This window comes from Xiphophorus couchianus, chromosome 5 (assembly GCF_001444195.1).
Source record: "Xiphophorus couchianus chromosome 5, X_couchianus-1.0, whole genome shotgun sequence".
NCBI lineage: Eukaryota > Metazoa > Chordata > Actinopteri > Cyprinodontiformes > Poeciliidae > Xiphophorus > Xiphophorus couchianus.
The window spans coordinates 21,545,590-21,672,363 of record NC_040232.1 but is presented as its reverse complement, the minus strand read 5'-3'; the positions used below and the strand labels follow the sequence as shown (position 1 = coordinate 21,672,363).

The window sequence follows — 126,774 nt, the reverse complement described above, 5'->3', positions numbered from 1 at the left end:
AAATGCTTATTTTAAAAGTTCAAACACCAAGTATTCCTTAATGTGCATTAATGCATGCAGTGGAAGCCATCTTGGGACTGTGTTTTTGCTGCTTGGGGTACAGCCAATCACCACCCAGAAAAATGAATGGGGCTCCAGGATTGGCTAGTTCAGCTGCCTGAGCTGCACTTACTTTCAAATATTTTAGATATGCTTTACAAAAAACATCACTGAATGGGTGGATGTTCCACAAATAATTTAACAACATTTCACAGAAAAATTCACTCATGTCAATCTATGAATAGGCGAGGGTCAGTTGTAGACCAAAACGTTCAGTTTGGTTTAATCTGACAGAAACACTTTTTTAATATGATTGTTGTGTCCACCACATATCAAACTGCCCTTCTTCCATAAAGACGAGATTTATAGAGAGCACATTTATGTTTTTTTTTTATTAATATTCTTTACTTTTGAAGCATTGAGATTACAAAAGTTTGATTCTACCTCAAGGTCACAGTTCCAGTTCCAGTCTGATCGATTACAAAATTCCTTCTCTTTAACATTTACAACAACAAAACAAAACTAAATGAAAACAGAACACAAAGAGGAAACAATACATTATTACAGTATTTTGAAAAGACATTACTTTTATATAAGAAATTGTACAGCACATAGACACTTCCTGAAAGATGAATCGTCTCTTTTAATTAATTCTTATCAATCCAATATTCGTGCATGTTGTGTTTGGTTAACATAGGACACCCATTCAGCTGAAGATGGATTGAGAATGTAAATCTTTCCATCTGACAGATTTCATTATCACACTCTGTCTGTTTACTACAGTGGGAGGTTCAGGGTGGAGCCAGCGTCTGGTGACAGATTTTTTTTACAAACTGTAATTAATATCTCATACAGATATTTTGCATTGTCAGGTAGAAATTTTGTTAGCTGGAATAAAGGTGGTGAATTTAAAAGGTATTTTTACAATAAAGATCCTTTCAATATTCCTGTCCAGTATTATCTTACAATTGTACAGTCCAAAAATAATTGTCAGCAACATCTAAGATTTAAAAAATAAATAAATAAATATTTTGAGAATCATGTATCATTTTCCCTCCACTTCATAATAATTCATTTATTTCTGTTGGTGTGTCAAATGTATGGAAGCCAAGCTGCCATGAGAAAAAAATAAAAGTTCAAAAGTTGAAAGTGACATTTGCAATAACAAAAGCAGTAATTATGAGAAAAGTCACACTGTTTCTGTAGTATTTCATAATCATGACTCTGAGGGCATGTTCACACCTGGCAGTCTGGTAGACTTTGTTCCATTGGGGAGCACAGTTGCAACATTTGTTCCATTTTTAGCTGCTGTGGTTCCCTTTCACACTGCACTGAGCGAAACAAACCAAACCTGTTGGATAACTGAGTGCATCTTCTTTCTTCAAAAATTGCAAACACAATGGATTGGCATCAGATTACAGTGGTTGATAAAAGACCATGAGCCATTTCTGCTGGTCGACTTGCATGTTTGTTTTGGTTGTATTTACCCAGAATGCCCCACGCTATAGTCCACTTCCTGTCTTTGGAGTGTTCTTTGGTCAACTTAGCATTCACATATGAATTCTAACAACACAAGAGTTCCCATCAACTGAACCGAGAACGAGGATTGTAGGCGGACCAGAGTTTGTTTCTTAGTTTGATAATGTGTTCTCACCTCCCCAAACGAACCAGACTTTCTAAACAACTGAACCAGAGTTAGACTAAAGCAGACTGAACAGAGCTCGTGTGAATGCATCCAGAATATCACTGTATAACTTTTTCTTTTCTTCCATGGCAAAAAGGGACTTCCATACAAATTAAATTCCAGAAAGACCCATTAACATTTATGGTCATGATGTAACAAAGTTCAGGGAGGATTTTTTTTATGTATTAACTCTCACTTATATCTGACATGTGAAATGAAGTGTTTGCTCATAGAGCCAGATGTTTGCCTCAGTCAGACTGCTGTCAGCAGGATTCAGCCTCCATGCTGCAGTCTAACCCGTATAAATGGACCTTGTTACATTGGTGCCTCTCTGTGCCGTGTTCCTCTGTGTGCTCCGTCCCTCAGACACCAGGTACCTGCCGTACGGCCGACCTGCTGTCCTCTTCCATGATAAATACACCATCCTACGTCACAGCGACTACATCAGCAGCTACAGTGCAACCCTGTTCATGCCCCTCTGGACATCCTACACCGTCAGCAGACAGGTACCGCCCAGCCTGACCCCTCCTTTCGGACGGTCAAAGACACACTCTTTGCATGTACTATACTCAAAAGTCTTTCTGTGAAACACTAAAGAGATCCAAGCAAACCTCTTGCTTCTTGCACCCCCTAGTGGTAAAAGTGGGGTAACATTTTCTTTGTCCATCCAGGTAGAGCTGTCTCCTCTGCCTAAGTCTCTGTCCAACTGTGTGAGACCGGACGCCAGAGTCCCACCGCCCTTCAGCCAATCGTGTTCCGACTACAGAGCAGAGAAACATGTCACATATGCCTTCCTGTACCCGCCGCGTAAGTGAATATCCACTGCAGGCTTCCAAAAACACACTCAACCTCAGTGGACACCACCACACACTGCTAAAGTAATCATAACCCCTGAGAGACATTTCCATAGTTAGTCACATTGCAGCCACTCACTTCACTTGGTCTTATTAGGATTTAAAGTCATGAATAACTGTGATTTGGACAGAAAATCATCAGTGGGATCAGTTGGAATATCTTGTGTGTGTTCACAGAGTTTTCCTCAAACCTGGAGAGAAAAGAAGATGCTATCCTCATCACCAACACCGTGCCCATGTATCCTGCATTTAAGAGTAAGTTCTCACTTCATGAAATCCTGATACATTCCTCATTTTAGGTTCAGAAGTTTTAACAATGTTTTTAATAATCATTTCCACCATTCACTCCCACGTCTGCCACGTCCTTCTCTCTCCCCACACTCCCACTCCCACTCAGGAATCTGGACTTACTTTCAGAAAGCTCTGGTGAAGAAATACGCCACTGAGAGGAACGGAGTGAACATTCTTGTTGGACCCATCTTTGACTACAATTATGATGGAGTCAGAGACTCGGCTGAGACAATCAGAGAGTAGGAGAATTCATTCATTCATTCATTCATTCATTCATTCATTCATTCATTTATTCATTCATTCATTCATTCATTCATTCATTCATTCAGTCATTCATGTGAATTGTCTGAATAGTTCATATCAGTGCAAAAGTCTTCATTCATCTCTTATTTCCCTAAACTTTGTTTCTAATGAGTTTCTTTAATGCTTTCTGGCTGCGAGGTTTTAAACTAGGTTGGATGGATGGATATAAAGCAATATATCAGTTTTATACTCAAACTATCCTATAGTTGAAATAAATCTAAAGTGTACATTTTCTTCAAGATTAGGATTTATATTTTTATGAAGCTGTTGTAATGATCTATGAGCTACAGATTATGAGAAAATTGTGAGAATCCAATAATCAAATGAAAGTTCAACATTAGTCGGTGAAATTGATATTTACTAGCCTCTACTAATTATAAATATAGGGAACAAAAGTAACAAATGAAGGTTAAGTACATAGACAGAAAAAATAAACAACTTGACCACTGCTATTAAAAATATAGGGAACATTTCTGAAATAATAAATGAGCATTCAGAATTTTATTCTAACTATGGACAAATCTCTAATGGTTATTTGGGGCTTACTGGACTCTCAGTAACCCAAGGTTAAAACCTACATCTTAACTTTAATCCTAATCTAACTCCACTGGATCCTAGGATGCCCACATGTCCACCTGTAACTAATTACTGACATATAAAAATGTTTGCAAAGGAAACATTTGGATATGTCCAAATATTAAAATGTTTGAACATATCCAAATGTGTCAGTTTTTGTGGCCTGTCGGACAGAGAACTGGTCCTCTGGGTCGGCTCACAGACGGCAAGACTCTGTCATCCTCGGCGGAGGTGTCAGGTCATGCGGCCCTTCTGAGTCTAACTAGACTCGATGAACTGCAGGCCCCAGCCCGGTTGGTTCCAAACCGGGATTGGGTGCCTTTGCATTTGCCTTGAGGGCCCCCAGTCGGAGCGGAGTCCTGAGAGCTGTGGTTCCATTGGGGCCGGCCAGATGGGGATGTTTGCAGTCATCCATTGATTGGTGGGTTGGTATAAAGACAGGTTACCTTCCATATCTCTCAATCAGAGACTGTGGCTGACCAAAGGGGGAATTCGCTGGGCTGAACAGGCAGGTTCGCAGCAGTAGAACAGGAAAGTGGACAAAGTCTTTTTAGAAGTTTACTCCAACTGATAAGTGAGTGGTGCTGAGAAAACTATTCTTCAAACCATCAGTTTTTAACCATCCGTCTGTCTTGGTTGGGTGGAGGAAGCGTCACTAACTAGCACTCAGTGGTGCTTCTCTCAGAAACTAAGAAATCAACTTTTAATTTTTTCTTGTGTAGATAGGCTTTTAGGTCTCACTTTTACCTGCACTTGTCCACATTAATCATCATAACAATATTTTGCCACAGTCAGACAGAAGGAAGAGACTGAATGTAAGTTCAACCAAAAGGAAGGGAAACCAAGAAAAACCTTCAGCCATTGAAAAAAGACCATTTTTATTTGGACTTTGTTCTTCATAAGCTGTTCATGTCAGACTGTCATAATTTTTAGAAAGAATTGCTGAGTCAGAGTCAGCAGACTCCTGACTAAAAGGTGAAATCTTTTCCAGCCATGTGAGTGGAGTCGTCCCCATCCCGACTCATTACTTTGTGGTGATGACCAGCTGCCTGGACGCCACACAGACTGCACACTTATGCAACGGTGCACTGAGAAGCGCCACTTTCATCCTCCCACACCGACCCAACAACGACGAGACCTGCAACGTAAGTACCAATCACATCGCATGTACCTTTCAAGTTCTGGTCCTACCTGTCCACACGGCTGTTTCTGAGAGCAGCGGACATGACTTTCTGTGTGTGACCCCAACCCAACAGAGCTCTGAGGATGAGTCCCGCTGGGTGGAGGACCTGATGAAGATGCACACGGCCCGGATCAGAGATGTGGAGCTGCTCACAGGCCTAGACCTGTTCCGGAGAACCAGCCGGAGCTACGCCGAGATCCTTTCCTTTAAAACATTCATGCACACGTATGAGAGAGAGATCTGACCTCTGCTGACCTTTTCTGCAGATGTGGTGGAGGAATGTGGCACATGCTTCCATCTCTGTCTGTCTACAGTACGTATGGCTAGAACACCACTGAACTCTTCCAAAACTGTGCAAAGGTCTTGAATCATCCCTCATCTCACCTTCCTTTTGAGGACCCAGAAGATCATGTAGCCTTTCGGTTCCCTGAAGGACTTTCTAGAGTTGCAGAGACACAATTTTACATCCTCTTGGCACCTTAGTATAAACACGCTGCACTAAAAAATCAGTTTGTTTGCACTTTTTCTTTTAAGCTACAAATCACATTCAAAGCATCCCAGAATGAAAGGTATAATAATTATATTTTTGCACTTATGTGATTCCTGAGCAGGCGTTATGTTACGCCTCAACCATCCAAAGATGGTTTAAAGGCTGCTGCCTCTGCACTTTGTTGCCCCTGTATCCCATCAGCTAAAGCTGGAGTCCAAAGAATCTTCTCTGCAGCAGCTCCAGGTGACTATACAGTCACACATATTTTGGTTTCTTTCAGAAATGTTGTTGCACAGTACATGAATATTCTAATTAGCTTAATGAAAATCATGTGGAATTTGTGTTAATAATCCATTCTCAATACCTGCTTAGTTCCTGCAGGGGGAGCCTGTCTCCAGGGGTCTGTGTACTCCCCCTGCAGGTCACCAAGTAGACACACACACTCAAACCTTAGCACAATGAAGTCCCCTTAGAAGCTGTGAGATGAGTTGCAGTTGTACCACTTCATCAGGCTTAAAAAATAATCAGCAGGCCAATATGGAATCACTCTGGCTGGAGATTATTGAATAAACCTGATCTGTATGCCACCCTTCATAAAAAAGCCGTTGCTTTTAAATGCAATTTAATGGTAATGATGTATCTGTGTTTGTGAGGTTGCGTGTGTGTGTGTGTGAGACAAATATAACATATCGGACTGTAAATGTGGCTTGAATGTGTGTGTGGGTGTGTGTTGTGACTTTGATTTGTGCACAATTAAATTTGTTGATTATAATAAAAGTTTGATCAAAATCACCATCTGTGAGTTCAATCAATTTGTCTACGTTTTCCGCCCCGTGAATTCAAATATCTAAACATGGTGAAGATGACTTGTTGAAGCCCGACCTGAACTTCAGAATGAAGGGGCTTTTGGTTACTTTGAATGTGTTGTGGGTTTTGGTACCGTACGGTGTGGTCTGGGTCTCTAACGACCTGTTGATCTACTGGGCTGTAGATCAGCACAGCCATCGCTCAAGCCCAAAGACAAGAAAGGACTTCTTTTCCTATGGTTGCTTCATTTGACTGAGTTTTTTTCATTAAGCGAACCTGGATGATCATGACCATGATGAGAGGGCAAGTAGGTGGTGGAAAAACAAAATTATCCAAGCACCGTTAAGTTGAAAAGAACTTATTCAGGTTTATTAAATGATCTTGTACGCAATGAGAACAAAAACAGAATGAGTCCTGTCATACAAATTTACAAGACTTTCTTTGAGAAGAAGTGCAAAAGTGTTTAGGAGACAAATTCTGAGACCTAACTTCTCACTCAGTCACTTTGAGAGAAGTTGACTTCTTTATCTGCATCTCTTGCAGCTGCAAAAACCAGCTCTGGCAGATCATCTGAAGAGTGGCAAGTAGAGAAACCTTTTCCACACAAAGTCCACAAGTAACATAAAAATAAAGACATAATATAAAGCATAAGTTCAGACAGTCATGAGACTTTAGGGACCAAAATTCAACAGTCATAAGACTACTACCATAAGCAACTGGTTGCTAAATTTACAGTAACTAAGAAGGTGGTTTGGTAAAAAGCCGGGTATGCATCAATCAATCAACAAAAAATAAAATTTGTATAGCACATTTCAACAGCAAGGCATTTCAAAGTGCTTTACATCATATCAAACACAGAAACACGAGGTCATCAAGTGTGGGGTTCTTGCTTTTGCATCCATAAAAGGTTTACCAGTTACACTCATAGTTGTCAGGATCTGTGTTTTTCTGTGTTTATTTAGAGTTTTCTGTGTCCTTAAGTTTCTTCGTTGTCCTGTCCTCCCATTGATTGTTCCCAGGTGTGTCTCGTCTCTGTGATTACCCTCCCGTGTATTTAACTCCACCTGTGTTCCTTGTTCCTCGTCGGGTCCTTGTCGTCGTCAATGTTGAGTCTAGTTGTTGTCAGTGTTTCCTTGTGCCTGCTGTTCGTTGTTTGGACTGAGTTTCACCATTAAAATCATCATTATTCCTCATACCTGGGTCCGCTGCATCTGCCTCACCTCTCTCACCACCCGCACTTCATGACAGAAGGACCCGACCATACCGAACGGTGAGAATGCAGCTTATGGCCCAGCACGACCAGGAGGCGTGGATCCAGCAGCAGTTGGAGTTGGCTCAGCGGGATCTCTACAGGGACGTAGAGATCCTGCCATCTCCGCTGCTGCTGGAAGAAATGGGACTGGATTCAGACTACACCCTGGCGATTAACAAATGTCTGATCCCACCAGTCACCACCCGAGACCGAGACTCCCAGTGTTCCACCCGAGACCGAGACCCCCAGTGTTCCTCCGGAGACCCTGACCCTCTGTGTTCCTCCAGAGACCCTGACCCTCTGTGTTCCTCCCGAGACCCTGACCCTCTGTGTTCCTCCCGAGACCCTGACCCTCTGTGTTCCACCCGAGACCCAGACCCCCTGTGCTCCGACCAAGACCAGGCTGCACAGTGGCGCAGTTGGTAGCACTGTTGCAAGAAGGTCCTGGGTTCGATTCCCGGCCGGGGTCTTTCTGCATGGAGTTTGCATGTTCTCCCTGTGCATGCGTGGGTTCTCTCCGGGTACTCCGGCTTCCTCCCACAGTCCAAAAACATGACTGTCAGGTTAATTGGTCTCTCTAAATTCTCCCTAGGTGTGTGTGTGTGTGAATGGTTGTTTGTCCTGTATGTCTTTGTGTTGCCCTGCGACAGACTGGCGACCTGTCCAGGGTGAACCCCGCCTCTCGCCCGGAACGTAGCTGGAGATAGACACCGGCAACCCTCCCGACCCCATTAGGGACAAAGGGTGAACAGAAAATGGATGGATGGCTGGATGGATGGATATAGCTGGTCCATTTCACATGCCACCTTTACAAGGTAGCATGTCAAAATGGTCCCCAGAAGGGGTTGTGATCTCCTTTGTTAGCCTCTAGTTACGCCCCAAAGAGTTCGTTCCTTAGCTCCTAGTATAATATAATCTTATCCTTGAGGGTGTTTCCTAACATGACATTTCTTTTAGCTTTAGCTTAGCAACTAGCTAACAAAGAAAGAAGGAAAACACAGACTTATTTATTCTCATCACTACTCAGTACTTGAGAAGACTTGTTTACCAAATAGGGCTGCACAGTGGCGCAGTTGGTAGCACTGTTGCCTTGCAGCAAGAAGGTCCTGGGTTCGATTCCCGGCCGGGGTCTTTCTGCATGGAGTTTGCATGTTCTCCCTGTGCATGCGTGGGTTCTCTCCGGGTACTCCGGCTTCCTCCCATAGTCCAAAAACATGACTGTCAGGTCAATTGGTTTCTCTAAATTCTCCCTGGGTGTGAGTGTGTGTGTGCATGGTTGTTTGTCCTGTATGTCTCTGCGTTGCCCTGCGACAGACTGGCGACCTGTCCAGGGTGAAACCCGCCTCTCGCCCGGAACGTAGCTGGAGATAGACACCGGCAACCCTCCCGACCCCATTAGGGACAAAGGGTGAACAGAAAATGGATGGATGGCTGGATGGATGGATATAGCTGGTCCATTTCACATGCCACCTTTACAAGGTAGCATGTCAAAATGGTCCCCAGAAGGGGTTGTGATCTCCTTTGTTAGCCTCTAGTTACGCCCCAAAGAGTTCGTTCCTTAGCTCCTAGTATAATATAATCTTATCCTTGAGGGTGTTTCCTAACATGACATTTCTTTTAGCTTTAGCTTAGCAACTAGCTAACAAAGAAAGAAGGAAAACACAGACTTATTTATTCTCATCACTACTCAGTACTTGAGAAGACTTGTTTACCAAATAGGGCTGCACAGTGGCGCAGTTGGTAGCACTGTTGCCTTGCAGCAAGAAGGTCCTGGGTTCGATTCCCGGCCGGGGTCTTTCTGCATGGAGTTTGCATGTTCTCCCTGTGCATGCGTGGGTTCTCTCCGGGTACTCCGGCTTCCTCCCATAGTCCAAAAACATGACTGTCAGGTCAATTGGTTTCTCTAAATTCTCCCTAGGTGTGAGTGTGTGTGTGCATGGTTGTTTGTCCTGTATGTCTCTGCGTTGCCCTGCGACAGACTGGCGACCTGTCCAGGGTGTACCCCGCCTCTCGCCCGGAACGTAGCTGGAGATGGGCACCAGCAACCCTCCCGACCCCATTAGGGACAAGGGTGAACAGAAAATGGATGGATGGATGGATGTTTACCAAATACATTTTTACTCTTATTTGAGTAGTTTCTTGGATGGCTACTTTTTACTTTTACTTGAATAAAAATATGTTGAATTAATGATACTTTTAATTGAGTGCAATTTTTGGGTACTCTGCCCACTTGTGCTTAATGTTAATAAGGTGAAAGAATTAAATGTGAATTGTCTGTGACACACCTGTGTAAAAGTTTGATGACATGGGGTCAAATTCATGACAAAAGCCGAGAAAAGCACCATTTTAATTTCCCACTAGCGTGTATTAAACTCCATGCGCGCATTGAACGTCCCACGCACAAACAATCAAAAGTGACCAGCGCTATTCTAGCAAAAAACTCAACACACGTGTACGAGATGCAGCTCTCTATGCTTTCAATATATCTACCAGGTCACTTGTGGACTTACTCCGAGGGCCGGCCCAAGGCATAAGCAAACGACGCACCCGCTTAGGGCCCCAGGGCCACCAAGGGGCCCCCTCAGAAGAGCTGGTTTTTCTTTTCTTCTTAGGAACAATTTCAATGTCATTATAATAACAAAAACACACAATTTCATCGTGAAGTGATTTGTTTTTACAATAATATATTTGATAATGTATGTAGAAGTCAATATTTTATGGACAAAAAGAAAAAAACATGCTCTTGGTGACCCCCTGGTGGCAGTGGTAGGTCATGCAAGCTTCGCTGGTAATATGAGCTGCCGTGTAATGTGCAATGTTCATCAAAATGTCCAAAGCTCTGGTAGAAGATAAGTTAGCAAAACAATGTCTCGAAAAAGGACTTATCTTTCAGGGAGATAGAAAATAGGAAAAATAGAAAAAAGCCAAGATAAAGGTTTGTCTTGATATGTCTTTGTAATGTAATGTTTCTAAAAAAAAATTGGCGGTTACCGATCTTTAAAGAGCCTGACCTGCCAATTTTGATTTTGGCCGATACCAATTTTTTTTGTTTGTTTGAAATGTCGCTAAATGTGGCAAGAAAGTCACTGAGTTGGCAACAGTGGGGTGAAAATTGTTAATAGTAAACATGCAGACCTGACCTGTTGTCTGGTCAGGTCCTATGTTATACATGCATAGGATATAATGAAAACAGCACCATCAAAGATGCAATAAGTTTATATCAGGTGTGCGAATGATCTAGTCGTCTGTTGATTCCAGCAATCCACAGTTTAGACTGAGGTTAGGAGTAGTTTTGTGTTCTGGTAATGTCAAGGTTTGGGGTTGTCTAATGGTCTAACGCGTTCACACCAAACGCGTTATGTCAAAAACGTGCCCAAAGCTTCAAGTTCGACGCGTGTCCACTTTGCTGCGTTCACACCAAACGCGTTTTGAGCGTCAGGTGCGTCTGGTTTACAGTCAAAGTTTATGTGGAGGCTCGTCAAAGGCCGTTGCGCATTTTGAATCGTTTGGAACGTTTGACGCGTCAAGAGCGTCCAATTGAAAACAACGGCTAGAGCTGACGTGCCCTCGACGCGCCTCCACACAGTCTTTCAATGTACACCAGACGCACCAAATGCTAGTTGTCAAGCATTTGGCATCAAGCGTCTGCATTCAAAGTGCACACGAGTCGAACTTGAAGCATCGGAGGCGTTTTTGATGCAAGTAACGTGTTTGGTGTGAACGCACCATTAGAATTCAGGCACATGACGTTTTGCTCTACACCTATCGTTTTGCGCATCTGGTTTACATTCACAGTTTATATGGAGGCGCGTCAGACGCGTCAGCTGTAGCCGATGTTTTCCGATGGACGCTCTGATAATAGCGTGTTTGGTGTGAACGCACCATTATGGTGCGTTTACCACGAGGCAATAAACCACTTTAGATATACAAGATTACAGTCCTGTTACCACTAAGTTACTGGTATGACTTTCATATCTGTATTGACACATTTTGAGATGAAAAACAGGGCTTGCAAATGTCGGCAGGCTAATAATTTGCTGTGCCAAAATAAGCATCCCTGCTAACTCAGACACATAGTAAGCCTTTCTGCATAATCACACCTATTCTACAAACTACTGGTATGAGTTTCATATCAATAAGATTATATTTGTGGGAAGTAGACAGGCCATGTATATATCAGCAAGCTAATAATTAGCTTTGCCAAAAAATGCATCCCCCTCTTATCTTGAAGAAATAAAGAGTTAAGATTGAAATAACCCTACATAATCACACTTGTTCCATGAGCTGCTGGTATGAGTTTCATATCAATAGGACAATATTTGGGGAAAATATATAGGGCAAGCAGATGTTGACAGGCAAATAATTTCCTTAGCCAGAAAATGCATCCCCCTCCAAACTTGCATAAAATGTATACATATAGAAAGATGTGCATACATAACATGTATTGCATGCATGAGAAATATTTTACTCAACAAAACTCTTTGTTGCAAATCTGTTACTGACTAGCACTAACTTTAACAGAATTAATTCAGCAAATATTCAAAGCTGTATTTTTTTTATAGTGCAACGTTGTCAGTAACATTCCATAGGATATAGTTTTACTAAGTTTTTGCCCCTGAAATTTGGCATCTTTTATCCTGGACAAGTACATCAATATCAGGCATCATGTCCTGAGCAGCAGCCAATTTCAGAGAGTCATTAAAGTGCTTATGTGTGAGCTTTGAGCGCAGCTTTATTTTATTTATATTCATTAGTGACTAAATTTGCTCACAAAGGCAGGTAGTCCCAAACATGGACATATTTGCAGCCAGTGCAATTTAGGACAGCCTGGTAGGAGACACTTGTAAAATGTGTCCAAGCCAACTGATGCAAATTTGTCCTTCAATTCCACATCACACTCAAAATCAATGATTTCAAGTTGCAGGTCAACGGGCAAATCAGAAGCTCTGACTGTGAGCGGTGAGCGAAAAACTGAGAGTTCTGTCTCGAGTTTGCTGAATCCTGAAATGCACCATCGTTGTATTTCACCGTAGCATCACTGGCGTCAACATCATCAACATATTTTTGTTTTATTTTATTGTTATTTTTAGGAGCAAATATGGGGCGAGTCTTTGTGTCCTTTTTGTGCTAACGCATGTGATTAATCTAAAACGTTTACCTTGTTTGTAGCTGCGTTTCCATTTACCATAATTGTGCAATTTAACATTTCGAAAATAAATTCACTTAATGGAACCACACCATTGTTTTTCGATAGTTTTGGCACTTTGATGTTTTTATTTTACCGTACAGAAATTGCTTTATTTTGCAAAAATGCAATGGAAACACATTTTTTACATCACACCAGTCACATGATCAACAACAGGATGTTGTCGCTGGTGGAAACCACGAAGAAGACAACAGGAAGTAGTTGGAGGATGATCACGCAGCATATTTTTTAATGACTTATCACTGAACAAACTCATTTCAATGTGATATTAATTCCGTTTCTTATTTAATGGAAACATCACATATGCAAATTGTGTTTTTTTAACATCAGTGGCACATTGACAAGGTTTTACAGACATTTGCATATAAAGCAGCTACTGTTGCATAATGCAGATTAATTGTACTACCTATTTTGAGCTAAAAGCGTAGGACTACCGCTTCGAGATGGCAGCCATATTTCCTGCCTCCAAAAAAGCCAATGGAAATTGGAAATGCGAAATACGACTATTTTCTCTTCTTAGACAGGCTCATCCCACATGGAGTAGTTAAGGTGTTCCTGTTTTTATTCTAGTTTATCTGAGTAATAATAACAATTTAAGACTGATGTTTCAAATTATGTCGTCTTTGTAAGTGTAAGTTTTCTGATTTTTTTTTTCCTTTTTTGTTTAGTTTGTTTTTAAGCGGTTTTTAAGGTCAAAGGCTACAAACAAAATGGCGGAACACCAAAGCGCTGCAGCTACAGTGCTGTGAGCGCTACAGAGCTAGTTTGATGTTACAGAGTCTCTTTTCTGAAGTAACGGTTCCATGTCGTTCAACCCCTCTTCGGAACTAATCGCTTCTCTTTATTATTTTATATGGAAATACCTTCGCTGAGTTCTTACTAGGGTCTCCAGGTGAACACAGCTCTTGGGGAGCCCACAGCACAGCGGCTTGCAGCTGCAGATCTGTCCGCTGTGTGATGAGAGTTTTAGTTACTTTCTTTCTATTAAAGTTGAAAAAAGAGTAAAAAATACCCACTATCTGCCTTTAGATAGTTACTTTCTTTACTTAAAGGTGAAAAAAGAGTAAAAATACCCACTATCTGCCTTTAGATAGTTACTTTCTTTCTATTAAAGGTGAAAAAAGAGTAAAAATACCCACTATCTGCCTTTAGATAATTACTTTCTTTCTATTAAAGGTGAAAAAAGAGTAAAAATACCCACTATCCACCTTTAGATAGTTACTTTCTTTCTATTAAAGGTGAAAAAAGAGTAAAAATACCTACTATTTGCCTTTAGATAGTTACTTTCTTCACTTTAAGGTGAAAAAAGAGTAAAAATACGTACTATCTGCCTTTAGATAGTTACTTTCTTTCTATTAAAGGTGAAAAAAGAGTAAAAATACCTACTATTTGCCTTTAGATAGTTACTTTCTTTATTTAAATTGGAAAAGAGAGTAAAAATACCCACTATCTACCGTTTAGATAGTTACGTCGTTACAGTCCTTGAATATTCAGATCAATGGGGTCCCTATTGAGCAAGTATCACAAGAAAAATATTTAGGAATAATTCTTCATATACTTTTAATCTCGGACCACTCTCCAGTCTCGCTGACTCTTGACCTTAACCATTAGAGACAACAGTATTCCTGGCGCTTAAACCAATCCTTGCTATTAGAAGAGACATTTTGTAAATTCCTAGATGATAAAATTTCTAACGATACAAAAGATGTTACAGATTCTACTTTATGGAAAACTTTTAAAGTTGTGATCAGAGGCCATATTATTTCCTACGAAAAGTTTCTGAAAAACGAAAGATGAGAACGCCTCGCAGGAATTGAGACTGAATTAGCATGCTTAGAATCTAACTACAAGTCCTCTAATGACCCTCCGACTTTGTGATAAGCCCCATAGATTATTGGCCCGTCAACTGCGGGGCTTGCAGGCCAACAGGGCAATACATAAAATTAAGTCCAGGGCAGGAAAAATTATAACTGATCCAAAAGGTATAAATGATTCCTTTATTCATAATTAAAGAATATTATGAATGACTATACATGTCTAAGGCAAAAGGAAATATCTCAAACTGGCTCAAAGATCTAAATCTCCCTAAGATGAGTGAAGGCGCTCGTGAGGCTCTTAATGCAGACATCACTGTGAAAGAGATCCTTCATGTAATTAAAGCATTCCCCAAGGCCAAAGCCCCAGGGCCTGATGGTTTTGGTACTGAACTCTATAAAAGATATGCCAAGAGGATTGCTCCTCTCCTTCGGAGGATGTTTACTCATTCTTTTGATTCAGGTAAATTTCACCCTACCATGTATAAAGCCAATATAACTTTAATAAGTAAAGAAGGCAGGGAGGAGACGGAGCTTTCATCATACCGCCCTATTTCATTATTGAATTCTGACATTAAAATCTTCGCTAAAGTACTGGCAAATAGACTAAATAAACATATTTCCTCTATTGTACACCTTGACCAAACGGGCTTTGTTCCTAATAGGTTCTCATTTTTTAATATTAGACGGTTAATGAACATTATGTATCATAAATATGACAGTAGGTTTAAGGGAGCGGCTCTTTGCCTTGATGCTGAAAAGGCATTTGACCAACTGGAGTGGCCCTACATCCTGACTGTATGTGAGGAGTTTGGGTTTGGTGATAAATTTGTGTCTTGGATTAAAATGTGTATGTGTATATATATATATGTGTGTGTGTGCTTCATACTCAGATTTATGTGTGTTATATTCTGAAAACCTAATATATATAAGATGAAAAAAGCAAAAGGTGAAAAAAAGAGTAAAAACACGTACTATCTGCCTTTAGATAGTTACTTTCTTTCTACTAAAGGTGAAAAAAAGAGTAAAAATACCTACTATCTGCCTTTAGATAGTTACTTTCTTGACTTAAAGGTGAAAAAAGAGTAAAAATACCTATTTGTTTCCCATAATTTTAGGGTCTTTAACCCAATTAATAGTGCTTTTTCAACTCACGTTTCTGTCGGTTCATCTTGTCCAGTCGGATCTCGTCAATCGGCTGTTGGCAGACATAGTCGGACATAGGGCTCTGGCCCAGCGAAGAAGTTATTTCCTGGGACTATGTTTCCAAGTCCTGTTAACTCTGGCTGTGCACGGTTTTCAGCGCGTCGTTCTTCGTCTGTCAACGAACGGGTATGGTGAGATCTGGGTCACGGCACCAAGATGATAGGTATTTTCTCAACCTTCATAAAAAGAGAACCACAGACAAAGTTTTAGTTTTCAATCAAGTCTTTTGCAAAAGGAGAAAACATAGCAAACCACTTCTCCAAGGTGTTTACCATGCGTAAACTTGGACACTGTGGGCCAGGCCTAAATTTAACAGAGAGCCTGGTTTCCAGAAGCTGTCCATCATATTTGACAGCCTGAGCTGTTTGGTAGAGACTGTCCCTCAGACCTGCAGACAGCTGCTTTACTGTTTTACTGGTTCTGGACTCAGTGGAGCTCAACGCAAACTCACACTTTCACATTTTCAACAGATTTCTTCCACTTTGCAGGTTTGCTGTTCCCTGAGTTGTTCTGGCTTATAATGTAAAAAATGTAAAATTCTGACAGTGTGAAATCAGTGGGACATGAACCATTTTACATAGAAGCGTATAATCAAGGATGGGGCCCATTGGCACCCCATTCCCCCCATAACCTCCAGCTCAGCCAGGAGCCCCTCCTTCACACCCAAACCAATAGGATCCTGGTCCGCTCCTCCGGCCCCTCCCTCCGGTTCTATTTAAGTGCCCTCCTCCTCAGTGGTCCTTGGCTCCTGAAGTGTCTCAGACCCTCAGCTCAGGACTGCTGTCAGGGGAAGCATGTTGCTGCAGAAACTGGTACGGTAAGACATGCTGCTGCTTTGCTCTGCCTGGGTTTGGCATATTTACTCTGCTTTCTCATTTCCAGCTGCAGAACCAATCTGGATGTGTGTGTGTCAGTTGCAAGCTTCTTGCATGTGGGTGGTCCCTACTGTCCGGGGTGTGTGTGGGGTCTGAAGGGGTGCAGGAGCAGCCTCCTGCAGCGGGAGCAGTCAGCTTGCATTTTGCCTTGCAGTTAGAAGTTAAACAGCTGAAGTGTGAGAGTGTGTTGTAATGCCAGGCTGGTTGCTGTTTCCTCAGTGTGTGTGGATGCTGTCGGTGCTGTGCAGCTCGGACCTGTGTTGGGGCTTTGTCTCCGGGCGGCCCAAGCGCTCAGGAGAGGACGGGACCGCAGCCAGGATGGAGAGTGAGTACACTGTGACTCTGGCCTTGAGCTCCGTGTGTGTGTGTGTGTGTGTGTGTGTCTGTGTGTATAGAACGGATTCTCCTCAGGGATCATGTCATTGAAAAGTTTCCTTCCTGCTGCCTGTTAATGAGCTGCATGTGGCTGTGGGCCCCATCATTACGATGAAGGAAAGGAGGACATCAGCATGAGATGACAACACAGGGACAGTTTTTAATCATAGCTGTTAATAAAACAGCCTCAGCTCTTAAAAAGCCCTAATTGAGCTGATCTTCTGTATATTTTCATATACAGCTGTGAAAAAGTATTCACCCCCTTAAAGATTTTAATGTTTCAGATCAAGAGTCGCATTTACAAGGATGTGGGCTCCTGGGCTGTTTTATGGTCATATTTCTACAACAGACAAATTATATATACTATTATTACCATATCATACTAATTCTATAATACATTAGCAAGTAGTAGTATTGATGTATTAATGCATAATAGCAATTGCTTCAAGTTGTTCCCCCAAAATGCAGATAACTTCCTAATTTTCAATTCTTGAATATTGTTTATATTCATCAAAATCCCAAGATTTTTAAACAATTTGCCTATGACTTTGATATAAAGTACAATGCAAAGCACATATTCAAAGTCTTGGGCCCAGTTCAAATCATATGGAGATGTTAGTACCAGACAAACATAACCAGAGAGAACAAATGCAATTTTTGAATGGTGATTTTATTAAAGGAAAAGAGTAAAACATGGAGGTAGATAGTGAAACCGAATTACTTTCTGGTTCCAGATGAATGAAAACATAAATTTTGATATTTCTCCATTCATGACTTTAAACTTATGCACAGTAGGGTTGTGCTGCAGAACAGTTATCCAAAGTACAACATCAAGTCCACCTATGAATTCATCAAAACACAAATAAAAGAAAGTTTCTAAGTGACCTAGTTAAAGTCCAGTCTTTAACTGAGATGCTTTATGACCTTTAGCGCATTGTTCATTCTCAGAAACTGAATTAAAACTAATAGTCTCAAATGACAATACTGAAGAACCCAGAAGATCAACATGGTGGGTCTGGTTGCTCAGCAGTGTCAGTCCAGATTTGCTCCATTAAAGATGAAAACAAAAATATCACTGCTGCATAACAGGCTATAAAGAATTACAGTAACGACAGGCAGCAAGGTGTCGCCTTGAGGATAAGCTGATACAGACAGTGGACGTAATAATGTGGTTGTAGGTGTGTGCGCATAGGAGTGTGTGTGTACATGGTGAGAAGTGAAAGTAGAGGCTGTCTGAAGTTCAAGTTGTTAAAGGGTTGCCGTAGGGACCTTCAGTCTCAATGTGGAGGTGCAGGTGAACAAGAAACGGAGACACAACATTGACTCTGGGGCCACAGAGGGCCAAAACCTAAGGGACCTACACTGCTCCCCCAAAATTATTATTATCATTATTATTTATATGTACGACTTACATGAATGACCACGTAAGAAAATAAGATGCAAGAATTATTAGTTTGTATGTTTTATGTAGGCGGTTTTCAAGTCCCTCAAAATTAGAAGTGCTCTAATACCATAGTATTGTGTTGACATACTATTCTTCTGAAAAATGAATAAATACATTAAAAATAACATCTAATCATATTTCTGCTGGTTTCAGCTTGGACTGAAGACGTGCAATGAAAAGCTGGCACTAGCCAGGCAGAGAGGCTCCCTGCTGTGTCTAAGTTTGGTGGCAATAGGCTAAAACTAACATGGTTTTCTATGTAGCTATAAAAACACAAAAATCTCAGTCGGTAATCCTTCGTGTGTGAAGGAAAAATGTCCATGAAACCTGAGGTGGAGGATTATTCCTTTGGCTTGATCATGTCAGAAATGATAGAAATCAAGTTTGTGGTTTGAAAGCATGAACTGAGAATAGCACAGAGGCTGAGCAGGTGGTGCTCAGCCTGCTGGGAAATGATGTTCTAGCAGCTATTGGACATGTGAAGAGCTGTGCAGCAGAAAACCCACATGAAGTAAAAACAACAAGATTCCCTTCAGATTTCTGCAGCTTCTTTCAACAGGAATCAAACGCAACATGAACATGTTTCAGACAGAGAACTTATGTTTTCTTTGTATTATTTTGTGTTAAGATGAGGTTGAAGGACATTCTGCAACATTATCTACACACTGTGCTGCTTAATGGTTAATTTGATTAATTTATGTAAGTAAAGTTGGAGCTGATTGTAATCTTAAAACGTCACAGCTGCTGCTTTCTGAAACAAGCTTTTTTTAGTTTGAATGTTGGATCAACATTATATATATATATATATATATATATATATATATGAATATACAAATATACAAATATTAATTTTTTGAAATATTATGTTTAAGGAAGTTAAGTCAAGTTCTGTATAGCACATTTCAGAAACAAGGCCATTCAAAGTGCTCTACATAAAACTGTAACCAATTATTAAGCAAGTAATAAACATTACATTTTGTCTAATGCCTTCATCACAATCATCAAGCAAGTATACACCAAATATATCAGTCAATACAGTTATTATTAATGAATAGCAGCTTTAATCAGGTGGGCTTTTAGCCTTGATTTAAAAAGTAACTTTGTGTTTCAGCACTAAGTTACTGAGCTGAAACAGAAGCATAAAAACTGAACTCTGGTTCTGGTTCTGGTTCTGGAGATGCAGAGGAAGGTTGATCAACATCAGACCTTTAATGTGTTGTGATGTAAAGCTGTTCTGTGGTTTATAATCTTCTCTATTCTCTCAATAGAAGGACTTTAGAACTGGGGTGGTGTGTTCTATCTTCCTGGTTAGAATGAGAGCGTGAACAGTTCTCATTCTCAGAAAGTGATATATTTTCACTTGAGACACACAAACATCAGTTACCACGACAACCCTGGCAGTTTTCATTAGATGGGTCCTGAAAATGCAAGCAACATGCGGTTAGACGGACAAATTTCTCATACACAGTTGGCTGACTTCAGGACGAGACGTGTGTGCCAGTGCAAACGAAGCGAGGGAGTGGAGCACGGCGGGGAGTTTACAACAGATCTCTGTGAGCCGGGGGAGGCTGTGATTGGTCGACTCATGTTTCCTCACAGAGACAGAGTGTATGATGCTGATCGGCCTACAGACACCATAAGGAGAGCATTGGAGTTCATTCTCCACCCCTTATTCCTCCAAGTCTGTCCACTCTCAAACCAAGACAGATTTTATTTCCACGATCCCCCAACCAAACACACTGCCCACTTCTGCTCTAACTTCTGTTTCTTTTATCAGTTTTCACCTCAGCATGTGTTTATTGTACATCTAACATAATCATTGTCACAACTTACTATCAGAAAATAATAAAATACATGACCTAGCAAACACAACAGTGTGAAAAAGTATTTACCTGCTTTCAGATTTCATGTTTAAGATCATCAAGACAAGATAACCTGAGCAAATCTCAAATATAGCTTTCAAATGAAGATTTAATTCATTAGAGCAATCCAAAGCAACCTGGCCCTCTGGTAAAGTGGAACTGCACAATTGTTAAATCATTAATAATTATTAAGTATAGTTCAGTGTTAATAGGCACACACAGGTCGACCTCCATAAATCACCTGAAAAGAACAGAAAGTTCTAAAAGCAACACACCAGGCCTCAATGTAAAGACTTCAAAGGATAGACGAGAAGCTAAGTTGTAGCTTTAGCGTAGCATCTTACCTCAATGAGCTTATTCACATCAGTTTACAGTATTTTTCTCTTCAAGCTTTTGAGGAAAGAGATTCATTTAGCACATTTTGGAATAAGGCTTTGATATAATAAAACAAGGAAAAACTGTAAAAATGTTGCTTGAGTTTTCAGCAAAATATCAGCTGATAAAGCATCCAAACTTCAGAACTAGAACTAGAAAACTCCTGAAAACTGGAGCTTTCTCCACAGACCTGACCTTAAACCTCATCATTGGTTCTTCATGTAATAAACTGTGCATCAGTGTGGCTTCTGTCATTATATCAGCAGCCAATAACAGCACTGTACACCTCTGCAGCTGAAGCTGTTGACATAAGTATTTGACCACTTGGAGAGGTCAAGGGGTCACACTGAAGGTTGGAGAATTGAACAACCCTGATATGATCAGTAAGTATGGATAAAGGATGGAACAGTGTCATCAGAGCAAATGTTGCCAACCAATCCTTGATGCAGTAGAACACTGTAAAAGTTTACAGCTTTTATTCCAACAAACAAACACTGTATGAAACAGGAGCATAAAAAATGACACTTCACAAATGTGACAGGGCTTGATGTTCTACCAGATGCACCTTATTTCATCTCGATTATATCCGTGTAAGCCGTGGATGACGAAGACGACCTGAGGTTTAGATATTCTTCCTGAAGCTCTGTTTCTCCTGTCGGCAGCTCGCTCCTTGCCAGTCTACGTGCCGACCTCCGGCTCCTGCAGGAACAGATGCTATGAGCTTGTGGAGGCCGAGGCCCCAAACTGTCGCTGTGACAACCTGTGTAAAGCCTACCGCAGCTGCTGCTCTGACTTCAACCAGCTCTGCCTCCGGACAGGTAAGGCAACACAAACATGCCTTCATGCTAACCTGTGACACCTCAAGACCGTATCACTCCTGCATTGTTCCTCTCATCTCTCTGCTGGGACTTGCAGAGCCGCAGCAGCTCCTCAGTGATCCAGGTCAGATCACAGTCTGTCCTCATCACCTGGTATTCAAAGTTTCTAGTTTACACGGAAAGAGGAGTTGTTTTCCAGTAGAAAGTTATCCTGGATGCTAGAGTACTTTGTAAAAAAGTAGAGTTAACAGAAGTATTAGCTACATAAAGCATCTTTTCATTGTGAAGTCTCACCAGTTAATGTCTGGTTTTATTATAGCCACATTGGGTGTGTCTCCACTGGTAATGTGTTCCTCACTATGTGGGGGTGAACATGGACAGGAATGTGGGGGGATGTGGAAATACGTACCATGAGTGTACAGGAGCTACAGTTGATGCTTCGATGATGTCATTTGTGTGTGTGTTGCGTTGAGTGGCCAGTTTCTCTGAAATCTCTCTGTATATTCTGGTCTTGCGAGTTGCCCAGTCCAGTTGATGCTGAAGGCTGTCTAAAAAGGTTTGAACCTTAAAGTTTGACCATGGAATTATCTATTTTCAGTTCACTGTCTCACCAACAGCTATGGTTCTTATTGCAGATTGAAAACGTTAGTTGAGACGTTGTCAGTGATGTAAATCCACCAGTCAATCAACAAAGGTGGTCTGCTGCCAATTACTTCTGAGCAACACCCAGCTAGGTCTGGCTTCTACCATATGAGATGGTTGCAACAGATAGGAGATGATTCTGAAACCACAGCTGAGATCATCCAGCCACAGTTTATGTCTGCTTATCCCTGCCAGGTCAGGTAATCTGGTTCCTGCCTCCAGGTCATGAGGTAAGAGGTGAGGCTCACCTGGGAAAGGTTGCCAGGGAAACATGGAGACACTGAAAAAACATTCATACTGGCAAAAGGGCAATTAAAGAGCGTAGTTTATCAGCACTCATGTCTTTATACTGTGGGAGGAACCAGAGCACCGACAGAAAACTCACATATGATCAGAGAAAATATGCAAATTGTACAGAAAGTACTGATACTTGCACCATACAGCCTCCACTCAGCAGAGCCGATCATTAAAATCCATTTTAGTTTTCATGTAAGCCTTTATTAAAGCATGTAGCTGCTTTTCATCTTGATCTTCCAATACTGCACCATTTTATTTACGTGCATAAAAACCGGAGGCCCTTTTGTTTCGTCAGTCGTCCGTTTGAAGCAGGACTTACAGCATTTCTGATCGAAACATTTCCATTATTGAAAGACCATGATTTTCATGAAGCAGTGCATAAAGGCAGCAACAAATGAAACAGGGTTTGAAAGAGAAAGATTTGTTCAGCATAGATGTGATCTCTAAATAGTTTTTAACATGAAAGAATTATTCATTAGAGAAATAACAGAAAACTATCAAGCTGATGGTTCAGCTGCATGAGCTGGAAGACTGAGCTGCACTTAATGATGCTGAAACAGGTTTGCTGTTTTTTCTCTCTCTCCCTCTGCAGTGTCAACATTTCCCCCCTGCTACTTCCAGCACTGGTGGTCTGATTTTATGCTCCCTCCTTCAGCCTGGTGGTCTTTGGCTCACTGCTTATTGGCCACTTTAATCCTGAATGTGCCTTAAAGCCATGAGGCAATTTTCCCTGACAGTGTCACATCCCAAATAAAAACTCTGTTGAAAAGGAAAACTGTTTAAGCCACAAAAGTCACCATAGACCCCCGGCTGCCTGCCCACTGCCCAGCCTCACCGCCGTCACCCACTGTCACCGTGATGTCATGCTTTTCACGATAATCTCTAAGATTAGTTAGAACTCCATAAGGATCGTTGAGTCAGCAGTTTTCCCTTCTTGCTTCCTGTTCCTCATTGTGTACAGAGGGAGGTTATGAATGCAGCAAGGATCGATGCGGCGAGACCCGGAATGAACAGCACGCCTGCCACTGCTCTGATGACTGCCTCGCCAGGGGAGACTGCTGCACCAACTACAGGAAGCTGTGCAGAGGTTTGGAGCGTCCACCTTACCTAAAAAAACAACAAAAAATGTTTTTAGATGATGATTAGACTTTGTCAGAGAAAACTGCACCAAACAGCCTTTCTGAAAAAGTCATTACCCCCTCAGCCTCTCTTGGCAGCAGCTGCTGTCAAGTCTGTGATCAGGATGTGCGATATATCGGCATCAGTGTCATTATCAATATCAACATCGGTATCGGCTGATGTTAGATATTTCTTAAAGGGGCAATATTATGTGTTTTCCAAACACACAGAGCTATTTCATAGCACAATCAATAGATATGTTAAGTTCAGTTGTTATAAATATGTTATCTATATCAGATATGACTCCTTGTGGTTCTCTGGAATCCCAAAACCTCAGAAATGGCTTCATCACCAATTCCAGACTGATGGATGCCAGAGAATTTGTTTCTCTTCTGTTTTTGAACTTTTTTGATCAGGGCATGATGTGTTGTTGTTAGAGATCTTATTGCCTACTTCATGTTGTTAGGCTGCGACAGACTGGCGACCTGTCCAGGGTGAACCCCGCCTCTCGCCCGGAACGTAGCTGGAGATAGGCACCAGTAACCCTCCCGACCCCATTAGGGACAAAGGGTGAACAGAAAATGGATGGATGGATTGATGTTGTTAGGCATGATCTGTTGAAGGGAATTCTTGGTTCTACTGGACTGATCAGACCTGGGTGTGGTTTGTAAAACCTACTCAGCTTTACACAAATGTAATCAATTACAGTTCATTCTTGATTTAACAACTTGATTGGACCCATTTCTCCTTAAAGAAAGTTGAAAGCTTGTTAAATATTGGTGTCACTTACTGAAATCATGAAGAACAAGTCAAATGAAGTGGCTTTGAATTTGATTTTGTACTTACTCAGGTTACTTCTTTCTAATAAGAAATATTTATTTGGGAAAAAGGGTTTAAAAAGTGTTTGATGGGACAAATACCTGTTCCCTGCAATAGTTGCTTATCTTATTAAAGTTGAGGAATGTTTCGGCTTTCTGGAATGTGGCTGCTGCCTCGTTTCACCTCCCGTTTGGATCCCTTCAGGAGACACTTCCTGGTTGCAGGGTAAATGTGAGGCAATCAAGAGCCCAGAGTGTCCTGCTGGGTATGTTAATACTTGAAACCTTCGCAGTGTTGAAGAAAGGAATGAGATTACAATAGCCTGACGAAGTTTTGCCCTTCACATTCCATGTTGGTCCATGTGCAGGTTTGCTCGTCCACCTCTCATCGTACTGTCTCTCGATGGGTTCAGTGCGTCTTACGTGAAGAGGGGGAACTCCATCATACCCAACATCTTAAAAATCCGTGAGTCAGCATCTTTTTTATTAGCTTCAATTAACATCTTCAAAATGAAGCATGCAACACAGAAACAATGATTTCCTTCTATATTATGAAGCAGGGATGATATTGTCAGCACAACCAAATCCCTCTTAGCTGAATCAGCTGATCTTTGTTATGATTGTGCAGTGCAAGACTCTTCCCTTTATTGATGCTGGGAAATTTACTGGGAGACTAGATTACCTGCTTTCTACAAAAAAAAAAAACAAAAAAAATCTGTCAGTTCCCTGCATTTTATTTATGTATCTATTCCTTTTTTTGTATTTTAATTAACAACCAATTCCTACTAATAATTATTCTAGATTGTATAAAAACAGTTACCTTTAAACAGAATTTTGTGTTGTGTACATTGTGTTAAATTCATGGCTGACTGTCTATTAAATCAGAAAATTTAAAAATTGTTATTGTTTAGGAAAATGTGGAACCCAAGCTCCTTACATGAGGCCTGTTTATCCTTCCAAAACCTTCCCTAACCTCTATACAATGTCAACAGTGAGTATGATTTCAGTTCATCTTTACAAATATTAATATCTGCACATCATGCCTATATTAATACTTAGTTGGTTTTTAAATAAGTAAATAAAACAGCTGGTATGACTCATATATGACCAATTGTTTCATTTAAGGGTCTCTATCCAGAGTCTCATGGCATCGTTGAAAACTCCATGTATGACTCAATATTTAATGCAACATTCACCCTGATGACCAAAGAAAAGCTGAACCACCGCTGGTGGGGAGGACAACCAGTAAGTCCCTGCAGAGGCCCAGCATTTTTGTCTGGGCCTCTAACAACAACACATCATCACATTTGTAAAGATGTGTAAAGATAGCAGATGGCAATTAATGGTTGTTATGGTAACACATTGCTACTGTTCTGTAGCAGTGGTCATCCTGTGCGCTGGATTTATGGTTCCCCATCAGCAGCCAAAACAAATAGGCCTCTGCTCCGTGTTACATCATATTTACTCCCCAGGGAAACAGAAAGTTGTGGATTAGTAATTAGAAGTTGCTGATGAGATTAAACAAACAAACAAAAGAAATGTTTTTGTTACTTTGTTATATGAAATTTGTTTGTTTTCTCCACTCAATAAATGTCGTAAACTTAAAGCTTGGATGTTTCTCAGGTTTTCAGCTTGGTATTATAATTCTGTTTCTAATTTTCAGCTTTTTGCTGAAAATTGAAAAAAAAACGCTCTTACAGAAAAAGTAATAATAATAATAATAATTAACGGAGAGTCTCTTCGTTCAGATCTGGATCACTGCCCTCAAACAGGGACTGAAAGCTGCCAACTTCTTCTGGCCTGTGTAAGTTCACACATAAACACGTCACCACTGAGTTTTACATTCATAGCTGAGTGAATTCATCCCTTCTCTTGAACAAACATCAGAAAAAGTGTGAACTTTTATTGGGATCAGGATTTTTTTTTCCTGCAAAGTTGAAAATGATGTAAAATGTAATTATTAAAAAATGTTTTGTTTGTCCTAAATGTTGCCCCCTCATAGCTTTAGTATTAATATCAGAATGTGGAGGCTTAACAGCAGAAGGTGTTTCTGTTTGTAGGGCCATTCCTTTGGAGAGGAGGATCCTGACTTTGCTGCAGTGGCTCCATCTTCCTGAAGGAGAGAGGTGATCACACATTCACACATATGTTGTCTCTGGTCGTACTTTCCTCTCACTGAAATAAACCTAGTTTGGATTTTTGACCTGTCTTTGCTTTTCAGTCTCTCTCAGGTGTTACGGATCATCAGTCAACCTATTCCTACACATCTCCTAGTAGAATTGAAGTCCAGACTTTTACTAGGCCACTCCAAATCTCTCATTTGGTTGTTTTTCTTTGTGACTTTGTTTCCCAACTGTTCTTGAATTTCTTTCGGTGATATCATGAGTTCTACATAAGTAATTTATTGTTTCTTTAGATTTGGCCGTAATCAGGCCTGGGCTAAGGGTTTGGTGAAATTAAACAAAAACATAAATCATTTTTGTAGTTACTGACTTGTTATTGACCAGTTAATTTAATTTTCAATAACTTCTTCACATAGAGCCCGGTTGGTTTGGAGAAGTTTTTTTCCCTTTGATGAATGAAATCAACATTTGAAAATTAGCATATCTGACACATAGCCGATCTTCTGCTCAGGATTAGATTCCCTTCTAAGCTAATAGTATTAACTTTGCATTGGACACCACAGGTTCAGCTAACACCCATTTCACCTGTATTCTGTTTCAGGCCCTATGTTTATGCCATGCACTCTGAGGAACCAGACGCTCATACACACGTAATGGGCCCAAAGAGTGCAGACGTGAGTACGTTTGTTCCAGGAGATTCTGAGCCTGAGTGGGTTTGGTCGCTCACGGCTTCCTTTATCCTCTTCCAGCTTAACAATACTCTGATTGCGGTTGATCGGATTGTGGGCCAGCTGATGGACGGACTCAAGCAGATGAACCTGCACCGATGTGTCAACATCATCCTGGTGGGAGACCACGGTACAGACCCTGGCTCTGAGTCCAAACCCTCATCTGAAATTCTGATTGTTCATCTTTTCATTTATGACTTTAGCTAAAGAGCTTCTAATGTGATCAACTGAAAAACATCTATTTGAGATGCCTGCTTGGCATTTATAGCCAAGCAGGGACCAGCAGCTGACCTGACGATGTTCATCGTGGTCGCTTTCAGGGAACTGGGAATATTACAGACAAAGTAACAGCTTTCTGGATCATCAAGTGCACCAAGTTGAGATTCACATTGTAGAGATTAATAAAAAAGATGCTAACTCACGGAGTTTTGTCTATTATGGACAATAAACAGCACCCTCTCCACCACATAGTGGACAGACAGCGGAGCACCTTCTCACATAGGCTGCTCCAGCTCCGCTGTCGTAGGGACAGATACAGGAAATTCTTCCTGCCACATGCCATCTCACTGTACAATAAAAGCTAAATCATTGTTCTGCACTAATCAGTCCAATTTTGCACAACTACACTGTGGCACACTTGCTGTACATATATTTACATATTCATATCTGCATTTTTTGAATCTTGCAAGGACTGCTCTTAAGTTGCTTCTTATATTAACAGCATTTTATATTTTTACAATTTATAGCATTTTATATTTTATTTTTTATTTTATCTACAACTACTAATCAGTGGTAGTTGTTATTGTGTCTTGTCTCTATGCTGTAACTGTGAAGTAATTTCCCTGCTGGGATGAATAAAGTACTTCTATTCTATTCTACTCTATTCTATATTCTAATCTGTAGGACATCAGAAGCCATTGACTAAATTCCTGATAAGTTGTCCTCTCTGATCAATCTTCTGATCAATCTTCCATCTGATTGGGAGGTCATTTCTCCAGAAATGATTTTTAATTTCTGGAGAAGTGAAAAATCATTTCTCCAGAGAAGAAGAAATGAACTGCCATGGATTGGGTTTGTGTCTCCAAGAAAGCAGCAGGCTTCCTCCTACTTCTGCCCACGAATATAAAGAATGGGAACAAAATGTTTTCCAAGGAACAACTTAGTCATGATCGGTGGATTTTCCAGCATGATGGAGCTCAGTGTCACATGGCTGAAGTTGTAACAGAGTGGCTCAAAGGTTGAAAATTTGGATCTGTGGTGTGGAAACTCCATAAATCCATTAATCAGTGGAAACTTAATAAATCTTGTGTAGGAAAAACACAAGACAACAAACTGGAGCCACGTCCAAGAACTCAAGACCAGAACGGATCGTCATCAGTCAGAAGTTTGTTGCAGATGATGATATCCAACAATTCCAGAAGTTTACAATAATCGGTAGAATAAAGTGGGCCAGCCAATAGGAGAATCAGTCTGTCAGTGAATCGACTGAGTAGGATGAACTCCAGTCTACAGACTTTTCCAGAAATGTAAAGCAAGAATCCAATTAGATGATTTCCCTCATTGAAAAGTTTGTATCCTTCAGAGTTTCACACCTGCCTTCTCCTCCTGCGATGTTTCAGGTATGGAAGAGGCTCACTGTGATCGCACAGAGTTCCTCAGCAACTACTTGACCACTGTTGATGACATCATCCTCGTCCCTGGGTCTCTTGGCAGAATACGCTCCAGATATCCCAGCAACCTCAAATGTGAGTGAAAAGTTCTGTTCTCTCTGCTTTAAAGAAATAAAACCAAACAAGAATTGCTGTAAGTAACTGATAGATTAGGAATCTTTTCCTATCTTGTTTTATCTGAATTGCTGCTGATGATGATGATGCTTAAAGAACCTGTGATGAAGAAAAGCAACTCTCTGAATTCTTCCTGCAATGTGCTTCAGATGCAATGAGGAGCCGAGGAACAAACAGGCTCACTGACTGAGCAAGGACTAAAGGAAATAGTCCTGCCCTGATCTCTGACTGTACATTCAGGCATCAGCAGAAACATTGTACCATTTTTCAGCGGATTTGTCTCGTTCCATTTATCTCAGCAGCTTCGGGTCGGCCTACCCCCATCATGCCGTCACTGAGCCTAAATCATAAAGGCACAAGAAATAACTTCTCAAACTGTATTCAAAGGAAAAATGCCAGTATTTTTCCACATAATACCTTACAAAAAAACAAGTATCCCTTTAAGGTCTTTTTAGAACATATGATGGACTTCTCAACCAACCAAGCAGTTTAGAATGAAAGGATGTAAAGATGAAGCCAACATTTCAAACTTACTCTTCTCATCTCCATTTCTCAGAAACTCCAACAACTTGTGTGATCATATGTTTTCTTTTTTCAGATGACCCCAAGGCTGTTGTTGCAAATCTAACAGTGAGTAAAATATTTGTTCAGAATATGAAGGTCTGAAATGAGGAAGTGGAAATGCATGTAATTTGATTTGACATGTGATGATGCGTCATCTAAATGATTTCTTCAACAGTGTAAGAAAGCAGAGCAGCACTTTAAGCCGTACCTGAAGCAGCACCTGCCTAAGAGACTGCACTATGCCAACAATCGGCGTATTGAAGACATCCACCTGCTGGTGGAGAGGAAGTGGCAAGTGGAGAGGTACGGTGGCAGAACTACTGCAGCAGCTGCACTTGATATTCAGTCTTAACTTTACTATTGTCTTAATTTACATGCACAAAAACAATAGTCCTGAAGATTGTTTTACATGATGTACTGCAGGGTGCAAACTTTTTGTCACCTAAGTTAAATTCATCAAATCAAAAGTAATTGTGGTTCCAAAATAATGGGTTTATTTTTTTTAACAAAACACCACCTCACCTTAAATTCTTTAAGTGGTTGCTGTACCATATTAAAGTCAGTTATGTAAAATATATATCAAATATTAGTCAACCTTTTTTTCTTAAACAACCTGCTGCTTAAATAAATAAATAAAAACCATGCTGTGACTGCCTTCCACATATGAACAGTAGGAGTAATGAAAGCCCCAAATATGTGAAATAATGGACAAGCTGAGTTGATGTTAATGATGCACTAAGGTAAAATAGTTTAGGGCTAGATTACATTAATCTAGTTTAAGATAAACTAAAATAGATTAAACTAAATTAAGCTATGCAAAGCTAAACTGAACCGAATTAAGTTCACTAAGCTATGCTAAACTAAACTAAGCTAAACTAAGCTATGCTAAATTAGCATTGCTAAGCCAAACTAAGCCAGCCTAATCAAAGCTAAACTAAGACAAATTACCTAAACTAAACCAAAATAAACTAAGCTAAGCTAAACCGAACTGAATTAAGTTAACTAAACTACGCTAACCCTAAGTAAACTAAAATAAACTGAACTTATGTAAAGTGAACTGAGGAGAGCTGAGCTGAACTGAGTCTGATGATGTTGACCTGTAGGAGGTTTCCACACAGCACCCAGCCACCCCAGCAGACGGTGTAAAGCCAGCACCACAGCTACCTTTACTGGTCTTGGTTGTTGACATTCTGTCTGTTGGTTTCCCCCACTGAAGTGCACAACCATAAAGAAATCTTTATGGTTTCTGTGTAGCTCCCTTCCACAGACGGGCTAATCGTTGGCACCAGGGCTGTGAGCAGAGTCTTAGACCATTTGCACCCCCCACCACACACACACACACACACACACACGCACACCCCAAATGTTCTCACGGCATAAAATGCTTTCAGTTACTCAGTTACATTTTTTACATGCTTGTGGCTTTACTAATTTGAAATGCAAACCTATGCTTAAGCTGATATGCATTAGGGTGTTTAACTGGAAGTTACTAATAAATGAAGTATTTCTTTCTTTAGAGTAAATCGCTTTCTGTCAAAGTTGAAAAACTTTACGCGTTTGTTCTGAGTAAGTTGAATGATCTGAGTTATGTTTCACTAGAACTTTGGTCACAGATTGTGAAGAATTTAAAGCCACTGTAACAATAACGTGATACTGATCTCATCCAAACTGGACTTCAGGAAAGTCCCAGTGGGGAGGAAACACTGTGGATTCTTAGGCGACCATGGATATGACAATAAGATCAACAGCATGCAGGTATTTCACATCTTACATCCACTATATGAGCAGCAGACAGACGCTATGCCAGAACAATGTTAACAACAATGTTAGCATATGTATTACAAATTATTCTAAAGTTTCGATTAAGTAGAACACATTTTCTACAGCAACAATTATATAAAAATAAAACCTACTGGTGCACAAAGTATTAAAAAAGCAGGGCATATTTTCTTTCTTTATTCTTTTTGATCATATGACCAGTCTCACCCTTCTACTTCAGACTATTTTCTTGGGCTATGGACCTTCATTTAAATTCAAGACCAAAGTTCCAGCCTTTGAAAACATTGAGCTGTATAACGTCATGTGTGGTAAGGCCCGTTTCTGAATTTGTTTGAGTTCAAAACTGAGCGCATGTGTTTGATTTGAAACTATTCCTGCAACTGGAAGGCTTCATTCAGACAAACAGTCATAGAACTTCCATCATGAATGGTTCAGTGAGGAGTAGTCACATCTAAAGGAGGTATTACAGGGAATGTGTTAGGGCTCTAAGTAACAGGCAATCCCCAGATTGTCTGACAGTGAGTGGAACATCCTGTGTGAACACATTGGACAACATGGTGGTCTTATAGTGCAATCCTGTGACTTATAGAGGTCATAGTGCTCAGAATTATGTCCAGATGAAATCATCATGTGTATAGCTTGGTGTTCAACCTTCTCTGTGTTTAGCTCATTTAGATTTAGGTATTTTTGTGACGTAGTTTGTAAATATATTTTTTAAATTAGCTTCTTAAATTAAAACTATATATAAAGTCAGAAAAAACTATTTGTTTGTGTTTTTTTATTTTATGTATAAAACTGTGTGAATGTTTATGCCTTGTGTTGTTAGTGTAATGGGACTTCAGCTGGAAACTAGCATTTCGCTAAATCTGGCATCTTTCTGACAACATTGTTGTACATTCATTAACAGGCACCTTACGCTTTAACATCAATCAATCAATCAATCAAGCCAATCAATCAATCAATCAATCAATCAATCAATCAATCAATCAATCAATCAATCAATCGATCTCTGATTTATCCCAACCTCAGATCTCCTGGGTCTACAACCGGCTCCAAACAATGGAACTCATGGCAGTCTGAACCACCTGCTGAGAAGTCCAACTTTTAGACCCACCATGCCAGAGGAGGTGTCCAGGCCAACGGCCTCCAGCCACGTTACGGCAACAAATGACTTGGGCTGCAACTGCGATGAAAAGGTCAGCCCTGTTAGACTGCTGAGAGGAATGCCTGGTTTTAGCTTTACTGAATTCCACAGGTACAGTGGAGGACCAGCGCAAGCAGACTGAAAACCTTCTGATACAGCATGAGAGATTTGAAGGCTGTGTGATAATACAAACACAATGGAAAAGTCTTCACACTCTGTTAGGATGCTTGCGTTTTGGCCTGGAAAAAAGGAGAACTTGGCAAATAATTTCCTAACTTTTTATAAACTTCAACTGAAAAACAAACCAGTTTGTTTGGAAGCAAAAATAGCGAATAGCTAAGTGCACACACTTAAAATAAGAATGTTTCAGAACATTTTATTAACTTTTAGCATTTAGTCATGTCGAGACATTACAGTAACTGTGATAACTCTGATGCACTTCTTATTCCCTGTAGATCTCTGGCAAGAGATTGTTTCAATCTCCAATCTTTTGCAGTTGCGTGTAAAAAGTAGGGGCCAGAGAGGTTTGAAAGTGACCCTTGTACGAGGCTATAACCTGGAGTCACTCTGGCTCTGTCTCTTACAGAACAAAGTGGAGGAGCTAAACCGGCGATTGAGGCAAGCTATTGATGGTCAGTTTGTCATGAGATTTGCAAATACAATATGTCAAAACAGTGAATGCACTTCTTGAACTTTTTTACATTTCACCACACTAAAAAACAGGCTGCAGCTACGATGCATTTTAATAGGAGTTTATATGACACACCAACACAAAGTAGAATATAGCAGTGAAGTGAAAGGAAAGGAGAATGATTCACAGTTCCAGGGTTTTCTTTAACAAATAAAAATCTAAAAGGGAGGCCTGCCCCTGAATTTAGACAATACTTTGCAAAGCTCTCTTGGCTGCAGGTCAGTTATTTTCTGTCTACCAGTTTTCACACTCTATAGTCTGAGGTTTTGCCTGTTCTTTGATTGGATGGAGAGCCTCTGTACAAACATGTTCAAGTTTTTTCCCAGATTCTCAGTTGAATTTAAAAATGCTTATTTTAAAAGTTCAAACACCAAGTATTCCTTAATGTGCATTAATGCATGCAGTGGAAGCCATCTTGGGACTGTGTTTTTGCTGCTTGGGGTACAGCCAATCACCACCCAGAAAAATGAATGGGGCTCCAGGATTGGCTAGTTCAGCTGCCTGAGCTGCACTTACTTTCAAATATTTTAGATATGCTTTACAAAAAACATCACTGAATGGGTGGATGTTCCACAAATAATTTAACAACATTTCACAGAAAAATTCACTCATGTCAATCTATGAATAGGCGAGGGTCAGTTGTAGACCAAAACGTTCAGTTTGGTTTAATCTGACAGAAACACTTTTTTAATATGATTGTTGTGTCCACCACATATCAAACTGCCCTTCTTCCATAAAGACGAGATTTATAGAGAGCACATTTATGTTTTTTTTTTATTAATATTCTTTACTTTTGAAGCATTGAGATTACAAAAGTTTGATTCTACCTCAAGGTCACAGTTCCAGTTCCAGTCTGATCGATTACAAAATTCCTTCTCTTTAACATTTACAACAACAAAACAAAACTAAATGAAAACAGAACACAAAGAGGAAACAATACATTATTACAGTATTTTGAAAAGACATTACTTTTATATAAGAAATTATACAGCACATAGACACTTCCTGAAAGATGAATCGTCTCTTTTAATTAATTCTTATCAATCCAATATTCGTGCATGTTGTGTTTGGTTAACATAGGACATCCATTCAGCTGAAGATGGATTGAGAATGTAAATCTTTCCATCTGATAGATTTCATTATCACACTCTGTCTGTTTACTACAGTGGGAGGTTCAGGGTGGAGCCAGCGTCTGGTGACAGATTTTTTTTACAAACTGTAATTAATATCTCATACAGATATTTTGCATTGTCAGGTAGAAATTTTGTTAGCTGGAATAAAGGTGGTGAATTTAAAAGGTATTTTTACAATAAAGATCCTTTCAATATTCCTGTCCAGTATTATCTTACAATTGTACAGTCCAAAAATAATTGTCAGCAACATCTAAGATTTAAAAAATAAATAAATAAATATTTTGAGAATCATGTATCATTTTCCCTCCACTTCATAATAATTCATTTATTTCTGTTGGTGTGTCAAATGTATGGAAGCCAAGCTGCCATGAGAAAAAAATAAAAGTTCAAAAGTTGAAAGTGACATTTGCAATAACAAAAGCAGTAATTATGAGAAAAGTCACACTGTTTCTGTAGTATTTCATAATCATGACTCTGAGGGCATGTTCACACCTGGCAGTCTGGTAGACTTTGTTCCATTGGGGAGCACAGTTGCAACATTTGTTCCATTTTTAGCTGCTGTGGTTCCCTTTCACACTGCACTGAGCGAAACAAACCAAACCTGTTGGATAACTGAGTGCATCTTCTTTCTTCAAAAATTGCAAACACAATGGATTGGCATCAGATTACAGTGGTTGATAAAAGACCATGAGCCATTTCTGCTGGTCGACTTGCATGTTTGTTTTGGTTGTATTTACCCAGAATGCCCCACGCTATAGTCCACTTCCTGTCTTTGGAGTGTTCTTTGGTCAACTTAGCATTCACATATGAATTCTAACAAACACAAGAGTTCCCATCAACTGAACCGAGAACGAGGATTGTAGGCGGACCAGAGTTTGTTTCTTAGTTTGATAATGTGTTCTCACCTCCCCAAACGAACCAGACTTTCTAAACAACTGAACCAGAGTTAGACTAAAGCAGACTGAACAGAGCTCGTGTGAATGCATCCAGAATATCACTGTATAACTTTTTCTTTTCTTCCATGGCAAAAAGGGACTTCCATACAAATTAATTCCAGAAAAGACCCATTAACATTTATGGTCATGATTGTAACAAAGTTCAGGGTGGATTTTTTTTATCTATTAACTCTCACTTATATCTGACATGTGAAATGAAGTGTTTGCTCATAGAGCCAAATGTTTGCCTCAGTCAGACTGCTGTCAGCAGGATTCAGCCTCCATGCTGCAGTCTAACCCGTATAAATGGACCTTGTTACATTGGTGCCTCTCTGTGCCGTGTTCCTCTGTGTGCTCCGTCCCTCAGACACCAGGTACCTGCCGTACGGCCGACCTGCTGTCCTCTTCCATGATAAATACACCATCCTACGTCACAGCGACTACATCAGCAGCTACAGTGCAACCCTGTTCATGCCCCTCTGGACATCCTACACCGTCAGCAGACAGGTACCGCCCAGCCTGACCCCTCCTTTCGGACGGTCAAAGACACACTCTTTGCATGTACTAACTCAAAAGTCTTTCTGTGAAACACTAAAGAGATCCAAGCAAACCTCTTGCTTCTTGCACCCCCTAGTGGTAAAAGTGGGGTAACATTTTCTTTGTCCATCCAGGTAGAGCTGTCTCCTCTGCCTGAGTCTCTGTCCAACTGTGCGAGACCGGACGCCAGAGTCCCACCGGTCTTCAGCCAGTCGTGTTCCAACTACAGAGCAGAGAAACATGTCACATATGCCTTCCTGTACCCGCCGCGTAAGTGAATATCCACTGCAGGCTTCCAAAAACACACTCAACCTCTGTGGACACCACCACACACTGCTAAAGTAATCATAACCCCTGAGAGACATTTCCATAGTTAGTCACATTGCAGCCACTCACTTCACTTGGTCTTATTAGGGTTTAAAGTCATGAATAATTGTGATTTGGACAGAAAATCATCAGTGGGATCAGTTGGAATATCTTGTGTGTGTTCACAGAGCTTTCCTCAAACCTGAAGAGAAAAGAAGATGCTATCCTCATCACCAACACCGTGCCCATGTATCCTGCATTTAAGAGTAAGTTCTCACTTCATGAAATCCTGATACATTCCTCATTTTAGTTTCAGACGTTTTAACAATGTTTTTAATAATCATTTCCACCATTCACTCCCACGTCTGCCACGTCCTTCTCTCTCCCCACACTCCCACTCCCACTCAGGAATCTGGACTTACTTTCAGAAAGCTCTGGTGAAGAAATACGCCACTGAGAGGAACGGAGTGAACATTCTTGTTGGACCCATCTTTGACTACAATTATGATTGGAGTCAGAGACTCGGCTGAGACAATCAGAGAGTAGGAGAATTCATTCATTCATTCATTCATTCATTCATTCATCATCATTCATTCATTCATTCATTCATTCATGTTAATTGTCTGAATAGTTCATATTCAGTGCAAAGTCTTCATTCATCTCTTATTTCCCTAAACTTTGTTTCTAATGAGTTTCTTAATGCTTTCTGGCTGCGAGGTTTTAAACTAGGTTGGATGGATGGATAATAAAGCAATATATCAGTTTTATACTCAAACTATCCTATAGTTGAAATAAATCTAAAGTGTACATTTTCTTCAAGATTAGGATTTATATTTTTATGAAGCTGTTGTAATGATCTATGAGCTACAGATTATGAGAAAACTTGTGAGAATCCAATAATCAAATGAAAGTTCAACATTAGTCGGTGAATTGATATTTACTAGCCTCTACTAATTATAAATATAGGGAACAAAAGTAACAAATGAAGGTTAAGTACATAGACAGAAAAAATAAACAACTTGACCACTGCTATTAAAAATATAGGGAACATTTCTGAAATAATAAATGAGCATTCAGAATTTTATTCTAACTATGGACAAATCTCTAATGGTTATTTGGGGCTTACTGGACTCTCAGTAACCCAAGGTTAAAACCTACATCTTAACTTTAATCCTAATCTAACTCCACTGGATCCTAGGATGCCCACATGTCCACCTGTAACTAATTACTGACATATAAAAATGTTTGCAAAGGAAACATTTGGATATGTCCAAATATTAAAATGTTTGAACATATCCAAATGTGTCAGTTTTTGTGGCCTGTCGGACAGAGAACTGGTCCTCTGGGTCGGCTCACAGACGGCAAGACTCTGTCATCCTCGGCGGAGGTGTCAGGTCATGCGGCCCTTCTGAGTCTAACTAGACTCGATGAACTGCAGGCCCCAGCCCGGTTGGTTCCAAACCGGGATTGGGTGCCTTTGCATTTGCCTTGAGGGCCCCCAGTCGGAGCGGAGTCCTGAGAGCTGTGGTTCCATTGGGGCCGGCCAGATGGGGATGTTTGCAGTCATCCATTGATTGGTGGGTTGGTATAAAGACAGGTTACCTTCCATATCTCTCAATCAGAGACTGTGGCTGACCAAAGGGGGAATTCGCTGGGCTGAACAGGCAGGTTCGCAGCAGTAGAACAGGAAAGTGGACAAAGTCTTTTTAGAAGTTTACTCCAACTGATAAGTGAGTGGTGCTGAGAAAACTATTCTTCAAACCATCAGTTTTTAACCATCCGTCTGTCTTGGTTGGGTGGAGGAAGCGTCACTAACTAGCACTCAGTGGTGCTTCTCTCAGAAACTAAGAAATCAACTTTTAATTTTTTCTTGTGTAGATAGGCTTTTAGGTCTCACTTTTACCTGCACTTGTCCACATTAATCATCATAACAATATTTTGCCACAGTCAGACAGAAGGAAGAGACTGAATGTAAGTTCAACCAAAAGGAAGGGAAACCAAGAAAAACCTTCAGCCATTGAAAAAAGACCATTTTTATTTGGACTTTGTTCTTCATAAGCTGTTCATGTCAGACTGTCATAATTTTTAGAAAGAATTGCTGAGTCAGAGTCAGCAGACTCCTGACTAAAAGGTGAAATCTTTTCCAGCCATGTGAGTGGAGTCGTCCCCATCCCGACTCATTACTTTGTGGTGATGACCAGCTGCCTGGACGCCACACAGACTGCACACTTATGCAACGGTGCACTGAGAAGCGCCACTTTCATCCTCCCACACCGACCCAACAACGACGAGACCTGCAACGTAAGTACCAATCACATCGCATGTACCTTTCAAGTTCTGGTCCTACCTGTCCACACGGCTGTTTCTGAGAGCAGCGGACATGACTTTCTGTGTGTGACCCCAACCCAACAGAGCTCTGAGGATGAGTCCCGCTGGGTGGAGGACCTGATGAAGATGCACACGGCCCGGATCAGAGATGTGGAGCTGCTCACAGGCCTAGACCTGTTCCGGAGAACCAGCCGGAGCTACGCCGAGATCCTTTCCTTTAAAACATTCATGCACACGTATGAGAGAGAGATCTGACCTCTGCTGACCTTTTCTGCAGATGTGGTGGAGGAATGTGGCACATGCTTCCATCTCTGTCTGTCTACAGTACGTATGGCTAGAACACCACTGAACTCTTCCAAAACTGTGCAAAGGTCTTGAATCATCCCTCATCTCACCTTCCTTTTGAGGACCCAGAAGATCATGTAGCCTTTCGGTTCCCTGAAGGACTTTCTAGAGTTGCAGAGACACAATTTTACATCCTCTTGGCACCTTAGTATAAACACGCTGCACTAAAAAATCAGTTTGTTTGCACTTTTTCTTTTAAGCTACAAATCACATTCAAAGCATCCCAGAATGAAAGGTATAATAATTATATTTTTGCACTTATGTGATTCCTGAGCAGGCGTTATGTTACGCCTCAACCATCCAAAGATGGTTTAAAGGCTGCTGCCTCTGCACTTTGTTGCCCCTGTATCCCATCAGCTAAAGCTGGAGTCCAAAGAATCTTCTCTGCAGCAGCTCCAGGTGACTATACAGTCACACATATTTTGGTTTCTTTCAGAAATGTTGTTGCACAGTACATGAATATTCTAATTAGCTTAATGAAAATCATGTGGAATTTGTGTTAATAATCCATTCTCAATACCTGCTTAGTTCCTGCAGGGGGAGCCTGTCTCCAGGGGTCTGTGTACTCCCCCTGCAGGTCACCAAGTAGACACACACACTCAAACCTTAGCACAATGAAGTCCCCTTAGAAGCTGTGAGATGAGTTGCAGTTGTACCACTTCATCAGGCTTAAAAAATAATCAGCAGGCCAATATGGAATCACTCTGGCTGGAGATTATTGAATAAACCTGATCTGTATGCCACCCTTCATAAAAAAGCCGTTGCTTTTAAATGCAATTTAATGGTAATGATGTATCTGTGTTTGTGAGGTTGCGTGTGTGTGTGTGTGAGACAAATATAACATATCGGACTGTAAATGTGGCTTGAATGTGTGTGTGGGTGTGTGTTGTGACTTTGATTTGTGCACAATTAAATTTGTTGATTATAATAAAAGTTTGATCAAAATCACCATCTGTGAGTTCAATCAATTTGTCTACGTTTTCCGCCCCGTGAATTCAAATATCTAAACATGGTGAAGATGACTTGTTGAAGCCCGACCTGAACTTCAGAATGAAGGGGCTTTTGGTTACTTTGAATGTGTTGTGGGTTTTGGTACCGTACGGTGTGGTCTGGGTCTCTAACGACCTGTTGATCTACTGGGCTGTAGATCAGCACAGCCATCGCTCAAGCCCAAAGACAAGAAAGGACTTCTTTTCCTATGGTTGCTTCATTTGACTGAGTTTTTTTCATTAAGCGAACCTGGATGATCATGACCATGATGAGAGGGCAAGTAGGTGGTGGAAAAACAAAATTATCCAAGCACCGTTAAGTTGAAAAGAACTTATTCAGGTTTATTAAATGATCTTGTACGCAATGAGAACAAAAACAGAATGAGTCCTGTCATACAAATTTACAAGACTTTCTTTGAGAAGAAGTGCAAAAGTGTTTAGGAGACAAATTCTGAGACCTAACTTCTCACTCAGTCACTTTGAGAGAAGTTGACTTCTTTATCTGCATCTCTTGCAGCTGCAAAAACCAGCTCTGGCAGATCATCTGAAGAGTGGCAAGTAGAGAAACCTTTTCCACACAAAGTCCACAAGTAACATAAAAATAAAGACATAATATAAAGCATAAGTTCAGACAGTCATGAGACTTTAGGGACCAAAATTCAACAGTCATAAGACTACTACCATAAGCAACTGGTTGCTAAATTTACAGTAACTAAGAAGGTGGTTTGGTAAAAAGCCGGGTATGCATCAATCAATCAACAAAAAATAAAATTTGTATAGCACATTTCAACAGCAAGGCATTTCAAAGTGCTTTACATCATATCAAACACAGAAACACGAGGTCATCAAGTGTGGGGTTCTTGCTTTTGCATCCATAAAAGGTTTACCAGTTACACTCATAGTTGTCAGGATCTGTGTTTTTCTGTGTTTATTTAGAGTTTTCTGTGTCCTTAAGTTTCTTCGTTGTCCTGTCCTCCCATTGATTGTTCCCAGGTGTGTCTCGTCTCTGTGATTACCCTCCCGTGTATTTAACTCCACCTGTGTTCCTTGTTCCTCGTCGGGTCCTTGTCGTCGTCAATGTTGAGTCTAGTTGTTGTCAGTGTTTCCTTGTGCCTGCTGTTCGTTGTTTGGACTGAGTTTCACCATTAAAATCATCATTATTCCTCATACCTGGGTCCGCTGCATCTGCCTCACCTCTCTCACCACCCGCACTTCATGACAGAAGGACCCGACCATACCGAACGGTGAGAATGCAGCTTATGGCCCAGCACGACCAGGAGGCGTGGATCCAGCAGCAGTTGGAGTTGGCTCAGCGGGATCTCTACAGGGACGTAGAGATCCTGCCATCTCCGCTGCTGCTGGAAGAAATGGGACTGGATTCAGACTACACCCTGGCGATTAACAAATGTCTGATCCCACCAGTCACCACCCGAGACCGAGACTCCCAGTGTTCCACCCGAGACCGAGACCCCCAGTGTTCCTCCGGAGACCCTGACCCTCTGTGTTCCTCCAGAGACCCTGACCCTCTGTGTTCCTCCCGAGACCCTGACCCTCTGTGTTCCTCCCGAGACCCTGACCCTCTGTGTTCCACCCGAGACCCAGACCCCCTGTGCTCCGACCAAGACCAGGCTGCACAGTGGCGCAGTTGGTAGCACTGTTGCAAGAAGGTCCTGGGTTCGATTCCCGGCCGGGGTCTTTCTGCATGGAGTTTGCATGTTCTCCCTGTGCATGCGTGGGTTCTCTCCGGGTACTCCGGCTTCCTCCCAGTCCAAAAACATGACTGTCAGGTTAATTGGTCTCTCTAAATTCTCCCTAGGTGTGTGTGTGTGTGAATGGTTGTTTGTCCTGTATGTCTTTGTGTTGCCCTGCGACAGACTGGCGACCTGTCCAGGGTGAACCCCGCCTCTCGCCCGGAACGTAGCTGGAGATAGACACCGGCAACCCTCCCGACCCCATTAGGGACAAAGGGTGAACAGAAAATGGATGGATGGCTGGATGGATGGATATAGCTGGTCCATTTCACATGCCACCTTTACAAGGTAGCATGTCAAAATGGTCCCCAGAAGGGGTTGTGATCTCCTTTGTTAGCCTCTAGTTACGCCCCAAAGAGTTCGTTCCTTAGCTCCTAGTATAATATAATCTTATCCTTGAGGGTGTTTCCTAACATGACATTTCTTTTAGCTTTAGCTTAGCAACTAGCTAACAAAGAAAGAAGGAAAACACAGACTTATTTATTCTCATCACTACTCAGTACTTGAGAAGACTTGTTTACCAAATAGGGCTGCACAGTGGCGCAGTTGGTAGCACTGTTGCCTTGCAGCAAGAAGGTCCTGGGTTCGATTCCCGGCCGGGGTCTTTCTGCATGGAGTTTGCATGTTCTCCCTGTGCATGCGTGGGTTCTCTCCGGGTACTCCGGCTTCCTCCCATAGTCCAAAAACATGACTGTCAGGTCAATTGGTTTCTCTAAATTCTCCCTGGGTGTGAGTGTGTGTGTGCATGGTTGTTTGTCCTGTATGTCTCTGCGTTGCCCTGCGACAGACTGGCGACCTGTCCAGGGTGAAACCCGCCTCTCGCCCGGAACGTAGCTGGAGATAGACACCGGCAACCCTCCCGACCCCATTAGGGACAAAGGGTGAACAGAAAATGGATGGATGGCTGGATGGATGGATATAGCTGGTCCATTTCACATGCCACCTTTACAAGGTAGCATGTCAAAATGGTCCCCAGAAGGGGTTGTGATCTCCTTTGTTAGCCTCTAGTTACGCCCCAAAGAGTTCGTTCCTTAGCTCCTAGTATAATATAATCTTATCCTTGAGGGTGTTTCCTAACATGACATTTCTTTTAGCTTTAGCTTAGCAACTAGCTAACAAAGAAAGAAGGAAAACACAGACTTATTTATTCTCATCACTACTCAGTACTTGAGAAGACTTGTTTACCAAATAGGGCTGCACAGTGGCGCAGTTGGTAGCACTGTTGCCTTGCAGCAAGAAGGTCCTGGGTTCGATTCCCGGCCGGGGTCTTTCTGCATGGAGTTTGCATGTTCTCCCTGTGCATGCGTGGGTTCTCTCCGGGTACTCCGGCTTCCTCCCATAGTCCAAAAACATGACTGTCAGGTCAATTGGTTTCTCTAAATTCTCCCTAGGTGTGAGTGTGTGTGTGCATGGTTGTTTGTCCTGTATGTCTCTGCGTTGCCCTGCGACAGACTGGCGACCTGTCCAGGGTGTACCCCGCCTCTCGCCCGGAACGTAGCTGGAGATGGGCACCAGCAACCCTCCCGACCCCATTAGGGACAAGGGTGAACAGAAAATGGATGGATGGATGGATGTTTACCAAATACATTTTTACTCTTATTTGAGTAGTTTCTTGGATGGCTACTTTTTACTTTTACTTGAATAAAAATATGTTGAATTAATGATACTTTTAATTGAGTGCAATTTTTGGGTACTCTGCCCACTTGTGCTTAATGTTAATAAGGTGAAAGAATTAAATGTGAATTGTCTGTGACACACCTGTGTAAAAGTTTGATGACATGGGGTCAAATTCATGACAAAAGCCGAGAAAAGCACCATTTTAATTTCCCACTAGCGTGTATTAAACTCCATGCGCGCATTGAACGTCCCACGCACAAACAATCAAAAGTGACCAGCGCTATTCTAGCAAAAAACTCAACACACGTGTACGAGATGCAGCTCTCTATGCTTTCAATATATCTACCAGGTCACTTGTGGACTTACTCCGAGGGCCGGCCCAAGGCATAAGCAAACGACGCACCCGCTTAGGGCCCCAGGGCCACCAAGGGGCCCCCTCAGAAGAGCTGGTTTTTCTTTTCTTCTTAGGAACAATTTCAATGTCATTATAATAACAAAAACACACAATTTCATCGTGAAGTGATTTGTTTTTACAATAATATATTTGATAATGTATGTAGAAGTCAATATTTTATGGACAAAAAGAAAAAAACATGCTCTTGGTGACCCCCTGGTGGCAGTGGTAGGTCATGCAAGCTTCGCTGGTAATATGAGCTGCCGTGTAATGTGCAATGTTCATCAAAATGTCCAAAGCTCTGGTAGAAGATAAGTTAGCAAAACAATGTCTCGAAAAAGGACTTATCTTTCAGGGAGATAGAAAATAGGAAAAATAGAAAAAAGCCAAGATAAAGGTTTGTCTTGATATGTCTTTGTAATGTAATGTTTCTAAAAAAAAATTGGCGGTTACCGATCTTTAAAGAGCCTGACCTGCCAATTTTGATTTTGGCCGATACCAATTTTTTTTGTTTGTTTGAAATGTCGCTAAATGTGGCAAGAAAGTCACTGAGTTGGCAACAGTGGGGTGAAAATTGTTAATAGTAAACATGCAGACCTGACCTGTTGTCTGGTCAGGTCCTATGTTATACATGCATAGGATATAATGAAAACAGCACCATCAAAGATGCAATAAGTTTATATCAGGTGTGCGAATGATCTAGTCGTCTGTTGATTCCAGCAATCCACAGTTTAGACTGAGGTTAGGAGTAGTTTTGTGTTCTGGTAATGTCAAGGTTTGGGGTTGTCTAATGGTCTAACGCATTCACACCAAACGCGTTATGTCAAAAACGTGCCCAAAGCTTCAAGTTCGACGCGTGTCCACTTTGCTGCGTTCACACCAAACGCGTTTTGAGCGTCAGGTGCGTCTGGTTTACAGTCAAAGTTTATGTGGAGGCTCGTCAAAGGCCGTTGCGCATTTTGAATCGTTTGGAACGTTTGACGCGTCAAGAGCGTCCAATTGAAAACATAGAGCTGACGTGCCCTCGACGCGCCTCCACACAGTCTTTCAATGTACACCAGACGCACCAAATGCTAGTTGTCAAGCATTTGGCACAAGCGTCTGCATTCAAAGTGCACACGAGTCGAACTTGAAGCATCGGAGGCGTTTTTGATGCAAGTAACGTGTTTGGTGTGAACGCACCATTAGAATTCAGGCACATGACGTTTTGCTCTACACCTATCGTTTTGCGCATCTGGTTTACATTCACAGTTTATATGGAGGCGCGTCAGACGCGTCAGCTGTAGCCGATGTTTTCCGATGGACGCTCTGATAATAGCGTGTTTGGTGTGAACGCACCATTATGGTGCGTTTACCACGAGCAATAAACCACTTTAGATATACAAGATTACAGTCCTGTTACCACTAAGTTACTGGTATGACTTTCATATCTGTATTGACACATTTTGAGATGAAAAACAGGGCTTGCAAATGTCGGCAGGCTAATAATTTGCTGTGCCAAAATAAGCATCCCTGCTAACTCAGACACATAGTAAGCCTTTCTGCATAATCACACCTATTCTACAAACTACTGGTATGAGTTTCATATCAATAAGATTATATTTGTGGGAAGTAGACAGGCCATGTATATATCAGCAAGCTAATAATTAGCTTTGCCAAAAAATGCATCCCCCTCTTATCTTGAAGAAATAAAGAGTTAAGATTGAAATAACCCTACATAATCACACTTGTTCCATGAGCTGCTGGTATGAGTTTCATATCAATAGGACAATATTTGGGGAAAATATATAGGGCAAGCAGATGTTGACAGGCAAATAATTTCCTTAGCCAGAAAATGCATCCCCCTCCAAACTTGCATAAAATGTATACATATAGAAAGATGTGCATACATAACATGTATTGCATGCATGAGAAATATTTTACTCAACAAAACTCTTTGTTGCAAATCTGTTACTGACTAGCACTAACTTTAACAGAATTAATTCAGCAAATATTCAAAGCTGTATTTTTTTTATAGTGCAACGTTGTCAGTAACATTCCATAGGATATAGTTTTACTAAGTTTTTGCCCCTGAAATTTGGCATCTTTTATCCTGGACAAGTACATCAATATCAGGCATCATGTCCTGAGCAGCAGCCAATTTCAGAGAGTCATTAAAGTGCTTATGTGTGAGCTTTGAGCGCAGCTTTATTTTATTTATATTCATTAGTGACTAAATTTGCTCACAAAGGCAGGTAGTCCCAAACATGGACATATTTGCAGCCAGTGCAATTTAGGACAGCCTGGTAGGAGACACTTGTAAAATGTGTCCAAGCCAACTGATGCAAATTTGTCCTTCAATTCCACATCACACTCAAAATCAATGATTTCAAGTTGCAGGTCAACGGGCAAATCAGAAGCTCTGACTGTGAGCGGTGAGCGAAAAACTGAGAGTTCTGTCTCGAGTTTGCTGAATCCTGAAATGCACCATCGTTGTATTTCACCGTAGCATCACTGGCGTCAACATCATCAACATATTTTTGTTTTATTTTATTGTTATTTTTAGGAGCAAATATGGGGCGAGTCTTTGTGTCCTTTTTGTCGAACGCATGTGATTAATCTAAAACGTTTACCTGTTTGTAGCTGCGTTTCCATTTACCATAATTGTGCAATTTAACATTTCGAAAATAAATTCACTTAATGGAACCACACCATTGTTTTTCGATAGTTTTGGCACTTTTGATGTGTTTTATTTTACCGTACAGAAATTGCTTTATTTTGCAAAAATGCAATGGAAACACATTTTTTACATCACACCAGTCACAGATCACAACAGGATGTTGTGCTGGTGGAACCCACGAAGAAGGACAACAGGAAGTAGTTGGAGGATGATCACGCAGCATATTTTTTCATGACTTATCACTGAACAAACTCTTTCAATGTGATATTAATTCCGTTTCTTATTTAATGGAAACATCACATATGCAAATTGTGTTTTTTTAACATCAGTGGCACATTGACGAGTTTTACAGACATTTGCATATAAAGCAGCTTACTGTTGCATAATGCAGATTAATGTACTACCTATTTTGAGCTAAAAGCGTAGGGACTACCGCTTCGAGATGGCAGCCATATTTCCTGCCTCCAAAAAGCCAATGGAAATTGGAATGCGAAATACGACTATTTTCTCTTCTTAGACAGGCTCATCCCACATGGAGTAGTTCAGGTGTTCCGTTTTTTATTCTAGTTTAGCTGAGTAATAATAACAATTTAAGACTGATGTTTCAATTATGTCGTCTTTGTAAGTGTAAGTTTTCTGATTTTTTTTTTTCCTTTTTTGTTTAGTTTGTTTTAAGCGGTTTTTAAAGGTCAAATGGCTACAAACAAAATGGCGGAACACCAAAGCGCTGCAGCTACAGTGCTGTGAGCGCTACAGAGCTAGTTTGATGTTACAGATCTCTTTTCTGAAGTAACGGTTCCATGTCGTTCAAACCCCTCTTCGGAACTAATCGCTTCTCTTTATTTTATTTTATATGGAAATACCTTCGCTGAGTTCTTACTAGGGTCTCCAGGTGAACACAGCTCTTGGGGAGCCCACAGCACAGCGGCTTGCAGCTGCAGATCTGTCCGCTGTGTGATGAGAGTTTAGTTACTTTCTTTCTATTAAAGTTGAAAAAAGAGTAAAAAATACCCACTATCTGCCTTTAGATGTTACTTTTCGTTTACTTAAAGGTGAAAAAAAAGAGTAAAAATACCCCCACTATCTGCCTTTAGATAGTTACTTCTTTCTATTAAAGGTGAAAAAAGAGTAAAAATACCCACTATCTGCCTTTAGATAATTACTTTCTTTCTATTAAAGGTGAAAAAAGAGTAAAAATACCCACTATCCACCTTTAGATAGTTACTTTCTTTCTATTAAAGGTGAAAAAAGAGTAAAAATACCTACTATTTGCCTTTAGATAGTTACTTTCTTCACTTTAAGGTGAAAAAAGAGTAAAAATACGTACTATCTGCCTTTAGATAGTTACTTTCTTTCTATTAAAGGTGAAAAAAGAGTAAAAATACCTACTATTTGCCTTTAGATAGTTACTTTCTTTATTTAAATTGAAAAGAGAGTAAAAATACCCACTATCTACTACCGTTTAGATAGTTACGTCGTTACAGTCCTTGAATATTCAGATCAATGGGGTCCCTATTGAGCAAGTATCACAAGAAAAATATTTAGGAATAATTCTTCATATACTTTTAATCTCGGACCACTCTCCAGTCTCGCTGACTCTTGACCTTAACCATTAGAGACAACAGTATTCCTGGCGCTTAAACCCATCCTTGCTATAGAAGAGACATTTGTAAATTCCTAGATGATAAAATTTCTAACGATACAAAGATGTTACAGATTCTACTTTATGGAAAACTTTTAAAGTTGTGATCAGAGGGCCATATATTTCCTACGAAAAGTTTCTGAAAAACGAAAGATGAGAACGCCTCGCAGGAATTGAGCTGAATTAGCATGCTTAGAATCTAACTACAAGTCCTCTAATGACACCTCCGACTTTGTGATAAGCCCCATAGATTATTGGCCCGTCAACTGCGGGGCTTGCAGGCCAACAGGGGCAATACATAAAATTAAGTCCAGGGCAGGAAAAATTATAACTGATCCAAAAGGTATAAATGATTCCTTTATTTCATAATTAAAGAATATTATGAATGACTATACATGTCTAAGGCAAAAGGAAAATATCTCAAACTGGCTCAAAGATCTAAATCTCCCTAAGATGAGTGAAGGCGCTCGTGAGGCTCTTAATGCAGACATCACTGTGAAAGAGATCCTTCATGTAATTAAAGCATTCCCCAAGGCCAAAGCCCCAGGGGCCTGATGGTTTTGGTACTGAACTCTATAAAAGATATGCCAAGAGGATTGCTCCTCTCCTTCGGAGGATGTTTACTCATTCTTTTGATTCAGGTAAATTTCACCCTACCATGTATAAAGCCAATATAACTTTAATAAGTAAAGAAGGCAGGGAGGAGACGGAGCTTTCATCATACCGCCCTATTTCATTATTGAATTCTGACATTAAAATCTTCGCTAAAGTACTGGCAAATAGACTAAATAACATATTTCCTCTATTGTACACCTTGACCAAACGGGCTTTGTTCCTAATAGGTTCTCATTTTTTAATATTAGACGGTTAATGAACATTATGTATCATAAATATGACAGTAGGTTTTAAGGGAGCGGCTCTTTGCCTTGATGCTGAAAAGGCATTTGACCAACTGGAGTGGCCCTACATCCTGACTGTATGTGAGGAGTTTGGGTTGGTGATAATTTGTGTCTTGGATTAAAATGTGTATGTGTATATATATATATGTGTGTGTTGCTTCATACTCAGATTTATGTGTGTTATATTCTGAAAACCTAATATATATAAGATGAAAAAAGCAAAAGGTGAAAAAAAAGAGGTAAAAACACGTACTATCTGCCTTTAGATAGTTACTTTCTTTCTACTAAAGGTGAAAAAAAGAGTAAAAAATACCTACATCTGCCTTTAGATAGTTACCTTTCTTGACTTAAGGTGAAAAAAGAGTAAAAATACCTATTTGTTTCCCATAATTTTAGGTCTTTTAACCCAATTAATAGTGCTTTTTCAACTCAAGTTTCTGTCGGTTCATCTTGTCAGTCGGATCTCGTCAATCGGCTGTTGGCAGACATAGTCGGACATAGGGCTCTGGCCCAGCGAGAAGTTATTTCCTGGGACTATGTTTCCAAGTCCGTTAACTCTTGGCTGTGCACGGTTTTTCAGCGCAGTCGTTCTTCGTCTGTCAACGAACGGGTATGGTGAGATCTGGTCACGGCACCAAGATGATAGGTATTTTCTCAACCTTCATAAAAAGAGAACCACAGACAAAGTTTTAGTTTTCAATCAAGTCTTTTGCAATAAGGAGAAAAACATAGCAAACCACTTCTCCAAGGTGTTTACCATGCGTAAACTGGGACACTGTGGGCCAGGCCTAAATTAACAGAGAGGCCTGGTTTCCAGAAGCTGTCCATCATATTTGACAGCCTGAGCTGTTTGGTAGAGACTGTCCCTCAGACCTGCAGACAGCTGCTTTACTGTTTTACCTGGTTCTGGACTCAGTGGAGCTCAACGCAAACTCACACTTTCACATTTTCAACAGATTTCTTCCACTTTGCAGGTTTGCTGGTCCCTGAGTTGTTCTGGCTTATAATTGTAAAAAATGTAAAATTCTGACAGTGTGAAATCAGTGGGACATGAACCATTTTACATAGAAGCGTATAATCAAGGATGGGGCCCATTGGCACCCCATTCCCCCCATAACCTCCAGCTCAGCCAGGAGCCCCTCCTTCACACCCAAACCATAGGATCCCTGGTCCGCTCCTCCGGCCCCTCCCTCGGTTCTATTTAAGTGCCCTCCTCCTCAGTGGTCCTTGGCTCCTGAAGTGTCTCAGACCCTCAGCTCAGGACTGCGTCAGGGAAGCATGTTGCTGCAGAAACTGGTACTGGTAAGACATGCTGCTGCTTTGCTTCTGCCTGGGTTTGGCATATTTACTCTGCTTTCTCATTTTCCAGCTGCAGAACCAATCTGGATGTGTGTGTGTCAGTTGCAAGCTTCTTGCATGTGGGTGGTCCCTACTGTCCGGGGTGTGTGGGGTCTGAAGGGGTGCAGGAGCAGCCTCCTGCAGCGGGAGCAGTCAGCTTGCATTTTGCCTTGCAGTTAGAAGTTAAACAGCTGAAGTGTGAGAGTGTGTTGTAATGCCAGGCTGGTTGCTGTTTCCCTCAGGTGTGGTGGATGCTGTCGGTGCTGTGCAGCTCGGACCTGTGTTGGGGCTTTGTCTCCGGGCGGCCCAAGCGCTCAGGAGAGGACGGGACCGCAGCCAGGATGGAGAGTGAGTACACTGTGACTCTGGCCTTGAGCTCCGTGTGTGTGTGTGTGTGTGTGTGTGTCTGTGTGTATAGAACGGATTCTCCTCAGGGATCATGTCATTGAAAAGTTTCCTTCCTGCTGCCTGTTAATGAGCTGCATGTGGCTGTGGGCCCCATCATTACGATGAAGGAAAGGAGGACATCAGCATGAGATGACAACACAGGGACAGTTTTTTAATCATAAGCTGTTAATAAAACAGCCTCAGCTCTTAAAAAGCCCTAATTGAGCTGATCTTCTGTATATTTTTCATATACAGCTGTGAAAAAGTATTCACCCCCCTTAAAGATTTTAATGTTTCAGATCAAGAGTCGCATTTACAAGGATGTTGGGCTCCTGGGCTGTTTTATGGTCATATTTCTACAACAGACAAATTATATATACTATTATTACCATATCATACTAATTCTATAATACATTAGCAAGTAGTAGTATTGATGTATTAATGCATAATAGCAATTGCTTCAAGTTGTTCCCCCAAAATGCAGATAACTTCCTAATTTTCAATTCTTGAATATTGTTTATATTCATCAAAATCCCAAGATTTTTAAACAATTTGCCTATGACTTTGATATAAAGTACAATGCAAAGCACATATTCAAAGTCTTGGGCCCAGTTCAAATCATATGGAGATGTTAGTACCAGACAAACATAACCAGAGAGAACAAATGCAATTTTTTGAATGGTGATTTTATTAAAGGAAAAGAGTAAAACATGGAGGTAGATAGTGAAACCGAATTACTTTCTGGTTCCAGATGAATGAAAACATAAATTTTGATATTTCTCCATTCATGACTTTAAACTTATGCACAGTAGGGTTGTGCTGCAGAACAGTTATCCAAAGTACAACATCAAGTCCACCTATGAATTCATCAAAACACAAATAAAAGAAAGTTTCTAAGTGACCTAGTTAAAGTCCAGTCTTTAACTGAGATGCTTTATGACCTTTAGCGCATTGTTCATTCTCAGAAACTGAATTAAAACTAATAGTCTCAAATGACAATACTGAAGAACCCAGAAGATCAACATGGTGGGTCTGGTGCTCAGCAGTGTCAGTCCAGATTTGCTCCATTAAAGATGAAAACAAAAATATCACTGCTGCATAACAGGCTATAAAGAATTACAGTAACGACAGGCAGCAAGGTGTCGCCTTGAGGATAAGCTGATACAGACAGTGGACGTAATAATGTGGTTGTAGGTGTGTGCGCATAGGAGTGTGTGTGTACATGGTGAGAAGTGAAAGTAGAGGCTGTCTGAAGTTCAAGTTGTTAAAGGGTTGCCGTAGGGACCTTCAGTCTCAATGTGGAGGTGCAGGTGAACAAGAAACGGAGACACAACATTGACTCTGGGGCCACAGAGGGCCAAAACCTAAGGGACCTACACTGCTCCCCCAAAATTATTATTATCATTATTATTTATATGTACGACTTACATGAATGACCACGTAAGAAAATAAGATGCAAGAATTATTAGTTTGTATGTTTTATGTAGGCGGTTTTCAAGTCCCTCAAAATTAGAAGTGCTCTAATACCATAGTATTGTGTTGACATACTATTCTTCTGAAAAATGAATAAATACATTAAAAATAACATCTAATCATATTTCTGCTGGTTTCAGCTTGGACTGAAGACGTGCAATGAAAAGCTGGCACTAGCCAGGCAGAGAGGCTCCCTGCTGTGTCTAAGTTTGGTGGCAATAGGCTAAAACTAACATGGTTTTCTATGTAGCTATAAAAACACAAAAATCTCAGTCGGTAATCCTTCGTGTGTGAAGGAAAAATGTCCATGAAACCTGAGGTGGAGGATTATTCCTTTGGCTTGATCATGTCAGAAATGATAGAAATCAAGTTTGTGGTTTGAAAGCATGAACTGAGAATAGCACAGAGGCTGAGCAGGTGGTGCTCAGCCTGCTGGGAAATGATGTTCTAGCAGCTATTGGACATGTGAAGAGCTGTGGCAGCAGAAAACCCACATGAAGTAAAAACAACAAGATTCCCTTCAGATTTCTGCAGCTTCTTTCAAACAGGAATCAAACGCAACATGAACATGTTTCAGACAGAGAACTTATGTTTTCTTTGTATTATTTTGTGTTAAGATGAGGTTGAAGGACATTCTGCAACATTATCTACACACTGTGCTGCTTAATGGTTAATTTGATTAATTTATGTAAGTAAAGTTGGAGCTGATTGTAATCTTAAAACGTCACAGCTGCTGCTTTCTGAAACAAGCTTTTTTTAGTTTGAATGTTGGATCAACATTATATATATATATATATATATATATATATATATATGAATATACAAATATACAAATATTAATTTTTTGAAATATTATGTTTAAGGAAGTTAAGTCAAGTTCTGTATAGCACATTTCAGAAACAAGGCCATTCAAAGTGCTCTACATAAAACTGTAACCAATTATTAAGCAAGTAATAAACATTACATTTTGTCTAATGCCTTCATCACAATCATCAAGCAAGTATACACCAAATATATCAGTCAATACAGTTATTATTAATGAATAGCAGCTTTAATCAGGTGGGCTTTTAGCCTTGATTTAAAAAGTAACTTTGTGTTTCAGCACTAAGTTACTGAGCTGAAACAGAAGCATAAAAACTGAACTCTGGTTCTGGTTCTGGTTCTGGAGATGCAGAGGAAGGTTGATCAACATCAGACCTTTAATGTGTTGTGATGTAAAGCTGTTCTGTGGTTTATAATCTTCTCTATTCTCTCAATAGAAGGACTTTAGAACTGGGGTGGTGTGTTCTATCTTCCTGGTTAGAATGAGAGCGTGAACAGTTCTCATTCTCAGAAAGTGATATATTTTCACTTGAGACACACAAACATCAGTTACCACGACAACCCTGGCAGTTTTCATTAGATGGGTCCTGAAAATGCAAGCAACATGCGGTTAGACGGACAAATTTCTCATACACAGTTGGCTGACTTCAGGACGAGACGTGTGTGCCAGTGCAAACGAAGCGAGGGAGTGGAGCACGGCGGGGGAGTTTACAACAGATCTCTGTGAGCCGGGGGAGGCTGTGATTGGTCGACTCATGTTTCCTCACAGAGACAGAGTGTATGATGCTGATCGGCCTACAGACACCATAAGGAGAGCATTGGAGTTCATTCTCCACCCCTTATTCCTCCAAGTCTGTCCACTCTCAAACCAAGACAGATTTTATTTCCACGATCCCCCAACCAAACACACTGCCCACTTCTGCTCTAACTTCTGTTTCTTTTATCAGTTTTCACCTCAGCATGTGTTTATTGTACATCTAACATAATCATTGTCACAACTTACTATCAGAAAATAATAAAATACATGACCTAGCAAACACAACAGTGTGAAAAAGTATTTACCTGCTTTCAGATTTCATGTTTAAGATCATCAAGACAAGATAACCTGAGCAAATCTCAAATATAGCTTTCAAATGAAGATTTAATTCATTAGAGCAATCCAAAGCAACCTGGCCCTCTGGTAAAGTGGAACTGCACAATTGTTAAATCATTAATAATTATTAAGTATAGTTCAGTGTTAATAGGCACACACAGGTCGACCTCCATAAATCACCTGAAAAGAACAGAAAGTTCTAAAAGCAACACACCAGGCCTCAATGTAAAGACTTCAAAGGATAGACGAGAAGCTAAGTTGTAGCTTTAGCGTAGCATCTTACCTCAATGAGCTTATTCACATCAGTTTACAGTATTTTTCTCTTCAAGCTTTTGAGGAAAGAGATTCATTTAGCACATTTTGGAATAAGGCTTTGATATAATAAAACAAGGAAAAACTGTAAAAATGTTGCTTGAGTTTTCAGCAAAATATCAGCTGATAAAGCATCCAAACTTCAGAACTAGAACTAGAAAACTCCTGAAAACTGGAGCTTTCTCCACAGACCTGACCTTAAACCTCATCATTGGTTCTTCATGTAATAAACTGTGCATCAGTGTGGCTTCTGTCATTATATCAGCAGCCAATAACAGCACTGTACACCTCTGCAGCTGAAGCTGTTGACATAAGTATTTGACCACTTGGAGAGGTCAAGGGGTCACACTGAAGGTTGGAGAATTGAACAACCCTGATATGATCAGTAAGTATGGATAAAGGATGGAACAGTGTCATCAGAGCAAATGTTGCCAACCAATCCTTGATGCAGTAGAACACTGTAAAAGTTTACAGCTTTTATTCCAACAAACAAACACTGTATGAAACAGGAGCATAAAAAATGACACTTCACAAATGTGACAGGGCTTGATGTTCTACCAGATGCACCTTATTTCATCTCGATTATATCCGTGTAAGCCGTGGATGACGAAGACGACCTGAGGTTTAGATATTCTTCCTGAAGCTCTGTTTCTCCTGTCGGCAGCTCGCTCCTTGCCAGTCTACGTGCCGACCTCCGGCTCCTGCAGGAACAGATGCTATGAGCTTGTGGAGGCCGAGGCCCCAAACTGTCGCTGTGACAACCTGTGTAAAGCCTACCGCAGCTGCTGCTCTGACTTCAACCAGCTCTGCCTCCGGACAGGTAAGGCAACACAAACATGCCTTCATGCTAACCTGTGACACCTCAAGACCGTATCACTCCTGCATTGTTCCTCTCATCTCTCTGCTGGGACTTGCAGAGCCGCAGCAGCTCCTCAGTGATCCAGGTCAGATCACAGTCTGTCCTCATCACCTGGTATTCAAAGTTTCTAGTTTACACGGAAAGAGGAGTTGTTTTCCAGTAGAAAGTTATCCTGGATGCTAGAGTACTTTGTAAAAAAGTAGAGTTAACAGAAGTATTAGCTACATAAAGCATCTTTTCATTGTGAAGTCTCACCAGTTAATGTCTGGTTTTATTATAGCCACATTGGGTGTGTCTCCACTGGTAATGTGTTCCTCACTATGTGGGGGTGAACATGGACAGGAATGTGGGGGGATGTGGAAATACGTACCATGAGTGTACAGGAGCTACAGTTGATGCTTCGATGATGTCATTTGTGTGTGTGTTGCGTTGAGTGGCCAGTTTCTCTGAAATCTCTCTGTATATTCTGGTCTTGCGAGTTGCCCAGTCCAGTTGATGCTGAAGGCTGTCTAAAAAGGTTTGAACCTTAAAGTTTGACCATGGAATTATCTATTTTCAGTTCACTGTCTCACCAACAGCTATGGTTCTTATTGCAGATTGAAAACGTTAGTTGAGACGTTGTCAGTGATGTAATCCACCAGTCAATCAACAAAGGTGGTCTGCTGCCAATTACTTCTGAGCAACACCCAGCTAGGTCTGGCTTCTACCATATGAGATGGTTGCAACAGATAGGAGATGATTCTGAAACCACAGCTGAGATCATCCAGCCACAGTTTATGTCTGCTTATCCCTGCCAGGTCAGGTAATCTGGTTCCTGCCTCCAGGTCATGAGGTAAGAGGTGAGGCTCACCTGGGAAAGGTTGCCAGGGAAACATGGAGACACTGAAAAAACATTCATACTGGCAAAAGGGCAATTAAAGAGCGTAGTTTATCAGCACTCATGTCTTTATACTGTGGGAGGAACCAGAGCACCGACAGAAAACTCACATATGATCAGAGAAAATATGCAAATTGTACAGAAAGTACTGATACTTGCACCATACAGCCTCCACTCAGCAGAGCCGATCATTAAAATCCATTTTAGTTTTCATGTAAGCCTTTATTAAAGCATGTAGCTGCTTTTCATCTTGATCTTCCAATACTGCACCATTTTATTTACGTGCATAAAAACCGGAGGCCCTTTTGTTTCGTCAGTCGTCCGTTTGAAGCAGGACTTACAGCATTTCTGATCGAAACATTTCCATTATTGAAAGACCATGATTTTCATGAAGCAGTGCATAAAGGCAGCAACAAATGAAACAGGGTTTGAAAGAGAAAGATTTGTTCAGCATAGATGTGATCTCTAAATAGTTTTTAACATGAAAGAATTATTCATTAGAGAAATAACAGAAAACTATCAAGCTGATGGTTCAGCTGCATGAGCTGGAAGACTGAGCTGCACTTAATGATGCTGAAAACAGGTTTGCTGTTTTTCTCTCTCTCCCTCTGCAGTGTCAACATTTCCCCCCTGCTACTTCCAGCACTGGTGGTCTGATTTTATGCTCCCTCCTTCAGCCTGGTGGTCTTTGGCTCACTGCTTATTGGCCACTTTAATCCTGAATGTGCCTTAAAGCCATGAGGCAATTTTCCCTGACAGTGTCACATCCCAAATAAAAACTCTGTTGAAAAGGAAAACTGTTTAAGCCACAAAAGTCACCATAGACCCCCGGCTGCCTGCCCACTGCCCAGCCTCACCGCCGTCACCCACTGTCACCGTGATGTCATGCTTTTCACGATAATCTCTAAGATTAGTTAGAACTCCATAAGGATCGTTGAGTCAGCAGTTTTCCCTTCTTGCTTCCTGTTCCTCATTGTGTACAGAGGGAGGTTATGAATGCAGCAAGGATCGATGCGGCGAGACCCGGAATGAACAGCACGCCTGCCACTGCTCTGATGACTGCCTCGCCAGGGGAGACTGCTGCACCAACTACAGGAAGCTGTGCAGAGGTTTGGAGCGTCCACCTTACCTAAAAAAACAACAAAAAATGTTTTTAGATGATGATTAGACTTTGTCAGAGAAAACTGCACCAAACAGCCTTTCTGAAAAAGTCATTACCCCCCTCAGCCTCTCTTGGCAGCAGCTGCTGTCAAGTCTGTGATCAGGATGTGCGATATATCGGCATCAGTGTCATTATCAATATCAACATCGGTATCGGCTGATGTTAGATATTTCTTAAAGGGGCAATATTATGTGTTTTCCAAACACACAGAGCTATTTCATAGCACAATCAATAGATATGTTAAGTTCAGTTGTTATAAATATGTTATCTATATCAGATATGACTCCTTGTGGTTCTCTGGAATCCCAAAACCTCAGAAATGGCTTCATCACCAATTCCAGACTGATGGATGCCAGAGAATTTGTTTCTCTTCTGTTTTTGAACTTTTTTGATCAGGGCATGATGTGTTGTTGTTAGAGATCTTATTGCCTACTTCATGTTGTTAGGCTGCGACAGACTGGCGACCTGTCCAGGGTGAACCCCGCCTCTCGCCCGGAACGTAGCTGGAGATAGGCACCAGTAACCCTCCCGACCCCATTAGGGACAAAGGGTGAACAGAAAATGGATGGATGGATTGATGTTGTTAGGCATGATCTGTTGAAGGGAATTCTTGGTTCTACTGGACTGATCAGACCTGGGTGTGGTTTGTAAAACCTACTCAGCTTTACACAAATGTAATCAATTACAGTTCATTCTTGATTTAACAACTTGATTGGACCCATTTCTCCTTAAAGAAAGTTGAAAGCTTGTTAAATATTGGTGTCACTTACTGAAATCATGAAGAACAAGTCAAATGAAGTGGCTTTGAATTTGATTTTGTACTTACTCAGGTTACTTCTTTCTAATAAGAAATATTTATTTGGGAAAAAGGGTTTAAAAAGTGTTTGATGGGACAAATACCTGTTCCCTGCAATAGTTGCTTATCTTATTAAAGTTGAGGAATGTTTCGGCTTTCTGGAATGTGGCTGCTGCCTCGTTTCACCTCCCGTTTGGATCCCTTCAGGAGACACTTCCTGGTTGCAGGGTAAATGTGAGGCAATCAAGAGCCCAGAGTGTCCTGCTGGGTATGTTAATACTTGAAACCTTCGCAGTGTTGAAGAAAGGAATGAGATTACAATAGCCTGACGAAGTTTTGCCCTTCACATTCCATGTTGGTCCATGTGCAGGTTTGCTCGTCCACCTCTCATCGTACTGTCTCTCGATGGGTTCAGTGCGTCTTACGTGAAGAGGGGGAACTCCATCATACCCAACATCTTAAAAATCCGTGAGTCAGCATCTTTTTTATTAGCTTCAATTAACATCTTCAAAATGAAGCATGCAACACAGAAACAATGATTTCCTTCTATATTATGAAGCAGGGATGATATTGTCAGCACAACCAAATCCCTCTTAGCTGAATCAGCTGATCTTTGTTATGATTGTGCAGTGCAAGACTCTTCCCTTTATTGATGCTGGGAAATTTACTGGGAGACTAGATTACCTGCTTTCTACAAAAAAAAAAAACAAAAAAAATCTGTCAGTTCCCTGCATTTTATTTATGTATCTATTCCTTTTTTTGTATTTTAATTAACAACCAATTCCTACTAATAATTATTCTAGATTGTATAAAAACAGTTACCTTTAAACAGAATTTTGTGTTGTGTACATTGTGTTAAATTCATGGCTGACTGTCTATTAAATCAGAAAATTTAAAAATTGTTATTGTTTAGGAAAATGTGGAACCCAAGCTCCTTACATGAGGCCTGTTTATCCTTCCAAAACCTTCCCTAACCTCTATACAATGTCAACAGTGAGTATGATTTCAGTTCATCTTTACAAATATTAATATCTGCACATCATGCCTATATTAATACTTAGTTGGTTTTTAAATAAGTAAATAAAACAGCTGGTATGACTCATATATGACCAATTGTTTCATTTAAGGGTCTCTATCCAGAGTCTCATGGCATCGTTGAAAACTCCATGTATGACTCAATATTTAATGCAACATTCACCCTGATGACCAAAGAAAAGCTGAACCACCGCTGGTGGGGAGGACAACCAGTAAGTCCCTGCAGAGGCCCAGCATTTTTGTCTGGGCCTCTAACAACAACACATCATCACATTTGTAAAGATGTGTAAAGATAGCAGATGGCAATTAATGGTTGTTATGGTAACACATTGCTACTGTTCTGTAGCAGTGGTCATCCTGTGCGCTGGATTTATGGTTCCCCATCAGCAGCCAAAACAAATAGGCCTCTGCTCCGTGTTACATCATATTTACTCCCCAGGGAAACAGAAAGTTGTGGATTAGTAATTAGAAGTTGCTGATGAGATTAAACAAACAAACAAAAGAAATGTTTTTGTTACTTTGTTATATGAAATTTGTTTGTTTTCTCCACTCAATAAATGTCGTAAACTTAAAGCTTGGATGTTTCTCAGGTTTTCAGCTTGGTATTATAATTCTGTTTCTAATTTTCAGCTTTTTGCTGAAAATTGAAAAAAAAACGCTCTTACAGAAAAAGTAATAATAATAATAATAATTAACGGAGAGTCTCTTCGTTCAGATCTGGATCACTGCCCTCAAACAGGGACTGAAAGCTGCCAACTTCTTCTGGCCTGTGTAAGTTCACACATAAACACGTCACCACTGAGTTTTACATTCATAGCTGAGTGAATTCATCCCTTCTCTTGAACAAACATCAGAAAAAGTGTGAACTTTTATTGGGATCAGGATTTTTTTTTCCTGCAAAGTTGAAAATGATGTAAAATGTAATTATTAAAAAATGTTTTGTTTGTCCTAAATGTTGCCCCCTCATAGCTTTAGTATTAATATCAGAATGTGGAGGCTTAACAGCAGAAGGTGTTTCTGTTTGTAGGGCCATTCCTTTGGAGAGGAGGATCCTGACTTTGCTGCAGTGGCTCCATCTTCCTGAAGGAGAGAGGTGATCACACATTCACACATATGTTGTCTCTGGTCGTACTTTCCTCTCACTGAAATAAACCTAGTTTGGATTTTTGACCTGTCTTTGCTTTTCAGTCTCTCTCAGGTGTTACGGATCATCAGTCAACCTATTCCTACACATCTCCTAGTAGAATTGAAGTCCAGACTTTTACTAGGCCACTCCAAATCTCTCATTTGGTTGTTTTTCTTTGTGACTTTGTTTCCCAACTGTTCTTGAATTTCTTTCGGTGATATCATGAGTTCTACATAAGTAATTTATTGTTTCTTTAGATTTGGCCGTAATCAGGCCTGGGCTAAGGGTTTGGTGAAATTAAACAAAAACATAAATCATTTTTGTAGTTACTGACTTGTTATTGACCAGTTAATTTAATTTTCAATAACTTCTTCACATAGAGCCCGGTTGGTTTGGAGAAGTTTTTTTCCCTTTGATGAATGAAATCAACATTTGAAAATTAGCATATCTGACACATAGCCGATCTTCTGCTCAGGATTAGATTCCCTTCTAAGCTAATAGTATTAACTTTGCATTGGACACCACAGGTTCAGCTAACACCCATTTCACCTGTATTCTGTTTCAGGCCCTATGTTTATGCCATGCACTCTGAGGAACCAGACGCTCATACACACGTAATGGGCCCAAAGAGTGCAGACGTGAGTACGTTTGTTCCAGGAGATTCTGAGCCTGAGTGGGTTTGGTCGCTCACGGCTTCCTTTATCCTCTTCCAGCTTAACAATACTCTGATTGCGGTTGATCGGATTGTGGGCCAGCTGATGGACGGACTCAAGCAGATGAACCTGCACCGATGTGTCAACATCATCCTGGTGGGAGACCACGGTACAGACCCTGGCTCTGAGTCCAAACCCTCATCTGAAATTCTGATTGTTCATCTTTTCATTTATGACTTTAGCTAAAGAGCTTCTAATGTGATCAACTGAAAAACATCTATTTGAGATGCCTGCTTGGCATTTATAGCCAAGCAGGGACCAGCAGCTGACCTGACGATGTTCATCGTGGTCGCTTTCAGGGAACTGGGAATATTACAGACAAAGTAACAGCTTTCTGGATCATCAAGTGCACCAAGTTGAGATTCACATTGTAGAGATTAATAAAAAAGATGCTAACTCACGGAGTTTTGTCTATTATGGACAATAAACAGCACCCTCTCCACCACATAGTGGACAGACAGCGGAGCACCTTCTCACATAGGCTGCTCCAGCTCCGCTGTCGTAGGGACAGATACAGGAAATTCTTCCTGCCACATGCCATCTCACTGTACAATAAAAGCTAAATCATTGTTCTGCACTAATCAGTCCAATTTTGCACAACTACACTGTGGCACACTTGCTGTACATATATTTACATATTCATATCTGCATTTTTTGAATCTTGCAAGGACTGCTCTTAAGTTGCTTCTTATATTAACAGCATTTTATATTTTTACAATTTATAGCATTTTATATTTTATTTTTTATTTTATCTACAACTACTAATCAGTGGTAGTTGTTATTGTGTCTTGTCTCTATGCTGTAACTGTGAAGTAATTTCCCTGCTGGGATGAATAAAGTACTTCTATTCTATTCTACTCTATTCTATATTCTAATCTGTAGGACATCAGAAGCCATTGACTAAATTCCTGATAAGTTGTCCTCTCTGATCAATCTTCTGATCAATCTTCCATCTGATTGGGAGGTCATTTCTCCAGAAATGATTTTTAATTTCTGGAGAAGTGAAAAATCATTTCTCCAGAGAAGAAGAAATGAACTGCCATGGATTGGGTTTGTGTCTCCAAGAAAGCAGCAGGCTTCCTCCTACTTCTGCCCACGAATATAAAGAATGGGAACAAAATGTTTTCCAAGGAACAACTTAGTCATGATCGGTGGATTTTCCAGCATGATGGAGCTCAGTGTCACATGGCTGAAGTTGTAACAGAGTGGCTCAAAGGTTGAAAATTTGGATCTGTGGTGTGGAAACTCCATAAATCCATTAATCAGTGGAAACTTAATAAATCTTGTGTAGGAAAAACACAAGACAACAAACTGGAGCCACGTCCAAGAACTCAAGACCAGAACGGATCGTCATCAGTCAGAAGTTTGTTGCAGATGATGATATCCAACAATTCCAGAAGTTTACAATAATCGGTAGAATAAAGTGGGCCAGCCAATAGGAGAATCAGTCTGTCAGTGAATCGACTGAGTAGGATGAACTCCAGTCTACAGACTTTTCCAGAAATGTAAAGCAAGAATCCAATTAGATGATTTCCCTCATTGAAAAGTTTGTATCCTTCAGAGTTTCACACCTGCCTTCTCCTCCTGCGATGTTTCAGGTATGGAAGAGGCTCACTGTGATCGCACAGAGTTCCTCAGCAACTACTTGACCACTGTTGATGACATCATCCTCGTCCCTGGGTCTCTTGGCAGAATACGCTCCAGATATCCCAGCAACCTCAAATGTGAGTGAAAAGTTCTGTTCTCTCTGCTTTAAAGAAATAAAACCAAACAAGAATTGCTGTAAGTAACTGATAGATTAGGAATCTTTTCCTATCTTGTTTTATCTGAATTGCTGCTGATGATGATGATGCTTAAAGAACCTGTGATGAAGAAAAGCAACTCTCTGAATTCTTCCTGCAATGTGCTTCAGATGCAATGAGGAGCCGAGGAACAAACAGGCTCACTGACTGAGCAAGGACTAAAGGAAATAGTCCTGCCCTGATCTCTGACTGTACATTCAGGCATCAGCAGAAACATTGTACCATTTTTCAGCGGATTTGTCTCGTTCCATTTATCTCAGCAGCTTCGGGTCGGCCTACCCCCATCATGCCGTCACTGAGCCTAAATCATAAAGGCACAAGAAATAACTTCTCAAACTGTATTCAAAGGAAAAATGCCAGTATTTTTCCACATAATACCTTACAAAAAAACAAGTATCCCTTTAAGGTCTTTTTAGAACATATGATGGACTTCTCAACCAACCAAGCAGTTTAGAATGAAAGGATGTAAAGATGAAGCCAACATTTCAAACTTACTCTTCTCATCTCCATTTCTCAGAAACTCCAACAACTTGTGTGATCATATGTTTTCTTTTTTCAGATGACCCCAAGGCTGTTGTTGCAAATCTAACAGTGAGTAAAATATTTGTTCAGAATATGAAGGTCTGAAATGAGGAAGTGGAAATGCATGTAATTTGATTTGACATGTGATGATGCGTCATCTAAATGATTTCTTCAACAGTGTAAGAAAGCAGAGCAGCACTTTAAGCCGTACCTGAAGCAGCACCTGCCTAAGAGACTGCACTATGCCAACAATCGGCGTATTGAAGACATCCACCTGCTGGTGGAGAGGAAGTGGCAAGTGGAGAGGTACGGTGGCAGAACTACTGCAGCAGCTGCACTTGATATTCAGTCTTAACTTTACTATTGTCTTAATTTACATGCACAAAAACAATAGTCCTGAAGATTGTTTTACATGATGTACTGCAGGGTGCAAACTTTTTGTCACCTAAGTTAAATTCATCAAATCAAAAGTAATTGTGGTTCCAAAATAATGGGTTTATTTTTTTTAACAAAACACCACCTCACCTTAAATTCTTTAAGTGGTTGCTGTACCATATTAAAGTCAGTTATGTAAAATATATATCAAATATTAGTCAACCTTTTTTTCTTAAACAACCTGCTGCTTAAATAAATAAATAAAAACCATGCTGTGACTGCCTTCCACATATGAACAGTAGGAGTAATGAAAGCCCCAAATATGTGAAATAATGGACAAGCTGAGTTGATGTTAATGATGCACTAAGGTAAAATAGTTTAGGGCTAGATTACATTAATCTAGTTTAAGATAAACTAAAATAGATTAAACTAAATTAAGCTATGCAAAGCTAAACTGAACCGAATTAAGTTCACTAAGCTATGCTAAACTAAACTAAGCTAAACTAAGCTATGCTAAATTAGCATTGCTAAGCCAAACTAAGCCAGCCTAATCAAAGCTAAACTAAGACAAATTACCTAAACTAAACCAAAATAAACTAAGCTAAGCTAAACCGAACTGAATTAAGTTAACTAAACTACGCTAACCCTAAGTAAACTAAAATAAACTGAACTTATGTAAAGTGAACTGAGGAGAGCTGAGCTGAACTGAGTCTGATGATGTTGACCTGTAGGAGGTTTCCACACAGCACCCAGCCACCCCAGCAGACGGTGTAAAGCCAGCACCACAGCTACCTTTACTGGTCTTGGTTGTTGACATTCTGTCTGTTGGTTTCCCCCACTGAAGTGCACAACCATAAAGAAATCTTTATGGTTTCTGTGTAGCTCCCTTCCACAGACGGGCTAATCGTTGGCACCAGGGCTGTGAGCAGAGTCTTAGACCATTTGCACCCCCCACCACACACACACACACACACACACACGCACACCCCAAATGTTCTCACGGCATAAAATGCTTTCAGTTACTCAGTTACATTTTTTACATGCTTGTGGCTTTACTAATTTGAAATGCAAACCTATGCTTAAGCTGATATGCATTAGGGTGTTTAACTGGAAGTTACTAATAAATGAAGTATTTCTTTCTTTAGAGTAAATCGCTTTCTGTCAAAGTTGAAAAACTTTACGCGTTTGTTCTGAGTAAGTTGAATGATCTGAGTTATGTTTCACTAGAACTTTGGTCACAGATTGTGAAGAATTTAAAGCCACTGTAACAATAACGTGATACTGATCTCATCCAAACTGGACTTCAGGAAAGTCCCAGTGGGGAGGAAACACTGTGGATTCTTAGGCGACCATGGATATGACAATAAGATCAACAGCATGCAGGTATTTCACATCTTACATCCACTATATGAGCAGCAGACAGACGCTATGCCAGAACAATGTTAACAACAATGTTAGCATATGTATTACAAATTATTCTAAAGTTTCGATTAAGTAGAACACATTTTCTACAGCAACAATTATATAAAAATAAAACCTACTGGTGCACAAAGTATTAAAAAAGCAGGGCATATTTTCTTTCTTTATTCTTTTTGATCATATGACCAGTCTCACCCTTCTACTTCAGACTATTTTCTTGGGCTATGGACCTTCATTTAAATTCAAGACCAAAGTTCCAGCCTTTGAAAACATTGAGCTGTATAACGTCATGTGTGGTAAGGCCCGTTTCTGAATTTGTTTGAGTTCAAAACTGAGCGCATGTGTTTGATTTGAAACTATTCCTGCAACTGGAAGGCTTCATTCAGACAAACAGTCATAGAACTTCCATCATGAATGGTTCAGTGAGGAGTAGTCACATCTAAAGGAGGTATTACAGGGAATGTGTTAGGGCTCTAAGTAACAGGCAATCCCCAGATTGTCTGACAGTGAGTGGAACATCCTGTGTGAACACATTGGACAACATGGTGGTCTTATAGTGCAATCCTGTGACTTATAGAGGTCATAGTGCTCAGAATTATGTCCAGATGAAATCATCATGTGTATAGCTTGGTGTTCAACCTTCTCTGTGTTTAGCTCATTTAGATTTAGGTATTTTTGTGACGTAGTTTGTAAATATATTTTTTAAATTAGCTTCTTAAATTAAAACTATATATAAAGTCAGAAAAAACTATTTGTTTGTGTTTTTTTATTTTTATGTATAAAACTGTGTGAATGTTTATGCCTTGTGTTGTTAGTGTAATGGGACTTCAGCTGGAAACTAGCATTTCGCTAAATCTGGCATCTTTCTGACAACATTGTTGTACATTCATTAACAGGCACCTTACGCTTTAACATCAATCAATCAATCAATCAAGCAATCAATCAATCAATCAATCAATCAATCAATCAATCAATCAATCAATCAATCAATCAATCGATCTCTGATTTATCCCAACCTCAGATCTCCTGGGTCTACAACCGGCTCCAAACAATGGAACTCATGGCAGTCTGAACCACCTGCTGAGAAGTCCAACTTTTAGACCCACCATGCCAGAGGAGGTGTCCAGGCCAACGGCCTCCAGCCACGTTACGGCAACAAATGACTTGGGCTGCAACTGCGATGAAAAGGTCAGCCCTGTTAGACTGCTGAGAGGAATGCCTGGTTTTAGCTTTACTGAATTCCACAGGTACAGTGGAGGACCAGCGCAAGCAGACTGAAAACCTTCTGATACAGCATGAGAGATTTGAAGGCTGTGTGATAATACAAACACAATGGAAAAGTCTTCACACTCTGTTAGGATGCTTGCGTTTTGGCCTGGAAAAAAGGAGAACTTGGCAAATAATTTCCTAACTTTTTATAAACTTCAACTGAAAAACAAACCAGTTTGTTTGGAAGCAAAAATAGCGAATAGCTAAGTGCACACACTTAAAATAAGAATGTTTCAGAACATTTTATTAACTTTTAGCATTTAGTCATGTCGAGACATTACAGTAACTGTGATAACTCTGATGCACTTCTTATTCCCTGTAGATCTCTGGCAAGAGATTGTTTCAATCTCCAATCTTTTTGCAGTTGCGTGTAAAAAGTAGGGGCCAGAGAGGTTTGAAAGTGACCCTTGTACGAGGCTATAACCTGGAGTCACTCTGGCTCTGTCTCTTACAGAACAAAGTGGAGGAGCTAAACCGGCGATTGAGGCAAGCTATTGATGGTCAGTTTGTCATGAGATTTGCAAATACAATATGTCAAAACAGTGAATGCACTTCTTGAACTTTTTTACATTTCACCACACTAAAAAACAGGCTGCAGCTACGATGCATTTTAATAGGAGTTTATATGACACACCAACACAAAGTAGAATATAGCAGTGAAGTGAAAGGAAAGGAGAATGATTCACAGTTCCAGGGTTTTCTTTAACAAATAAAAATCTAAAAGGGAGGCCTGCCCCTGAATTTAGACAATACTTTGCAAAGCTCTCTTGGCTGCAGGTCAGTTATTTTCTGTCTACCAGTTTTCACACTCTATAGTCTGAGGTTTTGCCTGTTCTTTGATTGGATGGAGAGCCTCTGTACAAACATGTTCAAGTTTTTTCCCAGATTCTCAGTTGAATTTAAAAATGCTTATTTTAAAAGTTCAAACACCAAGTATTCCTTAATGTGCATTAATGCATGCAGTGGAAGCCATCTTGGGACTGTGTTTTTGCTGCTTGGGGTACAGCCAATCACCACCCAGAAAAATGAATGGGGCTCCAGGATTGGCTAGTTCAGCTGCCTGAGCTGCACTTACTTTCAAATATTTTAGATATGCTTTACAAAAAACATCACTGAATGGGTGGATGTTCCACAAATAATTTAACAACATTTCACAGAAAAATTCACTCATGTCAATCTATGAATAGGCGAGGGTCAGTTGTAGACCAAAACGTTCAGTTTGGTTTAATCTGACAGAAACACTTTTTTAATATGATTGTTGTGTCCACCACATATCAAACTGCCCTTCTTCCATAAAGACGAGATTTATAGAGAGCACATTTATGTTTTTTTTTTATTAATATTCTTTACTTTTGAAGCATTGAGATTACAAAAGTTTGATTCTACCTCAAGGTCACAGTTCCAGTTCCAGTCTGATCGATTACAAAATTCCTTCTCTTTAACATTTACAACAACAAAACAAAACTAAATGAAAACAGAACACAAAGAGGAAACAATACATTATTACAGTATTTTGAAAAGACATTACTTTTATATAAGAAATTATACAGCACATAGACACTTCCTGAAAGATGAATCGTCTCTTTTAATTAATTCTTATCAATCCAATATTCGTGCATGTTGTGTTTGGTTAACATAGGACATCCATTCAGCTGAAGATGGATTGAGAATGTAAATCTTTCCATCTGATAGATTTCATTATCACACTCTGTCTGTTTACTACAGTGGGAGGTTCAGGGTGGAGCCAGCGTCTGGTGACAGATTTTTTTTACAAACTGTAATTAATATCTCATACAGATATTTTGCATTGTCAGGTAGAAATTTTGTTAGCTGGAATAAAGGTGGTGAATTTAAAAGGTATTTTTACAATAAAGATCCTTTCAATATTCCTGTCCAGTATTATCTTACAATTGTACAGTCCAAAAATAATTGTCAGCAACATCTAAGATTTAAAAAATAAATAAATAAATATTTTGAGAATCATGTATCATTTTCCCTCCACTTCATAATAATTCATTTATTTCTGTTGGTGTGTCAAATGTATGGAAGCCAAGCTGCCATGAGAAAAAAATAAAAGTTCAAAAGTTGAAAGTGACATTTGCAATAACAAAAGCAGTAATTATGAGAAAAGTCACACTGTTTCTGTAGTATTTCATAATCATGACTCTGAGGGCATGTTCACACCTGGCAGTCTGGTAGACTTTGTTCCATTGGGGAGCACAGTTGCAACATTTGTTCCATTTTTAGCTGCTGTGGTTCCCTTTCACACTGCACTGAGCGAAACAAACCAAACCTGTTGGATAACTGAGTGCATCTTCTTTCTTCAAAAATTGCAAACACAATGGATTGGCATCAGATTACAGTGGTTGATAAAAGACCATGAGCCATTTCTGCTGGTCGACTTGCATGTTTGTTTTGGTTGTATTTACCCAGAATGCCCCACGCTATAGTCCACTTCCTGTCTTTGGAGTGTTCTTTGGTCAACTTAGCATTCACATATGAATTCTAACAACACAAGAGTTCCCATCAACTGAACCGAGAACGAGGATTGTAGGCGGACCAGAGTTTGTTTCTTAGTTTGATAATGTGTTCTCACCTCCCCAAACGAACCAGACTTTCTAAACAACTGAACCAGAGTTAGACTAAAGCAGACTGAACAGAGCTCGTGTGAATGCATCCAGAATATCACTGTATAACTTTTTCTTTTCTTCCATGGCAAAAAGGGACTTCCATACAAATTAAATTCCAGAAAGACCCATTAACATTTATGGTCATGATGTAACAAAGTTCAGGGTGGATTTTTTTTATCTATTAACTCTCACTTATATCTGACATGTGAAATGAAGTGTTTGCTCATAGAGCCAAATGTTTGCCTCAGTCAGACTGCTGTCAGCAGGATTCAGCCTCCATGCTGCAGTCTAACCCGTATAAATGGACCTTGTTACATTGGTGCCTCTCTGTGCCGTGTTCCTCTGTGTGCTCCGTCCCTCAGACACCAGGTACCTGCCGTACGGCCGACCTGCTGTCCTCTTCCATGATAAATACACCATCCTACGTCACAGCGACTACATCAGCAGCTACAGTGCAACCCTGTTCATGCCCCTCTGGACATCCTACACCGTCAGCAGACAGGTACCGCCCAGCCTGACCCCTCCTTTCGGACGGTCAAAGACACACTCTTTGCATGTACTAAACTCAAAAGTCTTTCTGTGAAACACTAAAGAGATCCAAGCAAACCTCTTGCTTCTTGCACCCCCTAGTGGTAAAAGTGGGGTAACATTTTCTTTGTCCATCCAGGTAGAGCTGTCTCCTCTGCCTGAGTCTCTGTCCAACTGTGCGAGACCGGACGCCAGAGTCCCACCGGTCTTCAGCCAGTCGTGTTCCAACTACAGAGCAGAGAAACATGTCACATATGCCTTCCTGTACCCGCCGCGTAAGTGAATATCCACTGCAGGCTTCCAAAAACACACTCAACCTCTGTGGACACCACCACACACTGCTAAAGTAATCATAACCCCTGAGAGACATTTCCATAGTTAGTCACATTGCAGCCACTCACTTCACTTGGTCTTATTAGGGTTTAAAGTCATGAATAATTGTGATTTGGACAGAAAATCATCAGTGGGATCAGTTGGAATATCTTGTGTGTGTTCACAGAGCTTTCCTCAAACCTGAAGAGAAAAGAAGATGCTATCCTCATCACCAACACCGTGCCCATGTATCCTGCATTTAAGAGTAAGTTCTCACTTCATGAAATCCTGATACATTCCTCATTTTAGTTTCAGACGTTTTAACAATGTTTTTAATAATCATTTCCACCATTCACTCCCACGTCTGCCACGTCCTTCTCTCTCCCCACACTCCCACTCCCACTCAGGAATCTGGACTTACTTTCAGAAAGCTCTGGTGAAGAAATACGCCACTGAGAGGAACGGAGTGAACATTCTTGTTGGACCCATCTTTGACTACAATTATGATGGAGTCAGAGACTCGGCTGAGACAATCAGAGAGTAGGAGAATTCATTCATTCATTCATTCATTCATTCATTCATTCATTCATTCATTCATTCATTCATTCATGTTAATTGTCTGAATAGTTCATATCAGTGCAAAAGTCTTCATTCATCTCTTATTTCCCTAAACTTTGTTTCTAATGAGTTTCTTTAATGCTTTCTGGCTGCGAGGTTTTAAACTAGGTTGGATGGATGGATATAAAGCAATATATCAGTTTTATACTCAAACTATCCTATAGTTGAAATAAATCTAAAGTGTACATTTTCTTCAAGATTAGGATTTATATTTTTATGAAGCTGTTGTAATGATCTATGAGCTACAGATTATGAGAAAACTGTGAGAATCCAATAATCAAATGAAAGTTCAACATTAGTCGGTGAAATTGATATTTACTAGCCTCTACTAATTATAAATATAGGGAACAAAAGAAACAAATGAAGGTTAAGTACATAGACAGAAAAAATAAACAACTTGACCTCTGCTATTAAAAATATAGGGAACATTTCTGAAATAATAAATGAGCATTCAGAATTTTATTCTAACTATGGACAAATCTCTAATGGTTATTTGGGGCTTACTGGACTCTCAGTAACCCAAGGTTAAAACCTACATCTTAACTTTAATCCTAATCTAACTCCACTGGATCCTAGGATGCCCACATGTCCACCTTTAACTAATTACTGACATATAAAAATGTTTGCAAAGGAAACATTTGGATATGTCCAAATATTAAAATGTTTGGACATATCCAAATGTGTCAGTTTTTGTGGCCTGTCGGACAGAGAACTGGTCCTCTGGGTCGGTTCACAGACGGCAAGACTCTGTCATCCTCGGCGGAGGTGTCAGGTCATGCGGCCCTTCTGAGTCTAACTAGACTCGATGAACTGCAGGCCCCGGCCCGGTTGGTTCCAAACCGGGATTGGGTGCCTTTGCATTCGCCTTGTGGGCCCCCAGCCGGAGCGGAGTCCTGAGAGCTGTGGTTCCATTGGGGCCAGCCAGATGGGGATGTTTGCAGTCATCCATTGATTGGTGTGTTGGTATAAAGCAGTGCTTCTCAATTCCAGTCCTCAGCCCCCCCTGCTCTGCATGTTTTAGATGTGCCTCTATTCCAGAGCAGCTGATTCAAATGATTGCATGACCACCAACTGCTGCAGAAACCTGTTGATCACCCATAGATTCAATCCAGGTGTATAGCAGAAGGGAAACACCTAAAACATGCAGGGCAGGGGGGCCTGAGGACCGGAATTGAGGAACGCTGGTATAAAGACAGGTTACCTTCCATATCTCTCAATCAGAGACTGTGGCTGACCAAAGGGGGAATTCGCTGGGCTGAACAGGCAGGTTCGCAGCAGTAGAACAGGAAAGTGGACAAAGTCTTTTTAGAAGTTTACTCCAACTGATAAGTGAGTGGTGCTGAGAAAACTATTCTGCAAACCATCAGTTTTTAACCATCCGTCTGTCTTGGTTGGGTGGAGGAAGCGTCACTAACTAGCACTCAGTGGTGCTTCTCTCAGAAACTAAGAAATCAACTTTTAATTTTTTCTTGTGTAGATAGGCTTTTAGGTCTCACTTTTACCTGCACTTGTCCACATTAATCATCATAACAATATTTTGCCACAGTCAGAAAGAAGGAAGAGACTGAATGTAAGTTCAACCAAAAGGAAGGGAAACCAAGAAAAACCTTCAGCCATTGAAAAAAGATCATTTTTATTTGGACTTTGTTCTTCATAAGCTGTTCATGTCAGACTGTCATAATTTTTAGAAAGAATTGCTGAGTCAGAGTCAGCAGACTCCTGACTAAAAGGTGAAATCTTTTCCAGCCATGTGAGTGGAGTCGTCCCCATCCCGACTCATTACTTCGTGGTGATGACCAGCTGCCTGGACGCCACACAGACTGCACGCTTATGCAACGGTGCACTGAGAAGCGCCACTTTCATCCTCCCACACCGACCCAACAACGACGAGACCTGCAACGTAAGAACCAATCACATCGCATGTACCTTTCAAGTTCTGGTCCTACCTGTCCACACGGCTGTTTCTGAGAGCAGCGGACATGACTTTCTGTGTGTGACCCCAACCCAACAGAGCTCTGAGGATGAGTCCCGCTGGGTGGAGGACCTGATGAAGATGCACACGGCCCGGATCAGAGATGTGGAGCTGCTCACAGGCCTGGACCTGTTCCGGAGAACCAGCCGGAGCTACGCCGAGATCCTTTTCTTTAAAACATTCATGCACACGTATGAGAGAGAGATCTGACCTCTGCTGACCTTTTCTGCAGATGTGGTGGAGGAATGTGGCACATGCTTCCATCTCTGTCTGTCTACAGTACGTATGGCTAGAACACCACTGAACTCTTCCAAAACTGTGCAAAGGTCTTGAATCATCCCTCATCTCACCTTCCTTTTGAGGACCCAGAAGATCATGTAGCCTTTCGGTTCCCTGAAGGACTTTCTAGAGTTGCAGAGATACAATTTTACATCCTCTTGGCACCTTAGTATAAACACGCTGCACTAAAAATCAGTTTGTTTGCACTTTTTCTTTTAAGCTACAAATCACATTCAAAGCATCCCAGAATGAAAGGTATAATAATCATATTTTTGCACTTATGTGATTCCTGAGCAGGCGTTATGTTACGCCTCAACCATCCAAAGATGGTTTAAAGGCTGCTGCCTCTGCACTTTGTTGCCCCTGTATCCCATCAGCTAAAGCTGGAGTCCAAAGAATCTTCTCTGCAGCAGCTCCAGGTGACTATACAGTCACACATATTTTGGTTTCTTTCAGAAATGTTGTTGCACAGTACATGAATATTCTAATTAGCTTAATGAAAATCATGTGGAATTTGTGTTAATAATCCATTCTCAATACCTGCTTAGTTCCTGCAGGGGGAGCCTGTCTCCAGGGGTCTGTGTACTCCCCCTGCAGGTCACCAAGTAGACACACACACTCAAACCTTAGCACAATGAAGTCCCCTTAGAAGCTGTGAGATGAGTTGCAGTTGTACCACTTCATCAGGCTTAAAAAATAATCAACAGGCCAATATGGAATCACTCTGGCTGGAGATTATTGAATAAACCTGATCTGTATGCCACCCTTCATAAAAAAGCCTTTGCTTTTAAATGCAATTTAATGGTAATGATGTATCTGTGTTTGTGAGGTTGTGTGTGTGATAAACATAACATATCGGACTGCAAATGTGGCTTGAATGTGTGTGTGGGTGTGTGTTGTGACTTTGATTTGTGCACAATTAAATTTGTTGATTATAATAAAAGTTTGATCAAAATCACCATCTGTGAGTTCAATCTATTTGTCTACGTTTTCCGCCCCGTGAATTCAAATATCTAAACATGGTGAAGATGACTTGTTGAAGCCCGACCTGAACTTCAGAATGAAGGGGCTTTTGGTTACTTTGAATGTGTTGTGGGTTTTGGTACCGTACGGTGTGGTCTGGGTCTCTAACGACCTGTTGATCTACTGGGCTGTAGATCAGCACAGCCATCGCTCAAGCCCAAAGACAAGAAAGGACTTCTTTTCTTATGGTTGCTTCATTTGACTGAGTTTTTTCCATTAAGCGAACCTGGATGATCATGACCATGATGAGAGGGCAAGTAGGTGGTGGAAAAACAAAAATTATCCAAGCGTCATTAAGTTGAAAAGAACTTATTCAGGTTTATTAAATGATCTTGTACGCAATGAGAACAAAAACAGAATGAGTCCTGTCATACAAATTTACAAGACTCTCTTTGAGAAGAAGTGCAAAAGTGTTTAGGAGACAAATTCTGAGAACTAACTTCTCACTCAGTCACTTTGAGAGAAGTTGACTTCTTTATCTGCATCTCTTGCAGCTGCAAAAACCAGCTCTGGCAGATCATCTGAAGAGTGGCAAGTAGAGAAACCTTTTCCACACAAAGTCCACAAGTAACATAAAAATAAAGAAATAATATAAAGCATAAGTTCAGACAGTCATGAGACTTTAGGGACCAAAATTCAACAGTCATAAGACTACTACCATAAGCAACTGGTTGCTAAATTTACAGTAACTAAGAAGGTGGTTTGGTAAAAAGCCGGGTATGCATATTTATACAACCAGATTTCTGAGGTTTCTCCCTATAAGATTTTAGTTTGTTTTTCATTAGAGTTACACAAGACAACAACCGATAATATACTGGTGGCCAAAAACTTCTACCTACTGTTGACATCCAAGTTATAGCCTTTTTAAATTTAATTAGGACAATGTCCTAATTATGTAAGAACATTTTAGAGGTTATAAGTAACAATTGACAATTATGAAAGTGACTATAATACAACGAAAATGTAATTAGTGCAACCAATATTGTATAATAATACATAAATAGGACTGTACTGCTGCCTGTTAGCTTAGATTTGGATATTTATCATTTCACAGATGGAGAAATATAATTTCATTGAGTATTGTGACATTTATTTGGTCGTTAGATCTCATGGCATAAAAAACTGTGATCATCTGATCTACGTGTTGCACACAATTACTGACTGCTAAAATGTAATTTATCTAGTTCAAGTTATGACATTGCTGTTTCTACAGTGTTCCAGGCGTCAGATTTATATAACCAAAAGGGGTTAGAAAAAGGGTTGTGGCCCTAACAACAAGGTAGAGCTAAATAAAACGTTTTACCAGTTTTGTGTTGTGCAGTTTGATGCTTCACCTGTGTTACCTCTGTCACATGTCAGGGTGTTCCTGAACACCTCATGGCTGCTGTTGTGAGATCCTGGAGAGAAATGACGCAGTTTTCCTGAACCGTTTCACTTCCTCATGCGGGTGCTGGTGGAGAAACCACCCCTCTTACTTTCATTTCGACATGGCAATTTCTCTGAAATAACATAGTGTTCGGAGTCACTGCACAGTGAAATGAGACTGGACTGCAATAAGTTCGGCTGTGTTCGGAGCTAAAACCGGTCCGGACCAGGAGGTCGAGCAGTGGTGTTCGCTTCAGGGTCTGTATCTCTGTTTACAGCCGTAGTGACTGGGTCAAAATCAGTATGTTTTTATTCTACTTTTGGCATTTTGGGATAAGAATTATTATTGTAGCGTAGATGTTAGTCCACATGAGATGATTTCAGGCTTAACATGTTTTGTGTTTTACTTTTTTCTTCTTTTTTGGTTGTTGTTGCTTTTATAATCACACAACAGCAATGTAGGTCAACGTTGTATTGCCAGAATTTATGTGTTAAGGCAGGAAAAATGGGCAAATATAAGAATCTGAGCAAGATTAAAATTTTTGATGACGACTGGGTCAGAACTTCTCCGAACCTGCAGTTCTGTGGGTTAGCGGTGTTACAACGCCCTCTAGTGTCTCTAGAGGGCGTGATTTTTTCCCCACCTACAATGTAGGCTAATTAGTTTATATTTGATCGATGACAATAATACTCTCTTTCACATACTTAATTATGAATGTGAAAGTATTTTGTTGAAATTTGATAGCATAAATACTTAGAAAATTAATACAATATATGTATTATGCAAAATGATACATATCATCTGTAAAATGATCTTATGAAGAGATGATTTTTATGACACAGTCTGTGTTGATGAAAAAATATTAATTTTTGACTGTCAGAGTTGAAGTAAAATCATCTATAAGTGATCAGAGGTCACTTTTGAGCCATTCGGCCATCTGTAGATGTAAAGCTTTATATTCAATCTTCCTCTCTTTGCCATTTTATTGCATCTGAGGTTCCGTGTGATTGTTTTGTTTAAATTAGAATTATGTTGCTAATTAATGTTTTACAAATAGCATAAGGTTTCACTTCATCTGTGCTTATCCAAACATTTAAAAATCCAGAAATAGTCATCTGTAATCATTCATGATGTGCTTTCAAGCGTTATCCTTTGACAGATTTATTTCAACTTTTGCGTTCCTCTCTCCACACTTAAGATTCTCCAATCAATTTTTAAATCAAATAAATATAACTTGAATAAATGAATGAATAGGTTTCAAAAATGATTTTGTAAGAGAAGAAAAAGGAAACCAATTTGGCTATTTGTGGAAAAAAAGAAATCCCTCATCCTACAGTGGAATATGGTGGTGGCAGAGTGACAGGACCATGTCATAAAATCCTGATGGAAAATATCTGATTACTAGTTTATAACTTTAAACTCAAACTCACCCAGATTGTGCAGCAGATCAATGATCTGAAGCACACCAACTAGAAACCCATATAGACAAAAGCTTATTAAGTTTTAATAATTAAAATATTATTAAAAGATAAAAAGTAGTTCACTACTCTTTTGACACCTTGTAGCATTCAGCTTTTGATCCGTTTTTTCTGATACAAACTCAGTTTTGTTATGCTACTGGCCAAAGTCTGGTCTGTTGCTGTTCCACAGAGGGTGACTGACCGTAAACAATGGGTCAGGTAGAGGAAACCAGAGTGTCGTGCCTTGACCTCCTCACATGCCACAGAGAGCTGCTGGTGTCCACGCTCAGGAGCATCCAGTGCCTCCTGGACAACCTGCTGGCCAACCGCTTCTTCTGCGAGGAAGACGTGGAGATCGTTCAACGAACCGTCACCAAACCAAACCAGGTTGGGCATCCTGGCTGGGACACCTTCCGTTCCACTCATCTATAAATACACCGAATAACATCTTAAAGTTTCCGTGTTTACATTTCCCTTATCCAGGTGCGCAAAATCCTGGAGCTGGTTCAGTGCAAAGGAGAGGATGCCTGTGAATACTTTGTTTTTATCATATATAAAATACGTGACGCATATATAGACCTGCAGCCATGGTTAAAAGAGACCAACTACAAGCCAAGCGGAGACATGGAAGAGATGAAAGTGGTGAACACCGACCCTAGTGAGTGTTACAAATGCAAATACATCAGTGCGAAGTATGTCCTTTAACTAAGGCGTGTTTCTACTGTTCTGTCCACCCACCTTAAGGTCACACAGTTTCAGAACAGAATTATATCATTATGCTTATTACACATAATGACATAAGGATCTGAATTTAAAGGAACTCAGTGTTTTAGCAGTTCTGGAAGTTTGTTCCAGATTTGTGGTGCATAGAAGCTGAATGTTGCTTCTCCATGTTTGGTTCTGGTTCTGGGGATGCAGAGCAGATCAGAACCAGAAGACCTGAGAGGTCTGGAAGATTGATACAGCAACAGCAGATCCTTAATATATTGTGGTGTTAAGCTGTTTAGTGACTTATAAACTAACAACAGTAATTTAAAGTTTATTCTGTTAGTGGAAGGACATTAGAACTGGGTTGTTGTGCTCTATCATCTTGGTTTTAGTCAGAACACGAGCAACAGCGTTCTGGATCAGCTGCAGCTGGAGGGTTGATTTTTTTAGGCAGACCTGAGAAGACACTGTTGCAGTAATTAATGCAACTATAAATTGATTAGTCTCTCTAGAACTTGCTGAGACATTAGTCCTTTAATCCTGGAAAAAATGTCATTTTTTATATCAGCCAACAGAGACTTAGTGAATGTGCTTTTCCCTTAAGTCAGCAGATACTGTGAGAAGCAGCGACATGAGATGAGCCGAGACACCAGCTTCATCATGTCTTATGGGCAGCAAGATGAGACCCGATTGGAGGATCTCTACACAGACACTGTGATGGAGTTGTTCAACGACTCTAATGAAAGCCTTGGCTTCATACAGAGTCTGAACCAGCTTCTTGGAGAAGATGGGGTCGTTAATCCCCAAGGTGAAATCATCTATGTGATGGGGGATGCTGGTGTTGGAAAGTCCATCCTTCTGCAAAAGCTCCAGAATCTCTGGTCCAAAAGGGAGCTGCAGACAGACGCCATCTTCTTTTTCAAGTTTCGCTGTAGGATGTTCAGCATCTTCAAGGAAGCAGAGCTAATGTCCCTCAGAGACCTTTTATTCAAATACAATTGTTACCCAGATCATGATCCAGATAATGAAGTGTTTGATTACATCCTGCGCTTCCCTAACAAGGTCGTATTTACTTTTGATGGCTATGATGAAATTCAGGAGGACATAGACCTGATGAATGTTCCTGAAGTTGTGTCTCCAGAAGACAAGGCAAACTCCTTGCAGTTGCTCCTCAGCTTGCTCTGTGGAAAACTGCTTAAGGGCTCCAAAAAAATACTGACGACCAGAACTGGGATTGAGTTGCAAAGTCGAGTCATTAAGAAGAAAGTAGTTTTGCGTGGATTTTCTCCAGACCACCTAAAGACGTACATCAAACTGCAGTTCAAGGAACAGGAGCACCGGGACCTGGTGTCGGTTCAGCTGGACGCCAGCCCTCACCTCTGTGGCTTGTGTTCCACTCCACTCTTCAGCTGGATTGTATTCAAAAGTTTTCGGCACCTGCATACGATGCATGACACCTTTCATCTGCCTGAAACCAGCATCACGCTAACAGACATATTTCTTCTGCTGTCTGAGGTGTTCCTCAGCCGCTTGGCCACCCCCGCTTCTCCCCTGCTGAAGAAAAGCACCCGCTGCACCTCAGAGACATTCAGGGTGGGGCTCAGGCCCCTTGCTGGGTTTGCTAAGCTGGCTTTGCAGGGTTTGGAGAGAGGAAGTTTTCTGTGCAGCCAAGAGGAGATCAGTGAGTGTGGTCTCACAGAGGAGGACATGGCCCTAGGTTTCCTCAGACCCATTCGTGAGTTTGACGCCAGTGATGTCCCCGCCACCTTCGAGTTCATCCACATCACCCTCCAGTCGTTTTTGGCTGCATTTGCTCTTGTGTTGGACGAGCAGACTTCTGAAAAATCCATCCTCAAGTTCTTCACAGAATGCAGCAGGAGGAGAGAACCCTGCTGTCTCCCTTTAGCTTTCTGCAACAGGAGCTTTGTGAAGCCTCGTGAAAAGAGGCCCTTCTCAACAAATGAGCACCTGCAGTTCACAAATCTGTTCCTGAGTGGACTGCTGTCAAAGACTCAAGCAAGTCTGATGGGATTTCTGGTATCTCCTGTTTTATTGAAGAAAAAACGAGCCTTGTTGAAGGCTTACTTGTCCAGTAGCATCAAGGTCCACCTGGAGGGCTTACCCTGTCATACTGCTGATGGAGAGAAGAAAGTTCACGTTTTGCCCCACTTTCTTTGGATACTACGATGCATCTTTGAGACAGGGAGCAAAGACATTGCTAAGATGACAGCAAAAGGCATCACAGCAAGTTTTATCAAGCTGGGCTACTGTAACGTGTACTCAGGTGACTGCACGGCCATAAACTTTGTGCTGCAGCACCGTCAGAAGCTCCTGGGGCTCGACATGGACAACAACAATATCAGTGACTATGGGGTGAAGCAGCTCCAGCCCTCGTTTTGCAAGATGACAATTGTCAGGTATGAAAGATGTCTTTTTCACTACAGCTTTCTGTTTGTCCTGTAATGGGCTGGTAACCTGTCCAGCATGTGTACCCCACCCATTGCCCATTGACTGCTAAACATAATTTGCAGGACCCAACCCCCCAGGCCCTCTCCACAGTTCATGAAATTCTCCAAGTTTCATGAACTTATAGCTTCTGAGTTCAAAGTGCTATATTGTATTCAACTCATGTAGCAGTAACATTCAGGAAGCTGCAGTCTTTGCCGTGTTTCTGGGCAGCTACTTAAAGTTTATTGCCCATGTACTGTAGCTCCTTGTATTAACTCTTTCTTTGTTCCAACAGCGTTAAATGGATTTTAGTTTCTCATATAAGTTCAATCTTAAACAAACTTTTGCTCCTGGTGATGATGACCCAGGCTAGCAGTAGCTGAAGCCTGTCACAATAAGCAGTTAATCAGTTAAATTGCATGATAAATTAAAATGATGATTAATATTTTTTTCATGATTAATATTTTTTCCTAATCCAATGGATTTATGGTTTCAGTTGTGTTTGTTTTTTATTTATTGTTTTTGGTTGTTGTGTTGTGTTTGTTCTGTTCCCGGGTCTTTTTGCATGGAGTTTGCATGTTCTCCCTCTGTATGGTGGGTTCTTTCCAGGTACTCCGGCTTCCTCCCACCAAAACATGACTGTCAGGTCTCTAAATTCTCCTAAAGTGTGAGTGTATGTGTGCATGGTTGTTTGTCCTGTCTGCCTCTGTGTTGCCCTGCAACATTCTGGCAACCTGTCCAAGGTGTGCCTGTCTCTCGCCTGAAATGTCTCTCTGGAGATAGACACCAGCACCCTTCCTGACCCCACTAGGGACAAGGGTGTAAGAAAATGCATGGATGTTGTATTTTATTTTGGCTATTTAAAATCTCTTCCAGTTGTAGTGTGGAATGTTCTGTTCAAAATTAAAATTCAATAGTGTTTGGGAGTGCAAACTTACATTATTATGCCTTTATCAATACATTACTTGAAAATGGTCTCAAAATTATAATATTATTGTCCAGCTTTGTGACAGGCCTATTTTGCATTTTTTCTGTTTTGATATTACTCCTTAATAATTAATCTTCCAACATATTTTATTGCAGTTCCAGGTAATTGTGTGTTGATAAAAACCTACAGAAAAAGCAGTTTCCCATCTCTATAAATGTGGCAGGTCATTATGAAGATCCTAATTTTATATGACTTCTGATTCAGCTGCTTCTATGTTTCACAGAGAGGCAGGTTAGAACGGTGGCTGAGAGCAGAAAGCAAAACAATCCCACTTTTTTGTGTGAGTGTTATTGTAAAATGAGGTAAAGAGGGAGAAACACAGTTTCATTAGCTCAACAAAATTATTCTGTGTGGTCTACAATACAATGCATGTTGGCTCAAAAATAGATTGTGATTTTTATTTTTTATTTTTTAAATTGGGCTCGAAAAACTGAAATGTGCTTCTCATCTCTAACTTGTACTGGTAGAATTGCCACCTTTGTCTGCTGTCATTATTTTGACTGTTGGGTCTACACTGTTCAGTTGTTTTGATTATACTCACACAGAATATTCTGGTAGGTTCTGCTTCCTCTGAAACTTTGCACAACATATGCCAGAGCAACCACAAGAACACCACGTTTAGAAACACATCGCTGGTGCTCTCTGCTTGGCAGCACTGTGGAAATACCCTGCGTTTTACTGTCAACTTTGCCCAAAAAGTTGCTATAATTTTTGACTTTTTATTTGAAAACAAAATGCAGCAATAAAATGACCTAAACATCCCAAGAAATTAATGCTGTAGGAGAAAAATTAAAATCTATAACCAAAAGTAATTGGGACAAAAAGGAAATACAGCATTCTGGTGATTTAGCTTCGCTTTAGCTTACTGTAGTGGTTAACACAATGTGAATGTAAATTTACTGATGTTTTAGATTCTGAGTGTATTGACTGATATTCAGTCTTTCTCATTTAATGCTCTGTGTATTTCTTTCTTCCTTCAGATTGTGTGTCAATAACCTAACTGACAGCAGTATTGAGGTTCTGGCAGAAGAGCTGTGCAAACACAAGGTTGTGAAGGTTTTGGGGTGAGTAACCATGATTCCACATCAGCTTCTCTAATATGAACCAGTATTTAAAGACAGAGCATCTACACCCATGGAACTGTTTTATATTTCCACCCCGGTCCATCCGGAAATTCTAATGTGTTTTATTGTGATTTTTGGAATAGAATAGAATAAATCGAGCAGTGTTGTGAGCTGTACCGGCTGTGAAGTCTGACATCTGCTGGGAGGAAGGACCTGCAGCTTCCAACATGTACTAACATGTACTGGTGTTAGTTATTCCTTAGTTTTCCATGCAAGAAAACCCAGCAGATTGCACCAAGTCATTGATTTGCAGCAGTCACTTCTCTTGGACAAGAACATGGCATCAGTCTCCTGCATTGTGTCATTGACTTTACAGCAATGCATTATACAGAGCCTGCATGTAGTGACAGTGGAGAGGAAAACTTCTCCTTTAATAGGAAGGAAAACCTCCAGCAGAATCAGAACCTGGATCAGTACAAGCGGCCATCAGTCATGACCAACTGGAGGTTTGAGAAGACAGAGCAGAGAGACAAAAGAACTGGTGTATGAGTAGCTTCTATGCTGATAAAAACTAAAAAGTAAAAGATAATAATGCCACAATATTCATATTACTTGGATTTTGATACACCAAAACATCTCCTCTAGTAATCATTTTAATTAAATGCATTTCGCAGATGATTTTTTCCACATATTTAGAAGCTCTCATCACTCTGCTGCTGTTCGTAGCTTCCTAACGGTGAGTTTAAAACGGTACTGATTGACTGATGGAGCTCCTCTACACTGGAAAAATAAAGGTGATCCAACTTTAAAAAATCATTTATTATAAGTAATCAAATTGAGTTTATTAAAGTGTATTAAGTTCTCATGTTAAGCAAATGCAAATAAACGAAGTTTGACAAACTTTATTTGATTACGTTTAACAAATGAACTCATTCTTTTAAAGTTGGAGCTCCATTTCTTTTTGTCAGTTTCTACGTCCTCCACAGCTGGAAATATTTCCTAACAGGTTCAGTTATCTTTTCTTTTATCCAGAAGGTAAAAAGTAGAGGAATCTTATGTCAACTAGCTGGTCAACATGTGGGGGAGGGGCAACTCTGTGTTACTCTATCATGTGTATCTTTGCAGGTCATAACATCTGAGCAGTGATTTAAAGCTGTTCATCTTTCTTTCCTCAGGCTTTACAACAACAACATCACTGATGCTGGAGCCAAACTGGTTGCTCAGATCATTGAAGAATGCCCTCAGCTAGCAGTTGTGAAGTATGTTAAACACCCGAAGAGTCCAATATGTCACATAACTTTAATAAGAGCGATTTTAAAAAAAAAGTTTGTTTTTTTGGTGTTTAATGCTGTGATTAACATTTAGGGTCGGTAAAAACAAGATCACACCTGTGGGTGGGAGGTATCTGGCCATGGCAGTTAAGAAGAGCACTTCCATATTCGACTTGGGGTAAGTTCATCAAAGTTGAACTAAATATGGATTAGATGTTCACTAGATAACACTGATGTTGTCCTCTAGGATGTGGGGCAACAGCATCGGTGATGAGGGAGCTGAAGCTTTTGCAGAAGCCTTGAAGAATCACCCACATCTCACCAACCTCAGGTAGCAGGAAAGGCCAACAGCAGAGCAGTTACTCACCGGGTGATCCACACACACTGATGTGTTCAGTTTGTTTTTCTTTGTGCTCCAGCCTGGCAGCCAATGGCATCACATCCAAAGGAGGGAAGTGTCTGGCAGAAGCACTGAAGGAGAACACAGTCCTGAGGATATTCTGGTATGAAAGTTTATGAGATTAAGATGAACCATCAGAGAGTTTGAAAAATGAAACTTTTCCTGTTTTACGTTTGTTAGGATGAGGAAAAAATGTGTTTGCCAAGAGCCAGAACTTTCTTTAAATTCAGAAGTTTACAATCCAGTCAGATTACTGTGAGGTAAAAGAACTTGGGAAAGTTGATGATATGACTTTAAGTGGAGGCAATTTATGGATCTATTTTAGGTAGTGGAGCTGCTCCATTAAATCCTTAATTGTAGCATCTGTGATTACAATTATTTGCCTTTTAATCAAAAGCTGTAAATCAGTGGAATAAACATTTTCAAATTCAAAACTTCTTTTTGCTTCTAAATTATGGAATAAATAGACATATGAGCTTTACAGCAATCCACAAGATATTTATTGTTTTTAATCTGTTAGAGCAAAATGCTATTCCAGTGTTTCAGGAACTCCTGATCATTTATGGAACTTCTTGTAGCGTCGGGGACGTCTGTGCTGCTGCTACATGTATAGGACTCAGATGCCATTTTAGGCTTGAATAGCTTTGATGATAGGCTAACTCCTTTAAGCACAGCAGCAGAGAGGCTGGTAACAGAGTGAATTAGTCCTCTGTGAAATGGACTGAAAGGCCATTCATGAAAAAGCAGCATAAAATCCAGATTACAGTTTGGAATTACGGAATTCCAGAAAACCCAAAACGTTTGACCCAAGTCACACAGTCTAAAACCCAATTCCACCAAATTCCAAGAAAATTGATTAAAACTTCTGATTTTGAAGAAATTAATAAAAAATATCTTTCTCAATATTTCATTGTCAGACGGTGAGGAACAAAAGGTTCTGTGTCCTTCATACAGTTTGTGTAACTGTGTGGTTTAAACTGCAGCTCAGCCAGACATCGAGCTCACGGTGAGAAGGCCGGCTGGGTTTGTCTCAGTGTTTCTTGTTTCTTCTTTTCTGCAGGTTGGTGCAAAATGAGATGATGGATGATTCAGCTCCGCACTGGGCCGAGTTAATCCAGGCCGACACTGGACTGAGCCACCTCTGGTGAGGAAACCAGCCATGCATTGAAAGTAGCGTCACTGTAACGACTCGGGCTGGACTCGTGCCGCTGCTGCCGGTCAGCCATTGATTGTGAGAAAGTCACCGACCGACTGTGTTTTGTCTGTCTGCAGGTTCATCAACAACAGGTTCACAGCTGCTGGGATCCAACACTTTGCTGAAGCACTAGCTTCCAACTCCAAGCTCAAGGAGATCTGGTGAGATTAAACTGCCATCTAAGGCAGTGGTGCCCAAAGTGGGTCCTCGAGGACCGGCATCCTTGTTCTCTCCCTGGTTCAACACACCTGGATCAAATGATGGCTCATTAGAGCAATAAGAAGAACATTGACTTTTTGACCACCAGGGAGAGAACTAAAACATGCCGAACCCCAAGGACCGGCTTTGGTCTCCACTGATCTAAGGGTTTATGTCGTGGTTTGTTCACTTGTTAAAACAACCTGTGGCTTCACGCTCTCTGTGATCAGCTCAGTGTGGTTCATAAAAATACATTTTGGGTTCAGTGTGGATAATATCTGTTGCGTAAGGTCAACATGGCTGGAACCTGATGATGGTTCCCTCCACAGTAGGGAGGAAACTGATTGTTGACGTGCAGATAGAATATTTAAAATGCAGTCATGCTTTTCTTCACACATAAACAGTGGCATAGCAATAAGAGCAGTCAAACAGTACAAATGTACTTGGTGTTACCAGAATGTTTGGCCTGGATGTTTGAGTCACTGAGATTTCTCCAGGATAGAAAGTCTTTATCAGTCTGTTTGTTTTACACTTCACACTGCTGAATCTGTACCTGAGGGTGAAAAGGTTCTATTTGACCTGAGCGTGATCACAGGTGATGAAGCTGCTACCATCGATTTCCTCGGTAAATGTATTATTAATATTTCTTATGTTTACACCACATGCCAGTAATAACCTAAGCTATCGACTCAGACTTAGAAATCAAAGCAAATGCCTCCATAAATGACATCATGTTTAAAAACATGTAATGATGTAAAACAGACACAATGAAACCAGTTGAAAACTGTTTAGAAAATGTTTCTATTCAAATCAATATTATGAGATTTGACATTAACTGATCTATTGATCAGTTAGTGATCAGTAGATCATTAACTGATGATCTATTGATCATCAGTTCTAATAGAACTGATGATCTATTGATCAGTTAATGTCAAACACTTGATGCTTTACACTTAATGCTTTGTCATAACCAAGTATAGCACAATTACTGCTTCAAAACATAATAATAGTAAAGGTTAAATAGGCATCTCTAAACTTCTAAATTGTTTTATTTTTATTGTATGAGATATCTGTTGTTAATTGGCCCCATGTAAATAAACTGGACTGGACTAAATGTTATGGAAGACTGCTGACCAGGAGGCTAAACAACATTTTGCTTTGGAAACTTTTAAAATTTGGTTAAAATACATACATATTAAAGTTTTCATAGTGAGTGTAAACATGTCATTTTAGAACACTGATCATTTTGCATTAAAATAAAATTCAAGCTAAAGTGATGTCAGTCCAATTAGCTATGAGCAGTGTTTGGATGAGGACCTGTTGTCTCTGTGTATGTGTGTGAACTGTGTGTGTGATGGCTTTTGTTTCCACAGCGTGAAAGGAAACCAGCTCTCTGAGGAGGAACAGAAGCGGTTTGAGTCAGAGAAACGACTCCTGTTCCACTGACAGGACGACTGGATCAGAAACACAAACACGTTTTCTGCTGCGCTTCAACCAACTCAACAACATCACTTCCTGTTGTCCACGAGTTGAGCAGGATGGACTCTGTGTTCACAGAAACAAGCACTGGGATTCAGTTGGGATGTAGTTTCTGATGTGAACTAAGACGCATCAGAAACATCAGTTCACTCTGAAAATGATGTCCTGGAATCAAAATGTCTGCATGTCAGTCGCCATCAACTCTAATAAAGGGATCGACAGCTAGTTGAACTTGTTGGCCAAAATATGTTGTAATTTTCCTGAAAGCGTTGTGGTATGTAAAATCTCATAATTACTTAAAAAAATTGTATATCTAGTTCTATTTTTCACCTATGTAGCTTGTCATTTTTTCAGCTGCGCTATGCATGCTGGGCCGATGATGTGGGCAGGTTATAGCCTTAAACTAAACACAAGTCAAGGTCATGGAGGCTGACAAGGGCAGAAAACACCTGGGTTGGGGCAAACTGTCTCAAAGTTTTGATGTGCAGCTACACACAAGATATCTGTTGAAACTAATACACACGATTGGCTTGTGCTGTACTGTTTACTATGTTAGCTAGAGCTAACCCTGTTAGCAGGAGTTGGCATGAAATCAAAAATGGGAAGATAATAAATGATAAAATTGAACTCTTTCTCACAGCCTCCTGAAAACCTTAAATACAAATTAGTGAAAAATCTTCATACAAACTTCTAATCCTTTAAAATAAACTAGAAAAACTATTTTATGGATATTCATTAGTTACTGATACAGACTCTTTGATATGGACAATAACAAGTATATAGTCACCGTACACCTTATGATTTTGAAGAAGATTTACTTCAAAAATAATTAATTGAATATGAAAATAAACATATTTATTTAAAACAGTAAATCAAAACAATTTCACATGTTACATTTTAATGGGTTTTTTTGTGTGTGAAATTGATTGTTTATACTTTTCCTACAACAAAGTTAAGTTACAATACAAGGATTTTATTTAATTTTTTCAGAGTAAATGCTACATTATGAAAAACCCCAATACAGCTCAATTCATGGTTGAACCGCAAATCCGTCTTGGGAACTCAGAAAGGATTACCTACAGCTTCTTGTTTAAATGAAACAGCTTTTGGTTAAACTGAAGTGTCTTCCTTTCCAACTGAAACCATCAGAAAATATTTCACTAGTCTGTATGAGAGTTCTTCATTAATCTCTGTTTAAGGTTTTCAGTGTGCTATGTTCAATTTCATTTGTGTCTGTTTTAGCTAATTCTGATTAATGTCCCCATAGCAAAGTATTTGTATTAGCCTAGTGATTTCCTTTGTCACATGTTGCAGACACAGACTCAGTCCATCTGCTGGAAATTCTCCAGGATTACAGTTTTTCTTTGGTCTTAATTTGTCATTTTTCATGTGAGAGAAATTTCTTGTGAGTTTCATCCCATGTCTGACTTTTACATGAAATAGGAACTGGTCACAGTGAAAAAACCCCAAAACAAAACAAGAAACATGCCAACTTCCCTGTAGAATATACATTTTGGTTTTGTTTGAATACAGTTACATCTGACAGAAAATAATTCTCTTCATAATTACTGATATTGCTCATACTTTTACATAAAAATGCTGGTTGGTTCACAATTGTGCACATCCTTTACTTGGCCAAATCACATTTGGTTCAGTTCAAAGCTTTCTGTCTTCTTTTGCCTGGAACATCTTCACCCACGTGTACCTGAAAGGTTCTCACAGTCAGGAGAGTGAGGATGTCTCTGGTCCAGGTCGCCCCACAGACACAAGTTTAGTTTACATCCATCCTCATGTTAAAGCAAAGTCTATAGTAATGGCAGAACCAGAGCAGCAGAGTAGCTTCCCTAATGCATATGAAAATGATTTTAATAATGTAAGCAAGTTCACAAAGGAAGATTTACCAACTGATTGTTTACTGATTCCTTGTCAGGTTGGTTTCTTGATTACTCCAGGAGGGTCAGTATCGGAGGATAGTTTTTGTCATACTGAACATCACACATTTTGTTATCACTCTGTACCATTCATGTATTTATTTGTCATTTTGTACACAATAAAAAAATATTGAAATGAATGTTACTGGAGTTGTCTGGTTGCTTCATGCCTTTTGTGTTTATGGTCCAAGAAAATGAAATTCACTCCCATAAATTAGAAAGACCCCATGTTTAGGTATTTTCAACTGTAGTTTTGACAATTAGTAGATCAGATCACAGAAAGGCAACAGTAGCTCTAATAATCAGACTCACCAAGATATACATTCCATCGCTGAACACCCAACACATTTAGCCAACCTGAATATTGATGATGACCATGTCTTTCCCTTTATAACAGTATACCCATATTCTGTAGACTTCTTCCAACAAGGAAAAATTCCACATCATGAAGCTTAGTGTGTCTCAAACTGGTTTCTTGAACATGACAATGATTCACTGTCCTCTAATGGCCTCCACAGTCACCATATCTCAGTCCAACAGAATATCATTAGGAGATGGTTAAATAGAAGATTTACATAACTGATGTGTCAATGTGGACCAGAATCTCTGAGAAAAGTTCCTGACAACATTATTGAATCTGTGCCACTAAGAATTAAGCCAGTTCTGATGGCAAAAACCCAACAGGAGCTAGATGTACCTATAGGTAGAAAGTGTTTTAGCAACTGGAATAAGAACCTGAACTTGACTGCATTGTCTAATAACTACAATGAATGGAATAATAGATGTACATTTATGTATATCAATTTGAATTAAATTAATAAAGTGACTGCTGCTTGAAAACACCTTACAAACAATCAAACTTGACTGCTACATGCTGGCAGTTATCAGTAAAGTAGGAGTCCTGACTCCGTAAACCAATGTATCGTGGATGGAAACATAGCAATTACAAAACACACAGAGAGACACATGATATGTTATCGGCACATCTATTAAGGCCTGTTGAACACTTCTGCTTCAATTCACAGAAAGAAATAAAAAATACAGAGTAAAATCTATCAACAAAACTGTTTGATCAGATGTGGACAGAAAAGATCAGTAGGAATCAGTAGTGTAGCTGTCATGATAGAGACATGGAGGTACACGTGGATCTCTGAGATGTCCAATAACTCAACAGAAAGTGGAAGAGGAGACGCCACTGCAGGGAGGAGCTGGAGCACCACTGTGTGGTCGGACGGTGTATTACAGGGCTCTGCTTATCTCTGTGTGGCATTCAGGCTTTACACGGTGAGCATTAAACAGCAGCCCTGTTTATCCCAAGGTGGATCCCAAAACTCCACAGTTCTCTCCATTTCTTCTTCAGGAATCAAACCAGGTTGACACATTCAAAAACAGAAAAGGTTCTGTGACAGTCAAAGTGCCTTCAAGTGACTCCAGTACCTCACATGTGGCTCCAAAATCCTGGATCCACAACTGATATGTATAGAGACTGAAAAAAGGGACAGTTATCAGGGGAAATACCTGAACTAGTTCATTTTGGTTGCAAACAGTTCCTCTTCCATTTCTTGTTGTGAGATTGAAGTGGGACCAGTCTTGTTTCAGTTGTAATGTTTCATGTGGTGACAGTTTGATCTTTTCAAACTGTCACGACATGGGGACAGTTTAACAAATATGATTAAAAAAAACCCCCAGTTCTTACAAAATTACCTTAAATCAACTCTGTTAAGCCAAAAGTGCGCGTGTTGTTTCATGTTCAGGGTTCTGCTGCATGTGCAGTTCTGAGTTAAAAAAATGTCAATACTTACATTAACTGGCATGTTTTAGAGGAAAAAAAAGAGGAACTAAACGTGGGGAGGGGGGAAGTTCATCACGTTTCTCAACAGCAACATGTGGCAACATTCACCATAAGAGAACAACTTTTAAAGTTCCTGTTGAAGAAGTTGAAAAACAAAAATACATTTTCCAAGTTTTTTTATGGGGACAAAACGGGGGAAAGAAGGAGAGAGCTGGATTATGTACTGGAGTCACAGAAAAGACAAAAAAAAAGTTTCTATATAGTTATGGAGCTTTGGGATCAGGTGGTTCCCTTTGTCTCCAGATTCAGGAGGAGTTTGTTCATCAATGATGAGGTCTTCAGACAACCTGCGCTCCTGCAGGCTGAACGCTCAACAGTCTGATCCAGGTAGAAAAGAGCTCAATGTTTTAGCTCACTTATCTGAGCTTATTACTGTCCAGCTCTAGAAGACAGCAGCTTATCTGCAGCTACAGCAGCTGAAGCAGCAGCTTCTCTACCAGATAGAGGAAATGTTTGCAGAAAGCAGAACAGACAGGTCCAGTGTGTAACAATTACCAAAGACCCAAACGTACCTGAACTCAAGCATGTAGAGGAAAGTGTTTATGGGTTGGTAAAACCGTGTTCCAGTTGGTGTCTTAAGTTGCTTAATGAGTTCGGTTTTATTAGAAGTATTTACAACCGTTTGGTTTTCCACATCTTCTTACTGACTGAAACCAAAAATAATCTGTATAAAGCAATCATGGCACAGTAAAAAAAAAAAAAAAAAGAATTTTAGATTTTGTTTTCAATGCCACCACCTTCCTAAAATAGTGGCATTAGTCATTTTTTTGCCAAAAGGTACCAGGCTCATCCACCCATATCCTCCTCCCCCTTGCTCTCTGCTGTGCTGCAGCTAGCATAGCCTGTCATGAGAGCTAAGGCTAGTTAGCACAGCCAATGATGACGGCAGATAAAGGGTTATTGTTTAATGGCATGTTGTTTCTCTGCCATTAGGACATTTATCAGCAAGTACTTGAGATTGATTGACAGTAAGACCCTCCTCCTGGCTCTGATTGGTTGTTTGGGGTCAGGAGCGGTGCATTTCTTCACATTTCAATATGAGCATAGGGAGGAGATGATCGATCTTTTCAGATTATCTGTCTCAAAACTGTCACGACATGGTGACAGCTTTAACAAATGTAATGTAAAATGACATTTTTAAAAATAAAATTACATACAGTGCCTTTAAACATAACTGATGCATAAGTACTCACACCCAAAAGGTGATGCTTTGTTTGGTTTACACTGCTATATTTCTGGCAGCCAGAGGTTCCAAACTTCTTTTGTTTGGTAATAATGGAAACCACTGAGCTTTCTGGGACCTTCCAGACTGTTGGAATGTTTTATGTATCCTTCTGTAGATGTGTTTGACTTCATTGCTTGGTTTCTGATCTGATTTGCTCTGTCAGCTTCTATAAGCGTGTGACCCACTCCAGATGATGTTGGGTCAACCAGCTGGACTGCAGAAACATCTCAAGGAAGACCGATCAGATATAAAAAGGGTGTGAATATTTTTGCATGTATTATGTTTAAATGTTTACATTTATTGTATTTTTTTAATATGTGAAAATATGGATTTGTCATTATGGGCTGTTTACTACGGCTCATACTGAATGAGCCTTTCATCCTACAACATGTGGAGAAAGGTAAGGGGTGCTAATACTTTCTGCTAGCAGTGTAAATAAGGGAGGGGGGATTTTATACATCATATCAGGACAATGTGAAACCTTTGTGAAGGGATGGCATCTGGGTGCAGTGTGTTGCTTCTACCACAATTTGTACCAAACTCCAGAACATGAGAGCCAGCCAGCTGACTGGTTGGTCAGAGGGAAGCTGTGAACTGGATCTTAAGGAGCTGGAAGACGTTTTGACGTATTCACACTTCGTCCCTTCCTTCTGCCATTTTGAACCGGTAGAACCTTTTTTGTCTTACCTCGGTATTCTACATTTATTTCTCATTTTAGTTAAATAATCACAACTTAATCAGATACATTTTCCTAAAAGCCCTGAAATCTTAATTCACAGTATTATCACACAACTTTGTCTCACTCTATTACTCTTTTGCTTAGGTTGTTCTGATCCTCAATCAGGTTTGTTGACTCAAAATATGACACATTATGAACCCTGAATACAACAAAAATAACTCTGTGACCTCCTGCTGGTAAATATTATTTATTGGATTCATCTATTCATATCTTCTGACAGAGACTATGAGCAGAACATGGAAAATGACTTTTGATCTCTGGTAGTCAAAGCGGGTTAAGAAGATTCCTCTGGTTGGAACCAAACACCCAGCGACCTGTGAAACTGAACTACCTGAGAAACCCCAACTACAGCAAAACCCGGCCGTACTGATCCACTGGACCGGAGGAAAACCAAGGAACACAACTCTTTTCCACCAGACATGGTGGTTTCAGCTGAGCATGGGGTCGATCGGTTTTAAACCAAAATATGCAATAAATGCAAAGATTAGCCTTAGTTATGATCAATTTCAGAACAGTCTTGTGTCAAAGTGCTTAGATGTTCTTCAGTCAGGAACACAGAAGGCCTTCTGATGGAGGGCTCCCATGTTTGGGAAAAGTTTCACTCGTCCCGTCTGGTCGGCCAACACCGGCTGTCAGTAATTGTTGCACACTGTTTCTTTAAAAAGTAGACCACAAACAACAAAGTATAAAAGACAGAAACAAAAACACGTGGTCCTCTAAAACCTTTAGAAACTGCTCCTGTTGTGTTGTCTTGATGCACCAGAGCGACACGTCATCGCCGTGGCAACAGGAACTCCATTTGTTTTCAGTTAAAAATAAAAGCATTCGTCACATTATTCTCTAATGTGACAGAAAAGGTGACCACTGACGTTAGTTTATGTTGTAAATTTGGAACTTTTCTTTTTCAAGCGTCTCGTTGTGAATGCCTCAATATTTTACCTAGTGATCAGTTTCACTTTTTGAAAAAAAAAAGTCTAAATAAAAGTTCATTCATTTGTTCTCTAAGTGTTTATTCCCTCTAGAGCGCTGGGAGGCGAGTGATGACAGAAACTCGGATCAGGAAACGAAGGAGCTTTTCATGTCCAGCAGCTCTAACCAGATCGTCTCTGTTTCAGGCAGAAATATTTCTACATGGTAGCAGCAGTAGAGAAATAGAAAACCAACAGAAGCAGCAGTTCTGACATGCATGCTGCAGAATCATTCTGGGAATGAAAGAACACGGAGAGAACATGTAGAGAAATGCAGCAGCATTTAGAAGCTCATTTGTTCCTGTTGAGCTCGCAGAGAGTTTGACACAAAGTGAAGCACGGCGGTGCTGGCATCATGCTGCGGGGAGGTGTCTCATACTGCCAGGTGGATCGGTTTAAAAATAATTAGAGGCCATGTTGTTTAAGTCTCTGTTAAAAATAAAACTTGTTTTCAGTGGATTTTGACCCAATGTGAGTTTGTTGATTTCTATTTAATTCTGTTACATTTTTAAGTATGTCTTATTCTGCTTTTAATCTTTTCTTATACTATTATTGTCTCTGTTTTATATCCCTGTTGTACAGCACTTTAGGTAAACAAGCATTTTTTTTTATAAATAAAATGGACTGGTTCAGAACAAGACAATCCCAGAAGTGACGGAGTGGCCGTCCATGGACTGCTTGATCCAAAAGAACGCATCAAACTGTGGCTTCTGTTAACTGGATTCCTGCCGAAATAGTGACTGATCTGGTCAGTGGTTCTGTTTGGGAACCAGCGGTCCGGTTCCCAGGTGAGCAGCAGGTCCGCTCCACGCAGCACAGATGTGAAGCAGCTCTCTCAAACATTTGTTCAGTGATTCAGCTCTGCAGAAACACTAAACCTTACAGAGTATTTTTGGTCCTGCTTCTACTGCAAATGTTTAAGTCCACCTGAAATATAGCAAAACTAACTGAAAATGATCTCAGCAAGATAAAGAGTTTGTTTTCAGTTAATAATTCCTTAAAATAATACTAAAAAAAAATGATGTGCTAGTTCCGCTAGCAGATTATTTCACTTATAACCTGGAAAAATTTCTTTTTAAGGAGTTATTGACCTAAAACAAGCTGCTATGTCACTTCAAGTGCATTAAAACATTAGAACTAGGGAGTAGACAATAATACTTTGTAAGATTTAGTGTTTTTGTAGTGAAAGCAGAGAGAAATGATTTTGCAGTTTCTACAGCAAATGTTGGAAAAAAAAGCTGATCCATTTCTGTCTAGGGAGAACAATTCAGCTACATGTTTTTCCCCGTTTTGCTCTGGAGCGACACACTTCCCCAAAGTTGTTTTTGTTTTATCTCATTTTACTCACTCTTTTAAAACACTCTGCTATAATCCCTAACTCAGCTATAAATTAAAGTATCTGTAAATTAATGCTAAAGAGAAGCCTCTTGCCAAGGTAGAGAAAGTGCTGTTGTAAAACATCTTGAAATGGAAGAATAAAATGAGCTTTTTGCTTTTCTCCTGCTGGCACCGGCAGCCTGCAGAGGCCTGAGGCTGGTAACTGATGCAGTGGGTGTTGCGCCTGCAGAGTCCTGCTGCACGGTTCGGGGTTAAAAAGCACTCATGAGACGTGTGACGGACGGTTTTCACAGTTGATTGGCACCGTTTGGCGACAGCTGCCGGCGCAGATGGGGGCCGCCCGGCTCCCGGCTGCTTTAATGGCAGTTATGGTGAGATGATCCTGCAGCAGAGAGCTCCTGTCCCACCCTGCTCGGTGCTCAGCATCGCTGCAAACAAGGCACTGGGAGAAAAAATCCGACGTTGACGGAGGAGGAGGGCAGCGGAGCTGAGCTGCAGCAGCAGCAGCAGCAGCAGCAGCACTCTCCTCCTGTCCTGATGGAATGTCAGGCCTGACTGAGCGGATGTGTCCATTCACTTGGAGAAAAAAAAAGAAAGTGCAACTCAAACATAAAAACAAAAACAAAACACACACACACAAAAACACACACAAAGTTTATATCCCTGAAGATTCCTCCAAAGAGATTTGGCATACTGCGGTTCTACACCGTGCGGTTGGCTGTTTGGGAGGGGGTGGGATGGGTCAGCCAATCACAGTGTTGGCGGGGTCCGACAGTCTGGCTGGATCCGAGCTTCATTCTGTCAGAGTGGGTTACCTGGGATCACATGACACAGAACAAAGACACAGAATCAGAAACGACCCGCTTACTTCTTCAGATACACGTCAGTTCAAACACTGGACAGTGTGCTTCTACTGCAGGACGCTGTTCCACAGAGCAGAGGACAGTTTGGACTGTAAGAACATTTCCCCCCAGAACTCTCCGACCTTCACACTGAACTGAAAACCTGTTCCCTCAACCGTGGTGGCACTGCACCAGAAATGGAAGGAATCGGCACAAAAACCACTGAAGAAGAGACTGACTTCAACTTCCTTCTTCAAGGAATGTAAAGACAAGTGGAGAAGCATCAGATTTTAGAGGTTGGAGGATTCCTCTTTTCAGATCACGTCTTTTCTCTCACTAATGCTAGATAAGTTTGTTTTGTTTTTATTTACCCATAATGCCCTGCACTAGTTCATTTGTGTTCACATAACGCACTGAACTGCAGCAAAGTTCACTTCAACCGAATCGACGCTAGAGACGTTTTAAGGTCAAAATAAATGATTAGATTAATCTGCATTATGTAATATTACGTGTTAAATGTTTCTTATTAATCGCATGAGTTAACATTCACAGCCCTAAAACATAAACATACATTCACATGATCAGTGGAAACAGCTCAGTTCTGAACTTCATTAACAAAGTAAAGGCTGCAGAATTTTGGAAAATTTACAATAAGGGTGTTACATGACAAAAGGTGGAAATGCAATGAACTTTTATTTTGCCGACAGGAGTCACACTGAGCCGCTGAACACGACAGCAGCCAATCCTGCTGCAGTAGGCAGAGCCACAGCTCAGCATCTGTTCTGGACTCCACAGTGGAAACGCTCACAGAAACGGCCGAGATAAGAGAACGTTCCAGGAACAGAACGGACTGCACAGGACCTCCTGGTGGGTCAGTGCTTCCGCTGTGGGTAGAAGGTTACCTGTGCAAAGGAAGCTTTAATCTGCCGGGTGCTCCGGACACGATCTGTTCACCTCAAACCACTCGTCGATACAGCTGGAACACAATCAGAGCAGAACAGTCACTCAGAGCATGTTCTGACATTAAACCTAGCAGAGACACATGGTGTGAGCTGTTAGAGGAATCTGCACCGTATGGAGCCACATGTCAACTTCTACATTTTACAATGTGTAATGAAGCGTTATGTGTCGTTTCTGGAGTCTGGTAACTTTCATGTGAAGAGCAAGGACTAAAAACGAGCTTCCCACCCTTTGTGATAGATGCAGAGGCAGGGCAGGCGGGCGATGGTGTTTCCCTGCTGCAGCTCCTCCAGGCAGATTGCACATTCTCCTGCGTCCTTAGACAGGACGTCCTCTAGTGGCCAGAACACACACAACAGCACAGGCATGAGAAAGACTGATGGCACCATTTCTAATGCCATCCATATTGAAGAAGTAAAATGGACACTGCTGAATTAAAGGGACAATGCAACAGTTAATTCCATATCATTATGAAAGGTAGACCATCATAAACCAGGCAATATGAACTATGAGCTGCAGGCACCTTGAATGAAAGTTGTAGTTTCTGCATATGCAGTCAGTGAAGTAACCACATCCTGCCTGCTGCTGGAGAGGGAGCAGGTTACTGCACAACGTTTTCCACTGATTAAATGGAGGTATTCATAATTTTAAAAAACTGATAAATTAGTCTTACATTAGGAATGTGTCTGATGAATGTCAGTATAGTTCATCCAACTTGATCCTTGGTATGTGCAGAATATGTATTAACTGGCAGTAGTGCGATGAATTGATTGCGATGAATCGATTATAGAAATAACCATCAACTAATTTAGTAATTGAATAATTGCTAACTAGAGTATACAGACTAACACATGCAATTTGCTAAAATAACACACAGAGCAGCAGTTAACTGCCCACAAAAATCAGTGAAGGTCTCACTGATTTACCAGGATGGGTTTAAATGTTCTCACAAATGTGTTCATACTCTGAGTTTAATATTGTGGCTTTGAAGGCCACAGGAACCCCCTAGCCCTGTTTCCAGTCAGAGTGGTAACTCGGCATGTGTGTGTGTGTGTGTGTGTTCCTATGAGTGAACCCCTCCCACTATGAATAGCACTGGTCTGGCTCTTAAGTGGAAGTCAGCATGTGCACCATTAAACCCATCACCTGCAGCAAAACACACAGAGTCATTAGGGCTGATCTTATGTAACTGTGGATTAACCCACATAGGCCGGCAAAAGCTTGTTATTATGGGCTGGAGCACATGGCATCCAGCTCACTGAGGCCAAAAGCATCTATAATGCACAGACAGTCTGCAGCGAGTGGACGAGACTGTGGGTAAACACAGACTGAAACCAACTCGTTGTGTTTACTACGTACAGGTGTGTGTTGACTTAATGCCAGAACAGAAACATTACCTTAGATGACTCCATTTTTACCACACATCAATCTGAGAAGGGCCATACAGGCCGGTTCAGAGTCCATCAATCTACGACACAAGTGATTTAAAAAAAACAAAAAAAACACCTCGGACTAGGAGTGGATGTCCCGGCAAATTCAATCATACATTGATCAGAGTAACACAAGAGCTCCAGGTCAGACTCTGCATGCCTCAGGTAGCATGCTCAAGGGTCAAACTCATGACCAAAAGAGTACGGCTGATTTGGAAGACTGGTCAGGAGAACGTCTCTTCTTTTTAAAAAGAACATGGCAACAAAACATTGGTTTGCCTAAATCATAGTTAAAAAACACCAATGTTCAATTTGCTCTGCGTCCAATGGACCTGAACAAGGACCTGGACAAAAACCTGGACAAGGACCTACCATCATCTCTTCTGCATATTCTCTAGCAAAATGTGAAGCAACCTGATGCTTGTCCATTTAATAAGACAATGATTCCAAACATATTGTGAAACTTAAGACTTACCAAATGACCTTCATTCACCCTTAGTTTATTCACACCAGGCCCGGACCAAAAGAGGACATTAGTTTTTCTCTGGTCGATCATTCTAAAACGGAGCAGGATGGTCTTGTTCATGTTCTGAAGACTCAGAACCAGAAACATGAAAAACAACACTGGAGATACGCACCTTCCTCATGGACTGAAATCTGAAATCCTCCTGAAGGCCTTTTCTCAGCTTCAACAGCTTCACATTTAACTGTCATCCACAGGAAAACTCTTTGTGTCACCTGAGGCAGACCACTTCATGGTGCAGCTCATTAAAGCGCAAGATGCAGTAAGACCAAACTTGAGTTCTTTGGTCGAGAACAACACTGCCTGCTGTGTTAGGAAATGACCCAAAATCAATCACCAAGGCAACAATGCAGCTTTTATAGAAGAATGACAGAAAGTCTTTGAAGTGACCGAGCCAGTGTCCAGACATCTATACTGCTGAGAATTCTGAGACCGAGGAGAATTTTAATGTTTGATTGCATAAGACAACATTTCATTTGTTTTTCATTATTTAAAGAAAACAAAAAAACACCTCACTGCATATTACTGTTGATGTCAATGTACTGTAAAGGTCCCACTAAATTACTGAAGGAATAAATATGGACCAAGGTTAAATGAACCATCAAATATTGTCTGTGTAATGAGTGCAAAAATGTTGATCTGTTATTTAAGAGCTTCCTCATTAACATGGGTAACATCAGTTCTAAAAGGTAAATTCACTAATCTGCTGATCAACACGCTGACCTCCACACCATCCATTCTGTATCATGGCTGTTTTAATAGAAATAGATGAGTGCGTTTCTGAGCAGGCTAGAAATAAGTCCGGAAAACATCTCTGCTGTTACGTTCGCCTGGAAGCTGCTGTGGGTGCCTGCTATGAACCACCAGTGGATATATTTAGGGACCAGAAGGTGCTCTCTCTGTTTGTGCGTGTGTGTATGTGTGTGAAAACAAAACATTATTTGAGAGTCCATGCTGCAGTTTTTGTTGACATGAAATGTGGCAAATTTGTATCTTCATCAGTTCCTGTTTCTGTATGAATCTGCTAGAGACCCACATTGACTGCTGAAGGCAGCAACTGCTCAGATTAGACAACACTGTGAAAAACAAATGTCCACTTTGCAGATTTCTTCTGTTCTTGTTTTCGTCCCACTTAAATGTTTCCTATTTATGAAGAGGAAAACCATCTATCAAAAACTACCATATGTGAAGAAGTTATTACCCACTAAACCCAGTAACAGGTGGTTCCATCCTTGTCAGGAACAGCTCTGTGATAACTGGTAATGAGTCTTTTTCATCACTGTGAAGGAATTTTGGCCCACTCAGCTTTGCAGAATTATTTTAATTCAGGCACATTGCAAATAGATCCATCATTTTCAACCTGTTTAAAGTCATGCCATAGCACCTCTATCAGCCTGCCAGCAATCTGGATTTTTACCGGGCCACCTTAATACTTTCTGTTTTTGCCGTTCAGGATTTTCTGGTGCAGAGCTGATGTCATGATTACAGGTCTTAAAGTAGTGCAGGAGCAGTCACTGACCACCACACTAGGTTAGTCCCAAAGCCTTAGAAATGGTTTAGTTACCATTTCCAGACTGACTTAGTTTCTTATCCGTTCTTAGATTTCTTTCAATCAGGGCATGATGTGTTGCCATTTCAGATGGCTTAGCCTACAAGATTAGGTCATGTTTTCAGAGTATTGTGCAAAGTTCGAGTCAAAGTTGTATTGATTCAGTAGCAGCGATGGACTTCTACAGTATGCATGATATGTGACCGCTGCAGCAAGCATGATAAAAATTTTCAACATGCCCAAAGAATTTTTGGCAGCCTGATTAAACCGTTTATGCTCCAGAGTTAGACGTGCAGCATGGCAATGGCAGAACGTATTATCCTATGACGCCAAGTCAGCCAAATATGTAAACGTGTGACATGGGTATTAGTGTTGATTCAAAGGTTAACATGCTAACAGACGGGGAGTTTATGTTATACTCTGAGCCTTGAAACTGGTGCTTTGTCAGCACCGCTGCTGGACCAATGGATAGAACCATTTTCACCAGGAGCTAGGGGCGGGCTCATGGTGATCAGCAGCCAATCAAAATGTTCCGAGTCCCACGTTTAAAACTCTGCAGCTTATGTTTAGTTCACTTGGCAAGACTTTGCAAAACTGAAACAAAACTTCAGACATGTTGGACTGTCTTAGATCCATATGGTAGCATACGGTGAGTTCCCCGAGGACAAACGAAAACACAGCTTGTTGAATGTGATGCATCAGAGAGCGAGGTGACGGAGACATGGGAGTAAATTCTGAATAAAGAAGACAAAACAACAGCCACGGCACACCAGAGAGTCCAGTGGACATCTGAGACGTTTTGCATCTTTTTTTTCTCTGATAAACATAGCCCACAAACTATCAGCATTGCTTATTCCCAGTCGGCCATGTTCGTTAACACTGAGCTCACGTTTGGTCTTCAGACTTTTTGCAAGATTTCCCATCTGACATCAGATGAATGTTGGTGACAAAAATCGGTTTGTGTGTGATGTGTTGCTGCGACCAAACCTGTTATATCTATGATGTTTTTATTGTCACGTGTAGGGTCTCTCAGGTTTTGAAAATAGGCCGACAATTCTAAAGTCTTGCCAAGTGATCCAGGAATTAGTTTGGTTTTTCATAGGTCAAATTTTAAACACAGCAACAGAGGGTAGGTAGGTCAATATGCAGGTTACAACTGATTATTTCCCCCTGAATCCATAAAAATGATCATTTATATAAATGTAATTTCCAACTCAGTTTAGCACTGTTAATTGTTTAATAACCATTGCTCTAAAAGCTGGGTTTAACGCCCAGATCAGGGATCATCTTATCAGGACTGTCAAGCATTCACAAGCACTGCCAGTTGCTCATAATGTTGAGATGTTTATAATGTGGCTGTGATGTGGATCTCTGGTTTTGGAAAAGTGGAACCAGTTAAGACCAGGACTGCTTAAGAACTGGAACTGGTAGAAAAACCAGAACAGCAGCCATTCGCCCCCTCAACACTGCTCCATCACCTACTACATTAATGGCTGCCTCTCCTTCTGCTGAGGCTCCAAGTGTGGTATTTTCCTCACCTTCTCCTCCATGCAGAAGCAAGCTAATAACACCACAATTATCATATGACTGACACAGGAAGACACAGAGGAATCTGTGTCAGCTGAACAGGAAACCCGTTTTTTTTTTTTTGGTTTTCAAACAGGAACTAAACTTGGCCCCAAAAGTGTTCAGCAAGTACAGTGGAAATGTGGAATGATTACGGTTTCAGAAAGGAACAGTTTCACAAGTTTACAAGCTCATGTTCATGTTGAACAAAAGGCGACAAAGCAACTAAACCCCAGGAAGAAAGCAGAGTAATGAGAAAGGCCTGCAGGGCACATTAATCGTGATTCTGCCGTCCTTAAGTACACAACAGTGAGAATAACAAGGAGAAGCTGCCCTCAGGCAACCACAGCATTAGTCTCTGCTTTTGGAAACATTACAGGCAGATTACACAAGATTTCACAGGGAAGCGGGTTGGAAAAGGAGCCTGCTGTTACATAACTAAAGAGCTGGGAGCGCTTCATTTTCACACAGACTCAGTCACTTTTTGAACATTAGAACCTGTTGGTGTTATTAGCTCATATCTTATGCTCGTCTGCCTTCAATAAATGTTTTTTTCCTCTTGTTTCAGTAAAACAACTCTTCTGGTTTTAAAAAAAAAGCAACATTTCTGGTATGCTTGATGTAGCTTGACATTGAACTGATGTAAGAGAACGCAGTAAATTATCAGCCACTACAGAGGATGTCAAATCAGCCAGGAAAAAAAAAAAACTGCATCTGATCAGTCTCACTGATAGTTATTCAAATTTATTTCATACAGTTGAATTAACCTTAATGGATAAAAATAAGGAAATCTTTATGAGCAAATCTAACAGTTTATTAAAGATATTCAGAAATGGAGCTGCACCTAATAATTATTTTGTAGTTGATTATGCCATCGATTATTCTGATGTTAATTATAAAAACATTGGCAGGTTCTGCAGGTTTTTCATTTAAACACTAAGACCTTTTTATATAATATTGGAAATTTATTTAAATATGCAAAGAAATAATTCAAATTCAAGAAAGTATTGAGATTTAAAGATCTGTTTGTTCTGAAATATTCCCACCAGACTGTCAGAGATGTACGGATGTTACAGTTGAGGAATTTCCTCAAAGATGTTGGGTGTCATTTTTATATTGAGGAGATGGTAGCTCTAGTAGGCAGCAGCTGAAAGAAAGTAATAAATTAACTTGCAATCTAACCTAGTTACTTTAAAATCAAGCAATTGGTAAAGCTACAAAACTACTCTTTTCAGGGGTTAACTAAGTTACCTTTTTAAGGTAACTATGCCACTAACTTGTATATGCAGACAAACAGATAAAATGTATGACCTTTTGCCTGATGATGGTGAGCTGAAGCAGCAGGCGAGGTGAGACGGGTCGATAATCTTCACACCTTGATTCAGAAAGTCAGTGCTGTGCGGCTCGTTAATGCTTAGATAAGTTTAGATACTGCTCTGATAACTCTAATCAGAGTTGGACAATAAATACATAACAACAAATACACCATAAATATCAATAGATTATACATCTGATAGAATTTTCAATATACAATATAAAGAATATTCATGTAAAGCAGGTCGAGAACCGCACAGCATTCTGGGGTTTGTTGGTAAAGCATATCGTGGAAGAAAGTCACATCTCTATCAGCGCTCTATAGAAGCGCAGCATGCCAGTAGCTAGTAGTTTAACTCTAATTAAAAAGGAGGCCTCATTCTTACCGTTATACGTGACGCGTGGTTTGGTTAAACACAAAACCAGGTGAAGATCCATTTCATCAGAGGACACATACTTGGAGCACACTGGACACTTGAACCCTGACAATAACAGAGAAGTAAATATAGCAACAGTGAATGATAGGTGGGAAGTGGAATGAGAAGAAACTGTGAAAAAACAGAATTAGAAATAAACTGATAAATGTGACAGTTCTTCCTGTGGATTTGAATGAGGTGTTTTTACATTTCCTTTCTAGTTTTCACATCTCAATTTGTCTGATGACTTCATGTTATGGTAAATAATAATAATAAAAAATGAATGTTAATGCTAAATGCACATGCGGACACCTTCACCCTTTTGTCTTTTCAACCTATAGAACTCTGAACTATAATGAGATCTTCAACCATAAAAATGTTTTATGGAAAACTAATAAAAACAGGTTGCTATTCCACATATTGCTTTGAAATGTAAACAATAATTGCAAACTGGAAAGGGAAAAGCTTTTAAATTATTACATACAATATAACATAAATACCCTACAAATATAATCAACATCAACATAATAAGAGCTGCCAGTCAGTGTTCATACAGCAACTGCTCTAATCAGTCATCATGCACAGCAGATCTCAGGAAACTATGAATTTCTATTATTAATAGAAGGGAAGAGCAATAAAGGAGGAGAGACTCATCCATCATTTATGAAGCTATTACCTGCATCAGCTATGTCTAAAGGAAATATGGAAAATTAAACCAAAACCTAACATGTTACAGACATTTCTGTTGCTCATCTGAGGGGGGAAAAACCAGAAATCACACATTTGACCCCGAGGTGTTTTATCTTTTGATCAGTTAAGCTAGGCGGCCACAGATTTCTTTGGCCATTTTGAAAATTTCTGCAGCATTAGTGCCGCAATTGTAACACGTATAGCTATGCACCACTGAAGAGCATTTACGCAACGGCAACTCCGATCGCTTGGCAATGACACAAGGCAACTTTTTGGTTTATAACTATAACTGGAACTTTATCCCTTTTCATTGACAGTTCTACAAACCAACAAAAAACATTCTGTCAATCGACCAGATGGTGGTCTGTTGACAAAATTCAATCATGGTGATGATGATGGTAGGAGTTTGTAGCGCAATCAGTGGGTTGCTGGTTCGATTCCCATACCGTCCACCTCTGTCATTGTGTCCTTTGGCAAGACGCTTCACGACGCTGCCAAAGGTGAAGTGAGGACCTGACAGACTGCCCAGGGCAGATGTGGCTACTATCCAGAAGCTTACACTAGTAATGCGTTTTTGAACATGCAAACACACAGAGCAGGGTAAGAAACACTGACAGCAGCTTTAAAATGATCCATCCACCCATTTTCTGTACACCCTTTTCCCCAGTGGGGTCAGGAGGGGTGCTGGTGCCTATAGCCCGAAGCTAACGTTTCGGGCAAGAGGCGGGGTCACCATGGACAGGTAGCCAGTCTGTTGCAGGGCAACACAGGGACAGACAGAGCAAACAACCATGCACACACACTCATACCTAGGAAGAATTTGGAGAGACCAATTTACCTGACAATCATGTGTTTGGACTGTGGGAGGAAGCAGGAGTACCTGGAGAGAACCCACGCATGCACAGGGAGAACATGCAAACTCCAGCTTTAAAATGATTCAGTTTATTTTTTTGCCATTATTTTAAGCTTATTTTAAGCTTTAAAATTATTCAGTTTAAATAAGCTTAAAATAATGGCACCCAGGTAAGATGCTGGCATCAAAACCATTGCACTGCTCACGTGTTGTACATTAAATTTTAGAGGGAGTGTGTGCTTGCAGAGGAACGTATGAACTGTAAAGAAGAAATAAAAGGTTCAGGGAGATTCACAGGCAAGAAGTCTCCTGTTCCAGGGATGTAACCAACACTGGATTTCACTCAGCATCTTAAATATGCTCTTTACCTTCAGAGTGATGCAAATCAGACAGAAATTTGTATGCATTGTGTGCAGGGCTTCCAAAAAAATAATAAAAAAAATCAGCTATCCTGCTGTTACTGATGGACTGAATAGATTAGGGCTACCAGCAGCGAGCTCTCTGCTGATTGTCCGACCTATTTAAGTAAATCACAACGAGCACAGACATGCACAGCAGTGTCTAACAAGATTTCCCAGCCATCTGCTAACAATCAGGAATGTTCTGAACATGGTAGGTGTGTTTATTTGAAAGCTTGCTGAGGTTGAACTGCAGCCCTGCACCACTTCTCCTTTAGGCTTCCTGATCACAGAGCTGTGTCCCCCCTGCCAGGCTGGGATGACTCATCCAGTCGACTGAATGGGACAGTCTCCAGAGGAAAACAGATCTGCCACGCGTCTCCATGCACGTCTATCGCAGGTCATACCTGCAGCTGGATCTAGTGGATTTGTCCTTGAGAAACTCACATTCAGGCTGGAATATGGTCATTAATGACGTTCCTATAATTCTTTAACCTGGGGCGATTTTAGTTTTTACTCCATTGCTACACTTCAACATAAAATAGTGCAGTGAATTGAGCTGAAGACCTAATAATAAAATGGTCTTATTAAGTCTTGGGGATTCCTTCTTTTTGACAGTTCTCTGACTTGTTAGTTTTGCTTTTAGAAAAAGCACAAACAAACACACATATATATATACATATATATATATATATACAGTATATATATATACACACACAAACTGATGCCTGGAATGGTCAAAAACTGGCAGAAGTCTTATTAAGCCTGTCATGATAAGTAATAGATCAATTAATTGCATTCATGAAAATGATCTTGACAACTTTCATTTGGACAACTATATCTAAAAAGATGCTTAATATTGTTAAAAAGTCAGGATTTTGAAAATTGTTGCGAGCATTTGAGTTAGTTAGTTAGCACATTTTATTTATTTCTTCATTTTCTTTTTACAAAAGTTCTAACTGGCATTTTGCCTTTTTTTTCCCTGTCTAAGCTGAATGATTAATATTTTTTTCAACAATTTTGGCAACAAAAAGAATCATAATACATTTTAATTAATGTTGTTTTGGTTGTTTGTTTACTTTTTATGGAAAACAAACCATAAACAGATATGGAGAAGGTTAGATGATGGACCAGAGCCAGTGTTGGATAGGTCTAAGTGCTGCACTGACACTAAGCAACAACAAGCCGAGTCCATCAGCAATCATCTTAACATTCAGTCAGAATAAAGCTAATCATGATGACTGACCACCACACCAAACAGAAGACTGATGCAATAACTGTGTGCTTGTTTACATTCAGAATTGTATTCAACTAAACTGATAACTACATACATTGTAGTAAATTAATTTGGTTGCAAAAGTATGCAACTTCGCAATACAAGAGAGGACAAAAGAATAAATAGAAGAAAGAATAAAAAGGTTCTGCTTTCTGCAAGCATGGGGCATAAAGTGAACAAACCGAAGGCTCCAGACTAGCTCTGCATAAACAGAGCTTCTTAGAGCGTTATCCAAAATGTCACATAGCAGCAATTGAAGAGCCAAACAGAAAGTGTTTCTGCATGAAAGTCTGGGAGAATTTAATAATATGTGACTGTATTCCTGATCTAGCAGCTCTTTGTTCTCTCAAAAGAGCAGACAGTCTGTTGATGAAAAGGCTACAAAATGTGAAACTGTCAGAAGGATTTTTTATAGACCAATGGCATGCATTGTTTCTTTTCTCATATCCCAAAGCAAAGTCACGCTCTTCCTGAAACTCAGAGTGTTTCTTTCCAAGCATGGTGGTTTCAACCCACGTTCCAAAATTGAAGAAGTCATTCGGATGAGACCAGAGACAACATCAAGTAAGGAGAAGTCTAGTTACCCAAAAACTCAGAGACTGGGATTCTAATAGGCAATGGATTCTTTACCCAGACGATGTGTTAAGAGCCAGAATTCCTGAACTCTTCTAGCTTTTATACAAGTCTTTATTCTCCTGATTGTCAGTCAAAAATTTATATTTATATTTAAGGGGTTTGGTACTCTTTTGCTCCAAAACAGACTCAAATCGTCAACTTAGACAATTTACTCTGTCATCTACTGCAAGGTCCTAGAAGATTCATGAGAGTTTTCCCAACAAGTCTACATGTGTTTTGTGGACTTAGAGAAGACGTTTGACCATCCCCCTTGGGGAGTCTTGTGGAGTATTAGGTACCAGATCCTTTGATATGGACTGTTAGGTCCTTGTGTGACCAGTGTCAGAGCTTGGGTTGCAATGTCAGCAGTAAGTCTGGCTCGTTTCTGGTGAGAGTTGGAGTCCGAAAAGGTTGCCCTTTGTCACCGAATCAGTTCATATAATTTATGGAAGAAATTCAAGGCATCCGAGGTGTTGATAGGAACTGATTTGGTGGCCTTAGGATCACATCTCTGCTATTTGCAGATGAAGTGGTTCTATTAGCTTCATCAGGTCGGCATCTCCACTTTTTGCTGGAGCAGTTCACAGCCGAGTGTTAAGTGGCCGGGATGAGGATCAGTGCCTCCAAATCTTGAGTCAGTCTTGAGCCAGAAAAGGGCAGAGTGCCTTCTCTGGATAGGAGAAAAGTCCTACATCTGCTGGAGGAGCTTAAGTATCTTGGGGACTTGTTTACAAATGAGGGGAAAATGGAGAGGGAGATTGATAGGCAGATTGTCTGTCGTGGTAAGGAGAGAGCTGAGTCAAGAGACAAAGCTCTCGATTTACCGGTTGATCGACATTCCTATCCTCCTATAAGGATAGGAATGGTTGCCTTTGGTCACCAAAGGCAACCAGCTGTAGTGACTTCTCATCCTTAGTTATAGGGTAAGAAGATCAGTCATCTGGAAGTGACTCGGCCACTGCTTCTCCACGTTGAGAGAAGCCAGTTCAGGTTCCCTCAGATGCCTCCCTAGTGAGGTGTTCGAGGCACATCCCACTGGAAGGAAACCCAGAGAGAGACCCAGGACATGCTGGAGGGTCCACATAGGATGGAAGACCTGAAGCCAAACCTCCATCTACCTACCAACTTTCTTTAAATAACCCTGGGAATGCCAAGGTGCTCCAAGACTAAAAGGGATTTAAAGTGTCTCCAGTGAGTTCTGGAAGTGTAGGAGAGACTCTAAAATAAACAACTTTCGGCTTAGTTCCATTTTCACCATGAGGGACCAGGGCAGCCGACATAGGTTGTAGACATGACAACAAGATAACGGTACTTCTTTTCCTGAGCAAGAGACTGATCTCGACCTGGAGGGGAAGTTGTTCTGTTTTAAGCCTGAGAACTGACCAATCGTATCACAGGATCTCCAGTCAGAACTGGAGAGGACAACCATATGAGCTGCCTCACGACTCAGCTGCAAACGCCTACAATGCAGACTGAAGATCTTGGCATGGAGAGCCCAATAGGTCAAATATGACTGTGAATTTGTGGGATACGTGAATGAAGTGAGTAAGCGGGATCATGGGGCGGGAGCATTTAGTTTTAAAGCATGACAAGACAACTGAACATGAAAAACTCCCAGCTGACAAAAATGATAATTTTTCTCCTTCAGTGCTTACAAACTTCACACTATTACCCAGACTTCCACCTGTTTATGACCGCTCAGCATTTAATCTGCAGCTTGGAGAGCATCCCAGGGCTCCATGTTTATTACCCACAGTCCTTTACTGTGGGTACTGCTGCAGCTCCTGAATCAGCACATCTTCCACTTCATGCTATTAAATGGGATTTATGAATTACTATCGTATTGATCAGTTCACTGACCATCCACACTGCATGGCAGCCCTTCATTCTATAACTCAGGGAAGTACACACAGACATCAGGAGGAGCTGAACGACTCCCGATCCTTTCTGTATGAACTTTAGTTTTCCACATGGCTAGGCAGAATCTCTGAGTGAAAAGTAGCTGGAGCAAGGAGCAGGCCACCTTCCTGGGCCAATTAAATCACCTCGTTTCTCTGCAGTCGGCCTGCAGTTTGGAAGAGCTCGACTCACAAAAAGATGGAAGACACTACCCTTTCTTCCTTTCTTTAATACAGTTGTATTAGGCTGTATTAAAACAGTTTTAAACAGATGCTTAATATAACCTGTATTAAACAGCTTTAAAATCAAGACCCAGTTACCTTTTTTTAAAATAATTTTATTACAAACAGAAGTCACACCCTTCAATTGCTACTTATTAAAATTTGACACAAAAGTAAAAAAAAAAAAAAAGCAAACAACACACAACGAAATTGGTTAATGGGCTAACTCCGAGTATGGGTCATACTTTCCTTCCCTGCAGTATTAATAAATATGTGTGGGTGTGATTTAATGCAAACCCACAAGTAATCTGCGAATACTTGAGACCACCTCTAGAAATGCTTAAAACTGCCTAATTCAACAATTCAAATATCAAATATTCCTTAATATGCATAAATATATTCCAAACCAAATACAGCCAATCAGTGCCAAGGAAAATAAATGGTGTTCCAGAATCGGCTCCTTTACAAAAGGCCAACCGATAGCAAGTCAAGCAGCACTGTTAATATGTATTTCGACTCTGTTACTTTTGAATGACACTCAAGAGGTGGTGTTTCAATGTTACGATCTTTCTCGTTTAAACGAGAACACATTTTGGTTTAAATGAAATATATATCCATTTATACTGAGTCTTATATTTCCTTAAAATGATAAGGTTTCTCGTTTTAACAACATACGGGTCCCTGAATTTATTTCTTTGATCTGCCTGTTAAACTCCTCCGTATTTGAACAATGCACCCTGTTATTGTTAACATTCAGAAATATATCAGTCCGATATAAACATTTTAACTTTGATTGGTTAAAACTGCTTAAATCAGCTGAAACAGAAGCTGAATGTCTGGCAAGATGTGAATTTATTTACCTTTCCAACAATCTGACAGTGAGAGGAGATCTGTCTACTATAGAGAAGGAAACTGCACAGAAAGTCAGTCCAAAATAACTGGTATTACCTTACTAATACTGTACCTTAGTACAGCAGAGGGTTACCGTGCTGATATTAGAGCAGACAATCATTCACATATAATTGATATTACTGGCACCTGCACTTCAGGGGGAAGTGTGAAAGAGTAAGTAGAATGTGGGGAGAGGTTTGAATAAATGTGCTCTCAGCCACATGAACAAGGCATGTCTACCTAATGTGGCCCAGACGCCTACCTGAGTCAGGATCTTTGTCTCCCCTCAGTAAATATTAGCATCATACACAAACACAGCACTGGGAGACTAAAATACACCTCCCGGTTAATGGAAAAACACATTCCAAAAAGTGGACCCAAAACATGACCTTCGTCACTGTTAAGCCCCAATTTAAAACAATGACGACAACAAGTTTGTCTTCTCATTTAGTGACGCAAGTTATTAAGAGAGGGACAGCATAAAATCAGTTACAAGACAAACTATTAAGCCCTGGAATACAGTAAGAACAGAGTATATCAAAGTAATTCCACTAACTTTAGTTTTTTTTAATTCTCATCAACTGAACTCAGTGTTAAAAAGATTCTGACTGGGGGTGCTCTGGTGGCGCAGGTTTAAAGCATAGCCCACATATGGAAACCTTAGTCCTTGATGCAGACATCACAGGTTCAATGACTGTTGTCACATGTCTTCATCTTCTCTCATTACCCACTTTCCTGTCAATTCACTATCAAATTAAGGCCACTAGAGCCAATAAACCCTTAAAAAAAATTCTGACTAACAATCTAGTTTTCCAGTATAAAAGTGTTCTGAAACACTGACATTTTCAACTGTATCATTTCTGTGCTTTAAATATTCCTCATAATAATAACCACTTATTTATATTTGCTGATGTCTCATGCAGATTTAAATCTTCACTAGTAAAGTAGTTCTGGCACTATGCACCTCGTTTAAGCTGCAAATAAGAGGCAAGCCTTCTAATCACGCCACTGTCTCCCAGATAAGGCCACAACTCCCACCTTCAGCTGCTGGAACACTAAAGGTGAACAGCAAAACATGAGGAAAAACTAAAAGCACTCATGTGACTGCATGAGATCATGTGACTTCTTTATTTGTGTGAATGCTGCAGAGGGCCCAGCATGGTCAGACCGAAGTCCAACCGTCACATAATTGCAGGACACTCGTTTTTGAACACACCCATCACGGTCCACAAGTTCCGCTACATTGGACCAGAACCAAGAGGGCTATTCAGTGTTGGTGTCAAACAATTGTACTTCCTTATGGCTTCGGACAATTGCGCCTCAAAACTATCAACTGGAAGTTGAATAGTCGGAGCTGGTTTCCGCATAACCAACCACGATTCTGACCAATCATATAATAGTTTTGCATGCAGATGGGGAAGACATGAGGCTGAGATCAAAATGACGTGATTTTCGTCATGCAACTTGGACACTGCAAACCGATTTGGGCAGTTTTGCTCGAACATGTAGTTCATGATTGCTCTTAAGACAGATGACCACAACTGATTGGACAAACTTTCCAACAGCATTGCAGAAGAGGTTCTCATTCAAAAACATAACAAATTCAACAGCTCAAATGTGGAACTTGTCTCTACCAAGCCTTTCCAGATGGCTGGATGCCACAGTGGGAGGAGAAAAGGTGCAATTTTGTAACTTTCAATTTAGGGAGCAAACTGGAAACAAATACGTAAGAAATGAGCCTTTGGTGTCCAGCTAAAGGCCCTTAGCAGGAGATACTAGGAAGTCAGGTTAAGCTGCCACAAGCTTATCTCATCAGGACAGATTGCAGCTAACTAACACTGACTTCACTATAGCTCATCATTCCCAACAGGCCTCACACTGACCTGCATGGCTTTTCCCAGGACACTGTTGATTCCTCACTCTGTTAGACACATAATGGCACCAAGAAACTTAATAGAATAAAGTTAACTTTAAAAATATGCATATATAAATCAGGCACTGTTTTACCTCCTCACTGGTTTTTAATAACTGCTCTGGCCTGGAGAGGGAAGAGACGGTCCCTTCTGCTAAAAATAATGATTCAAAACAGGAAATAGGACTGGTACCTCTCTAACAAAACAATGAAAAAAAATTACATCACAGAAAGAGTAGAATAATATTATTGATAGTATTTTTAATCAAATATAGTAAAAAAGAAATGTTCATCCTTCCCAATAATCAAAAGAAAAAACCTTTATCCATATCATAGTGATCAAATCTTCTACTTGGTGATCAGCTCTTTGTAATGATCGCCAAGTCTTGGTCTGGAATCAGCCAGGATCTCCAAGTACTACATCGTTATTAAGGTTATCAAATCGCGCTCTGTGTGACAAAACAATGGGTGAGATTTTTTTCTCAACCTGGACAATGCTTTTCTAAAGTTCTCAGGGGTCAGGGTCAGGGGTCATGGTTATTGAGACTGTAACATTAATAGTTGCAGCATAACTTCAAGTTATCACTGCACAAACACACAGATATTATAGATTGTGTGGATGATTCTTCCTGACTGCATCAGCCCAGAAATCCAAGAACACAAAGCACCATGCCAAGTTCAAATTACTCCAACACTTTCTCCAATATGGGCCTCCATGATCCATCAGTTTGCACAGGATAGAGTTGGAGCAAAGTCATAACTTTTTCATGATGAAGACTGAAACTTTACTAGATTCTGGTGTTTTACAAGTGAAAAAGCTTTGCTGCTTTATACAACTCGCAAATTAAAATGTTTATCAGGTTGTTGAAGTTTGATTGTTCTTGGTAATGTAGGCGGTTTGGAACAATACCATAACTGAATCACATGCTGAATGTTAAGTTAGATCAGTGGCTCCCAAAGTGTGGGGCGCGCCCCCTTGGGGAGCCGCAGTGAAATTGTTGGGGGGGTATGGATGAATGAAAAAAAAAAAACAGTAACATAAAAGTGTTTCACTGTAAAGATGGTTTATAGTGTGTTTTGTTGCGACCTGAAGTGTGAAATAAACTTCAGTGGAGTTTGAAAACAAAATATGTGTATAGGTTTATGTCTGGTTGAACGATGTGTGTACCCAGTTGATTTTTTTTTCTTTTCATGGGGGAATTTTATTGTAATCCATAGGGGGGCCCAGAAAATCCTTGGGAACAACTGGGGGGGCCCAGAAGAAAATCTTTGGGAACCACTTGGTTGGATGAAGAAAACTGACCAGATGCATATAAACCAAGGTGCACTGAGAGATTATACAGTTCAGAAAGACAGCTGTGTTTATAGAAGTGAGTGAAAGCTCAAGATTCTTAGAACGGTGTTTATTTCCACAGTAATTGGGCACACTGTATTCTTTATTCCTACTCAAAACAAGAACATGTTCTCATCTACAGACAGTAAGAAACACACAGCAGCACCTGCAGTTTTCTTTCTAAACTCCAACATTTACTGTGGAAACTGAAAAATGCCTACAGACTGATCTTTGCTGATAACTGAACTGAGTTTTGGTCATGTTCCACTTATTGCTTACTCATGGCCATGCTAAGAGGGCTAGTTGAGGCACAACGCAAAATAAAAGTATACTTTCCAAGAAGAATATGCCAACAGAATACAAAAAAAAATCCAACTGCTACATTGTTTTTGTGATCAAATCCCATTCACACAACTGTGGAATGAAACCTCTCTGTGGGCAAATAGCACTGCATATGCCAGGCCTGTAGGGGGCGGTGAAACTTTGTGTACATTTATATCCAGAGCTGTGTTTTTGTAACCCTTCTGAGGTTACACATGTGATCTTGCTTATGTAATCTATGTCTATGTTCAAACAGCAAGTGCTAATGCTCAATTCAGATTGAGAATTTTAGCAAAAAAATAGCTAAAATCCATTTTTTTTTTTTTGCATTTTTGTTCCTCCGTCATTCAGACTTGTGTGAAAGGTTTACGACCCCTCATGCGAGGAACAAAAACATTGATGTTACACATCAGCAAACTATTTATGGAAGTAATAATGGATGCCATCATCTGCAGATCGCTTTTAGATAATAAAAAGAAAGCATAATGACTAGCAATGGCCTTTTGAGGAGAACTGAAGTCTGGTGAATGTGTCGTCAGAACCAAGAGTAATGGGATTGTGATGTGATGTGCTTCACTGTCACAGTCTTCGTTCATAATTTCATAATTATATTTTCAGCCACTGCTTATGTCTTCTGGTCTCATGTCAGTGATGTAAAAGTTGGATAAATTGTCACATGACCATTCAAACTGCAGACGCTTTGAAAAGTATCGGATATATAACCAATTTAGTACCATATGGAAGTGGCACAGATTGGATTATTTTTCTGGGTGAAAAGATTAGTTTTGGTTATTCAGACTGCCACGATAAAGTTGAATATGGGTCAAAATTGAGCAAACAAAATCTGATTTGGGTGGAATTGCCTGCTGTATGAATGTAACTTGTGTCTTATTGTGTGTCTTGTGTCTTTGTCTTTGTACACAAAGACACAGGCTACAAATTACTAATATTGAGCAATATTAATTTGCTCAATATTCCACAATGAGCAAATTTTGCTTTAATAACAGAATAATAACTACCTTAATAATCTGAAGTGGCGCAGCAGTACAAACAGAAAGTAGAGGTCCGCCATTGTTATTATGCTATGTGCAAGTGAAAATCGGGTAAGCCCAATATGACGTAACTGACATGACTGTTTCCAGGTGTTTTTGGTTTGCATACGGACACGATTCACGTGAAGTTTCTAAAAAAGTCCAACATAGAGCCTCTTGTCAATTGTTTGTGGATCCGGCCAAAACATTATTGTCCTCTTGCTCACATGTTGTGAACACAGAGCTTGGGGCTGTAGAGTCTGAAAAGGACTCCTTGGGTTCTTTTAAAGTTCTCTGAACCTTGAACAGTTGGATCCCGAGCCTGAATTTGTAAGGAATCTTCACTCCTTGTTCTCTTGGCAGCTGTCCTAAACGCTTTTGGCTTGTGGATAATCTCATTTGTTTGGAAATGGCCTTATGAGGTCGAGGAGAAGCAACAATTGCTTGTGTAAGGTCATTGGTGATTTCTTTCCTTCTTGGGATTGTGCTAACACACACAGCTGAACAATCGGCAAATGGCCAAATCTGCTTTTGAGTCGCACGTTGATCGAATGCTGCTTACCTGAATTCCTCTGAACGCAGCAAAGCTTGCCTATTTGCACAACGCTTTTTCTTTTTAGTTTGGCCTGTTTATTGAAACAAATGATGACATAATGTAATATGTTATTCATTATGTAAGGGAAAAGGTGATTATATCATAATATCTGTATACTCAGGGGTAAATGTCTTTATAGCCATTTTAGAATAAATTATTTATTAAATTTATTTAAATTATTTATTTAAATTTATTTTAGAATACATTTTGAAACGTGTTCATCAGGTGCTCCTTGAGTGGTTTTTAAATAAGATCCTTTATTCTTACTGGACATAAAGAGATAAATCTGCAAACATGTTTAACTGCATGAGTGTACATCACTGATTTAGTCATAAAACCTTTTATAGAAGACCGAAACTTAGCAGGTTATGTTAATTATTGAGCTCTCAGCTGCTGAGTCATGCCCAACCTGTTTGGTTTGTTGGATACGGCCAGTGCAAACCAAAAGATGGAAAGAGATACTAAAAAGAATTTAAAAAAAACTTTGCCCTGGTGTGACAGGGTACTGAGAAACCTCTGACTGAATGCATGCCTATTTAAATGTGCAGGACATTCAAAGGTGTTGCTCATATCAAAGGTCACACACCCACACATGCGCGCACACGCACCCACACACACGCACCTGAAGCCTGAGTTTAAGGTCCACTTAAACTCATGTCCTTCCTGATCAGCTCTGTCTCTAAACTAAACATTTCTCTTACCACAGTATGACTGAAAGTAAGGCTCACTGAATCAATAAAACCACCAAAGAATGAATTTGGGTTTCATTTTTCTTTTTTTTTTTTTACATGTGAAAATAAATGTTGAAACATTAAAACAGAACTGAAGTTAGGCTCCATCTGATTCTCACTGACAGCAAAACTTGCAACCTTTCACATTCGGTCCTGTTACAACCACAAACGTTAATGTCCTTTACTGGGTGAAAAAAGATCAACACGAAGCCTACAGCTGTGAGGTGGAAGGAAAATGGTTCATTGCCTTAATATATTTTTGGTTTTTTTTATGTAGACAAACAAAACATGATTTTATTCTCAGGCCCTTTGTACTCTGATGTCCTAACAGAATATCCAGTCATTTAACTTTCTTCACTCAGCTGTTATGTCTCTGGAGATCAAGGAACACCGCGGGGAGAAAGTTGTGGAGAAGTTAAAAGCAGCATTAAGTTCTAAAACTTTGAACATCTCCCAGAGCTCTGATCAATCCATCATCTGAACGTGGAAACGTTATAAAACACTGGAGCAAGTTGGTTTACAAATAGATAATCAAGTCTCCTGGTGGTACTAACCTACAGGTTGTCAGATCATCGCTCTGCAATAAACTTACAACCTCCTGCAATGTATACTTCACATCATACCAGTCCACATAGTGAGAGCCTTTCAGAGCATGCAGCTCGGATTGCAGAACTAAGGGGGAGGAGCTTACAATTCCTTTACTTGTTTTTGCTCTGGGTTGATCCTCACAGGCAGTCCAAACACTATGCGTGTTCTAAACGCAAGCAAGGTTGTAGGATGATGTTCTCAGCTCATTATTAGCAAGCTAGCTAGTGACTAAGTCATCAGTATGTTCATATATTGAATCCCTGCTGTTCTAATACTGAATTCAGTATGAGTTGGTGAACGTGGAGTCTATTCTTTAAAAAAAAAAAAACAAAGGCAAATTCTTCTTTTCGTTTCTACGCTCGAATTTAATGCAATCTCCATTTAACCTGTTTTACATTTTGACATGAAAGAAAGAGGTTTCATGTTAAAATGAAGTCCTAAGGGTGCCTTGACACAGATACGAGCTCTTCTCCTTTTTTTTGTTTTTGTTTGAAAAAAACAAAAGCAAAATACTCTCCACATTTAAACATCCAAACTAAATGCGGTGTCAGAACAACAGGGATTAATTTTTATTTTGGTGTGGCAATACATGAACATATTTTTACTGTGGCTGGACTGATTCTGCTCTTCCCTTCAGCGTCTTGCCACACTGTCTCTGCTGGTGAGAGCAGACCAGGAATTGTAACTTTGTGCCGACCAATAGAAATGCTCACACTTGCTCCACACTAACCAATAGAAATGCTGTTGGTGCTAAAAAAAAGAAAAGTAAAATAACATAAAAAAAAATATTTTTGTTTATTCAGACAAATAAAAATGCACCTTCGCCTCATCCTTTGGAGGAAGCCCCACCCCCAGAAATGTGGGGCAGAAGAATGTGAATATAATGAAATTTGTAAAAAAAAAAAAAAAAATGCATTCTTTCAGATTAAAAAGAAAAAAAGTTAAATCTGAAAAATATTTGAAAAAAAATTTAATCTCAAAGTGCAGAAAACTACATTAACGTATGTTCAGGTATACACATTATAAATTACTCTCAGAATTTGTTTTTACTTGAGATGTTTCTCAAAGTTTTAGTTTTGAAATACCGTATTTTCCGCACTATAAGGCGCACCGCATTATAAGGCGCATAGAATATTTGCTAGTAGAGGCCGGGGTTACGTTATGCATCCATTAGATGGAACTGCGCTAAAGGGAATGTCAACAAAACAGTCAGATAGGTCAGTCAAACTTTATTAATAGATTACAAACCAGCGTTCTGAAAACTCCGTTGACTCCCAAAATGAACAGCTGTTGCTTCCTCCACTTCTGCACCATTGATTCGTTCATGTTAAATTCTCTTGCTGCTGCTCTATTCCCGTGTTCTACTGCGTGACTGATCGCCTTGAGCTTAAACTCTGTGTCGTAAGCGTGTCTCTTAATAGGAGCCATTTTGAGGTCTTTACACAAAACCCAGCGTGCACTGCGCGCTTCTTCCTCTACTGGGGAAAATGAAGTCGGCGGCTGCTTACCGTAGTTGCGAGACCTGTTGTGACTCAATATTGGTCCATATATAAGGCGCACCGGATTATAAGGGGCACTGTCGACTTTTGAGAAAATTGAAGGTTTTTAGGTGCGCCTCATAGTGCGGAAAATACGGTAATTATTTTTCACATTAAAATTTTTTTAATTTAGTTTTTGCTTGCAATATTATTGGAAGAAATTTCTCACCCCAGTACCGAAGTCTGTCCACAGAGAATAGACTTTAAAATACTTCGTTAGTTTAGAAATCACTGAACGGTTTAGTGCCACAATACATTAAAGATGTACTGTTGTTTCAACCTTCCTCTGCATCCCAAACATGGAGAAGTTAGCATTCAGTTTTAATGCTCAACTATTCTCAAACAAACTTCCAGAAAACTACTAAACTATAAACACTGAGATCCTCTAAACAAAGGGTAAAAAATGTTTAGTCGACTTTGATTATTAACAGACATCATTACAAATCATATCCAGATATTTTCTCACATACAGGGAACAGTTACTTAAAATATTTCACCTCAAATAAATTTTTTCTTTGATCATCAACAAGATGTATCCTTAGCACTACAGAAATATGGTGCCACCGGTGCAGAGCTTGCTCAAGCTTGGCAGGAGGACCGTCTTTCCTGTGGTCTGAATATCTGGGAAAACTTTTTTCTGACGGACAAAAGACAGAGCTTGAATCTAGGAAGACTATGTACACACCAGAAGCAGTGAAGGAGACAGCTGCCATGACTCCTGTGTGGCCCCAGCTGTGAAGCATCCACATAAAATCCATGTGTGGCCCTCTTCATAATCCAGGTTGGCGATTATGTGTGGGTTGTTCAGCATGATGCATGCTGGGGTTCAAGAATCAAAATGCTATGGACCTGTGGCACTCCTCAGATCTGGACCACACTGAGAATCTGTGGTCAGGTGGAGGAACAGGTCAACTCCGAGCACTGACAGGACAACAGCTGCAGTTACAACCATTAGAGGTGACCGACTGCGGTTTCCTGGCCAATTGGCCAATTCTGATTTTGTTTGGTCCGAAAAGTTACTAAATATAGCGACAAAGTTCATAAGTAGACAACAACAGGGGTAACCTTTAACAGCACACACATGCATATGTGACCTGGTGGGCGGGTCTGTCAGTCAGCGCTCTCTCTCACAGCAGAGAAAGAGGAGACAGAGGCTGATTTTCAGATCTTTTAGGAACCAGATAAAACCTGGACTAAACAGTTGAACAGTCAGGGGAGCAGCACAGCGCCGTGTCCTCCTTCTGCTCACAGCCAAACACTGGGCGCCCCATCCTGGTCATTCAGACATTTGTTATGTATTAAATGTTATGATAACCTGAAACTTTCTCATCTCTTTTTTTTTTTATTCCTCTAGGTTTGAGTAAACGTTTTGGGATGTTTGGTTCTTTTGGAGAACATTTCTGAAGTTTCACTGATATCACTGTAGTAAGCCTCCAACACATCCTGCCTGTTGGAAGAGCCTCCAATGCTCATAGGTTCACTTAAGAACAAAAAATACTTAGAATATGACATTACATAATTCCTAACTGTACAGATGTTTACTTGTAAAGTTGTTGTTGAGTTTCTACAACAATTACAGACTACGGTATTTTCTGAAGTCCCTCATCATTATTTGTCATTCTGACGGGCTCAATTAAGGTAATTATTTTTGGAATATGAACTGAATAGAAGCCTTTAAACTGTAATGGTCTAGAAAACGCTTTAAAATTAGCTTTTTTTTATTCTACAGATTAAAACAAAGAAGAAAAACTTTAAACATACATTTCTAAAGGCAGCAGAATCTGGTTTAAAATAAGGTGGCTTCAGTTTGCAGGTCTGGTAAAGAAAGGCTTTTGTTTGGGCAGAACTTTAGTCTTAATTTTGGAAACACAGAACCGAACGGAACTTGGACCTCGGATAATATGGAGTGAAAATAGTGTCAAAAAGATTTGTGTGTGCGTAAAAAGATTTGTGCGTGCGTAACAGGATTTGTGCGTGCGTAAAAAGATTTGTGCGTGCGTAAAAAGATTTGTGCGTGCGTAACAGGATTTGTAAACCTTAAAAATAAAATACATGTTGAAAAAGTACACACAAATCACCTGGTACGCACACACAAAACTGCAGTTACACACAAATCCGGTTACGAGTGCACAACTATTTTTGAGACTCATTTCACGCCTCGGTGGAAGCTCCAAGATTTGTGTGTAGATGGTGCGTTTACATGCTAGTAAAAGCTGGGACATCTGAGTTTTCTTCGGAACTGTTTCTTTTTTCCACAGTTCAATACATATTTCTCTCTTTACTTGTCTCGTGGCTTAGACATATTTTTGTGAGAGAAAAATACATATGTCATTACACCCACGTCTACTTTTTAATACTATAAGATTGTTTATATATGAATCCGCATTTGGGACCTATTCAACTGTAATTACTTGGGTAAAAAATTCAACCACTAGGTGGCGGAAGTTTATTCCGCTCTGACTGGGAAAAGCCTTCATTCAAACTGAGAGAAGAAACAAGAGAATGGCGGGTCAGCCGAGTGATCATGTTCGTGGTTTACCGTCCGAAGTTAGTGGATGTTAAAATTTGCACGTTTTCCTGACCGTTGTAATGCGTATTTTTTAGATTATTTCAGATTACGTTTTACGTTTCAAGTAGTTCGACCCAAAGTTCTCGCCCTTCTATAGCAATAGCTCATGTCTACGTTAGCTAAGCTACTATTAGTCCTCGATTAGCATCGGTCCAGTTTAAAACAGTATCTTCCTGGCCCATTACAGCCATGTCTACGTTTATCACCATGCTCAGCTAGTTTTATGATGCCGACAATAATGTAGGCTTAGGTGACGTCTTTTATTATTTGAAGGATTCATCCCAGTTCTCCTCACTAATTGTAGTTTTTGATTTAAATTTTTTTTTAGTTCTGCTACAGACTTATGTTTCGTCTATCACCTGTATATTTTATATCTTACTGTAATCACTTAAGATTTACTCTTCTCTACATTTCTTCCTGGAATATGATGGTCATTGCTTTCGTACCAGAAATAAATACGTAGAACATCTCTTAACAAATGTACAAATGTATTCTATGCCATACATATACATCTGCACCGTTTTTTTATATTAGTTTCATGCAGATCATCAATATTTCAAATTTTGAAAATATAACCTCATCCAACACTGAAGCCTTTGTAAGCAGCTGAATATAAGTGCAGTAACTCGGCTGAATCTTTAAAATATTAATATTTCTGTTACTTCATTATGAGCAAACCACATTTCTCATTACTTCCATGTGATGACTTACATTTTTGGACAGATAATATGTTAAGTTGTGCTTCACATTAACTAAATTGTAATTGTAGCCATCTAGTGAAATTATATTTCTATTGTCCCCAAAAAGTGCTAATAATGTATGTGTTTTCCACATTTCAGTCAGTGTTAAATTTTTCACTTTATAAATTGCATAGTTGAAAAAGGACATATACAAATTAAATATGGAATATTTTATTAATTATCTGCCAGATAATTAATAAAATATAATTATAATAAATTATAATAAAAGACGTCACCTAAGCCTACATTATTGTCGGCATCATAAAAATAGCTGAGCATGGTGATAAACGTAGACATGGCTGTAATGGGCCAGGAAGATACTGTTTTAAACTGGACCGATGCTAATCGAGGACTAATAGTAGCTTAGCTAACGTAGACATGAGCTATTGCTATAGAAGGGCGAGAACTTTGGGTCGAACTACTTGAAACGTAAAACGTAATCTGAAATAATCTAAAAAATACGCACGCACAAATCTTTTTACACACGCACAAATCTTTTTACACACGCACAAATCTTTTTACGCACGCACAAATCGTTTTACACACGCACAAATCCTGTTACGCACGCACAAATCTTTTTACGCACGCACAAATCCTGTTACGCACGCACAAATCATTTTACGCACACACAAATCTTTTTGACACTATTTTCACTCCATAGGATAAGAACCTGGACAAGCCTAGCTGTGTAAAATGATCTGCGGGACACTTGTTGGGTGTCCTCCTCTGTGGACATGTAAATTAAACTACACCTGACCGAACCGCTCGGCCTGTAAACAGAGTCACCGCAGGTCACTGAGCGGTCAACAGAGCACACCACCTACCTCCGAACAGGTGAGGCGACAGGTGAGCGGGTAATGATCCTATAACCAGCCGATGACCATCGTTCCCTCTTCGGTCCCTGTCCGCCGCCTCCTCCGGGCTGCTGCCACCGGACTCCGGTGAGCTGTAGACGCCGCCGCTGCTCGGTATGCTGATGCCGGACTGAGCTCTGGCGACGGGACCCCCGGCGACCCCCGCGGACCTGGGCCTGGCTCCGTGTGGGTGACCGGAGTTGGACGCGGCTCCACTGGCTCTGGACACGCCGTGTGCGCGGTACCGTCCCCCCGCCCCCGCTGCGGCGGTCCTGCCGCCGCTGCTGGAAGTAGAGGACGGAAGGTCCGAGCCGGAGTAGGCTCTGGTTCGTCCGTTAGCGGCAGAGTTGGGCGAGGGGCTGCTCTGCTTCGCCCCCATGTTAACCTCCGCTGTTTGGCTGTGATATTTAAAGAGGCAGTCTACGAGCCGCAGCGGGACAGTGCGCCAGATTTCCGCCCGGGACAGATATCTATACCGGGACAAAGGTGTTGGAAGAAAACAAAAGAAACAAACTGTCCGTTGCTAAGATCCCATCAGCCAGGGAGAAGTTCGATCAGCCATCCGTTACTCCAGCTGGTGATGCGTGGGAAAGTTTAGACGCCGTGACCATTGTTGCTCTCGTGCTGCAGGTACCGTGAGTCCCCTCCTGGTCTGAGCTGGCCAAGCGCTCCTCACTGCCCGCTGCAGCATCGCACTTGAGCGGCCGGCTCCTCGCAGCTCGCCCCCCGGCAGCACATTGCTGCCCAGGAGGAAGTGATGGAGGAGAAAGTCTGAAGCAAACCGTTTCTCAGCGGCACCAAGGAGACTTGTGCTGACAAAGCTCGAGGTACTCACGTCAACGTCCGTCGAGACACTTCAAAATAAATGCAATGTCACATTATGTTACAGGTTATGGACAAATAGTTGTTAAATTACCAGGGCTTTGGGTGTAAAACCAAGACAATGTGACATTTGTTCTATTTCATATGAAAACCTCTGAAACTTTGTTTAACCACATTTTGGTTGAGTTTTAGTTTTCAGTCCTCTTGGTTCACTTTCAATAAGGTAGAGAATCTGATAAAGTTCAGTCGTCCCGGTAAGATCTTCAGGAATTCTTTCATTAACATCCCTTAGATACAGCTATACAGATACATAAAATAAATTAAAATATTAATAATAATAAAAAACATGTATTTCTATAACTCCATCACCAGGTGAAACACATTATATAGACTATTACACAAAGAATAAGGAATTTTATACCTTTATTTTTCTTGTGATGATTTTTCTGCTAACAGCTAATGAAAACAGGGCATTTAAAATGAGAGTTTTGAATCAGATAAGTAAAACTATTTTAAAAAACAGAAATGTGGGCTTAGTGAAAAGCATGTTTAAGACCTGCTTATAGGTTGTTATTTTAAAAAGGTACTTTTAATTTATCAAACGAGACTCATCAGGGTGTCAACAATTTGAGAGATTTGAGGAACATTTGTAAAATGGAAAATTTCAAAGAAGAAAGACCAAAAGGTTGTTCAACAAACCACATACCTAACTGTGTGTAGGTTATTAGTTTTCACATTTTTTCCTCAAACAAATTAGTTTGTTGTTACTTACATTTTACAGGATATCAATTTTTTAAGATTAAATGATGAAGAGGCCAAGTTTTCTTTTAAAGAGTTCAACATGTTCTGAAACAATGAAATCGATCCATACATACATCCATACACTCATCCATCATCTGAGCACATGTAAGGTTTGGTCTTAGTCCGATTCTGACTTGTGATTGGCTGGGAAACAAATGTGTTTCATCAAAAAGAAGACGCTAAAATAACCTCCTTTGGGTAAGGTATTGATTGCTCATAACTGATAAACAATCCCCACCTTTTAAAAATCTCGACAATCTATTTAATTCGGGGTGAATTTTCATCTGTCCATACAAAAGAATAAGCAGGACTTTTTCCTATTAAATAGTAAATGTCATGCTTTTATTTTGAAAAGCACGAGGGATTGTGTTATGTAGAATAGTGTATATTTCTGGTTACTTGATTGCTAAGGACAAACACGTCTGATGACGTAAGCACAGCAACGTCAATAACAGGCAGTCTATGCATGAACTGCTTTCAGTTGTGTTTAGTGTTCACCTGCAGCTCACGAGGACACGTGGTTGAGTGTGATTTACACTCCTAACTCAACCTTTTTATTTATGCATGCTTTTCAAGCTCAAACCTGTTCCTACAGGATGGCAGTGAACTGCATTCTGTTCTGGCACCGTGACACCCATTCCATCATCCTGATCATGCACCACACAACACTCCAATAGGGTCTTGACAGGGTAGGAGTCAGTTCGCCCTGGGTTGTCAGTTCGATCTCTGCTCCGTCTGCCTCACTGGTTGTGTCCTTGGACAAGACCCTTCAATCCACCTTGGCTGCTGCTGGTGGTCAGAGGGCCCGGTGGTGCCAGTGTATGGCAGTCTCACCTGCCTCAGGGCAGCTGTAGCTCACCACCATCGGTGTGAGTAACTGTAATTCACACCGATGGTGTGAATCAGCTTTACTTAGACCTCTGGTCTTCATAAAGCTACACACTACAGGGTATTTACCTTTTGTGGTGTGGGTGGTAAGCAGATGGACGCTAACACTCATCCAGGTTCTGGTGCTGCTGGAGGTTACGTCCTGTTAAAGGGAAGTTTTCCTTTCTGCTGTCACTCCATGTATGAGCGATTGCTGTAAAGTCAGCGAAACAATGCAATCGATTGTCCACTGTCGCTACATACTCATGTAGGAGGACGGATTGCTGCAAGTCAGTGTCCCAATGCAATCTGCTGAGTTTTTTTTAGATAGAAATCAGTTTCACAAATTTGAATAATAAACTAATCTTGACTTCATTGTATAATGCTTACATACAGTCCAACTTTATCAGTTGGACTTTTACTTAAGTACATTGTTTGAGTACCTGTTCGAACCCTCTCCAGACCCCAGGAAAACACAGGGTTCTGGGGCAGCTGGTATTTTTTCACCTTGATCTAACAAAGTTCATAGTGGTACCACTCAGGCCAGCACATTCCTTGATCTAAACTCATTAAATTGCTCATTATATCTTATATTATTAAGACACATACATTAAGGAATCCCAAAATAAACAACACAAAGCTGGGCTAGAAACTGAATCAGTCATATGATGTCAAAACTCTGATGAATCCAGTCACAGACATCATGCATCCAAATGTCACATGAAGTCTTGGCCGCTTTGAGAGTTTCAGCTCAGTTCTGCTCGTGGGGCTCTTCTATTGGTCCTCTGTTCAGATAACGAAGCAGCTCATTTCATTGGCTGAGCAACAGCTGAGACAGACATGAATGAGGTCTGCACGTGTAACATCCTGAGGTGTGTAACCTGGCAGCTCACTGTGCCTGCTTTCTGGTTTCACTTCATTTTACTTGAAAATCTAATCAGAATCACAGAATCTCTTTGTGTTTGCCAACACTGCGATCCAGTCAGAAAGTCTGAACGCCCCAGTTCAATCTGACCCAGCATGTTAGTCTGAACATGCTGACTGTCTGCACACTCAGGTTTGAACATCTTCAAGCTTCTCAGCTGGAAACTTAAAAAAACTTAAAAAAAAAAAAAAAAGAAAAGTAAATAGTATTTACATGAACCCTCTTGTTGTGTATGATATACTAGGTCAAATAAAATACTGTTCAAGCAGATAACTGAAAGTAGCACATGGCAACGTTTATTCGAACCGAGAACATCACTTCTTCTTCACAGGTTTTCGCTCACCTCTCTTGTGCACAGCAAGAGCGCCACCAATGGCGAATTGGTATATTTCGTTTACCTTCAGATTATACCACCAAACAGCCTCCAACACATAGGAGCATAATCAGACCAAAAGTGTCTAACAATCTTAATCCTGGAGGTTCCATCATTTCTTTGTCTGGAACACCACAACTTTGTCATCTGAGTTTTTAAATGTTGTTTTTTAAGGTTTATTCCTTTCTTTTTTCCTCCATGGTGGAACAATACAGCTTACTTCTGCAACCGTTTTTAAGAATTAAGTTCTAAACTTTGAATTTCTTGTAATTTTTCTCTTAGAGATGTGATTGGAAATTTGGCCCATCTTTTCCAGCATGAGCTTGTTGAAGGTCAAGTCACACAATCCGAATTGAAATTAAGTCTGGACTTTGACTAGGCCACTCCAAAACCTTCATTTGTTTGAGCAACAGTCATGGTTCCATCAGTTACCATAGACTATTTAGATCCTGTAGGCTCAGACAATCACAGATATGACCAAACCAAACAAAGTCTGAATGTTAAAAATAAATCAAAAAGTGCTTCAATAATGTTTTAATTTGATGTTTTACTTTGATTTAAGCAACAGGAGCTATTAAAACTTGTTTCCCTTCTACGAGATTTTTCACTTAAATTGTACAGAATACATGTTACATTATTGAGACAAGTTTTTAATGGGACAGTATTATAACTTTTTGAGCTTTGCATCATTATATTTTTATTCCCTCATCACAAACATACCTGGAGTGTTGCCTTGATTCATTCATGCATGTTTGAGAAATCTTTTAATCTCCATGACAACCATTAAGCTGTGCAAAACACCTGGGTAAAGCTAGCCCAGCCTTTGAGGATGAAGCTCCCCCACAGAGATGTAGTTTCCAAGCTTTGGAGCTTCGACCTCAAAGAGCAGCCATCCCCGAATCCTCCACTTAGCTCCTTCAGACTAGTCAGGAGCAATTAGCAAACACTGCTGAGCTCATTGTACAAGCTATTCCAAGAGCAACGCTGGTAAAAACTTTGTTAAAGGTCAATGGAGCTATGGTGACTCCCTGAAGACAGAGTTTCAGAAAAAGCAGGAGTTTTTAATGAGACAGAGGCCCAATTTCAAGGCGTCAAATTGCTTTTAAGTCATATTTGATATTGTATATATATATATATGTATACAGTTTTTTTTAACAACTACAGTTACCTGATTGTGCTATAAAATGACACTGTGACTGGAAAATATATAATACTGCCCCTATGAAGTTTTTGTCATGGTCTTTATTTTTTGCATTGTAAAAACCTGGATTTTGCATTTTA

The 126,774-nt window shown here is 40.3% G+C and overlaps 5 protein-coding genes across 9 annotated transcripts in view; 4 read left to right on the top strand and 1 right to left on the bottom strand.

Moving 5' to 3' along the window:
- LOC114145065 (ectonucleotide pyrophosphatase/phosphodiesterase family member 2-like) overlaps positions 1–6,215 on the top strand; it is a 23,585-nt gene extending 17,370 nt beyond the window's left edge. For all 4 annotated transcript variants that reach the window (XM_028018418.1, XM_028018420.1, XM_028018417.1 and 1 more), the window contains 6 exons: positions 2,090–2,229; positions 2,395–2,530; positions 2,755–2,832; positions 2,975–3,107; positions 4,739–4,892; positions 5,004–6,215. In XM_028018418.1, the coding sequence (XP_027874219.1) occupies positions 2,090–2,229; positions 2,395–2,530; positions 2,755–2,832; positions 2,975–3,107; positions 4,739–4,892; positions 5,004–5,174 (812 nt within the window). In that variant the 3' untranslated portion in view covers positions 5,175–6,215. The remainder of the gene's footprint in view (positions 1–2,089; positions 2,230–2,394; positions 2,531–2,754; positions 2,833–2,974; positions 3,108–4,738; positions 4,893–5,003) is intronic.
- A 10,219-nt stretch (positions 6,216–16,434) lies between these two features.
- On the top strand, positions 16,435–39,678 carry LOC114145576 (ectonucleotide pyrophosphatase/phosphodiesterase family member 2-like). The gene is given in 26 exon segments (XM_028019206.1): positions 16,435–16,517; positions 16,800–16,905; positions 21,299–21,454; positions 23,355–23,480; positions 24,536–24,596; positions 24,699–24,796; positions 25,242–25,321; positions 25,456–25,575; positions 26,079–26,134; positions 26,391–26,456; positions 27,055–27,127; positions 27,203–27,311; positions 28,801–28,926; positions 29,564–29,595; positions 29,705–29,832; positions 31,209–31,284; positions 31,529–31,616; positions 32,338–32,504; positions 33,039–33,084; positions 35,579–35,718; positions 35,883–36,018; positions 36,243–36,320; positions 36,463–36,563; positions 36,565–36,596; positions 38,202–38,355; positions 38,467–39,678. Coding segments are annotated over 26 exon segments (2,544 nt in total). The 5' UTR covers positions 16,435–16,499; the 3' UTR covers positions 38,638–39,678.
- Positions 39,679–50,262: 10,584 nt separating this feature from the next.
- Positions 50,263–73,356, top strand: LOC114145566 (ectonucleotide pyrophosphatase/phosphodiesterase family member 2-like). Its single transcript, XM_028019194.1, has 24 exons — positions 50,263–50,364; positions 54,768–54,923; positions 56,823–56,948; positions 58,005–58,065; positions 58,168–58,265; positions 58,711–58,790; positions 58,925–59,044; positions 59,548–59,603; positions 59,860–59,925; positions 60,524–60,596; positions 60,672–60,780; positions 62,270–62,395; positions 63,033–63,064; positions 63,174–63,301; positions 64,678–64,753; positions 64,998–65,085; positions 65,811–65,977; positions 66,513–66,558; positions 69,051–69,190; positions 69,356–69,491; positions 69,716–69,793; positions 69,936–70,068; positions 71,893–72,046; positions 72,158–73,356. The coding sequence occupies exons 1-24, from the start codon at positions 50,268–50,270 to the stop codon at positions 72,326–72,328; spliced, it is 2,517 nt and encodes an 838-aa protein (XP_027874995.1). The 5' UTR covers positions 50,263–50,267; the 3' UTR covers positions 72,329–73,356.
- A 1,436-nt stretch (positions 73,357–74,792) lies between these two features.
- On the top strand, positions 74,793–88,068 carry nod1 (nucleotide-binding oligomerization domain containing 1). 2 transcript variants are annotated; one of them, XM_028017128.1, is made up of 12 exons: positions 74,793–75,043; positions 76,437–76,633; positions 76,730–76,904; positions 77,559–79,371; positions 81,371–81,454; positions 82,630–82,713; positions 82,820–82,903; positions 82,973–83,056; positions 83,145–83,228; positions 84,186–84,269; positions 84,398–84,481; positions 85,892–88,068. In XM_028017128.1, exons 2-12 carry the CDS (start codon positions 76,457–76,459, stop codon positions 85,962–85,964), a joined length of 2,826 nt encoding a protein of 941 aa, XP_027872929.1. In that variant the 5' UTR covers positions 74,793–75,043; positions 76,437–76,456; the 3' UTR covers positions 85,965–88,068. The 2 variants fall into 2 exon arrangements, with proteins under 2 accessions (XP_027872929.1, XP_027872930.1); XM_028017129.1 differs by lacking the exon at positions 74,793–75,043 and having other exon boundaries at positions 76,501–76,633; positions 77,563–79,371.
- Positions 88,069–91,918: 3,850 nt separating this feature from the next.
- On the bottom strand, positions 91,919–122,530 carry znrf2b (zinc and ring finger 2b). Its single transcript, XM_028017130.1, has 5 exons — positions 121,676–122,530; positions 102,621–102,716; positions 96,081–96,186; positions 95,795–95,868; positions 91,919–94,865 (listed from the first exon to the last, which is right to left on the bottom strand). Exons 1-4 carry the CDS (start codon positions 122,082–122,084, stop codon positions 95,811–95,813), a joined length of 669 nt encoding a protein of 222 aa, XP_027872931.1. The 5' UTR covers positions 122,085–122,530; the 3' UTR covers positions 91,919–94,865; positions 95,795–95,810.
- Positions 122,531–126,774: the final 4,244 nt, after the last annotated feature.

What these genes read in the sequence shown, in the direction of transcription:
- znrf2b (XM_028017130.1), bottom strand. Translation starts at nt 122,084, where the DNA reads ATGGGGGCGAAGCAGAGCAGCCCCTCGCCCAACTCTGCCGCTAACGGA. An exon ending in GTCGCCTCACCTGTTCGGAG is followed by an intron (nt 102,717 to 121,675) that starts GTAGGTGGTGTG and finishes TGTTATTGTCAG; the next exon opens with GGTTCAAGTGTCCAGTGTGC. An exon ending in CTCTGCATCTATCACAAAGG is followed by an intron (nt 95,869 to 96,080) that starts GTGGGAAGCTCG and finishes ATTGTGTTCCAG; the next exon opens with CTGTATCGACGAGTGGTTTG.
- LOC114145566 (XM_028019194.1), top strand. Translation starts at nt 50,268, where the DNA reads ATGCTGTCGGTGCTGTGCAGCTCGGACCTGTGTTGGGGCTTTGTCTCC. An exon ending in CATCCTGGTGGGAGACCACG is followed by an intron (nt 60,781 to 62,269) that starts GTACAGACCCTG and finishes GCGATGTTTCAG; the next exon opens with GTATGGAAGAGGCTCACTGT. An exon ending in TGCCTTCCTGTACCCGCCGC is followed by an intron (nt 69,492 to 69,715) that starts GTAAGTGAATAT and finishes GTGTGTTCACAG; the next exon opens with AGCTTTCCTCAAACCTGAAG.
- nod1 (XM_028017128.1), top strand. Translation starts at nt 76,457, where the DNA reads ATGGGTCAGGTAGAGGAAACCAGAGTGTCGTGCCTTGACCTCCTCACA. An exon ending in ACAGTCCTGAGGATATTCTG is followed by an intron (nt 83,229 to 84,185) that starts GTATGAAAGTTT and finishes TCTTTTCTGCAG; the next exon opens with GTTGGTGCAAAATGAGATGA. An exon ending in ACTGGACTGAGCCACCTCTG is followed by an intron (nt 84,270 to 84,397) that starts GTGAGGAAACCA and finishes GTCTGTCTGCAG; the next exon opens with GTTCATCAACAACAGGTTCA.